The sequence below is a fragment of the Narcine bancroftii genome, chromosome 2, assembly GCF_036971445.1.
Source record: "Narcine bancroftii isolate sNarBan1 chromosome 2, sNarBan1.hap1, whole genome shotgun sequence".
NCBI classification, from domain to species: domain Eukaryota; kingdom Metazoa; phylum Chordata; class Chondrichthyes; order Torpediniformes; family Narcinidae; genus Narcine; species Narcine bancroftii.
In genome coordinates this window covers 142684939-142805397 of record NC_091470.1, presented here as the reverse complement: position 1 = coordinate 142805397, position 120459 = coordinate 142684939, and the positions used below count along the sequence as shown (strand labels likewise).

The window sequence follows — 120459 nt, the reverse complement described above, 5'->3', positions numbered from 1 at the left end:
TACATGTTTGTTACAAATTTTTTGATTATCATTGTGTCTGTAATCACATATTCAAAATTGCTTCCTTCTGGTAACTTCAGACTGTTTCCCAATTTGTCCTTCAAGTAGGTTTTCAGTTGGTAGTATGCAAACATTGTATCGTGAGTTATATTATATTTATCCTTCATTTGTTCAAAGGATAATAATTTATTTCCTGAAAAACAATTTTCTATTCTTTTGATCCCTTTTCTCTCCCATTCTCTAAAGGAAAGGTTATCTATTGTAAAAGGGATTAGCTGATTTTGCGTCAATATTAGTTTTGGTAGTTGGTAATTTGTTTTATTCCTTTCTACATGAATCTTCTTCCAAATGTTGAGCAGATGATGCAATACCGGTGAATTCCTACGTTGTACCAATTTTTCATCCCATTTATATAGTATATGTTCAGGTATCTTCTCCCCTATTTTATCTAGTTCTAATCTGGTCTAATCTGGTTTTTCTCTTGTTTGATAAAAATCTGATTGGTATCTTAATTGTGTGGCTCTATAATAATTTTTAAAGTTTGGTAGTTGTAAGCCTCCTTATTTGTACCATTCTGTTAATTTATCTAGTGCTATCCTCGGTTTCCCCCTTTCCATAAAAATTTCCTTATTATTTTCTTTAACGAAGAATTTCTCTGTTAGGCATATTGGTAATGACTGAAATAGGTATTGTATCCTTGGGAAAATGTTCATTTTCCCAATGTTCAAATGTTTATCCTTCCTATCAGTGTTAGTGGTAAGTCTTTCCAATGCTCTAAGTCGTCTTGTAATTTTTTCATTAATGGATGGTAATTGAGTTTATATAGATGGCCGAGATTTTTATTTAGTTGTATACCTAGGTATCGCACTGCTTGTGTTTGCCATCTAAATGGCGATTCTTTCTTAAACTTTGAGAAATCCGCATTATTCATTGGCATTGCTTCACTTTTATTTGCTTTGATCTTGTACCCCGACACTTCTCCATATTCCTTCAATTTCCTATGTAATCCTTTTATTGATATTTCTGGTTCTGTTAAGTATATTATAATATCATCTGCAAATAAACTGATTTTATATTCCTTCTCTTTTATTTTTATCCCTTTTATTTTATTTTCTGTTCTTATCAGTTCTGCTAGTGGTTCTATTGCTAACGCGAACAGTAAGGGTGATAGTGGGCATCCCTGCCTTGTTGATCTGCTTAAGTTAAATTGTTTTGATATATATCCATTTACTGTCACTTTCGCCAATAGCCCCTTATATAATGCTTTAATCCAATTAATATATTTCTCTGGTAGGCTGAATTTTTGTAGTCAAAGGCCTTCTCTGCGTCTAAAGCAACTGCTACTGTTGGAGTTTTATTTCCTTCTACTGCATGAATTAAGTTAATAAATTTACAGATATTGTCTGTTGTTTGTCTTTTTTTAATAAATCCAGTTTGGTCTAGATTTACATAGTCAGCTAATCTGTTTGCTAATAGTTTAGCTATTATCTTATAATCTGTGTTAAGTAAAGATATTGGTCTATATGATGCTGGTGCAAGTGGATCTTTCCCTGTCCTTGGTATTACTGTAATTATTGCTGTTTTGCATGAATCTGGTATGCTTTGAGTTTTATCAATCTGGTTGGTTACTTCCAGAAGAGGAGGAATTAATAAGTCTTTAAATGTTCTATAGAATTCTATTGGGAATCCATCCTCTCCTGTTATTTTATTTTTCGGTAGTTTTTTTTAATATCTCCTGTAATTCTTCTATTTCAAATGGTTTTATTAATTTATTTTGCTCCTCTGTTTGTAATTTCGATAGTTCAATTTTAGTTAGAAATTCATCTATTTTGTCTTCTTTCCCTTCGTTTTCAATTTGATATAGTTGCTCGTAGAATTCCCTGAAGTTTTCATTGATCTCCATTGGATTATATGTAATTTGCTTGTCCTTTTTCCTTAATGCCAATACCATTCTTTTGGTTTGTTCTGTCTTAAGCTGCCATGCTAGAATTTTGTGCGTTTTTTCTCCTAGCTCATAATATTTCTGTTTTGTCTTCATTATATTCTTCTCCACCTTATATGTTTGTAGTGTTTCATATTTTATTTTTTTATCTGCCAATTCTCTTCTTTTAGTTGTATCTTCCTTTATTGCTAATTCTTTTTCTATATTTGTTATTTCCCTTTCCAACTGTTCTGTTTCCCGATTGTAGTCCTTCTTCATCTTAGTTACATAACTTATTATTTGCCCTCTGATGAACACTTTCATTGCGTCCCATAGTATAAACTTATCTTTCACTGATTCCGTATTTATTTCAAAGTACATTTTAATTTGCCGTTCAATGAATTCTCTAAAATCCTGTCTTTTAAGTAGCATGGAGTTTAATCTCCATCTATACATTCTTGGTGGGATGTCCTCTAGCTCTATTGCCAATAACAGGGGTGAGTGGTCCGATAATAGTCTAGCTTTATATTCCGTTTTCCTAACTCTCCCTTGAATGTGGACTGATAACAGGAATAGGTCTATCCTTGAGTATGTTTTATGTCTGCCCAAATAATATGAATATTCCTTTTCCTTTGGGTGTTGTTTCCTCCATATATCCAAAAGTTGCATTTCTTGCATCGATTTAATTATAAATTTGGTTATTTTGTTCTTTCTGTTAGTTTTTTTTTCCAGTTTTATCCATGTTTGAGTCCAAATTAAGGTTAAAATCCCCTCCTATTAGTATGTTCCCTTGCGTGTCTGCTATCTTCAAAAAGATATCTTGCATAAATTTTTGATCTTCTTCATTAGGTGAATATACATTGAGTAAATTCCAAAATTCTGAATATATCTGACATTTTATCATTACATATCTCCCTGCTGGATCTATTATTTCCTCTTCTATTTTGATTGGTACATTTTTATTGATTAATATAGCTACTCCTCTGGCTTTTGAATTATATGACGCTGCTGTTACATATCCTTAATTTCTTGTGTTCCACTTCAGTTAGATGTGTTTCTTGTACGAATGCTATATCAATTTTTTTCTTTTTTCAGTAAATTTAACAGTTTCTTCCTTTTGATTTGGTTATGTATTCCACTAATATTTAAAGTCATATAGTTCAACATAGTCATTTCATACTTTGTTTATCTTTCCTTTCTGTTTCCTCATCACTACCTTCCCTTCTTATCCATTTCTGCTTTCTTTTTTTGAACACATTATAAGACAACATTTCTAAAACATAAAATATTTCCACTATTCTCATATCTAAAATTCCTTTAACCCCAATAGTTCCTCCCCTTTCTGAGTTGCCCTTTGTCCCTTGTCGGGCAACCACATCTCCCCTCTCCATTTGGATTTGCGAATTCACTCGTAAGCGTCAACTGATTTCGCAATGACTGTAATTCTTCCCCACCCAGCCCCCCCCAGAAAAGATTTTAATCTTCATATATAACAAAGGTCACTCTCTTAATTCCCTCCTTACTTCCTTTCTTCCCTTTCTTTCCCTTCTTAGTTCTTACCTATACTCTATTTTTTATATATATACATACACATATATACACCTACATACACACATTCATATAGTTTGTTGTCATTTTTGTTCTCGTTACATGTCTTCATCTCTCTGTCTGTTTTGTAGTTGTTCTGCAAATTTTTGTGCTTCTTCCGGATCCGAGAATAGTCTGTTTTGCTGCCCCGGAATAAATATTTTAAGTACTGCTGGGTATTTTAACATAAATTTATAACCTTTTTTTCCATAGGGTCGTCCTTCCTCTTCTTCAGGAGTTCAAAACTTATATCTGGATAGAAAAACTTTTTTTGACCCTTGTATTCCAGTGGTTTTTTGTCTTCTCTTATTTTCTTCATTGCCTTCTCCAATATATTTTCTGTTGTATATCTTAGGAATTTTACTAGAATGGATTTTGGTTTTTGTTGTGGTTGTGGTTTAGGGGCTAATGTTCTGTGTGCCCTTTCTATTTCCATTTCTTCCTGTAATTCTGGTCTTTCTAGGACCCTGGGGATCCATTCTTTTATAAATTGTTTCATATTTTTGCCTTCTTCATCTTCCTTAAGGCCCACTATTTTTATATTGTTTCTTCTATTATAATTTTCCATTATATCTATCTTCTGAGCTAACAGATCTTGTGTCTCTTTAACTTTTTAATCAGATTCTTCTAATTTCTTTTTTAAGTCATCTACTTCCATTTCTATGGTTGTTTCTCGTTCTTCCACCTTGTCTACTCTTTTTCCTATATCTGACATGATCATCTCTAATCTATTCACTTTTTCTTCTGTACTTTTTCTTCTTCTTTTTATTTCACTGAATTCTTGTGACTGCCATTCTTTTACTGTTTTCATATATTTAAAAAAAAAATCCATTGTTTTGCCATTCCCTTCATCTTCCATTTCTCTGTGTTCTTCCTCTTCTTCTTCTGAGTCCACTCCAGGATCTGTGTCCTTTACCTCTGTCTCTTCTGGTTTTCTTGTTGGGTTGTTTGTTTTATTTTGTTGGGTATTTTTGGTCTTCTTATTTTTATTAGAAGTGTCTTGGTGTTGGTCTTCTTACTCTAGGTTTGTCATCTGTTGTTTCTTTGATTTCTTATTTTTACTCTCTTCTTTCTTGTTCTCGTTATTTTCTATGTTTTCTTCTTGCTGTTGTGTTGTAGTTGTCTGTTTCAGCTGTGGAGATCTACTCCTCAGCTGGTCCCCCCCTCCCGTCAGTGTTATTTTTGTCTTGCGCATCGCGCTTGTGCGAGGATTCGCGCATGCGCGGTTGCGCACTTTTGTTTGGCTCCGTGAGCCATTTTTGTAGTCCCGAGTTCGGGGCTTCGACTGACCTCAGGGAGCGGGCTTCTCTCTCCACGGCGGGCCTCCTTGTACAGGTAAGGCCTTCATCTTCCTCCTTCGACGTCTTTCCTTCTTCTTTTCTTCCTGTTGTTTTTGGTTTTTCTTTCTTCGCTGCCATTTTCTCCTCACTTTTACTTTCGCTTTGTTTTGGTTTTTATGTTTGTGACTTTGCTTTTTCTCTATCTTTTTTTACTTTTTTGGAGAGGGCTGGAGTTCCCCTACCGGCCACTACTCCATCACGTGACTCCTTCCTTCTCCTGATTTCTTCATGAAATCCACAATCAGCTCCTTGGTTTGGCTAATGTTGAGAATAAGGCTGTGGTTGTGATGCCACTCAACAAGCTAATCTATCTCCCTTCTGTACACTTGCTTATTTCTTTCAATGATTCTACCGACGACCGTGGTGTCCCTTCAGCCACATCTTTTAAGCAGAATGAATATTGAGCCTGAACCCCAGTTTTGGTGGGTAGAGATGAGTAGAATTGAGCCTGAGGTACATTCAGTTTGAAGGAGGTTGATCATCAGGGGATGGGAACATGCACGAAGGGCAAGGACCTGCAAACTGGCATCTTAACTCTGTCGCTCAAATTACTGGACTGGTATCCAGTGGCCGGGATTAATGTTCCAGAGACTAGGGGTGTACGTCTCACCTTGGCAGCTAGTTGGTTGGACTGCCTGTTCCCATAATGTGCCAGTCAGGTTTGTACAATGTACTTGGGCTTTGGCCGATGACGTTGAAGTGTTAATGGGAGGACCTCTAACAAGCCAGCTGTTGGGATGGCGCAGTGCAGACGGGGCTGCTCTTGCAACTGGTAGGGAAGTTGCATTCAGCATTTAACTGTGAATATTGATAATTTAAATTTAAATTTAACATACAGCATGGTAACAGGCCACTTCAGTCCTCAAGTCCGTGCTGCCCAATTTACACCCTATTAACCTCCAACTCCCAGTACACAGGAAACTGGAGTCCCCAGAGAAAACCCACGCATACACGGGGAGAATCTACAAACTCCTCACAGACAGCGCGGGATTCAAACCCCGGTTCCAATTGCTGGCGGTGTAAAGGCATTGCGCTGACTATTATGCCAACAGCTCTGCCCCAAATGTTCTAATTGTCCATTATGTTCATTCCAAATTGAATGTCGATGATAAGCTGTCCAGCAGAAAATCTGGAATTATTTCCTTCAAGCCAGGATAGCTCACAGTATTGCTGCCCATGCTAACCAACAGACAGATTAAATACAGAAATTGGAATAAAAAAATTAGGAGCCTTCAATTTTAATGTTAGGAGTGAACCTTGTGAACCAATGAGCTCAGCTAACGATGAATTCTCATCTGCGCTGCACCACATCCGTTATCTTTGTAAAATGATCTTTCGCTCCAATCTCTCTTCAGCTTTCTTATAGATTGTGATTTATTGCAGTCTGATCATTTGCTTGTTCAATGGTTTTCATGTTCCAAGGTACCTGAGAATTGTCATTATATTTAACTGAAAATAAATTCCGAACAATATTCTTGGTGTCAGAATTTTCCATTCGGACATCTTGGATTGATGTATACCATTAGCTTTCAGATATTTCACTGCATGCAATCATTTGCCAGCAGTAAATTCAATTAGATCAGACAAATCACAAGGACCAATTGCATTGTGTGCACACTCTACTAACCACAGCTTTCCAGCTCTAACAGTATTTGCCTCAGAGTGCCAGAGACCCAGTTCAATCCTGACCTCAGGTGCTGTTTGTGTACAGTTTGCATGTTTTTCCTGTGCCTGTGTGTATGTTTTCCAGGTGCTCTGGTTTCCTCCCATATCCTTAAGACATGCAGATTGCTCGGTTAATTGGTTGCTGTGAGTTTCCCCAAGAGTAGGAATCTGGGGGAGTTGATGGGAAGGTGGGAAGAGTGGAATAGGATCAGTGTAAATGGGTCAGTGACAGTCAGCTTCATGAACTCAGTGAGCTGATGTTTCTGAGCTGTATGATCTCATGACTGAAATGTTCGGATGATAATGATGGGATTCAGCATGGTGCTTTGCAAGTGTACGCACTACAGGCTCAGGGAATCTGCTGCCTGGGGAAATTCAAGCCTAACATGAACAGGAATGTTCATGGGCTGTTCCCCAGAAGAGCAGCACAGTTAGCACAATGCTGTTACAGCACCAGCAATTGGGATCAGGATTCAAATCTGGCGCTGTCTGTGAGGAGTTTGTATGTTCTCCCTGTTGTCTGCGTGGGTTTTCCTGGGACCAGTTTCCTCCCACCTTTCAAAATATACCGAGGGTTATTGGTTAATTGGGTATAATTAGGCGCCAAGGGCTTGTGGGCTGATAGGGCTGTATGTCTAAATTTAAAATTTAAGAGGGTGATTCAGTTAGAATAACTGTAAAATTCACGGATGGTCATTCCCACCGGCGCCCCCACCCAGAGTCATTATTCACAGTCTCCATACTTCTTCTGAGATGCACCTTCAGACTCACAGGCTCTCAGCATCTTGGGGTTGAGAGTATAGGGCAAGACCCAACTGTGAAGCAATCCTGTCTCAAAATGCCATTGATTACCTCAGGCAGTTAGCAAATCAAGGCCAGGAGTCTACTGGTGCAAAAGGTTTCACTGATTCCAGGCAGAAACATGCAAATGTTGACCGCTCATCAAATGAACTCATCTTCAACAATACTGAATAACCAAATCTTTGCCATTCTGGCACCAAGGGAAGGGGGCACCACAGAGATTTTCCCAGGGCTGGATTGACCCGGGTGCAGCTGAACTAGGGCCCAGAAAAAGGGGGTTGCCACAATAAATGGGGGAAAAACATACAGGTCCATACAAATATAAGTATATTTAATATCATTGTGGGGTCCGGCCTGGAAGAAAACCAGATTTTTAATCTATTATTTCACATTCAGCCCCTATTGAGTCTTAACGTCTTTTCAATTAGACAATGGAAGGGTCAAGGGGGAACCATTGTTGGGCTGTGCTTAGGGTATCAGTTGGCCTTAATACAGCCCTGACAGAGATGAATCTTCACTACCATCCTGCACTCATCCCATGCCATTAAAACTCCCCACATCAAAGTTCAATTTATTGCAAGTACACAAGATAACTAAAAAATATTTCTTTTGTTTACCTTGCAAAGTCAAAGAAAGAGTTGCCAAGTAATCCAGTAATCAAGTAATCCAGTAATCAAGTAATCCAGTAATCAAGTAATCCAGTGGCATTATTAACAACCAACCTTCTACAGGAGCTCTATTGAGAGTGTCCTGGGCAGCTGCATCAGAGTGTGCCATGGTTGCTGCAGTTACAATCCACAGGACCATAACAGGGACAGAGAGGATCACTGGAGACACCCCCCGCCCCCCCACCATCAATGTGATCTACTGGGATTGTGGTCCAAAGAGAGCGTGCAAAATCATGGAGGACCCATTCCACTCTGCACACATTTTTCAGCTGTTCCCATCGGGGAAGAAATATAGCATCTTTTTTTAAGTACAGTTGTTGTGCAGCACTGATAAATAGAAATTCTGCCTCACCTGCGGAAAAATAATCTCAGAGTTGTACGTGATGTCGTGTGGGTACTCTGACAGTAAATCGGAATCTCACTGCCCCCTTCAATGTCATAGCCTCTCATGTCCCCATAACCTCCGGAGCTTCACAGCTTCTTGTTGAGAGGCAAACTGAGCTGAAGGAATCCTTTTTGTAAGTGGGAATACCTGTGCCATTTAATTCCCAGCCCTGGTTGCCAAACACTACATATCCTTCTAGTCTGATATTTATTTATTTTACATTGAGTTTTGTATCCACTAAATACTTTGAAATTGTAGTTCCTAAAACCAGCTCGTCATTAATGTACAAGAAAAATACATGGAGCCACCAAAATTGGAATCCTAATGAACCATAGAACACTGCAGCACAGAAAACAGGCCACACGGCCCTTCTAGTCTGTGCTGAACTGTCATTCTGCCTAGTCCTACAGATCTGCAGCCAGTCCATATCCCTCCATACCCCTCTCATCCATCTATCTGTCCACATACTTCTTAACTGTTAAAATTGAGCTGCATTCACCATTTCAGCTAGCAGCTTGCTAATTTAATTGAATTTATAGAATGCTTAGTTGTAAAACATTTTAGCAATGCCTTTAAAAGTGGGAATTATTTATCATTTGTTATTGAGCTGGCATTTGTCACCAAGTCTGTGCTGTGTAGGCGGAGAGAATTTGCACGGCTGATGAAGACCTTTCCAGTTTGGCAGACTGCGAGCCTCACTCCCAGTAGCACTACCCTGGGACATTAGCTTCACCCCACCACAGGCTGGCTTCAATCCAATACAGTCGGCTCTTTCTGAGTCCTTCTTCAGTGACTCAAACTCTTGTAGAATTATTAATAATCTCAATCTTCGATGGGCTATAAGATATGGAGTCATGGAACTCGTGAATGCCAACCAAAGCTCGAGTTAATCCTTAACATGACAAACATTGCTTAAAGTTTATTGTCACATGTACCAAGATGCAGAGATGGATGTTACTGTGCGTGTCGACCAGTTGGGCACCTCGTACACAGTACAAGTCAAGTTATTTGATTACACAAGTATAACCTGATGAAACAGCGTTCTCTGGTTCTTGGTGCAAAACACGTAGCCACACAACTAGACATATCACACATACAGACAATCAATACATAGGCAGAACAAATTTTCATCTATACAAATAAATAAATAAATAGATTTAGTTTCATGAATATGAGAGTCTCAGTTAGTTACTGTGAGCAACTCCTTTGATTGTTCAGTATTCTCTCTGCTCATGGGAAGAAGTTGTTCCTCAGCCTGGTGGTGCTGGCTCTGATCCTCCTATATTTCTTCCCTGATGGGAACAGTTGAAAAATGTGTGCAGAGTGGATTGGTTCCTCCATGATTTTGCACGCTCTCTTTGGACCACAATCCCGGTAGATCACATCGATGGGGGGGGGGTGGGGTGTCTCCAGTGATCCTCTCTGTCCCTGTTATGGTCCTATGGATTGTAACTGCAGCAACCATGGCACACTCTGATGCAGCTGCCCAGGACACTCTCAATAGAGCTCCTGTAGAAGGTTGGCATAATAGTGACTAGTAGCCTTGCCCGCTTCAGTCTTCTCAGGGAGTGCAGCTGCTGTTCTGCATTACTGACAAGTGAGGAGATGTACAGGAGTGTAGAGATAGAGAGGCATCAGGAGCTGTAGAGCTCGTCGAAAGAACCAAAGACTTGTTGATCCAAACCTTGGCTTTTATTAGCAAAAGACAGGAGCTCCTCGCAGGTGGCCGACCAGTCCGGAATGATCCGACCTGGCTAGGGTCACAACCCTTTAAGGCCCAGACAGTAGGCGTGGCTTAGCTCTCAGCCAATCGCTGTAAGCACAGTCATTACACTCTAGATACTGTAACTATATACATTGGTGATAGGTCTGTACTATCACATTCACCCCTTCTTGGAGAACTGACCCTGGGATGGAAGGGCTGAAGAGGGAGAAGGGAAGGAAGGGGTAGGGTAAGGACTGTAGCGGTCAGGTGGTCTGACCATCCGGTGTGACCGCTGTGGTGCCAGGATTGGGGTCGCTGGAGTGGTGTCGCCAGTGGGCTCGTCGGGTGCGACCGCTCCTTCGCTTAATTCCCCAGCTGTGTTGTCAGCAGGGTGGCCCGGGTCATTGGGGTGCTGTTGGTCATTCTGTTCCGGCACGGGGCCTGGGGAATAAAGAGTTGGGGAAGGTTGAGTTGGGGGGGGTTGTTGGGCCTACCACGTCCTGAGCTAGGTCCCGCACCGAAACAGTGTCCTCCCGCCCGTCTGGGAACTCAACATAGGCGTAATGCGGGTTTGCATGGAGTAGAGTCACTCGGTTGACCAAGGGGTCGTTCTTTGAGTGCCGGACATGGCGTCGCAAAGGACGGGGCCAGGGACGGTGAGCCATGCCAGTACATGAGGACCCCTATCACTGTGGATGGAATTGGGGTACCCAGAAATAGCGAAGATACTGTGAAGGGCCTGTATCACTGAGGTGGCAGTGGTGTCTGGGCAGAGCACAGCGAACGGGAAGTGGGAGTACTCGTCGATGGCCGTAAGAGTGTAGTTATTATGGTTGGTTGACGGTAGGGGCCCCTTAAAGTCTACGCTAAGATGCTCGAAGGGGTGGGGGCCTTTGATAACGTGGGAGTTCCCCGGACAGAAGAAGTGGGGCTTGCATTCAGCGCACACCGAACAGGCTCGGGTCATGGAGCGAATCTCCTCGACTGTGTAGGGTAGGTTGTGCGCCTTCACAAAGTGGGCAAACCTAGTGACCCCTGGATGACAGAGCACCTCATGGAGTTTCTGTAGTCTGTCCATCTGTACGCTTCCACACGTCCCCCTGGAGAGCACATCAGGCGGGTCGTTGAACTTACCAGGCCGGTACAGGATGTCATAGTTAAAGGTGGAGAGTTCGATTCTACATCTGGCGATTTTGTCGTTTTTTAATCTTACCTCGCTGGGTGTTGCTGAACATGAAGGAGACCGCGTGTTGATCAGTAAACAGTGTAAAGTGCCTCCCAGCGAGGTAATGTCTCCAACAACGCACCGCTTCAACTATGGCCTGGGCCTCCTTCTCGATCGAGGAATGTCTACTCTCTGGACCCTGGAGGGTTCTGGAGAAGAAGGCTACAGGCTGACCGGCCTGGTTCAAGGTGGCTGCCAGGGCGAAGTCGGATGCATCGCTCTCTACTTGAAACGGGACAGACTCATCGATCGCCTGCAGCGTTGCAGCGGCGATGTCGGATTTGATTCGATCAAAAGCCGCTCTGGCTTTGGTCGAGAGGGGAAAGGAGGTGGTCTCGATAAGAGGATGTGCCTTGTCGGCGTAGTGTGGAACCCATTGGGCGTAATATGAGAAAAAGCCCAGGCAGCGTTTGAGCGCTTTCTGGGTATGGGGGGGGGGGGGGTGTCCATTAGGGGACGCATGCGGTCAGGATCTGGCATCACTACCCCATTCTCCACCACGCAAGCTAGAATTGCGAGTCGTGTGGTCCGGAAGACACACTTGTCAAGATTGTAGGTCAGGTTCAGCCGACCAACGGTTTGAAGAAATTTGTCTAGATTGGCGTCGTGGTCCTGCGCATCGTGGCCACAGATGCTGACATTGTCCGGATACGGGAAGGTAGCAGTTAGCCCCTTCTGGTCCACCATCCAGTCCATTTCCCGCTGGAAGACCGCGACACCATTCGTGACCCCGAACAGTACCCTGAGAAATTGATACAGCCGCCCATTTGCTTCGAAGGCCTTGAATGGTCAGTCCTCACAGCGGATCAGGAGCTGGTGGTAGGCCGAACGTAGGTCAGTGGTGGAGAATATGCGGTATTGGGCGATCTGGTTCACCACATCCTTGATGCGTAGCAGGGGGGTACTCATCCAGGAGCGTGAAGCGGTTAATGGTCTGGCTATAGTCGACCACCATCCGTAGCTTTTCCCCGTTCTTGACAACCACCACCTGGGCTCTCCAGGGACTTGAACTAGGTTCGATGATGCCCTCATCCAGCAATCTACGCACCTCACTCCTAATGAATTGCCTGTTTTCGTAACTATATTGCCGACCTTTGGTGGCAACAGGCTTCCAGCCAGGGGTGAGGTTTGCGAAGAGTGCTGGCGGGGCAATCCGGAGTGTGGAAAGGCCACAGGAGTGGCCCCGGGGCACGGGGGCGGTTTGCTTGGGTGCTTCAGGGGTGGGGCGATGGCAGACTGTGAGGGGGGCGTGGGGTTCCCCAAAGTGTAGGGACACCGTTCGAAACTGACACTGAAAGTCTAATCCCAGCAACACCGGGGTGCACAATTGGGGAAGGATGAATAATTTGAAGTGGGTGACCGTTACGCCCTGTACTTCCAGCGTGGTGATGCAATACCCCTTTATCCCGGTCGAGAGCGATCTCATCGCTAATGAGATCCTCTGGGTAGTGGGGATAATGTCAAGTCCACAACGGAGGGCCAGATCTGGCCAGATAAAACTGTCAGTTGACCCAGAGTCAAATAAGCAATTGGTGTAGTGTCCATGCACTTTAATCAGATCCATTGCTTTAGTGAGGGGATGAGAGCATTGCTGATTTAGTGTTATAGAAGCAGCCACTGATCCTGTTGACAGGGGAGTTCCGCGTGTTGACGTCATAGACACAGTCAGCGCTGGAGGAGCAGGTTGGAGGTACTCCTGGAGGTGCTGTTGTGGCGGCGTCAGTGGATGAACGGTAAGTAGTGGGGGTTGTTGCTCGCGGTTAGCGGTGGGTATGTCATCGGTCACGGCGGTCGGGGCCCAGCGGTCATCAGCGATGGATGCTGGGGCGAGTACCTGGTTGGCCGTGGCGGGTCCCCAGTCAGTCGCGGTGACCGCACCGGCAGTGGCGTGGGCAACGGCAGCAGCAGCGGCAGCGGTAGCAGTAACATCGGCCCCGGGGGTGGTCGTGGCTGTGGCAATAGCGGGCTCTACAGTCGGGACTGAGGCCGGGTCGAGTGTTCCACACGGGGGCGAGAAGCGGGCCAACATCATGGTTGTGAGGGTGGGCTGCCCCTTCCGGGTTCGGTGTCTCTGTTACGTCAGGCGTTGCCGTGCAGGGGAGCCCTCGCTCTCATTGGGCGAGAGCTCTGGGGAAGAAGAGTTTGAATGGGATAGTGGCGGTTGGGCTTCACACGAGGCACTGTGTTTGCCGGTGGCCATTTTAGACCTACAGACTGCAGCAAAGTGGCCGCTTTTAAGGCACTTCTGGCACCTGGCTTTTCTTGCTGGGCACTGGGACCTGCTGTGCTTGTCCCTCCCGCATAAATAACATTTTGGGTTCGCAGGGGGCAGGGTAGCAGCAGCCGACAGGCCATCAGTATCTTGGGGGGTGGTAGGGTAGAAGGGCACTCTACTCACATCAGAACGAGGGGTCCAGTCCCTAGAGAGCTCGTTTGACTTTAAGGCTGCATCCTCCATTGTGATTGCAATCCGGGCCATGTCCTCTAGTTTTTCTACCCCTTGTTCGAACAAGCGCAGCCTCACTTTGTTCGATCGGAGCCCAGCCATAAAGGCATCCCGGACGAGATCGTTTGTGATCTTGGCAGCAGTTTTGTCCACACAGTTACAGTCCTTGCCCAACGCCTTTACTACTTGTAAATATGCCCTGCTGGACTCGCCGGGCTGTTGCTTCCTCGACAAGCATGAGCCGGGCATGAACTCTGTTCATTGGTTGATCGTACAGTTCGGTCAGTACCTTTATGGCTGCGGTGTAAGTGGTCTCATCCTGGATGTTCTCGTAGACTCTCAAGGACACCATAGACAGCAATGTTGTTTGACGCTGGTTATCCTCCTCCACCTCAATGAGCCTTAGGAAGTTTTCAAAGTTCATCAGCCAGAACTTAAAGGCTTTGAAGGCTTTGAAGGCTGTAGCTGTCGATGTCAAGTTTTTCTGGCCGAGTCAGACGCTCCATGCCTTTTTAAAAAAAATTCTTTTTGCTAATAAAATTGTAGAGCTCGTCGAAAGAACCAAAGACTTGTTGATCCAAACCAAGGCTTTTATTAGCAAAAGACAGGAGCTCTTCACAGGTGGCCGACCAGTCCGGAATGATCCGACCTGGCTAGGGACACAACCCTTTAAGGCCCAGACAGTAGGCGCGGCTAAGCTCTCAGCCAATCGCTGTAAGCACAGTCATTACATACTCTAGATACTGTAACTATATACATTGGTGATAGGTCTGTACTATCACAGGAGCAAAGGCTAATTTTACTATTTTGGGGGTTCATTCAGAAGTCTGATAACAGCAGGAAACAAACTGTCTTTGAACTTGGTGCCTGACAGGAAGGGGTCGAATATATTGAATTGCAATGCTCCACTGAAGACAAGTTTGGTGGGATTAATTATTGGCAACAGTATTTCAGGAGAGCAGCAGACTGTAAAAACACCAATCGCTTTTATTGGTGAGTGCTGCTGAGAAAGAACATCTTGTTTGTTTCTGTCTGTTGGTTGCCAGTCACAATTTACAGGTGCTAATAATATAGCAGCTCTTGGAATTAATGTCAATATCAAAGTCGAGCTGCTTACTGATCCTTTCTTGGACTTAACATGCAGATAAAGTATACAGCCCCTCCCCATTCCCAGACACGTCCTCATCAGTGAAACCTTGGGCATCGCACTCTCAGCAGGTTCTTTCGCTGATTTGGTGGTTTAACATCATGTCCGTAAGATATTGGAGCAGAAGCAGGCCATTCAGCCCATCGAGTCTGCCTCATCATTCCATTATGAGCTGATCCATTCTCCCACTCAGCCCCACTCCCCTGCCTTCTCCCCATAACATTTGATACCCTGACAATTTAGACAGCTAACAACCTCTGCCTTTAATACACCCAACAACTTGGCCTTGAGCAAATTCCAGAGCCTAACCACTCAGAAATTCCTTCACATCTTCTGACTTCATAGAACTTTATCAGGCTTTAAATTGTGGGTGTGGAGGTCGTGATTTGCTCCCCAGACATATCTAGCATCTGTAAATAACTGAATCATCCTCATATCCCAGGGTGTAAAAACTGTCTTATCCTGTCTCTGATATCAGCAAATGCCGGAGGTTCAAACATAACATCTTGGTTAGTGTATCAACCACATCTAGCTACACTATTAGATATACTGTTGCTGAATCACTTAAGATCTATTTCAATCTATACGGTTAGAGTATAAATCATATATATCTACTGTAAAACAGCAGCCAATATCTTCTTACATTGTCATCTAGGAGTCAGAAACAGTTTTAGTGGCTGGAATGATGGTGTGAATGGCTGAGCTAGAAAACTGCATAAATTTGTCACATTATACCTGTACAGTGAGAAGGATTCTTCTGCGAGGTGTCTACCAGCTTATCTCTAACATTCGTTCAGTCATGTAAAGAACACAATTTACAGGGCATGGAGTTATAGTGAAAAAAGCAACATGAGAGCCCTTTGGTGGGGATTGTTCAGGACCCTGATGGCTGCGGGGAAGAATCTGTCTTTAAGTCTGTTGGTGCGCTCTTTGAAAAGCTTGAGCCTTCTCCCCAATGGGATGAGGGTGAAGAGTGTGTGCCCATTAATTTTCATTTGGACTCAGCGTCTGATGCCTCTAGTGTCAGTGTCCAACAATAGTCGGCCAGCATTGATAGACTACAGTTGCCCTGATCCCACTTTTCCATGGTCGCAATGTCCTGGTGAAACCTTTCACCACACTTGTTACTGACTGCATCAAGATCAGCAGGGAAGAAGTCCAAGGGCAAACGCAGAAAATGAATTTTCAATAACATGTTGCACTTCAGGGTTTTGTATGCTTGAAGCACGTTGTCAATCAGCTGGATGTAGTTTGGTGCTCTGTAGTTGCCATGAAAATTCTCAACTGCATCTTTAAATGCCTTCCATGCATGTCCAGGCCTAAGACATCATTTGCAAGGCACCTGTCCTGAATGCATGTCCAGGGATACTTGGACTGACCAAAACAGCTTGTGGGTAGATTTTAAAATATGACAGGAAATCACAAAAATAAGTTACATACAAAAAAACAAAATGTGATAGGAAAATTTTAAGGTGATTTTCATGAACTCAGTGAAATAGACCCAAATATGTTCAAGAAGTGAAATCTTCGTTGCCAGTGATATCGGAGACTGTGAATTGAATTGTTTACAGTCACATACACAGAGATACAGTGAAAAGCTCAAAGTTGCCACGAGAGGATGATGGTGAATGAGCTTTCCTCTTTGGAGTGACAAAGGATGAGAGGTGAATTAATAGAGGTCTACAAGATTATGAGGGGCTTAGATAGGTTGGACAGCCAGCACCTTTTCCCCAGGACATCAATAGCAAATACCAGAGCCAAGGTGAGTTGAGGAAAATTTGGGGAGATGTCATGGGGTAAGTTTTTCACACAGCTTGTGTTGGTGGTGGAGGCTGATGCAATAAAGACATTTAAAAGACAGTGGATGCAATAAAAATAGAGGGTTATGGATGTGAGGTGGAGAAGAATAAGATTGTTGTGGAGTAGGTTTATATAGGTTGGCACAAGATTGTGGGCCAAAGGGCCTGTTCAATGTTCTGGTGCTATTTTGGATCCACAAAAGAAAAGTTCACAGAAAACAGTAAGAGGGTTTATTATGACAATTTAGCTATAATGACTTTATTATTTATGTAACAGCCATCTGACCTTGGACTTCTCAGCTGGGGGAAACATCTTTCCTCACCTAACAAAACTCTGATAGTCCCTCCAAGAAGATTACTGCTCTGATTTGTTGCTGGTTTTTGGAACATGACCAGCACAGGTGGAAGCTGAGCGAAAAATAAACTGTCGGAGCAATTCCGTTGGTCAAGCACCACCTGTGGTGGAAAGAGAGTCTCGACTAGAAAAGAACATCTTGTTCAGTGTCCACAGACACTGCCTGACCCATTGAGTTCCTTTTGAAGTTGGTTTTGGCTCCATAGTTCAGCATCTGAGGTAAGAGATGAGGTGTAGTGATTATCTCTGGCTGTCTAACTGAAGGTACAAGGGCTGTTGAACACTTCAGAATTACCTAAGAACTAATGTATGTATACTCTGATGTTCATCGGGAAGATGATCTTGTGATTGATTCTCTGTTCACTGTGTGTGAAGAATAAAATGTGAGTATGTAGTTGGTGAGTGCTGGCTGAGTGGTGGACACCCTTGTGACCAGCTTTTTGTACAAGGGCTCGTGACTTCTCACTGTTCTCTTTTGCCAGCCAGACAGTTGGCAGTTTTTGGCATCACGGAAAGGTACGATTTCGCCTCAAGATGCCAGGTCTCGTCAACCGAGAAAACGGCCAAAACCTGCTGCTAAGTTCCTCTGAAGTCACCTCATGTATGATAGGCTACACCCTGGGGACGTCAGCCTCCTTGACCTACACCAACATGGACGATCATCCTGTTGAAGGTTTGAACGGGAGACTCAGAGACTTTGGTTTAGAATTAAGATAAGTTACCTGATGCAAGGTGGAGATGTTTGTCTCACAGCAGCAGACAAGCAAAACTAATTATTTTGGGAGAGATTGAGAGGAAGTTCTTGTATTGCTCTCTTCCTGTCTCCCCAGTTCCTGATGTCCTGCCCCTACCCCACTTTCCACACCCTAGTCCTCTGCCACTCCCCCAACCCATACCCTCTTGCCTCCCCTTCCCCCAATTTCCACTTCCCATTTCCCTGCCCCTCGTCCACTCTCAAACTTTGTAAAACGTGAAGCTATGGCTTTAAACATTTAAAAAATGTAAATGAGTTCAAGTTCTTGTCACATGCCCTGGGTATAATGAGAAAGCTCAGTGAAACATGAAAATCTGCAAATGTTGTGATTGTAGTAAAGATACACTGAAATGTTGGAGGATCTCAGCCAGTCTTGTAGCATCCAAAGGAGATAAAAAGTATATACATTTCAGGCCTGAGCCCTTCCTCAAGGAACAAAGCAGAATGAGCCAAAAGCAGGAAATCTCAGAATAGGGACAGTGCCGGCTGGGGAAGGATTCAGACCAACACAAGGTGTTCATTGGATACGATGAGGGGAGGGGTAAGAATTGATCACGTCTGTGCGAAAGGAGACAGGGAAAAGGGAGAGAGACAGAGCTAGGGAAGAAGTGAGGGGAGGGGGTGGTTTAAAGGAAGCCAGAGAAGTCGATATTAATGCCATCCAGTTGGAGGGTGCCCAATCAGAAGATGAGTGTTATTCCTCCAGTTTGTGGGTGGTCTCAGTCATGGACCATGGACAGACATGTCAGCAAGGAAATGGGATGGAGAATTGAAATGGGTGGCCACTGGGAGATTGCTTTGTGAGCATTCCAGCTAGTTGATCCATATATAGTACAGAAGTAAAAACCAGTGCAGAGTGAACAGATACAGAGAGAGATAATTTAGAGAGAGATCAGTTAGAATAGAGTAAAGGCTCTGTTTATCAGTGAGAGGCTCATTTAGGAGTTTGATAACAGCAAGAAAAAAGCTGTCCTTGAATCTGATAATGTCGGGTCTCACACTTGTGAATCTTCTTCCCACTGGGATGGGACAAGTCTTTTAATCTGTTAGATGCTTTGCAGAGGCAGTGGGAAGAGTCGATGGAGTCGATAGAGGGGAAGGAGGGGGAAGTGATAGCCTGGGGTTTCTTCACAATTCTCTCTGGTCTCTTGCGGTTTAGGGTGGAGCCGTTACCCTGCCATAGGGATTTAAAGAAAATAACATTGTTTTAATTAAAACACATTAAAATAGAAATAAACAACTCAAATGATTAAATAAAGACAAAACAGAAAAGTAAAAAACAGCCATGTCTCTCAGCCCATTGTCAGGCTCCAATGGAAAGAAGCTCTGGTCCTACACAGGCCTGCGGTAGGGCAGCTCCATGGATTCCCAGCATGATCCCTGGTGTGGTTACACACCACTATTGGGCGCCCTGTGGATTTCACTGATGGGGCATATACATCAGCAACTGACATTCATTGTTGCTGGACTTCAGGAGATAATGAGGAAAATCTGCAGATGCTGGGGTCTAGTGCAGGACACAGAAGTGCTGGGGAGACTCAGGAGGTCATACATCATCCATAGGGAGGAAAAGGTCGTCGCGGTTTTGGGCCTGAGCCTGAAATTTGGGAAGATGCCTTATTAAAAAGATTTGGGGGAAGAGAAGAAAAGGGAAAGGCACAGGCTGACAGGTAAGAGGGAATAAATGGATGCAAGTGGGAGTGTAGAAGGGAATGAAGCTGAGAAGTGAGAGGGGAGTGGGCAGAGGGCAAGACACCAGGACATTCATGAGGGGATGTCAGTTTGCTCCCTTTGGGACAAATGGATCCAGTCCATAGCATTCAGTCAACTGCTGTTTAAAATATACGGGCTTTTTAATCCTGCCTTCCGACAGCAATGGAGCTTGCTACAAAGGTTGTCTGCCACAAACCCAGATTCTGCCTTTTCATCAGCTTGTTTTTGAAGTGCCTGAGTGTTCCAGCATCCCCAGGTCCGCTTCATCCCAGTTTCCCGGATAATTTTCTTCTTATCCAGTTGGAAGAGAATCTGAGGGAGAGGGCTCCTGGTTCATTGGATCTTTCTGAGATGCCTAAATGGGCAGTGATAATTCATTCCTTTCCTTACCCCTTCCAAAGCAACATCGATGGAAAAGGTGAATGCCATTAAACAACCTACAGATTCCCCCTCCCCAATATAAAAGAAGATCTGCTCAGGCTCCCTTTCTCATTCAGATGCTGTCTACTCTATGATGTATTTCCAGTCTTCAGAAACAAAGGAATCGGAATCAGAATTTATTGTCATAAATAAAACACTCTGCAGACACTGTGGTTGTAGTAAAAACACCATGTTGGAGAAACACATCAGGTCAAACAGTGTCCTTTATACAGAACCAATGTTATAATCAATACCTTGATGAAGGGCTCAGGCCAGAAACGTTGGCTTTGTATCTTTGTCTTTGCTGTATAAAGGCCACTGTCTGACCTGCTGAGTTTCTCCCAGTGTGTTTTTATTGGCATGAACGTAAGTCATGAATTGTGTTGTTTTGTGGCAGCGTTATAGGAGGAAAATTTGCTCTAAGTTACATTTCAAACAAAAATTCATACAAAAATGAAAAAATTAGGGTATCTGTGGTTCATCATCAGTTCAGAAATCTGATGGCGGAGGGGAAGAAACTGTTTTTGTAATATTGCTGTTAGATTGTCAACTCTTTGTCCAAGTGTCATTTAATTAAATGCAATCAATACAGAGGAAGGTGTAAATTCAGGCCTTGTTCTTTTTATATTGCTTTTCTCTGGGATTTATTGAAACATTTGTGATGTTTGTTGGTCCTTTGGGTTAATTGATTCTGCTTCCTTCTAGGACTTTTCATTTATCCTATCGATGAGTTCACTGCAGTGGTTGGATTTGAAGCAGCCCTTTCTGGACGCATTATTACTTTGCAAATAAAAGACAAAGCTAAATTAGATGATTGTTATTTTGACTACAGTAATATTTCATCCGGAACCTTCCAGAATGGCAATGGTAAAACTCTAGAAAGATTTGTTTTATTTAACAAACATGCAGCGTTTCCTTTCTGTATCTATGCCAGGTTTTCTCTGGGGTTAACAAGTTCCAGGAAGGTGCCCCATCCCCAACCCAGCTTTCTAATGATCCCCCCTCTAAGCTGATTGTTCCTTGGAGAACATCTCAGCGAACCTTGGCATCCACGTGTACAACCCCCACAGACCCATTCAAAGTTTCTTCTATCAGGGGGTGGTGAATCTTGGGATTTCTCTGCCTATGGTTAAACATCTGCACCTTAAATATACATGAAGGATCAAAGAATTGAGGGCTACAGGGGCCTGGCAGAGAAGAGGGGTTGAGGCCAGTGTAGATGACCCATGGTCACGTTGAATGGTAGGACAGACTTGGTAGGTGTGGGAGGGGTGGGCTTGGTGGATGAGGAGGGCACATTTCGTGTGTATGGGTGGGGATAGCTTGATATGTGTGAAGGGGAGGCTTTGAGGGTGTGGGTGAGGCAGACTTGCTGAGTGAAAGTGAGTGAAGGACAGTTTCTTCCCCAAGCTGTCTAGCAAGTCAGCTCCTACATTCATACAACTATTCAGCATAGCAGGGTGTGATAGTACAGATCTATCACCAATGTATATAGTGTATATAGTTACAGTATCTAGACTGTGCTTACAGCGATTGGCTGAGAGCTAGGCCACGCCTACTGTCTGGGCCTTACAGGGTTGTGTCCCTAGCCAGGTTGGATCATTCCGGACTGGTCGGTCACTTGTGAAGAGCTCCTGTCTTTTGGTAATAAAAGCCTTGGTTTGGATCATCAAGTCTTTGATTCTTTCGACGAGCTCTACACAGGGCAAAAGCACAGTCACAGAGCATAGGATTTCGATGAGGAATCTGTGCACAGCAACAGCAGCACAAGAGCTCTGTGGTGGGGTTCATTCAGGATCCCGATGACTGCGGGGAAGAAACTGTATATAAGCTTATTGGTATACGATTTCACACTCTCGAACCTTCTCCCCGATAGGAGGAGGGAAAAGAGAGTGTGTCGATGTGTGTCGGCTGTCTTTTCAGGGCAACACGAAATGTAGATGGAGTCGTCAGAGGAAAGGGAAGTTCATGTTATGTTTTGAGCTACATTCCCTTCTTTCTGCATCTTCTAACCTGGAGCAGAGCAGCTCCCCAACCACACTGTGATGGGCTTTTCTGCTACATAACATATCTGTGTGTTTTTTTCTGAAAGGATTACATTCATTGAAATGTCATGAATATATTCAGTTAAGTATCCAGAAAGTCAAAGTCACTCTCGCAATAATACAGAAAAATCCCTGTTTTCCGGAGTTCAAGCAACCGGGAACAAAAAGCAGAAAATAAATGGGTAAAAAACATGCAAGTTTAAAATTGGTGTGACTCGCTGTGGTTCTCTATTCACGCAACACACAATCTCAAGCAAATGAGAAATTCACTTATCTGGCAACTACCAATCTCTGTAGGTGCTGGATACCATGGATTTTACTATATTTAGTTTAAACTCAAGGTTCAGGAGGTGAATAGCTGCCTTCTTCATCTTGCAGGTCACTTAGTGCTGGATGAAGATTTGGAGAGGACAATATTCGTGGTGAGCCTGGGGCCAATCGCGCCACTGGAATCAGTGACAGTTCTGCTCAGCACCTGCCTGGAGCTCCAGACTTTGCCAAATGGCACCATCAGGCTGGTGCTGCCCTCAGTCTACGTACCCACGTTGGTGCCGCTTGGCACTGACTCACACACTACAGCAGAAGAACACCCAAAAAGGTAAAGGGGGAGCAGCCATGTCAGAATGCAGGCTACTGGTCAGTCAAATGCCAACAGGGAGCTGGACTCTCTTCTTTTGAATTTCATTTGTTCCAGTTAGTTGTCTGGAGAAGAAAGTGAGAGTTGTTTTTTGGGCAGTATGTTTAGCAAAGCAGTTAGCACCACGCCGTTACAGCAGCCCCAACCATGACCAGGGTTCGAATCCCACACTGTCTGTAAGGAGTTGGTACGTTCTCCCCGTGTCTCCGTGGGATTTTCCGGGGTGGGGGGTGCTCTGGTTTCCTTCCACCCTTTGAAACGTACTGGTTAATTGGGTGGCACAGGCTCGTGAGCTGAAATTTCCTGGAATCATGTCAAGGTACTCTGGTGAAGTTTGATCTCCAGTCTAAACAGGCTCAGTGCCAAGGAGGGGGGGCATCTGCGGGCATTTCCCCCCCAAAGCAAGGTGCTGTGCCCCCATACGGTTGCGACCATTGTCCACTGTCAACTTAAAACAGAACACCTCCTCCTGCGACACTAGTGTGCTTTGATGCCTGAAGCATGCTAGTGTCTCTCCACCTATCCCCGGCCACCCCCTCCCCCCCAATGAACAAGTTTATGAACAGTCCACTGTGTGCCCCTCCCACATCTAACACGCTAATCCTCCCCTCTAACATGGGGAAATGCAGAGTTCACCCTGTACTTTGGAGCACAGGGGGTTTTTAATTTTTTTAAAATTTTTCACACTATAAACCATACTGACCAAAATACATTCAGACATTTGTCTCTTGAATATATACAGCGTCATTTTCTCCCCTCCCTTCCCTCCCTCCCTCTCCCCCACTTCCCACTTATTCAAAGTTCAATCTATAAGATACATTAAACCCATTAAACAATGTCGTCACTTTTAATAAAAATAAACAAGAAATTTGTGTCATTTACTTTTACATACTGGGTCAATTCATTTCGTTGTCTTCTCCTTCTGTCATTTTAGGTGGTGGAGGTCCGTGGTAGGATTTCTCTATTGTATTTCATGTATGGTTCCCATATTTGTTCGAATATTGTGATGCTGTTTGGGGTTTGACAATAGAAAGACTTGGTGTGTAGATGTTTGAGTTTTCCAAAACAGTAACAGAGTAAAGATGTACAGAACCTCTGACATTTGATAATGAGGATGTTTATTGGCATAGACAGAGAGCAACATACAAATGCACCGAAATTCTTACTTGCTGCAACCGAACAGGTACAAATAGTGTCCAACTTACGATTTTTTTGGTTATGATAGTTCGAATCTGAACTGCACTTCAATTTATGGCTAGGCTATGATGTTCTCCCGACAGTGCTGTATCGGTCCCCACACGGATCCCTCCTGACAGTGCTGTATCAGTCCCACACTGATCCCTCTGCTCTTTTTCAACTTACGGTTTTTTAACTTATGATAGGAGTGCCGGAATGTAACCCCATCTTAAGATAGCAACCACCTGTACCTGTAATGAATAATTATCATAGTGAACTATTGAATTAATACTCACGATAGATAATAAAATTCACAGTAATCCAGGTGAAAAAAAAGTGACTTGCAAAAGTGCAGATGTAGCAGTGTAAAACCTTTCTACAGACACTCCAGACCAATATTAGATGGACTGGAAAGATGTGCTTAATGTTCTTTGTTGAGAATACTACTTCCAGCTGTCAGTATTGATCTGCATATTGGAATGCATTTGCTTGCAGGAGGGACAGGCAGCGATGCTGCTCCAACCATCAAGACCACAAGGACGCTGGGAACCAATTCTGTTTGGCACAGCTTTTGAACGCTGAGGTCACCAACGCCATCGTGTATGACTTCAGTTTCCAGCTTGAAATTCGAGCTCCTTGCTTACTGGCAGGTCAGGACTGGAAGCTATGGCTGTCATTTCTTCTTCTACACATTTCAGGATGTGGGCAGTCCTGGCAGAGCCAGCATTTACTGCCCATTTCTCGTTTTGAGGGCCCACAGAGAGCATTTCCCCAAACTGGTGCATCTGGAGTCACAGAGAGACTAAATCAGGAAAGAGATTTTTTGCAGATTTTCTCTTTCTCTGGAGCATCAGAAGCGGAGGGGTAATTCAATGGAAGTTTATAAAATGATGGGAGATGTTGATGGGGTGGGTAGTGAGGACTTTTTCCCCAGGGAAAAAGGTTACGCACTGGAGCAGCCAATCTCAACCTTCTTTCAACAGGGTTCCCCACCAGGACTCTGCTCAATGTTTATGGGCCCCCTTCCCTGTGAAGCAGTCAAGGTTTAGTTTCTTTCGTTCTTCTCACCTACTGATTTCATAAAAAACAAAAAAATATTGATATTATATGAGGTGAAAAGAAAGCAGGGCTTTTTCTTACATGTGCTGTGGACCCCCGGGGCATCGTAGGGTCCCAGTTAAGAATGGTGGCACCAGAGGATGTGCATTTAAAGTGGGGTGGGGGAGAGAGAGTTCAAGGGCAATGAGGGGGATGATTTATGTACCGAAAGAGTGATGGGGCTTGGATCAGGCAGCCAGGGGTAGTGGTGGAAGGAGATACCATCGACGTGTTTAAGAGGTTTCTAGACAGACACATGAACATGCAGTGAATGTAAGGGTAGGGTGGGTTGGGGGGGGGGGATTCAGGAGCAAGCAGCAGTTTTACTTTAACTTGGGTATCATATTCAATGCTGGCATGTGGGCTGAAGGTCCAATTTTGTATCGTTCGCTGTTCTATGAACCAGAGGTGTTAGAGGAATAGAATACAAGAGCAGGGATGTGACATTGAGGTTTTATAAGGCACCGGTGAGGCCTCACTTGGAGTATAGGGTACAGTTTTGGGCTCCTCATTTAAGAAAGGATCTGCTGGTATTGGAGAAGGCTTAGAGAAGATTCACAAGAATGAATCCTGGAATTAAGGGATTAGCACAAGAGGAATGTTTGACAGCTCTTGGACTGCACACCTTGGACTTCAGAGGAATGAGGGGGGACCTCAGTAAAGCATTTGGAATGTTGAAAGGCCTGGACAGAGTAGTTGTGGCAAAGTTGTTTCCCATGGTTGGGGGAGTCAAACACAAGAGGGCACAACTTCAGGATTGAAGGGCGCCCGGTTAAAACAGAGATGGGAAAGAATTAGTTAGAGAGTGGTGAACATCTGGAATTTGCTCCTAGGATGGTTGTGAAGCCCAGGTCATTGGGTGTATTTAAGGCAGAGATTAATAGGATTCTGAATAGTCAGGGTATCAAAGGTTATGGGGAGAAGGTAAGGGAGTGAGGCTGAATTGGAGAATGGCTCAGCTCATGATGGAATGGTAAGGCTGACTTGATGGACTGAATGGCCTACCTCTGTCCCCATTTCTATGGTCTTATGGGAACAATCAACAGTGTTGCATCTATTGTAATTCATGAGTAACCTTCTTAAACCAAAATCTTGATGAACAAAATTTAAATTTCACAGCTCCCTAAAAGTGATTTGAGCTCAATCTCTGGAATGCTAGTCTTGCTTTTTGTATTGCTGAACTATTGCAAATTCAATGTAGAAACAGGGACCACCCTGCCAAACATGAAAAGCAAAAATAAAGTTCTGGAAAACGGCAGCAGACCACGCTGCACCTGTGGCCAAGGATCATGTTTCAGGTTGAAGAAACTTCATTAGTCTTGAGAAAACAAAAGAATAAGGCTCTGCTGGGGGTACTCAGCAGGTCAAGCGGCATCAAGAGGACAAAAAGAATGATTGTTGTTTTGAGCTGGAACCCTTCACCAAGAGAGAAATCAAGTTAGTCTGGGTTGTAGAGAACTTGGGAATGGGAAATGGGCAGACAAACGGAATGTGTGATTAGATGGAACGATTAGCTGCCACTGAATGGGCAGCCGAGCTCCTCCATCTGGCCTACTGGGGCTTGCCCATCAGGCCAGGATGTACAAAGGAAGGGGAACAAAGGAGAATGTGAATGACAAGCCCAAGTGAACGGTCAAAGTTCGAAGTTCAGATTTATTGTCAGAGTATTTATATGACAATCCTGAGATTCTTTTACTTGCAGACATGGCAGAATTTCTTTCTTTTCTTTTTTAAATATTTTTATTAATTTTGAATATAAAGCAGAAAAAACCATATAACCATATAACTGTTTACAGCACGGAAACAGGCCATGTCGGCCCTTCAAGTCCGTACCGGTTCACTTGAACAACTCCACTAGCTCCTCTGCAAACTCCTGAGGAAGTAGAGGCTTTCTTCATGATGCTATTCATGTGATCTAATTTTCCACAGCCAACTATTTCTCCATTGTTTACTCAAATCAAGATACACTAAGAGGAAATAGTTTAAAAACAAAATCTCCATTCACTTATTTTATTAGTACAAAATGCAATTGTGGAGTGTTCAGTGTAAATAACAGATTAAATCATTAAAAAGATAAAAGAAATCTTAAGGTATACTCCAATTCATAAACATATTAATAATTTTATCCTGATTAAAGAGGATCCCATCCCTACTTTATCCACATTGTATGAAAATAAGCACATTTAATACTTAAAATGAAAACAGAGAGGAACAATATTCAAGCATTATATCATATTAAAGTCAAAGAAAATGACTCATAAATTACACCCACAGCTTTGAAATCTTATACCTGAATTATTAATTGAATAATGAATCTTTTCTAAGTTTAAACATGACATAATGTCTTTCAGCCACTGAGCATGAGTGGGCAGGGCAGCATCCTTCCAACAAAGTAATATTGCTCGCTGAGTCAAAAGAGAAGCAAAGGATAGAGTTCGACGTTTAATTGAAGTCTAAAGAACATCATCCCTTCCCGTTGTTCTGAAAAGAATAACCAAAGGATTCAGTTCTAAATTTATGTTAAGAATTAAGGATGAAGTATGGAAGACATCTCTCCAGTTTTTTTTTCTCCCAGAGTAGGGCAAGCCCACAACATATGAATAAAAGAAGCCTCTCCTCTCTTACATTTATCCAGCAAGAATTTATATCTGGAGAAAAATGATATAATTTAGCTTTGGACATGTGAACCCTATGTACAGCTTTAAATTGTAGTAAACAATGATGAGCACATAATGATGAGTTATTGACCAACTTAAAATTAAAAATACCTGAGAACGGGTTTTAAAGCTTTCAATATCAGATGAATTTTAGGATTTAATTTTTAAATAATGGGGCCTGTCTTGAGAAATAATAGTCACTTATCATAAATAATATCTTAAACCTTTGCAAGAAGGCTGCAAACTAAAAAACTCACCCACAAATGTTACATCGGAGTTTCCAGATCAATCAGAAATCTAAGATTTAAGAAAATGCCTAATTTGCAAATATGTACAGAAATGAATACTGGATAAATTAAACTCCTCAGAGTTGTTTGAATGATACAAAGCTGTTGTCAATAAAAGATCTTTAAAACATTGAATACCTGCTCTATGTCATTCTTGAAAGTCAAAGTCATGTAAAGAAGGTTGAAAAAAATGATAAGATAAAACAGGACTTGAAAGTGAAAAATTGTGAAATCCAAAATGTTTTCTAAACTGTATGCATATTCTTACAGAATGCTTAACAATAATTATCAGTAGTGCAAACTCAAGAAAAGATAAATATATGAACAGAGAAATGTTAACAAAGAAGGAAGGGCAAACAAATAGGCAGAATATAAATATCCAGTTATAAATAACGTGCAAAGTAAGAGTCCTGATACCGAGACAGAGCGAGTTATGTGACATTGGAGGTTTCAATATTCATTCCTGCAGGGTGTCCAAATGGAAGTGAAGAGTTGAGAAACTACCTCATTACAATAGTGCAGGCAGAGAATAGACAGAGGAATTGGAGTGGGAGGGTGATGATGATTTAAAAATGCTGGCAGCAGGAGTCTCGGGGCCTCTCGTACGGACTGAGTGCATGTGATCTGTAAAGCAGTATCCAATCTGTGAACGATAATGGTTACAGTGTAGGAGGTGGTCACGGCCCTTCGTGTCCATTCTAGCTTTTTCTGCCATCGGGTTATAACGTGGGTAGGATGGGTATAGGATGTATAGTTGTGGAAAAACATTGCTCACCTATTCCAAAATTGTACTCGTGTTCAAGTTGGTTGTAAAGCATTAATTCACAGTTGCAGTTAAAAAAAACATTGTAATAAAACCATAAAAACGTAGAATATTACAGCACAGAAACAGGCCCTTTGGCCCTCCTAGTCCTTGTTAAACTATTATTCTCCCATGTCCCACTTACCTGCACCCAAACCATAGCCCTCCAATCTATTTCCCTGATCAAATTCTTCTTAAAATTAAATTGAGCCCACATTCACCACTTTAGCTGGCAGCTAATTCCACACTCCCACCACTCTCTGAGTGAAGAAGTTCCCCTCATATTCCCTCTAAACCTTTCCCCTTTCACTCTTAATCTATGTCCTCTGGTTTGTATCTCACCTACCCTCAGTGGAAAAAGCCCATCTACATTTACTCCGTCTATCCCCCTCATAATTTTAAATACCTCCATCAAATCTCCCCTTATTATTCTACGCTCTGGGGAATAAAGTCTGTACCTGTTTAACCTTTCCCTGTAACTCAGTTCCTGAAGTTCAGGCAACATCTTCTCTGCACTCTTTCCATCTTATTGATATCTTTCCTGTTGTTCAGTGACCAATGGCATAGCTCAAAGTTTCCCCGAACAGTTCTCCAATGACAATTAGTATTTCAGATGAAACATTTACTAGGGCATGGTGTAGAACGTATTGAAACTCAAAAAGAATAAAACACTGCAGTTGCTGTTAATATGAAATAAGAACAGAAAACTGTGGAAACATCTATGGGAAGAGAAACAAAGTTAGCATTTAAGATTGAGCTGAGCCCACAACTTCTACCAGCTGGAAGGACAAGGGCAGCAGAAGCACAGGGAACACCACCCTCCAGAAGGTGCCCTCCAACCACACATCATCCTGACTGAGAAATCTCTCTGCTCCTTCACTGTCATGGGCCAGAACTCACTTCCTTGATGGGGGCAACAGATTGAAACTAGTTGAGAAATAAACAGCAGTACAGGGCATTCCGCTGATTAAAACAACCGGAGAAACTCAGCAGGTCAAAAGGAGTTGAGGACAAGAGGCCATAGCTTCAGAATTGAAGGGTGCCCATTTAAAACAGAGAAGCAGAGAAATTTATTGAGCCAGAGAGTGGTGAACGTTGGAATTTGCTACCATGGGCAGCTATGGAGGCCAGGACATTGGATGAATTTAAGGCAGAAATTGATAGCTATCTGAACAGCCAGGGTATCAAAGGTTATGGGGAGGAGGCAAGGGACTGGGGCTAAGTGGGAGAATGGATGGAATGGTGGAGCAGACTTGATGGGCCTACTTCTACTTCAATATCTTATGGTAACAATCTGGGCAGATTTGCATCCATTGTAACTCATGAATAACCTTCTTAAAACAAGTTCTGATTGTTTAAAAAAAATTAAAATTTCACAGTGATTCTGAAAGTGATTTGAGCTCAATCTCTGGAATGCTTAGTCTTGCTTTTTGCCTTTATTAAACTATTACAAGATCATTGTAGGAATTAGGGGCCATTTCTGCTCCTGTATCTTAACGTCCTACGATCATGTAGCCTCTATAGGAAGTGTAACAGGGCCAAGACATTAGTTACACTTTACTTCCCATAGAGGCTGCATGCCTCTGCTTCTCTGTTTTAAATGGGCACCCTTCAATCCTGAAGCTGTGGCCTCTTGTCCTCAACTCCTGCTGAGATTCTCCAGGTCATTTGTGTATTGCACTACCATCCCAGGCTTCCTTGTTTTCCTTCTTTCAGCTAATTTATTCATTCAGGTGTCTTGCTGTCCGGTGTGGGCGATCATGTCTCCCCATCCATCACAATCTCTGACCCTCTGAATTGTACCTGTTGCCTCCCCTTCAGTGAAGGCTCCATCTTTGAGCTGAGACCATAGTCGATGTTGAGTTCATGAATATACAATGGAAAAATACTGAAGTGGTTTCCCGTTGCCTTCTTCAGTTGCAGTGTCCACTGATCAGCAGATTCATCTGCCCAGCATTTTTAGTTTTACAACCATAAATTCTAATTTGTCCAATCTGCTTGTAAAAACATCCACCATCTGCAATCCATGGCTTCACGTGACCCTGATTGGGAAGCTAAACAGGTACTACACCTTGCCCAAGGGTAACCTGTTGGCTATTGGACAGAAGGAGCACTTCCTTTACCGAGTCAGATAATTCCAACACACATTTACCGTTAAGATGACACATCCCTATTTGCTGAAGAAACAAAGCTGGGAGAGTGACAAAATCAGAGTGGGTGGGTATGAAGGACCGTTAAGAAGCCATTGAAACTTCAAGGTGAACACAAAGTGAGCAGATGCTGGAGAACCAGAATGACACACAAAAGTGCTGGAGAACTCAGCAGGCCATGCAGCGTCCTCAGAAAGAAGAAGGGCATTTCTTCCCGATGTAGGGCTAAGGCCCGAAACATCGACTGCCTGTTGCTTTGCATGATGCTGCCTGACCTGTTGAATGCCTTCACCTCTTTTGTGTATTGCTCCATTGAAACATTGACTCTATTTTTGACTCCTCAGAGGTTGCCTGACCCAATGAGTATTTGGAACATTTCCTGGTTTTAGCTCAGTGATCCAACTTCTGCCAGATTTTGCTTCTGTATGAATGAAATTCCTTGTTCCCACCCTTTTGTTCTTTTTTAATTGGATTGTACATTTGCTTTCATGGCTCACCCCAGAGCTAGGCTGGCATTTTGGTGGGCTCCTGATGATGTGCAGCACTGCTAGGAGTGTCAGCATTGGGAACATGCTAATTCAAGACCATGTCCCCCCCCCCCCCCCCACTTCCAGGTGGATGAATGGAAGAGTTTGTGATTAGTTACCTGTTTATCCTGTGTTGTTGGTCTTTACCAAAGAGCTGTTGTTGGGATCTTGCTCTGCACATTATTTACTCCAGGGTGGAATCACTGGGCACCACTAGGTGAAATCTTTGTTTTTGAACTTCATTCCTCAGTTGGCCCTGACTGTTGCTTATTCCCCACCCAGGTGTCGAAAGTCCGACGCACTCGATTCGAGCTGACGCCGATCCCTCAGCGCTCTCTGCTTCTAGTGTGGTGATCACGTTGGCAGAGAAACACACCTTCGATAGATCGGTGGAAATCATCATTTACACCAGTGGTTGGAAAATATTTTGTTTCTCATTCCAGACTCCATGATCTAACATGCATGTTTTGTGAATCTTGCCAACAGATTGGCACATGAGCTGTGATAATGAGATAGCAAGTTAATCCTCATGCACATTGTAAAATGCACATATACACCAAAATTCTTACCTGCTGCTACCAAACAGGTATTTGTAAAGAAAGGCTATAATACTAAATTAATTGAATTAAAGTACATAAGAGAGATAATAATTATTTGTAGTAATCAGAGAACAAAATGAGTGACTTGCAATAGTGTGGACAGTCCTTTTGTGGTGTTGGAGCAGTCCCTGATTAGCGCAACAAAGGGAGGTTCAAAATTTATGTTGATGAATTTGAGTTTATTGTTATACACAGACTAAGTACAAGCAGCAAATGCTCTGAAATCCTTACTGGTTGCAGGCCCTGTAGGTGTGTAAGACACACCAGCTACAATAGTGAACAGAAACTTACCCAATATGGAAAGTTAGAATCAGGATCAGAATTTATTGTCATGAACACGGCACAAATTTTTTTTGTTTTGTGGCAGCATTACAGTGGAAATATTGCTGAAATTACATTTACCAATAAATAAATTAGTGTAAAATTGGAGAAAGTGAGGCAGTGTCTGTGGTTCATTGTTGATTCAGGTACCTGATGTTAGAGGGGAAGAAGTTGTCCTTGTGCTGTTGGGTGTTTGACTTCAGGCTCCTGTACCTCCTTCCTGATGGTAGCAGAGTGAAGAGGGCCTGGCCTGGGTGGGTAGAGTCCTTGAGAACAGAGGCTGCTTTCTTGAGACACCCCCTCTTGTAGATGCCCTTAATGGAGTGGAAACTGATGCCCATGATGGCACTGGCAGAGTTCCCTTCTGTCTCCCTCTCTCTTCCCTTTACCCTGTCTCCTTTCACAGAGCCAAAATCATTTATCATTTTTCCTCTCATCATATCCAGAGAACATCTTTTCTCTGTGAGGTCTGGACAACTCCCCCTCCCATTCTTCCCCCTTAATTTAGTCTTTAAAGATGCCGGCCTGATTTTTGCTTATACCTTGAGGAAGGGCTCAGACCCGAAACGTTGGTAATATATCATACCTCCTATGGACTCTGCGAGACCAGGTGAGTTCCTCCAGCATTTCGCTGTGTTCACTACAATCACAGCATCTGCAGACTCTCATTTTCCTGTCCTGTGCATTTGCACCTTCATATCAGACAATGATACAATCAGTCTTTCCACGGTACATCTGCAGATAAATATAAAGGATACATATAAATAAATATCCAGTTAGTGTTAATGTTTCAAATGCAGTCCCTGAGTAGTTTATGACTAGGGTTGGGGGGGGGGGGGGGTGGTTCAAGAGCCTAATAGCTGTGGGAAAAATTGTTCTTGAACCTAGAGTTGCTGGACTTCAGGGTTGTGGACCTTCTGCCTGAAGGTAGAAGCAAGAAGCATTGTGTACTACAATAGGAATTATGGCAGCGATGTCCCAAATGTTTAATTTTTAATGAGTCCGAAGTTGTGCACATCAGCTCTGTGAAGTTATCTAACCTGGAGTGGTGTTGGTTAAGATGACTTACAGACACAGCAAGGTAACAAGCCCTTCCAGCCCAAGCCACCTACAAACCCCACACTTTTTAGAAGGGTGGGAGGAAACTGGAGCACCCAGGGAAAACCCATGCAGTCACGGGAGAATGTACAAACTCCTTACAGACAGTGCAGGATTCGAACCCTGGTCACTGGCACTGTAGTGGCGTTATGCCAACTATACTGCACTAATGAGTTAAATGAAGTCTGTTTGAGGAGCGTTATTGTCTGTTAGTTAAGGAGAATTCATGAGTTTTAGTCATGGTGAATTTAATGAGTCGGATGAAGATCAGTGAAATGAAAGTTTGATGAGCTGAATTAAATTCATACTAATTAAGAAGCATTAAATGAGTGTTATTTCAGGTGAGTGATGTTCGTTGTGTATTAAACGAATGGCCTTTAAAATGCCGATGAGTGGTATGAATTGAGATGAGAACAAGTTTCCAATTTTATGTCTAAGACCAATCTTCCAGAGCCAGAGTTTATACAATACGCAAAGAGGCAAGGCCACACTCAACTGGGAGAGGTTTTCTAAAATGTCAGAGATGCTGACAAGATTGTGTTCCACATTGGGCTTTGGTTCTATGGCATCTAATACATCCTTGAATGAATGTAACCATAAGCCATTCACCGCTGAGTATCAGAGTGATTTCCTCTGGCTTTACCATGTTAACTGTGTACTGTTACGATTGGTCCAGAGCATTGCCTTAGTGAAACGCAAAAGTTTGCAGATGTGGTGATTGTAGTAAAAACAGATAAACACTAGTGGAACTCAGCCGGTCTTTCAGCATCCACAAAAAGCAAAGATATGTGGCCGACGTTTCTGGCCTGAGGCCTTCTTCAAGGAATAAGCAGAATGAGCCAGAAACAGGAAATCTCAGGTGGTCTCAGTGGTGGCTGAGGGAGGAATCCAGACCAACAGAAGGATCGTTAATTGGATATGATGAGGGACAAGGTAAGAATTTATCACACCTGTGTGAAAAGAGATGGAATGGAGAGACACAGCTAGGAGAAGGTGATGTGGGAAGAAGTGAAGGGGGGTGTTTAGTAAAAGTTAGAAAAGTTGATATTAATGCCATCCAGTTGGAGAGTGTCCAGTTGGAAGATGAGGTATTGTTTCTCCAGTCTGGCAGTGCGTGAGACCGTGGACAGACACGTCAGCAAGCCTTAAACTACTTTGCACATTCCTGTGTTTTTCTTTTGGAACTGAAACTTTTTAAAGAATTTTTCAAGTCAGGTCTTGCTTTACTTGCATTTTCACCTTCCTTTGGCCACAGCATAATCAGGTATTTCTAATGAATAAATAACCTTGATCTTCCTGTCCTTTGCAAACTTGTTCCACCTCCTACCTTGGGTTGATCCCCATATCCTTTGCAGATGATGTTAGCTCTCAAATGTTGTCAGAATGCAGAAGTATGGGGTTGGGGGGGATGTTGGGTGGAGGCTAGTGGGTCATGGGTGGAAGGAGATGTAGGAAGATGTTGGGAGATGGAACCTTGGGGGAGAAAGATGGGAAAGGTCAAGAGAGGGAGAAGTCGAAGTGGACAGGTGGTTATGTGTGGGATGAGAGTATCAGGGATGTGGGCTACCTGAAATCAGAAAATTCAATAAATTCAATTGTTTCTTACTAGGTGTTCCTAGATACAGTGCAACCCTAGTTTTGTACCCCTTCCAGGCAAGTCACCCTTTCCTTTGTACAATTCAATGTCCTTGCCATTAGGCTGATAGCCACCCAGTGGAATTTGAGATTGACCTCACATGGTGATGGAGAATGCAGAGGATGGACAGGCTGGTGTTGGGGTGATTCCATCATTTGCATTCCCTTTTGTTTTGATCAATAACTGAGCCATCAACTGTGTGTCTACAGCAACGTCTCCCATATAAACCTCTCTTCCTGTCACTCCATAAACCCTACCTTATTGTATATATTTTTTTGTCATTAACTCTAGTTAAGTTTATTGTCATCTGATTGCATAAGTACAACCTGACGAAACAGCATTCTCTGGTCCTCAGTACAAAACATGTAGACACATCAAGCAAGACATAACACACATACAGACAAACAGTACACATGGAGGACAAGTATTCATAATGAATATATATAGTTTAATGAATACGAGAGTCTCGGAGGGTTAGTGTGAGCAGTTCCTTTGGTCGTTCACCATTCTCACTGCCTATGGGAAGAAGCTGTTCCTCAGCCCGGTGGTGCTGGCCCTGATACTCCTGTATCTCTTCGCCAATGGGAGCGGTTGAAAGATGCCATGTGCAGGGTGGAAGGGGTCCTCAATAATTTTGCGTGCCCTCTTCAGACAATAATCCTGGTAGATCACGTTGATGGGGTGGTGAGGGTGGGGTGGGGGGAGGGAGTCCTCAGTGATCTTCTCTGCCACTCATAGTCTGGTGGATTGACCTCTGATCCATTTCTCTGCAGCAACCGTATCGTACTGTGATGTAGCCAGCTCTCAGTGGAGCTCCTAACATGGGATCATGGTCTTCTGAGTCTATTGGCTGAAGTGAGGGAAGGCAGCTATAAACCTGTACAAAGATGGTGGTTTGACAATTCTCCTATTTGCCAACTCTCCTATGGAACATTTTTGGACAGTTTTGCTATTTAAATAACAAGACATTATTGCAACAGTTAGTGAATGCTCCTTTCAGAGTGAAGTCTTTGTGCTAGTTACTGAATAACATACTTGATGGTAGAAGGAGAATACCTGGCAGCTAATCTTTGTGTTGGAATTGAGAGATTGAGAGAGAGAGAAAGAGAGAAAATGGTTTCCTCAGAAGATTTCCAGGTGCCTTGTGATTCATTAGTCAGAAAAATAAGTGGTATTGTCACTGTGTGTCAGAAAAGAACAAAATGTAAATAGAACGACATGAAATAGGCTCTTCTGACAGATTGAACAAAACAGAATCAGTGAGGCATTGTATTGAAGCCATTGCATCTTACATAAAGTGAAACTATCAACTCTAAATACATCTTTTGTTAAACCTGGAGGAGGGAACCAAGTGTGGCATATCTAAGTTCGCTGATGACACTGAGTGGAAGAGCAAATTGTGTGCTGAACACAGAGAGCTTGCAGAGATATTATAGATAGTTTAGGTGAGTGCAGATGGAGTACAATGTTGGTGAGGCACCCACTTTGCAAAGACAGATAGTAGATCAGACTATTATTGAAATGGTGAAAAATTGCAGCGCGTTGTTGTGCAGAGGGATTTGGGAGTGCGTGTGCAAGGATCGCAAAAAGCTGGTTTGCAGGTGGAACATTTAATCATTGCTAGAGGGATTGTATTTAAAAGCAGGTTCTGCTGCATCTGTACAGGGGAATGGTGAGGCCACACCTGGAGTACAAGGTGCAGTTCTGGTCACCTTACTGGAGGAAGGATTGACTGGATTGGGAGGTGGTGCAGAGCAGATTCGCCAGGCTGATTCCAGAGATGAGTTTATCATGTGAGGAGAGATTGAGCAGCCTTGGACTGTACTCATCGGAATTTGGAAGAATGAGGGGGGGAATCTTATAGAGACATAAAATTATGTAAATAATAAGATAGAAGCAGGAAGATTGTTTCCATTGGTAGGTGAGATGAGAACTAAGGGGAAGAGCCTCAAGATTTAGAAAGTAGATTTAAGACAGAGATGAACTATTTTCTCAGAAAGTGGAGAATCTGTGGCACTCTCTCCAATGGATCAGTAGAGGCTGCCTTGGCAAATGTATTAAAGGTACAGATAGATAGATTTTTGAATAAAATGGGAAATTAAGGGTTTATAGGGAACAGGCAATTAGATGGAGCCGAGTCCACAGCCAGATCAGACATGACCTTGTTACTTTGATGAAGAGTTCAAGCCCAAATGTTGGTCAAGTATCTTTACTAATATAAAGTACACTGACCTGCTGAGTTTCTCCAGCATTGTTTTTACCTCAGGCATGACCTGGTTGAATGGGTGAGCAGGCTCAATGGGCCGATGGTCAACCCCTGCTACTATCTCATATGCTATCTTGTATATGTAATGATTCAAATTGTTTTCTCCTAAACCGTAATATTCCAGCCTTCGAGTGTTGATGTGGCTGGAATGGATTTGAGGGCCTGTGAGTGGGTGATCTCTCTGAACACAGGTGCTCACAGAGGCTCCGGCCACTGCCCCAATGTTTGTCATTACTTCCTTCTGACAGGCTCGGAGCTCAACAGTGATGGAGCCAAGTTGTGGGACAAAAAGATAAGCTCCCAGCATCACATCCCAGTGAACCGTGTCCTGACAATTCAGCAACTTCAGGTGGATTATGCAGAGAATATTAATCAATGCCCAAAACAGGTCTGAACATTAAAAGCCTGCAGTGTAGTTTAAAGAGAAATATCTTCCCATCAACTGGAATGTTGAATGAACAAGAAGAAGCGATGGGTCAGACAGCTTGCAGCAGTGATTAGTAATGACTGGCCGCCTATAAGAATTACTGCTGTCATCCCTCTTGGTATATTAACAGGAAATTAAATCGGGCTTTGTGTGTTGTTAGCAATAACAGATTGAAACATTTCACTGGTTGTCTGTATCTTTAAAGATTCTCTTTGAGACATTGAGGTGGTCTTTTCTTAGATGTAGTCAATGAGGTGGTCTTTTCTTAGATGTAGTCAATGTGCTATCCTTCCTCACTCAGGTGGGTGGGCATTGAAAGGAAATACACGTCAAACTAGAAAAGACAAAGTGACATCACTGCTGAGTGAAAGAGTAGAGAAAGGGATGGCAGGTTTCACGATTCTGAGGAAATCAAGAAACCTTTAAGATGTTGGTGGCTGGGATTTGGTTTAAACATAGTTTAACCTGGTCAATTTTCCACTTCTTTCCATGAGCAGTGAGAATGTGGAATGACCAAAGGAACTGCTCACACTAACCATATTCATGAAGCCATATTTATTTAATTGTATCTTTGATTGCTTGTCCTGCATACATATTCTTTGTCTGCATGTGTGTTATGTCTCGTTGTGCATTTATGCTTGGTTGGGTTATACTTCTGCAGATGACAATAAACTTGACTTGACTAGTCAGCTCAGGCTGAAGCCACTGTGAGCTGATCGACTCAAGATGCACGATTCCTTCATTGTCACATATGCAAAATTTGTTTCCCTGTGTTCTCACACACACACACACACACACACACACACACACACACACACACACACACACACACACACACACACACACACACACACACACACACACACACACACACACACACACACACACACACACACACACACACACACACACACACACACACACGTACCATAGAAAGAGAAGTAAAATAGAGTCCATGGATCCCACTACTTTCTTCAATGCCAGACCCTGGTTTTACACTATCCATCTGACAGATATAGAAAAATGTCAGTCGAAATACACAATTCTTTTTTGTAAGAAAGATGTGTCAACCCGCCACAAATCAGACAGCATATTTTTATCCTAAAGAGTACAGACTGATGGATTACAAAGAAAAAACTTGCTCATGTCACTGTTTGCTGAACGGTATGAGTTATGCTGGCTGTAACATGACTAATTTGTTAAAGTCCATTAATCCCTGATACACCCCATTCATACAAATATTACATGAAGATTGATCATTTGTTTAGATTACAAAGCAAGTGTGATCTCCTCTCTCTGCTACCAAAGAGATGATTCCCAGCACCAGAATAAACAAGAGTAAACATGCCCAAACTAGGTCTGTACAGAAAGAAGTTAAGAGTAAAACACGAAAGTGTGCAGACATAGTGATTGAAGTAAAAACACAACGCTGGAGAAACTCACCAGGTCAAACATTGTACTTCATACAGTAAAGTTAAAGGTACACAACCAACATTTTGGGCTTTAACAAAATGTTAGCAGGTGCCTGAATAAAATGGTGGAGGGAGGGGCAGGAGCACAGGCCTCCAGGGAAGAGATAATATGTAGATGTAATGATATGGATTGTATATAGTCATTGGCTAGTAAAGGCATGGGCTGGCCTGTCCCCGATGACACTCTCCCCTGGACTCCCCTGTAGCCAAGGCCATAAAGGTCGAGTCCACTCTCCCTTCCCTACATTTCCCTAGCTTGGATCTGGGCCAGCTCAAGACTTACCTACAATAAAGCCTATCGTTCCCCTCAGTCTTTGTTCTTGTGATCATTGGGGCAATTGGTAGTGCCCAACAGTGGATAAGGGAGGGAGTGCACAGCAGAAAACAGGGAGATGGGTAACTCAGTAAATAGAGGGAGTGAAGAGCTGGAGGAAAGGAGACGGGGGCAAGGGAAGAGAATGAATGGGGAGTGGGCTAGCAGAAGCTGGAGAAATCAATGTTAATGCCCAGATGGAATATTAGGTGTTTCTCCTCCAGTTTTACAGGTGGCCTTGGTTTGGCAATACATGAGGCCGTGGACAGACATATTGGAATGGTGTGGGGTGAAGAATTGAAATGGTTGGGTGTTACGATCTAACAACCCTTTCAATTATTTTTGGGACTGAAGGGATTTCATTAAGCACTAACACAGGAAAATTCACCGGACAATAGTAAATTCAAAATAATAGGGATTTTAAAAAACTATTAATAACATAATATTTCTTACTTACCTCTAAACTTAACTCTAAATTTAACCCCACTATGCGCAATTGTAAAGTGTGTGCATGTAATAAAGTCCCACTCTGAAAAGTTTAATTTTTTAAAACTTCGGCATCATTTTAGTCTTGCTTGAAGGTCTTAAATTCTCATTTCAGAAATATTTACCTACCTTCAGGGCTCTTTATTCACAATTCTGCTCTCTTTTCTATGAGGCAGGGAATGTGGCTATTTTCTTTCATGATGACTTCATAAACCCAGTCAAGGGTCAAATGAACTTGTCATACAAAGATAGACCCAGTTGAATTCTTTCCTCTCTTCCAAAGAGACAGCAAAATGGTCTTCCTTATTTCAAGGCCACTGATTCAGTGTTCCTTTTTTCCAGGAGTAACATACACAGCACCTATTCTAATTACTGTAATTTAACCTTGTCTTTCACAAGGTTTCAACCCCTGTGTGTCAGGGTTTTGACTTCTGTAAACTCCAAACTGAACTCCATTAAAAATGTCTGCATTTAATAATATATTTCTCCAAATCATGTGACCACTTCTTTGGTTTGGCTTCGCGGATGAAGATTTATGGAGGGGGTAAATGTCCATGTCAGCTGCAGGCTCGTTTGTGGCTGACAAGTCCGATGCGGGACAGGCAGACACGGTTGCAGCGGTTGCAGGGGAAAATTGGTTGGTTGGGGTTGGGTGTTGGGTTTTTCCTCCTTTGTCTTTTGTCAGTGAGGTGGGCTCTGCGGTCTTCTTCAAAGGAGGTTGCTGCCCGCCGAACTGTGAGGCGCCAAGATGTACGGTTTGAGGCGATATCAGCCCACTGGCGGTGGTCAATGTGGTAGGCACCAAGAGATTTCTTTAGGCAGTCCTTGTACCTCTTCTTTGGTGCACCTCTGTCATGGTGGCCAGTGGCGAGCTCGCCATATAACACGATCTTGGGAAGGAGATGGTCCTCCATTCTGGAGACGTGACCCACTCAGCGCAGCTGGATCTTCAGCAGCGTGGACTCGATGCTGTCAGCCTCTGCCATCTCGAGTACTTCGATGTTAGGGATGAAGGCGCTCCAATGAATGTTGAGGATGGAGCGGAGACAACGCTGGTGAAAGCGTTCTAGGAGCCGTAGGTGATGCCGGTAGAGGACCCATGATTCGGAGCTGAACAGGAGTGTGGGTATGACAACGGCTCTGTATACGCTTATCTTTGTGAGGTTTTTCAGTTGGTTGTTTTTCCAGACTCTTTTGTGTAGTCTTCCAAAGGCGCTATTTGCCTTGGCGAGTCTGTTGTCTATCTCGTTGTCGATCCTTGCATCTGATGAAATGGTGCAGCCGAGATAGGTAAACTGGTTGACCGTTTTGAGTTTGGTGTGCCCGATGGAGATGTGGCGGGGCTGGTAGTCAAGGTGGGGAGCTGGCTGATGGAGGACCTCCATTTTCTTCAGGCTGACTTCCAGGCCAAACATTTTGGCAGTTTCCGCAAAACAGGACGTCAAGCGCTGAAGAGCTGGCTCTTCAACTAAAGTGGCATCATCTGTGCAGAGTAGTTCACGGACAAGTTTCTCTTGTGTCTTGGTGTGAGCTTGCAGGCGCCTCAGATTGAAGAGACTGCCATCCGTGCGGTACCGGATGTAAACAGCGTCTTCATTGTTGAGGTCTTTCATGGCTTGGTTCAGCATCATGCTGAAGAAGATTGAAAAGAGGGTTGGTGCCAGAACACAGCCTTGCTTCACGCCATTGTTAATGGAGAAGGGTTCAGAGAGCTCATTGCTGTATCTGACCCAACCTTGTTGGTTTTCGTGCAGTTGGATAACCATGTTTTTTTTTTTTTTTTTTTTTAATTTTTTTTATTTTTCACACCATAAATCACATTAGCCATGATATACACTATTTCTTTTTCACACATATACAGTGACTTTTTCTCCCCCCCCCCTTTCCTCCCAAACCACCCCCCCACCCCCCCCTCTCATCCATTTTAGGTATACAATCTAGGTTGCATTAAGCCAGTCAGACAATGTTGTCATTCAACAAAATTACACCAGAAATTCTACTGAGTCCATTCTTTTCTTTCCTTCTCCTTCCATCAACTTAGGTAATGTTTGTCCCCGGTAGGTTTTCGCTATTGTATTTAATGTAAGGCTCCTATACTTGTTCGAATATTTCAATCTTATTTCTTAACCAATATGTTATTTTTTCTAATGGAATACATTTATTCATTTAAATTTGGTAGTTTCTTCCTTTTAATTTGGTTATGTATTCCATTAATATTTAAAGACATATAGTTCAGCGTAGCCCTTTTATATTTTGTTTATCTTCTCTTTCCGTTTTTCCATCATTACCTTTCCTCCTTTTCCTTTCCTCCTTTTCCATTTCTGTTTTCTTATTTTCAACTCTTTATAAGACAACATTCCTACAACATCTAACATTTTCCTTATTCTCCTATTTCTATCTTATTTATCCCCAATCTCCCCTTCACCTCCTGAGTTGTCCTTTATCCCTTGTCGGACAACCACATCTCCCCTCTCCATTTGGATTTGCGAATCCACTCGCAAGCGTCAACTGATTTTGCAGTGACCGCTATTTCCCCCCACCCCGCCTCCCCCAGAAAAGATTTCACTTTTCATATGTCACAAAGGTCCCTCTTTTAATTCCCTCCTTATTCTCTCTATTCCATTACCTTCCCTTATTAATTCTTGTCTATACTATCTATATTTTCCTCTAAGTACAGATACATTCATGTATGCTCATTGTCTCTATTCACTCTTATACCTCTTTACCTGCATACATATCAATCGTGATCATTTTTACTCTCATTACCCGTCTTCATCCCTCAGTCTATTTTTGTCTTTACCCACATACATATCAGTCGTGATCATTTTAACTCTCATTACCCGTCTTCCTCCCTCAGTCTATTTTTGTAATTGTTCTGCAAATTTTCGTGCTTCTTCTGGATCCGAGAATAGTCTGTTTTGTTGTCCTGGAATAAATATTTTCAATACCGCTGGATGCTTTAGTATAAATTTATACCCTTTCTTCCATAAAATCGCCTTTGCTGTATTGAACTCTTTTCTCTTCTTTAGGAGTTCAAAACTTATATCTGGATAAATGAAGATTTTTTGCCCTTTATACTCCAGTGGTTTGTTGCCCTCTCTTACTTTTTCCATTGTCTTCTCCAGTACCTTTTCTCTTGTAGTATATCTTAGGAATTTTACTACAATAGATCTTGGTTTTTGTTGTGGTTGTGGTTTAGAGGCCAATACTCTATGTGCCCTTTCTATTTCCATTTCATGCTGTAGTTCTGGACATCCTAGGGTCTTAGGGATCCACTCTTTTATAAACTCCCTCATATTCTTGCCTTCTTCATCTTCCTTAAGGCCCACTATCTTTATGTTATTTCTTCTGTTATGGTTTTCCATTGTATCTATTTTTTGAGCTAGTAGTTCTTGTGTCTCTTTAGTTTTTTTATTAGATTTCTCCAATTTCTTTTTTAAGTCTTCTACCTCCATTTCTGCTGCTACTGCCCGCTCTTCCATCTTGTCCATTTTTTTTCCCATTTCTGTTAAGGTCATCTCCATTTTAATTATTTTCTCTTCTGTGTTGTTTATTCTTTTTCTTAAATCCTTAAATTCCTGTGTTTGCCATTCTTTAAATGACTCCATGTATCCTTTAATAAGAGCAAGTATATCCTTTACCTTGCCTATCTTTTCTTCTTCTATTTCACCATACTCTTCCTCTTCCTCTTCTTCTTCCTCTGGGTTGGCCATCTGTTGTTTCTTTGCTGCCCTTCCCTCCTCTTCTTTCTTGTTTCTATTGTCTTCTATGGTCTCTTCTTGCTGCAGGTGTTCTGCAGCTGTCGTTGCCGGCTGTGGAGATCGACTCCCCAGCTGGTCCCCCCTCCCGTCGGTGTGTTTTTTTTCATGCGCGGTTGCGCACTTTTACTCGGCTCTGTGAGCCATTGTTGTAGTTCTTTTTCTACCGACCTGAGGTAATGGGCTTCTCTCTCCACAGCGGGCCTCTTCGGACAGGTAAGGCCTTCACCTTTTTCCTCCTTTGTCTTCTCTTCCTCTCTTCTTACCGTTGCTTTCGACTTTTCTTTTTTTGTCGCCATCTTCTTTCCACCTTTATACTCACTTTTCTGTAACTTTTATTTCTGTGCCTTTGTGTTTTCTCTTGTTTTTCCCGACTTTTCTGGAGAGGGCTGGAGTTCACCGTCCGGCCACTACTCCATCACGTGACTCCTCCCGTTGGATAACCATGTTGAGGAACTTTGGGGGGCATCCGATGCGCTCTAGTATTTGCCAAAGCCCTTTCCTGCTCACGGTGTTGAAGGCTTTGGTGAGGTCAACAAAGGTGATGTAGAGTCCTTTGTTTTGTTCTCTGCACTTTTCTTGGAGCTGTCTGAGGGCAAAGACCATGTCAGTAGATCCTCTGTTTGCGCGAAAGCCGCACTGTGATTCTGGGAGAATATTCTCGGCGACACTAGGTATTATTCTATTTAGGAGAATCCTAACGAAGATTTTGCCTGCAATGGAGAGCAGCGTGATTCCCCTGTAGTTTGAGCAGTCAGATTTCTCGCCTTTGTTTTTGTACAGGGTGATGATGATGGCATCACGAAGGTCCTGAGGCAGTTTTCCTTGGTCCCAACAAAGCTTGAAAAACTCATGCAGTTTGACATGCAGAATTTTGCCGCCAGCCTTCCAGACCTCTGGGGGGATTCCATCCATACCTGCTGCTTTGCCACTTTTCAGTTGTTCAATTGCCTTATATGTCTCATACCGGTTGAGGACCTCATCCAGCTCTAGCCTTAGGGGCTTTTGAGGGAGCTGGAGCAGGGCAGAATCTTGGACTGAGCGGTTGGCACTGAAAAGAGATTGGAAGTGTTCTGACCATCGGTTGAGGATGGAGATCTTGTCGCTGAGGAGGACTTTGCCGTCTGAGCTGCGCACCGGGCTTTGGACTTGGGGTGAGGGGCTGTACACAGCCTTTAGAGCCTCGTAGAAACCCCTGCAGTCGCCAATGTCCGCGCTGAGCTGGGTTCGCTTGGCGAAGCTAGTCCACCACTCATTTTGGATCTCCCGGAGTTTGCGCTGAAGATGGCTGCATGCGCGACGGAAGGCTTGTTTCTTCTCTGGACAGGACGGCTTTGTAAGGTGAGCCTGGTGGGCAGCTCGCTTCTTTGCCAGCAGCTCCTGGATTTCCTGGCTGTTATCGTCGAACCAGTCCTTGTTTTTCCTGGAGGAGAAGCCCAGTACCTCTTCAGTGGATTGCAGTGGATTACATCATCAACAAAGGTCAGTTTCAATTCTTGAAATCCAAATGACTCAGTTTTATTTCTACCAAAATTCTGTTCCTTTTTCAAAACCACTCTATATCAAATACAACCTCTGACCTCATTGGGCACTGGGAGATCCCTATTAGTGATGCAGACAGAGTGAAGATGCTTAGCAAAGCATCTCCCAGTCTGTGCCCAGTATCTCCGATGTAGAGAATGCCACAATAGGAGTACTGGATGCAATAGATCACTCTCAGATACAAAAGTGAAGTTTTGCTTCTCTTGGAAGGACTAGTTGGGGCTCTGAATGGTGAGGGAGGAGGTGTGGGCGCAAGTTTGGCACCTCCTGCAGTCACAGAGGTTGATAGAGGAGGAAGTCTCAGAGGGAGTGGTCCCTTGGGAAGGCAGAAAGTGGAAGATGTGTCTGGTAATAGGATTATGTTGTCGGTGAAGGAAGTTGTGGAGGATAATATTTTGGATGCAGAGGCTGGTGGGGTGGTTAAGGGGAATTCTGTTCTTGCTGAGCCCAGGGCATATTTGTGGGAAATGGATAAGATGAAGCTAAGGGCTGAGTTGATGATGGTAGAGGGGAAACCACATTTTTTTGAATAAGGAGGATGTTTCCCACTCCTCCGCCATTTGATTCAGGTGCCTGTCTACATTTCACTTACATCTTGATGAAGCCTGAGATGTTAGTAATATCTTTACCTCCTAAATGACTATACAAGACCTCGAGTTCCTCCAGCACTGCTCTGATTTTACTAAAGAGACGATGATGTGAGGTTATTATTATTATGTTGGTATTTGTGGGAGATTGCAAAGCACAAGTTGGCAAACGTGTGTCCAAAGCTACAACAGCAAAGGGCAGTTGAGAGGAAGTTGAGTGTTTGGACTGTGTTTTGAGGTATATGGGTTACTGTATTAAGTGCTCTCACTTTCCTGATGATGCTAAACCTGTAAATGAGGACCATTGTCTGTTTTTAATGACAAAGGTAGGGGGACAAATATTGCCCCCTGGACATGAGCCCAGGGGGGAGTAATGGGTGAATGGTGCAATATCTCATCCATGAATGGGTTATCAGTGGGCCAGATGTATGCTGTATGTACTTGTGTCACCATAAAAATATTTTGACCTCTGCCCCAAATTCCATCTTTGAGTCTGTGTATTAATTACACTGGACAACAATTCCCCACCCCCCCCCGCCCCAAAAGGTTTGCTTCCTGAAAAACAATTGGGGATTATAATTGACAACTTCAAGCTGAACACAAAGATAATTTCAGATTTGCTGCATCACGTAGGAAGTTGGAGAAACATTACATTAACTTTTATTGAATTTAATTTGTTTAATCGCGTAACTAACTTTGTGTTAGTTCAACTGACCTAACAATGTTTTGCATAAATAAAGCACAGAAGTTTTCAGACACCATGGTTGAAGTACAAATGCAATGCTGGACAAACTCAGCAAGATGGACAGTGCCCTTTATACAGCAAAGATGAAGGTACATAGCCATGTTTTGGGTTCAAGCCGTTTAAGTTATGAGCAGAATGTAGGCAGGCACCCAAAATCAGACTCCTCCCTTCATTTTGTTCATACCTTGATGAAGAACTCAAGCCCCACCTAGGACCCTGTTCAAAATTTATTGGCCCCCTTCCATGTGAGTCTAGCTGGTTCCTTCCGTACTTCTCTCCTACCGATTACATTTAAAACGGATTTTAGTCTGTGGGCCCAGTGTGGTCCATTTGGCCCCTGTTAAGAATGGCTAGCTTACGGTATACACTGCAGTCACACTGTGCTGATGGTGGAGAGAGAGGATGCTCAGATTGTTGAATGGGATGGGAAATAACCAGGCTGCTTTAGGCATGGGGCACAGAAACAGGTCCTTCAGCCCACCAGATCTGCACCGATCACACCACATGTATGCAGTTCAAGAACAATTTCTTTCCAACAGCTATTAGACTTTTGAACCTCCCCTTGTTACACTAATCCGAAACTGTTCAGACACCACAAAATTACTGTCTACACTATTACAAGTCATTTTTTTGTGCTCGGATTACTGTCAATATTTATTATCTATCTATCCTCTGTATTTATTGTCTTTTTAATTCAATTAAGTATGTTATTATTTTTTTTAAACAAAGTACCTGTTCAGCTGCAGCAAGCAAGAATTTCAGAGCCCATGTATATTGTACAATGTGTATGACAATAAGCTCGTTATCATTGATCCACTTTTCATTCTCTCCACATTTGTTCTCCTGATGGGGTCAAGTTTTTAAAATAACTGCTTGAGTTGCATTCAGTCAAGCGGAGAATAACACATTACATTTCTCACGTCAGCCTGGGTAGATGGAAAATGGAGTAAAACACGCAAGTCTGCAGACTCCGTGATGGAAGTGAAAATAATACTGGAGAAAGTCAGCAGGTCCATGTCCAGGCTTGAGCCCTTCAGATGCCTGAACATTGATGAAATTAGATGGAAAAAAGGTTGGAATGTTTCATAAGAGCCACTCACCGGAGGATACCCTGTCTCTGACCTGCTTCTATCGCCGCAGTATTTATGTGACAAGCCACCTAATTTTCTGGCCCAGGGAAACAAAGGGGAATTTTGGAAACTGTAACAGCTTTGATGATAGTAATACCTGGGATCAGGCACGTTCAGGTGTCTACAAGATCTTGTTCATGTGGACACAAACAACTTCCTAAGTTGGTAATAGAATGGAATTGCACAACCCTCAGCATATCCCTACAAGGGCAAGGTTAGCAGAGCTGAGGCTTTTATTTTGGAGCAAAGAAAGATGAGAGGTGGCTTAACAGGGTTCTACAAGATTCTGAGAGGCATAGATAAGGTAGACAATCAGAGCAGGTGTAGCAAACACCAAAGAACATCTGTATAAAATGAGGGAGGAAAGTTTAGGGGAGACAGTTAAAAAAAAAGTTGTGAGTGCCTGGAATGTATTGCCAGGGGTAGTGGTGGAGGCTGGAACAATAGAAGCATTTAAGAGATTCTTAGACGGGCACATGGATGAAACTAAAATAGAGGGTTAGGAGGTAGGGAAGATATAATTTTTTTTTAGGTCCAGTATATCCAGGTCAACACATCATGGGCTAGAGGTCCTGTACTGTGCTAGATGTTCCACTTCTAACCTTCAGGTCAAAGAACAGTCAGGGGTGGAACACGTGAAATGCTTCTGAACCATCCTGAGGAATTTCTACCAGAGATGATTGATCTCCAACTCGCATACTGCCCTCTGTTATTTGAGGCCTGACCGCACTTAGAGAGCTCTCATTGGCTTCACTTTTACAATGGTTCGGTACAAATACTGTCTGGTGATGAACATGATCTGCTAGAGGAACTCAGCAGGTCGAGCAACATCAGTGGGAGAAAGAGAAAGGCTGATATTTCAAGTTAATGTTTATTATCATCTGATTGTACATTTACAACCTGATGAAACAGCATTTCAACAGACCATGGTGCACGCACATACATTCACAAAGCACGGTGCGTAAAGATCACATAAATAATCAAAGTAAATAATCAAAGCAGGCTCACAAAATCAGTGAGGGCCCCTACCACCCCCCCCCCCCATAGCATCTTTCAGCTGTTCCCGTTGGGGAGGAGATACAGGAGTATCAGAGCTAGCACCACCAGGTTGAGGAACAGCTTCTTCCCACAGGCAGTGAAAACGCTGAATGACCAAAGGAACTGCTCACACTAACTCTGTGACTCAACTCTTTATTTAACAATAATATTTATTTTGATTTTCTTTATATACAAGTACCATGCATGTGCGTCACTTGTCTGGATATGTGCTATGTTTGTACGTGTCTTTGCCATATGTTGTACCGAGGACTGGAGAATGCTGTTTCTTTATGTTGTACTTGTACAATCAGATGACAAACTTGAACCTAAACTCGCAAATATATAAATAATTGGGTTGATTGTTTCAGTTACAGGATACATCAATCTCACAGCCTGTGGAAAGAAAAGCTAATTCCCCAGCCTAGCAGTCCTGATTCTGATGCTTGTATTCAAGGACAGCTTCTTCCCCTCTGCCATCAGATTCCTGAATGAACCCCAGACAACCTCACTTTCTCCTCTTTCGCGCTTTTTGCATCAATTGATTTATTTTAAAATGTAATTTAAATTAATATTTGAACTGCGACATTGTTGCTGCAGAAAAAGAATTTGATGACCTGTTCATGACAATAAATTCAGATTCTGATCACCCCCATCACCCCTCCCCCACCTTTGCAAACTCTGCTCTATTGCTTGTTATTTTCCCCCATGGATGCTGCCCAACTGCTGAGGTCTTCCAGCAGATTCACGTTTGCTCCAGATCCCAGCAACTGCCGTCTGTCGTGTGACACCAAGTACTGAGGCAAAGCCCAGACAACCCAAACTCTTGATGGCAGTGGGTTGAAGATACTGTGCGCTGGTTTGATTCACAGATTGGTTGCACAATCAAGTATTTCCCGACACGTTTCAGTTTCACCTTCAATCAAATCACTGTTCCAAGAACTTATTTCACTTATCTATTGTTATTGGTTCAAACATTAATTAGCATATGATTTAACTTAAGACTGTTCTAATTGGGAATTGCAATTGATGCACAGAGTTCCAATTCAAACCCCATGCCAATACATAATTATTCAATGTTCCCTGCAAATGTTCTATTCATATTACAATTTCAAAGTCATGCAAATCAAAATGCTCCCCACAAAATTTCAAGTCACATTGAACAGTTCCTGGAAAAGTTCTTCACTTTTGATGAAGAACTTCTCAACCAAACAACTATTCTCAGTGGATATCAGCTATGCAAGTCTGAGCTGTACAAGAGTTTGCGTTGTCTGGGCTTTGGCTCAGTACTTGATGTCACACGACAGACGGCAGTTGCTGGGAACTGGAGCAAACATCAATCTGCTGGAAGAACTCAGCTGTTGGGCAGCATCCATGGGGGAAAATAACAAGCAATGGAGCAGAGTTTGCAAAGGTGGGGGAGGGGTGATGGGGTGATCAGAATCTGAATTTATTGTCATGAACAGGTCATCAAATTTATTTTTTTGCAGCAACAATGTCGCAGTTCAAATATTACTTTAGATTTAAAAATAAATCAATTAGTGCAAAAGAAGAGGAAGTGAGGCAGTGTCTGTGGATCATTGTCTATTCATGAATCCGATGGAGGGGAAGAAGCTGTCCTTGTGCCACTGAGGGTTCATCTCCAGGTTCCTCTACCCTTTTCCCAATGGTAGCAGAGTGAAGAGGGCATGGCTTATGTGGTGGGGGTCCTTGAGGATAGAGGGTGCGTTCTTACAATACTGCCCCTTATAGATGTCCTTGAAGTCTGGTGCCCATGTTGTCATAGGCTGAGTTCACAACTCTCTGGAGCCTTTTTCCTGTCCTGTGCTGTGGCACCTCCATAGCAGACAAGGATGCACCCAGTCAGAATGCTCTCCTGTGGAAGTGCATCAGGATATTGGAGATAATGGAGCTCAGGAGGAATCAGGTTGTGGAGGAGTGGAAAGCAAGGTTTCAAATTGATCATCACTACAGATGTGCAGCTCAGAACCAGGCCATTCGCCCCAACCAGTTCATTCTTGAATCAATGCTCCACTCAAACCTTCTCTTGCCTATCACCATGACCCTCTGTCACCTTCTCTTGTTAAATGAGCCATGAGCCGTGATGAGAACTAAAGTGACAGAAGTGTGAGTGAATGTTAATTATATTAGATATTGGGTTTGATCTGATAATGCCAGGAAGTAGAATATTGGGAACGGGATGTTGGGGAAAAAGGCAGGATTTAGTTTACAGGGAATAGAATGAATGTGGATACAGAAAGTGAACATTATGTGGAAGTAAACACAGAAATACTGGAGGAACTCAGCTGGTCTCACAGTGTTCATAGGAAGTAAAAATATATAACCAACGTGAGGCCTTTTTCAGGTTTGGGTAAAAAGCATGCAGGCACCTGAATTAAAAAGGCTGTAGAAGAATAGAAAGGGCAGAGGGAGGAGGACAGTCCAACAGATAAAGGAGAATCACCAGCTGGCTATTTACTTACACCTTGAAGAAGGGCTCAGGCCTGAAATGTAGGATTTATATCTACCTCCTATGGACGCTGTAAGACCTGGCGAGTTCCTCCCGCATTTCTGTGCTTTTACTCCAATCACAATGTCTGCAGACTTTAGTGTTTCACATCATTATGTGGAGGTTTGTGGAGCCCCAGAAATGTTGAAAAAGTTACGTGGGAGTTTTCCCATTGACAATTGACAATTGCACCAATTTTATGCATGGTGTACTGGAGAGAAGTTTGATTCTTAGAAACCTGGGGAAGCCATTCTGTCCCTCAAGTCTACTCTCCTGTGCTGGTCTTGTCCTTAACAATCTTGCCCAGGAAAACTCCATTGCTCAGTGTTGAGATCTTTGTTTGATCTCAGCCTCGCTAGATTGCTGCGGGAGTACACAAGATTTCCTTGACCGCTCGGAGATGAAATACTCCTGCCATCTCTCTGAATGGCCCTGCTGTAAGTTTGGGCTTCTCTGATTCAGCCTCAGCTCAACAAGGCAAATAGTTTCTACCTTTCAATTGACCCAATCATTCCTTTGAACCTTTTCCAAGCTCTTCAAATGGTTCCCAATTCATCCTTATTCCATTACCTTTGAGGAAGATGAGAGTTTATTGTCACACACTTAAGTACAATGTATAGATTTCAAATTGATATAGCAAAATTCTTACTTGCTGCAGCCACACAGGTACACTAACTACAGTATATAAATTAAATGACCATAATATGCCAAGACTGAAAAAGAGATGATTATATCTAAAAGGATAGATAATTGTCCAGTTGTTTGTTGTGACCATCTGTTTTCAGAACCACATGTGCCACATATCTTAATGGAGAGAGGAGATATGGAACCTGATGAATATGAACAATATTTAAAAGGAAAAAGCAATTTTATTAAAGGAACCAAGAAGGACCCAAGCTTGGGAAAAAAGGTAATAGTTATGCAGCAAAGTCATCCTTGGCTTCAAACTAGTGAAGTGTGTGGTGAAACTATTATTCTTGGTTGACCCTGTTCTCACTGGTCGGCTCGTGACTCCTCCCCTTTCTTCCCCATAAAGGCCGTCATGCCATAAGCCTGTCCCCAGTTCGAGTCCAGATCAGTGTGAGCGACCAACACAGGGATGCTATCCATCTCTTGCAAATAAAAGCCTTAATTTTTGGCAAATTTCAGTCTTTATGTAACTGATTGTACATCATTGTGATAAAACCGACCAGTGCCAACACTCATCTCAGACAACAGGCATTCTGGCCACTACAACCTCCCTGTACACTTTGACAGTACTGACCATTTGATTCTGCATTGTTTCCATATCTAAAGATGTCAAAGAGCCTGAAGATTTGGCCTACTCTCTGGGCTGGCACCTCTGCACCCAGCCCTGTCCTCACCCACAGTGGGTACAGAGGGATGAACAGGCAGATCGCTTCCCCTCTCACCCCCACACCCAAGAGGGGTCATGGAGATTTCACTGCAATGAAGCTTTGGGGAGTTTTGAGCTGATACCCTCATCCTGGAGAGCATTGACTGCCTTTGGTAGGAGGCAAAATATCAGATGGAACTTTGCTCATGTTGTTGTCAACATTTTTAAATGTTTCTAATACTCAGAGACATTGTAAACTATTCCAATTGCTGAAAATTATATAAAAAATAGAAATTAAAAAGCATTGTCACCATTTAACAGTGAAAAGTATGACAATAATGAGTTTATTTTTATATACACATTCTTACTTGCTGCCACAAAGGTTCATCAGATATACTGATAATAGCATTTATTAAATTATTTATTATGAATTATAATGAGACAAAAATATAAAAGGGGGGGATGAATAAAAATTTCCAGATAATGAGTTAATGAGTGCAGAGAGATCTTTTGGTTTCAATAGTAGATTATGATCAGGGTTAGGGTATTACAAAGAGGGTCAAGATGTTGGAAATTAACTGTTCTGCAACTGAGAGGATCTGTTTAAAGAGTTTTAATAATAATAAGTAAAGAATAATTAACTTGGCAATCTATAGGTTGGGGATCACCATTCAGGTGAAAGGGAACTCTGATTCTATAGGACTGGGTCAGAGAGGTAGATAGTCCTGTGGAATGCCAGGGGTTCCAACATGATGGAACAGAGCAACAGATGCAGAGTCAATCGCTGAGCTTGAGAAAGTAATGAGAAGATGTGGAATTCAGTGGGTCAGGCAGCATCTATGGTTAGAAAGGATCAGTCAATGGTTTAGGTCAGGACATTGGACACTGCCTGGCCCTTTCCACCCATGGACACTGCCTGGCCCTTTCCACCCATGGACACTGCCTGGCCCTTTCCACCCATGGACACTGCCTGGCCCTTTCCACCCATGGACACTGCCTGGCCCTTTCCACCCATGGACACTGCCTGGCCCAATGAGGGCCTCCAGCAGCTCATTGTTTGATGAAGATTCCAGCATCTGTAGTTCTTGTGTTTCTCCATCACTGAGCTCACTCAAATGGTTCAGACTTTGCTGGTGCCAAAAAACCAAACATACCAGGAAGTTAAAACCCTTTAACCAAACACATGAACTCCATTTTCCTCCCCATAGATGCTGCCTGACCAGCTGAGTATCCAGAACGTTTGTTCCAGATTTCCAGGATTCACAATTTCTTTTTGGTTTTCAAATAAAAACCAGGACTGATGTCCAGGTGTGAGCATTATGTAATGATGCGGAATGCCCAGCTCAGTACTGACAGAGAAGTTCGATGTCAGCTGGAACCTGTCCAAACCACATATTGATTGCAATTCTTGGCATTAATTAATTGTATCTTGAACTGTGGAATAGTTCTTTGACTGAGGCAGAATTAATTTATAGCCACATCAACAAATCCAGATGTAAATTTCAAACTAAGGAAAATGAAAGCATGTATCACAAAGCAGAAAGATCTCTCAAGTCTGAACGCAAGCCATCCCTTTGCCTCTTCGGCTGCTGCTCGACCTGCTGAGTTCCTCCAGCAGATTGTTTTTAGCTCCAGATATAGGAAACAGGAGGCATATTTTAAGTTGCAGACAACAGGTGGTGGAGCGAATAGAGAGACCATCTGCAGATCAAGAATGCCCAAGTCTTTCTGGCATGTTCTGCTTTTATTGTCACCTTCAGGAGATCTTCCTGAAATAACCCACCACCCCACCCCCCACCCCACCATAGCCTTCACTGAGGCACTGAGCTATTAAACGCAGCCAAGCAGCAATTCCAGTAACCCTGGCAATCCCTACACAGCTATTCTGTGGAGCTGTGTAATGTCTGCATGTCCACCTCTCCCCCAGGAAAGCAAAGCACACCTGAGGTGACATGCTTAACCTGTAGTGTGACCACCACAAGGCAGAAAGTTATTTCTTCACCCTCATGGACAGGCAGTAGTGAACCATCCACAGACATCCCTGAATAGAGTTTCCACCATTCAAAATCCTCACACACACCAGTATTGTTAAAGTGGACCTGCAAATACCTGACAAAAGAATGCAAATGTACCTACAAAGTGTTTTATTGTTGCTTTGTAAAGCATAGGAACTCCATAACAGCAAGAGGCACCACCAACTATAGTTAGCCACATGGGAGTCTACCATGAGGCTCACAAGTTGCACATTTATGCAGACAAGCTTACAGCTTTCCAGAACATTTGAACAGACCTCTACACAAGTAGATGCTTCTTAAGGTGTTCCTTGGGATTCATTATACTGGGTTGTTACCCAATAATTAATAGTATTTTACTGCCTTTGCCAAATATGGAGTTGTTGTTGTTCACAATCTGCTTTAGCCTTGCCGATTCATCAGCACATGCAATGGAATGATCTCTCCTACTCTTCCTTTGTTACTACTTTAAAACTCTCATTCTCAGTATCCCTTACATATTCTCCTCTGCTGGTTCATTCAAATTTTTGTGGTTGGCATACAGGACCAGGAATCAGGACCGGACCTGGGCTTGAATCCCACACTGTCTATAGGATATCTATGTCTGCAGGGATTTCTCAGGGGGCTCTGGTTTCCTCCCAATCTTCAAAATATACCGGGGGTGTAAATTGGGTGGCACAGATATTTGGGCTGAAAGGGCCTATTACTGGACTGTTGTCCAAATTAAAAAAATTAAATTTTAAAAATGTAAATTTTAACTCTGGTACATTTTGTAAGATGGGAGGAAACCAGAGCCCTCCGAGGGGGGGGGGGGGAAATCCCACACAGATATGGGGAGAACATAAAAGCTCCTTACAGACAGCGTGGGTTTTGAAACTAGGTCATTGGCACTGTAACAGCATTGCACTAACCACTACACTAACAATGTCACCCTGATTCACTCTCTGTTTTATGCCTGACAGAATGAGATCATTCGAAAACGCCTATACAAGGACATTGGACACCACTCTGTTCTCATGCTGAACTTCTGCCCTGATTTAAAGAGCACCCACCCAGATCTGAGGATGGCTCAGGGGGAGTTTATTTTCCTCATTGACCGCAGCGGGAGCATGAGTGGGACAAACATCAACCGGGTCAAGGTAATGACCACAGGCTTCCACCGAGCTGTTCATGGTTTGTAAAAGGGCTCGGTCTCCTGGTCCCAACCCATTGCCAGGATGGAGAGCAGAGAGACTTGGTACATAGTTGCACGAAAATATTGGCGCAGGAAGACATGGTGAAGATGTTTGGCTTTCATCAGTACAGGAACAGGGACATCAGGTTACAACTACACACAATGTTACTGGGACCACACTCACAACATTGGAATAACCTGGGGGAGTTACCGGTCATCATAGAATCCATGGAATGGTCACTGTCTCACCAAGTCTATGCCAGCTCCTTGCAAATCAACACAAGCAATCCCATTTCCCCCACTCTGCCTTCCTTTAGCCTGGCAAATCACTCAACACAATTGCTTATGCAATTTCTTTTGAAAACTTCAGTTGATTGTCTGGCTCACCCCTCAAGCCAGTTAGCTCAAAATGGTAACTAGTTTATCTCAATGGAAGTCTTTCCTCATATCTACCTTGCACCACCTTAAGTCTTTGCCCCCAGTCCTTGAATCATTTACTGGAAACAGTCTCCCTCTTTTCCTCTTGTCCAAGATGTGATTCTGTCCATTTCAACTTCTGCTTCAACAAAGAGCAACCCCAGCCTCTTCAGCTTGAAATTGCTCACTTCTAGAACCATTCAGAGAGATAGGCCACAGAAACTGGCCCTTCAGTGCACACAGACCGTCAAGAATTGATCTGCACAAACCTGACATTCTCCTCACCTTGAGTGTGCAGTTTGCATAGTCTCCTAATGAGCATGTGGACTTCTTTAATTTTCATCAACTCTCCACCAGATTCTCCCACTCACAACAGGCAGTTTACACTGGCCAATTAACCCATTGACTTGCACATCTTTAGAATGAAGGAGAAAGCCAGAACACAAGTCATAGAGAGAATGTGCAAACTCCACACAGACAGCACAGGATTGAACCGATGTCTCTGGCACTGTGAAGCAGAGGCTCCATGAGCTGGAGCTCCAAGCTATCCCTCATACAACAATAGAACATTGAAGCGTGTGGTGTGTGGACCTACCAAACATACTAAAAACTTTCCCTACCTCATAAACCTCTATTTTTATTTCATCTATGTGCCTGCCAAAGAATCTCTTGAATGTCCTTCATGTTCCAGTCCCCAGCAAGGCATTCCAGGTACCCATATTTTTTTTGTGTTTAAAAAAACTTATCCATGATGTTCCTCCTAATCTCCACTTACTTTGTGTAGACATCCTCTGGTGTTTGCTACTCCCATCCTGAGAAAAAGGTGCTGGCTGCCCACCTTATCTATGCCTCTCAGAATGTTGACCTCTAAGTCTTCCCTCATCCTTCAACACTCCAAGAGAAAAGTCCCAGCTCTAATAATCTTGCTTCACAAGACTTACTTTCAAATCCAGGCAACATTCTGGTCAATCTCCTCCACACTTTCTCCATAGCTTCTATATCCTTCTAATAACCAGAGCTGAACACAATATTCTAGGTGTGGGCTCATCAGAAATTTATAGAGCTGCAACTTGACCTCTCGACTCTTAAACCCAATCCCCTGACTAATGAAGCCATATCATAGGCCTTCTTAACTACCCTATCAACCTGCATGGCAAACTTGAGAGATCTATGGGTTTGGACACCCAAGGACCTTTCTTTCTTCCACACTGTTAAGCATCCAACCATGAACCCTGCACTCTGCCTTCTGAAAATGCATCAACCTTCCAAAATGCATCAACTCACACTCATCTGGATTGAACTCTATCTGTCATTTTTCCACCGAACTCTACATCCTGATTGTATCCTTTTGTAACTTATAAGAACCAGACAGCTTCTCTGCAGTGCCTGACCTGCACAGACTTCCCCTGATTTTTGCCTGCAGACAGTCCTTTCCACATACCTCAAGGTCCTAACGATTTATTTTTTTGCTTGCTCTGGTGAAGGACGCAATGCTGGTGACCCTGAAGAGTCTGGTACCCTCATGTCTGTTCAATATCATTGGATTTGGTTCCACGTTTCGAACCTTGTTCCCAGCCAGCAGGTCTTACAACGAAGTAAGTCCTTACTTTCGCATTTTGTCATTAATTTCACTTTTAAAATCACATAGAAAGCAGCTGCTTATTGTTTGAAATTGCTTTAAACGACCTTTCAACATTTATAATCTAATTGATTATCAATTGTAATTGCCTCTTGAAAAATAATTAGAATTAATGAGATCGTGGAGAACTTGAGGGTTGAGCGGCTGCCTTCTCCTATCATGTGACTTCATGGGTTCACTGACCTTGCCAGTGTTATTCGCATCCAGATCAGGAATAATTAACAATTCCTGACTGCTGATACATAGGAAAATATCACATGGTCATGTTACATTGTTTAAGTAAAAGCACAATTCTGGAGCAACTCAGCAGGTCACACAGCATCTTTTATTTTGTTTACATTTACATCCTTACATTTTGTTGCAATTAACTTTCATTAATCAAGAGGAAATAAGAACAACTTTGAACATCATATATACTCGTTTAAAAGTCAATCTTATGTAAAAGTCGACCCCTTATTTTTGGCCAAATTATTTGGAATTTTCCATATGTAGCGTGTAAAAGTCAACCCTCATCTCTCTCTTCGGCACGGCCACCCGCCCATCGGTGCTCCTGATGCCTTGGACGTGGACTCTCAGCTCAGCCCCGGCCGATCTCCAATGATGCGGATACTTACTGGGGTCCCTCCCCCCTCCCCCCTGCGGTAGGACGTGTGTTTTGCTGCTCACAGTCGGTATTGTAACTTTAATTCATTGGGGTTTTGTTCTTTATTCGTTTCGAGATCATTTGGACTTCTGCCACTGATGCGGTATTTTGGATTCGAAGGGGAATTTCAGCCCCTCACAAGTAACCTCATGTAATGGTCGACCCCATAAGTGTAAATTAAAAAAAGTCTACAAAATTTTGAATTTTACATGAGTATTTACGGTAGTAATTGATAGATCTCTCCTTGGCGACACCGAATTTTTCCCATTGTTTGGAATACAGAAACCAGAGCAACTAGAAGCTGGCACCAAGGACTGATTTCATTCTCTCCTTTCTCACACTTGTTTCTAAGCTGCTTCCAATCTCGGGGCACAACAGTGCTGCTTTTCCGATGTGGCTGGTTTCTGACGGATTTGCAAGTGAAGTTGTTCTTATCGATGTTTACTTTGAGTAAATCGGGATACAGCTTGGAAAATAACCCCAGCACTTCACCTCAGCTGCATAATGTATGATCAATGTGCTGAGACAATAAAAATTAACACTGCACAAAATGTTTTTCAAAAGGTTTGCTTCCTGAACTGGGAATTATGATAGACAACTTCAAGTTGAACACAAAAATAATTTCAGATTTTCTGTATCACATAGGAAGTTGGAGAAACATTAAATTAACTTTTATTGAATTTAGCCTGTTTAATCATATAATGAAGCTGACACATTGCGTTAGTTCAACTGACCTAAAAACGTTTTGCTGCTGATTTTCAATTGTACTCAGCATCTGATGCCTCTTGTATCAGTGTTGAAGAATATTGGCCACCAGTAATGGATTCCAGTTGCTCTGATCCCACTTTTCCATGGTCCCTATGTTCACCACCAAGATCAGCAGGGAAGATGTGAATGCAGAAAATGAATTTTCAATGATATGTTTTTATATGCATGAAGTAGACTTTAAATGTAAAAGGAAATCATAAAAAATTGGTTATACCTAAAAAAAAATCGATATGTGATAGGAAAATTGAAAGCTGATTTTCGTGGGTAGCAGCCCACAATCCATAAATACACCCAAAAAGGTTCAGATAGCAAAATATTTGTGTTCACCTTTATGGACACATTGACTGTAATTTCAATCCTCAATTTCTTCTCAAATAATTTCAAGTGATGTACCATCCAAAAACAGTGCTCTAAACCAACCACGATGATCTACCCATTGTCATATTGAGAACTGGCCTTCTTAACTACCCTATTGGGCACTCAGCCCAATCCTGTTCATTGCTACTAACCCACGACTGCATCACCAGATTCACCTCCAACAGTGTCATCAAGTGTGCAGATGACGCGACAGAAGTCGGCCTCATCAGCAACAACGATGAATCGCACTACAGAGAAGAGGTGGAAAATCTCGTGAAATGGTGCGAGAATAACAACCTGAGTCTCAACGTAGACAAGACGAAGGAGATGATCAGGAGGACCAGGAATGACCAACCTCTACTACACATCAACAACCCAATGGCAGAGAGAGAGGAGAGAGCACCAAGTTCCTTGGAGTTCACTTAACTATTGACTTATCGTGGACACTCAACATCTCCTCACTTCTATACCAGCTATATCGAGAACATCCTGACTGGCTGTATCACAGTGTGGTATGGTTGCTGCAAAGACCAAAAGAGAGTGAGCGAGAAGATCACTGGCTCCCTCCCTACCATCAACATGATCTACCGGGATTGTTGTCTGAAGAGGGCATGCAGCATCATTAAGGACTTCCACCCTGCACACAGCAACTTTCAGCTGGTTCCATCGGGGAAGAGATACAGGGATATCAGATCCAACACAACCAGTCTGAGGAACAGCTTCTTTCCACAGGCAGTGAGAATGCTGAACAATCAAAGAAACTGGTTACATCAACTATCTGAGACTGTCATATTCATGAAACACAATCTATTTATTTATTTGTATGGATGAAATACTTGTCCTGTGTATTATTTGTCTGTATGTGTGTTATATCTGGTTGTGTGTCTGCATGTTTTGCACTGAGAACCGGAGAACGCTGTTTTGTCAGGGTGTACTTGTACAATCAGATCAAAAACTTGAGGGGTTTCAAAGGCTCTCCGTGCACCCCAGGACATTGGTGTGAACAGTGACTGAGGTTCATCAGACTGTGCAGAAACATGAAACTGTTTCACTTTTTGCAGTGGTCATAAGTGGTCTAAAGAAACAACCTAGTTCAAGTGCCTAGTTCTTTGGAAAGTGGCATCACGGGTAGATAATGTAAAGATAAGCCCAAAATGCTGCACCACCCCATCAGAATAACATGCTTGAAATAGAAAAAAGCATCAAACCAGCTCTATGTATAATCCATCTCTAGAATATGAGGACCTGTGGATAACTGGTGTTATAACCCTCTTGTTATCAAGTGAATCATTTGAATTATTTTGGAAGAATTTGCTTTGAGGATTAAGTGTGCCTATAATTTATTTTTATGGTCAGTGCACAGTTTTGCAGTGATGAATCCACCTTTTGTTTCATTCCTACTTGACCTTTCCACATGTTGATGGCCCCCAGTGACCAGGGCTGCTACATTCTGATGCCCAGGTGATAGAGTTTGCACTTGTCAGCCAGACATGCCACACTATATTATGGTTCCTCTCCCCACGCAGCAGCCAGGCAGAAAGCTGATGATATTCATTCTGACCTTCTCATAGGACTAAAGCCATGGTCACAGGAAACAACAGAGTAACCATCCACCCACGCCTTCTGAGCTCAAAGTCCTCTCCAACGCAGAGTCCAATTAAGCATCATTACTGGTACTGAGCAGCTTGCAGCTTTAGTTCACAGAAGATGCTGCTTTCATTTTGGAGCTACGGAAATAATGATTGATACAAACATGTGGCTGGCATGGATATCTGAGCATAAGTTAAAAAAAAGTTGTAAATTCCGGGAGTCTTTGTTGTACATTCTCTCTCCCGAATTTGGGGTAAAGGATGGGGTTGAGGTGGAAGAGTCTTCTCTTATTGGATATTTGTGACCAGAGGTGGAGTGCTGGGATCGGTGCTGGACCCCGTTGTTGGGGTATATATTAACGACTTTGATGTGAATGTTGGAAGTATAATTCATGAGTTTGTACGACATGAAAACCAGTAGTGCTGTAGGTCGGGAGGAAGGTTGTCCAACAGGATATGCCTCAGATGGTAAGTTGGACAGAGCATTGGTAGATGAAATTTAATCCTGACAAGTGTGAGTTGATGCACTTTGGGAAGTCAAATAGGGGTAAGATATGTACAATAAATAGTGGAGAGCTGAGTGACGTCGATGAACCTTGGGATTCAAGTGCCAAATTCATTGAAAAGAGCCGTCACAGGCAGATAACATGATTAAGGGATATGGCATGTTTGCCTACATGGAGCATGGCATAGAAGATAAAAGTCTGGTTTATTGTCATCTGATCATACAAGTACAACATGACGAAACAGCACTCTCTGTCCTTGGTGCAAAACAAGCAGACACACAACCAGACATAAGCCACACAAACCGACAAACAATACATATGGAGGACAAATATTTAATCTATACAAATAAATAAATATTGTTTCATGAATATGAGAGTCTCAGATGGTTAGTGTGAGCACTTCCTTTAGTCATTGAGCATTCTCACTGCCCATGAGAAGAAGTTGTTCCTCTGCCTGGTGGTGCTGGCTCTGATACTCCTGTATCTCTTCCCCAACAGGAGCAGTTGAAAGATGCCATGTGCTGGGTGGAAGAGTTCCTCAAGTTGTTATGTTGCTACTTTATAAAATGTGGGTTGAGCCACAACTGGAGTGTTGTGTGCAGTTCTGTTGGGTACTCCATAGGAGGATGTGGTGGCACTGGAGAGAGTGCAGATGAGATTCACCAGGGTGTTGCCTGGATTGGATAGGCTGGGCTTGTTTTCTCTGGAGCAGCGGGTGGCATAGGGTGACCTGATGGAGGTATAGAAAAGGGATTGATAGGGTAAGTGGAATCGTGTTCCCATAGCCATGAGTATCAAATACAAAGACCTAATTAAAGGTGAGGGGGATATGAAGGGGAAAATGTTCTTTGATAAATGTTGGTTGATATCTGGAACTCGGTGTCAGAGGAGGTGGTGAAATCAGATGCAGTCACTATGTTTAAGAGACATTTACACAGAAACTTATTAAGGCAAGGAAGAGAGAGGATAGTCCTAATGCAGGCAAATGGGATTAGTGTCAAATGGGATCAGTGTCAATGGGTGAATATTTATTCTCTTTTTTTTTAGTCTTTAGTTCTCTTTTTAATTCAATTGAGTACTGTATATATCCAGCACTGTTTGTGAAGAGTTTGTAAGCTCTCCCTGATTCTGCATGCATTTTCCCTGGGTCCTCCGGTTTCCTCCCACTGATCAAAACATACTGGGGGTTGTAGATCAATTGGGTGTAATTGGACAACTCAGGCTCATGGGCCAAAAGGGCCTGTTACCATGCTGTATGTCTAAATCATTTTAGTTGGGTTTTTTTTTAAACAGGGAATTATTCTGCTATAGCAAGTAAGAATTTTGGAGCCTATGTACATTGTACAATGTGTATGGCAATAAATTAGTTGTCATTAAAAGTTTAGTATGGACGATGGGCCAAATGGTCTGTTTTTGTGCTGTATAACTCTGACTGTTTTATTCCCTCCAGGAGACTTTGGCCACGGCTTGTGCCTGCATGAGGAGAGTCAGGGCTGACATGGGATCGACCAACCTGCTGGCACCACTGAGCTGGATATTCCGACAACCGCCTCATAGGGGCCGAGCCCGGCTGCTGTTCCTTATGACTGATGGCTCTGTGAGCAACACTGGGAAAGTGATCAACCTCGTCCGCAGCCATGCTCAGACCAGCAGGTACCATGGGTGGACCTCCCATCCTGTCAGTCTTGAATTAAAAACGTCTTTCATTGTGAAAACATGTCATGACCATTTTCCCCTGTTACACATCACTCATCCAGCAACATAAAAATGAGGAGACCAGTTTTATTTTTGAAAGGATATCATTAAAAATTTTGGTAATGATAATCCTTTCTCTGAAGTAAAATATGAAAGTCTTCAGACACCATGATTGAAGTAAAAACACAACGCTGGAGAAACTCAGCTAGTCAACTAACGTACTTTATATAGCAAAGATAAGGGCTTGGGCCCTTATCGAGGTACGAGCAAAATGTGGGCAGGCGCCTGACTTCAGCATTTCAGTGGTGTGGTGAGACCAGACTTAGTTTGCCTTACTTTTAATGACTATTTTGGCCTTCTTATCGGCCTGTCCCGCATCGGACTTGTCAACCACAAACGAGCCTGCAGCTGACGTGGACATTACCCCTCCATTAATCTTCGTCCGTGAAGCCAAGCCAAAGGAAGATTTAAGGAAACATTCGCTGGGAGAATGCAGAGAAGATTGGTTGTAGGATGAAGAACGTCTTACGAAATGTGGAAAAAGGGGGCTAACTTCTCTGGACTAAAAATAAACAGTGCTGGTCAGATCTGAGATGAAAGAAACAGAGTTACTGCTTCAACGACCTTCCATCAGCACCATCCTCACTGGGGTTCAGAAGGTAGACAGGAGAGATGGCAGATAGATATCTTAGAGTCATGGAACATTACAGCACAGAAACAGGCCCTTCGGCTCCTCCAGTTTGTGCTAATCTATTCTGCTGAGTCCCATTGACCTGCATGCAGTCCATATCCCTCCACACCTCTCCCATCCATGTGCCTGCCCAAATTCATATTAAATGTTAAATTGAGCCCTCATTCACCACTTCGGCTGGCAGCACATTCTACACTCTCACAACTCTGTGTGAAGAAGTTGCCCCTAATGTTCCCCCTAAACTTTTCCTTTTTACCCTGAACCCTGGTTTTTAACTCATCTACCCTTAGTGGAAAAGCCTAGTTGCATTTACTCTATCTATACCCCTTATAATATTGTATGCCTCTATCAAATTTCCCCTCATTCTTCTATGCTCCACAGAATAAAGCCCTAACCTTTTTAACCTTTCCCTGAAACTCAGTTCCTGAAGTCCCAGCAACATCCTAGCAAATCTTCTCTGCTCTCTTTCAATCTTCAGAAGGATGTGAATCTTCAGAGTTCTTTATTCCAAAGAGGAGTGGAAGTTGTGGAGAGCAAAGTCAGCAGATCTTTGGACTTTGGGGAGTTGAGGACCATTGGGAGGATTCGGGAAAGTAAAGTTGAAGACATGATCAGATTATCTTTGATCTTTTAGAATGACGGTACAAGCTCAAGGGTCCGAATGGCCTACTTTCCTCCTCTATCGCTCTTAGAGTCCTGCATTTAAACCAAAGCATATCTGCAGGTTCTCCACATCTCCATGCTCCTTGGCTACTGGACACCGATATTTTTTCCAACTCCACGAGGACATTCCTTCACCCTTCCTGTCACCCTCTGAACTATATGACACATTTTACACCCCAGTCATTACATTTATCAACACACCCAGAATGCAGATGGGACGGGATTTCATTGCAACGTCTTTGTGCCCTGAGAGTTTGAAAACCCAGTTTTATTTTCTTTTGCACCCAGAGCTCTGCTTCTTTATAGCAGTGACTCTCAACTTTCCTTTGCCCACAGTCCACCTTTAGTATTCCTTTACAAAAGGCATACTACCTATAACTAATCACTGGACCAGCAGTGTGGGGAGAGGGTTGGGGAGTTTTGTTTTGGTGGGAAAATGTGAGACTATTTTTTTTGTCAAATTTACAAACTGGTTTTACTCATTCAGTCAGTAATACTTGTCTTCCTTCCTTTGCTGTGGACCACTGGTAACAAACCCATAGATCACCAGTGATCCGGGTACCACAGGTTGAGACATACTGATCTGATTGAATGGTGGGGCAGAATTGATAGGGCGAATAGCCTAATTCTGCTCCTATGTTTTATGGTCCACATTGTTAGAGTGTCTTGGCACCCTCAAAGATCACTCTTACTCAATTAAATGCAAATGAAAGGCAATTAGTTTTCATTCATTCATTTGTCAGGACCTCATTAGGTATTTTACATTAGTTTTGTTCGAGTCAGCAATTGTATAGTTGATATAACCACGGTCTTCATTTTATTTCAGTGGCTATAGAAAAATGAGCAGTCAACATCCCACACAGCTTCTGTAATGAAAGGAAGAGTTTGTGTTGCTTCGGACATTTCAGGACCTCAGGATGTCCCAAAAGTCTCCACAACCCTTTGTTCTTAACATTGGAAGCGTTCAGAAACAAGAGTGATATTGCGCAGAGTTAGAACACAGAAGCAGGCTCCCTCGGCCCTTCTTGTGCCAAAACATTTTATTTTTTGCCTCGAACCACTGACCTGCACCCAGTCCATAGCCCTCCATACCTCTCCTGTCCAAATTCTTCTTAAATATTAAAATTGAGCCCGCATTTACCACTTCAGTTCTGTCATAGTGACAATGGACAAAGTATTGGCTCCTGGGTATGAGTACAAGAGTACACAAACTAAGAGTTAATTTGCTGTACAGCTTGTATGATTAAAACTCTGCATGTAAAAATTAATTTTTTTAAATGTTGATGTTAAGCTATTTGCTGAACAAATTGCTGTTTCATTGCACCATTCAATATCCCTTAAATCCCAGGAGCTCATCTTTTAATTAATGTTTATTTTGATTTGTGTTAGCATGATGAATCACACATGCCCCCTCGCTTCCATCTCTACCCCCTGCTGCCTCGAACAATCAGACAACATATTCAAAGACTCACCCCACCTGGCCACTCTCTCTTCACCGCCCCTCCTATCGAGAAGAAGATTCACAAGTGTGAGATCACATTCTCACCTGATTTAAGTAGAGATTTTTTCCTGTTATTATCAGACTCCTGAATGAACCTCATACTGGTAAAATTATATTCTCTGTGCAATATTGCAGTTTTGCACTATGTTTTACTTGTACTGTGTATGAAATGCTGAACTGGACTGCTTGCAAAACAAAGTTTCTCATGTGACATGTGACAAAATCCATGCACTTTGCCTTGGAAGGAGAGGAGGGAATGTGTTTGAATCAGAGCTGATCCGGTTTTGCAGCCACACTCATGTTGGACCTTGCCCCACCCCAGGTGCTTCAGTTTTGGTATTGGACAGAATACTTCTAGAAGACTGGTGCTGGGACTAGCCTCTGTTTCAAAAGGAGCAGCCGAGTTCCTCGACGAAGGGGAAAGGTTGCAACCAAAGGTAACAGAACAGGTGCTTTAAAGAGATTTACCATGAATGAATTCACTCTGATTTAATGCAAGGGAGTTCAACGTAATTATAACTGAAAGGTACGTGTGAGTTCAAGTAAACATTAGAATTTGAGTAAAAATTATTTGAAATTTCCAAAGACTAATGAGCAAAATTATCAAATTTTTAAAAATCAGACCAGTATTAAGATATTCCTGAGATTCAGCAGTGTGAAGATTTCTAAGTAGAATTATCAAAGGATTATCTTGCAGGTATGTGTGTATGAGACAGACAGAAATTCTACATCTTCAGAAGCAAAGACACAAATAAAATGATGGTAACAAAGTGAATAATTTGTTTTCTGTTTTATAGATGGTAAAATCCCTGAAGAAAGCAATGGCACCATTCCTTAGTGATGTTACAATCGACTGGTCCTTTCCTGTAACAAATGAAGTGCTCCCATCTCCAGCTGGAACCCACTTCCTGTTTCCTGGGGACAGATTAATAGAATATTGCATTGTTTGTGACACTTCAAGATATCGCTCTAACCTCAAGTCAGTAAGTATGAAATCCTGTATTTTATTATTTTGCAAACCTGTTACTAAATTATTTAAACTTAGCACAGTTTTTTTTTAAACACATACAGTGGTAGGGGCCTGGAATGGGATGCCAGGTGTAATGGTGGAAGTGTACATTTATGAGGCTTCTAGATAAACATGGGGATATGCAGAGAATGAGGGATACATATCATATACATGCAGAAGAGATTTAGTTTAATTTGGCGTCACAGTTCATGGGTTGAAGGGTCTGTTCTTGTTCTATGTTCTAATAGTTGTGTGAAGACAGGGGCAGAAGGAGGCCACTTAACACGTTTAACCCATTCCACTCTTCAATAAGTCGGCACTAACATCTAACTCCACATGTCTGCCTTTGCCCCTTCTCCTTAAACACTTCTTAGGGAAAGATCTTCTAACCTCACATACAATTTTATCAATTAGCACTGAATCACTTGAAATTTGTGGAAGAGAGACTCAATGGTTCTCCTCCCTCTCTGTGAAAGTATCTCCCATTCTGGAATGGACTGGATCCTGTCGTGAGAATCTGCCCATCATCTATTCCCACACCACCACTGTTCATGAATTAACAGTCTTTGTCCAAAAGGATTCCTTGTCCCCATCCCCCATCCTTAGTTGAAGTTCTCTTTCTTTAAACCCGTTCACTTTCTTTAAACCCGTTCACTTTCTTTAAACCCGTTCACTTTCTTTAAACCCGTTCACTTTCTTTAAACCCATTCACTCTGCATGTAGTTGCTTGTACACGAACTGTCAGCTGTGTCAGACACTGTTTGGTTCACTCGAGTATTTGCCCGTATTTTGTAATGAGAATCAATGTAAACACTCGGAAGCTGAATTCTACATGCTCTCTCCCTCCACGTGACCCCAGGCACCTCTCAGCTGCTGTAACTGCCCTCACTGGTACCTGAGGTTTCCCAATGGGAAGCATATCCTTTTTATTCAGGTGACTGCCTGCTTTTCACTCGTACCTTGAACAAGGACTGAAATATTGGCTATATATCTCAAATTTGTTTATTGATCATCCGATTTACAAGTACAACCTGACGAAACCATGCTCTCTGGTCCTCGGTGCAAATCATGTATACACACAACCAAACATAACACACTTCCAGACAAACGATACATATGCAGGACAAATGTACATATATAAAAATAAATGAATATTGTTCAATGAATAGTAAAATTTTGGAGGGTTAGTGTGAGCTGTTCCTTTGGTCGTTCACCATTCTCACTGACCGTGGGAAGAAGCTGTTCCTCAGCCTGGTGGTGCTGGCTCTGATCCTCCTGGATCTCTTCCCTGACGGGAGCAATTGAAAGATGCTGTGTGCAGGGTGGAAGGGGTCCTCAGTGAATTTGCTCGTCCTCTTCAGACAACAATCCCTGTAGATTATCTCGATGGCAGAGAGGGGAAAGAGACCCCAGTGATCCACTCTTCATCTTTCTCTCCTATGGATGCTGCAAGTCCTGCTGAGTTCCTCCAGCAATTTTGTGTTTTTACAACACACTTCAGTAGCATATCCGTCAGTCATGTACTGACTGAACCACAGAGAGTCAGACTTGTTTCATTACTGTTGAACTTCTCAGCAAATTGTGAAGCTTGAGAGAATTGCGCCGAGAATGTATTTAATACAGAACACTGCAACACAGTACAGGCCCTTCAGACTTCGATTTTGTGCTGACCTATATATTCCTACCAAAATATGTGTTTAACATGTTATTTATTTATTGATATGCTACACAGTGGTGCTGAATCACCCAGTTTTCAGTGGTGAAGGCTTTTCACACAACACTTTAACTGATGGAACTTTAAAAGTCAATGTTCAGCTGCTTTTTTCATGTCCCCACTCCCTCCAAGTAGGATTCTCATCTTCAGTTGGACCTTCTATGGTGTATGTGTGTGTGAGTGCACTTTCAGGAATTAAGAATGTTGTGGACTTTGTTCCACCAGTCACTACTGATGGTTGAGAATCATTACATTCAATAAATGATTGGCCTTTATTACAAGGGGGTATGAGGTGGAAAAGCAAGGACAGCTCGATGCAACTTTGTAGAGTGCTGGTGAGATCACACCAGAAGAACCATGCCTCAATATCCTAAGGAAAGTATACTTGCATTGGTGACATCTGGGAAAAGATTCACCAGGTTGATTCCATGAATGAAAGGGTTGACTTATGAAGAGGCTGAAAGGTTTGAGTTAGTACTCATTGGATCAATGGAGAATTGGAGATGATCTTCTTGTAATATAAAATTCTGAGGAGTGTTGAGAGGGTTTATGCTAAGCAGAGTTTTCCCTTATTTGGGGTATCTCAGAGGTAGGAACATTATTTCATTGTAAAGATTGTCTAGTGTAGGAGTAAAAAGGTTGTTTCCTATGGTGGGGCAATCTAGTACAAGAGGGCACTACTTCAGTCAATTCCTGCACCGATATTTATCCTGCAGGACCCCAACTACTTTTCAGGGGAAGCCTGCAGTCTAAATTGCACCACAAAACTCGCCTCATAAATTTGACGTCCAGCTGATGACTCAGGCCACAATGGTCCATGTAAAATCATTGGGACTAATGTGCACAGGAACTTAAGGGGTGCAGTGTAAAAGACCACAAGGTGATTAATTATGTTAATTTATGTTAAATTTTTACAACATTGCTGAATAAAAAACAGTAATGATAGATTCTTAATTAGCCAAGACATTAAAGGTGAAAGGAAAAAGGTCGGGCAGTGGGGCTGAGTGGGAAAATATATCAGCTCATGATTAAATGGTGAGGTAGACTCAATGGGCTGAATAGCCTATTTCTGCTCCTATGTCTCATGGTCTTATGCCACATAGAGATGAGGAGGATCATAAATCTCTGGAACTCTCTACTGCAGCCAAATTCATTGACTATCTAAAGGCAGAGATGGACTGACAAAGGAGTTAAGGAGTGTAGGGTTAAAAGTGGTACTGAAGTCAGTATTGAATCGGCCTGGACCTTATTGAACAGTGGAGCAGGCGTGACATTCTAGTTCCTGGTCCCTAAAACCTTATCTTCACTTGACTTGTTTGAGGATGAAGCGTGGAGGTCCAGCCTGACCTGGTCCCAGCAATCCAGTAGCTCAGTGTTCTACCACTCTCAAGAGGAAGATCTCGAGAGCTGGAGGGAGTGCCAAGACTCTGCCCTGGAAGGCATCTCCATTACTGAAGGCCCCGAGAAGGAAGGTAAGCTGGTCGGCGTTGGGGAACTTCATGTGGAAGCCCAGGATATCCAACAGAACCAACATTCAACGAGAAACTTAACTGCATCTTCTCCAGTGTTGGCCTTTTTGATATCTTGGAAGTGTAATTTTAAAAACAATCAATTCAAAAGGTATTCCACATGTTGTAATCATGAGTTGTTTGAAAGTTTTTATTCCATCACACTGTGAGATGAGCACAGAATGGTGCTGATGCCAGTCTGTCCAGCTAAGCCTCCATCATAGGCATCTTTCTGCCCTTCACATTGGTTACCACTCGGGTTACTTCTCCAATGAGTCCAGTGGGAACTGATTAGCCCAGTGTTACACTGCTGGCCTGGGGCTCAACAGGAGCTGTTTCTGCTCCAGTCTGTGAGCTTCTAAAATACCGTATATACTTGTGTAAAAGTTGACACTCCTCGCCTCCCAGTTTTGGCCCAAAAATCTAATATTTTCCATAAATTGCATGTAAAAATCAAACCCTAGTCTTTCATCTCGGTCCTGGCTGCCCATAGGCAGGACCTCCTGACACTTCAGCCACAGACTTAGCCCCCAGTCAAGGCTGTCTGCCGATCGGAACTCCCAACACCCCTGATGACGCAGATACTTACCACAGTCAAAAGTAGTGTAATAGTTGACTCCATAAATTTAATGTTAAAAATGATCTACAAAATTTGACTTTTACACAAGTATATGTGGTCGATGAAAGAATGCAGGTGAAGTCCTCAGACTCTGCGGGGGTGCAGGGGGGGTTGTGGGGAAGGGGACCGGATATGCTGGATGGACGGGTAGGTGGATTACTTGTGGCATTCCATGCTGTTTCTGAGCTTGTGCCTCTCTTCCCTGTCAAACCAATGTGACAAACATCTCTATCACCCTCTAATACTCCACAGCGGTGAAAATCCTAAAGCTGATGCACTCTGAAGCAAATAGTAATTGAGAAGAGGTGTTATTAAGAGAAAGTGAAGGGATTAATATCCACCTGTTATAAATCCAATCTCAATATGTATTTCAAGGCGTTGATATAAAGACTGCTTCCAGAAGACGAGCTTACAGCAGCAATTGCATCGGCAGACAGCATGCTTCAAAGAAAGCTTACACCCCCAGCGATCCTGGGTCAGCGTTCAATAAAAACCCTCTCCGGAGAGCACGGGCCCAGCTGCTGGTGAGTGGGAGCAGCCCAGATCAACTCCCCCCATCCACAGGAGACTTAAAGGCAAGTTTCCTTGACTCTAAGGTGAAATCAGTTTCTGGAAAAATGAACAAACAAATCCTTTTATTTCAAGTCAAAATGTACTTGAGCTGCAGAGATGGGGATCCAAATTTTTAATTAAATTTAGACATACAACACATTAACAGGCCCTACCCGGCTCATGAGCCCATGCTGCCAAATTTACACCCTATTGACCTACAACCTTTTTCAATGGAGGGAGGAAACCGGAGCACTGGGGAAAACCCACGCAGATACAAGGAGAACATACAAACTCCTTATGGACGGTGTGGGATTCAAACCCCGGACCCGATCACTGGTGCTGTAACACCATTGTGCTAACTGCTATGCCAAATGTGCCGCCCTAGTCACTGTTTCTTAATTTGAGGCATAATGATCAGAGATATGCAAACCTAGATCAGCAAAGGGTAGGTCCTACAGTTCTGCCACCATGGTCATGTCAGGAGGTATAAGGTTGTGGAGGCAGAGGGCAGGTCTGCATGAGGATAGACTTCCTGAGAACATCTAGAGTAGATCAGGCAAGGAGTTGTATTTGTTGAGGATTTATAGTCATTGAGTCACAGTGCACAGAAACAGGCCCTTCAGCCATCCAGGTCCATGCTAACCATTAATTACTCATCCCATTTACCAGCACCTACACTTCCTGCTGCCTTGGAAAGGCAGCCAACATAATCAAGGATTCATCAAACCCTGGTCCTACCCCCTTCTCTCCTCTCCCATCTGGCAGAAGATGATGGGTTTGAAAAAAACCAAATACCAGGTTCAAAGACAGCTTCCTTCCAGCTGTTATCTGACTCCTGAACGGACCACTAAAATATAAACATTGATTTCTTCTGCTCACAAATGTACCTCTACAAGTCCTTTGCACTGTTTTAACCACGCTTTTCTCTGTAACACCATATTCTGCACTCAGGTATGGGTTCACTTGCCTGGATGGCATGCAGAACAAAGCTCTTCACGGTATCTCAGTGCACATGACAATGGACAATTCAGTTCAATTCATGCCTTGATTGAAATTCTCTTCTAGACTTTTTAAATGTTATGAGAGTCTCTGTCTCCATCACTCTCTTAGGCAGCACATTCTAAACCCTCTGGGTAAAACAATTCTTCCATATATCTCCTCTAAGCTTTTTACCTCTTGTTATGGGAAAAATTTCACTACCCTCTCCCCTACCTGTTCCTTTTAAAACTTTGCATGCCTCCATCAGGTTCCGCCTCAGGAGAGATTGGACAGATATATGGAGAGGAAGGGTTTAGAAGGTTATGGACCAAGTGCAGGCAAATGGGACTAGCCTTAGAGGTGGGAGGTGGAGCATACATCTTGTGAGGGCCAAACTCGGCCTGGAACCAGAGTTGGAAGCCACGTGACACAGGATGGCAGTGGAGACAAGTGGGCAAAGAAGGCGACATGGCTTTCTTCCTCTGAGCCTGTGCTTCTCCCCCTTCCTCCCACCCCCCATTTTATTCGGACACCTGCCTACATTTGCCCATACCTTGATGAATGGCTCAGACCCTTGATTATTTATCTTTATTTTTGTTACATAAAGTACACTGTTTGACCTGCTGAGTTTGGACACCTGTCTTTTTTTCTCATACCTTGATGAAGGTCTGAAACATTGGTTATATATCTTTGCTGTATAAAGGACACTGACCTGCTGAGTTTCTCCAGCATTGTGTTTTTACTTCAACCATGGTGTCTACAGGCATTTGTATTTTACATTCAAGGATAGTTTCTTTCCTCCTGTTATCCTGCAGGCTCTTGACTGCACTTTTCCCTGTATCCTACACTTTGTCCTACCCTGCTCTTTTGTTCCACTATTTTACCACATAAGTATGGGTTGACTTGCCTCAATGTTGGCTTTGACTGCCTCTGATTGCAGCATTCTTGGTGTTCTGTCCATGCCTAGATCCTGGAATTTGAACATCGTTAACTCTGCAATCTCAGTCCCTTCATTAGTGGAACTTTTACCGATTGGCCATATCATCTCTCAGCGAGAGCTTAATCCAGCACCTCATCTGTCTCCTGTCCAGTAATTATAACAGCACAGCAGACTGCAGCTAAAGTATCCCTTTCCCCTCAGCTGAGATGGACTAATTAGTGCAGTGTACCAACTGCAATTAGTGTTTTGCCAATTACAAGGGCTTCACAGTTTGCAACAATGATACCTGATGTACCTCATTTGCAATTTGTGTTTTTTTTTGAGTACATATTAAATGCCCTTCATTAAATGTAGCTCATCACTCTCAAATGTCAAAAGCATGACATTTATATTTCTGCCGGATTATGAAGTCATTCAGTAAATGCCACAGACAACTTGGCTTTTCTGTTAATATCGGAATTAACACCAAGGTTTGAGCATGTAGATACATCATTACTTCAGTGGATCCAGACTGACTATATTGACAGCTAGATTCAATAGAAGCTTAGACTTTTGATTGAAACTTCAGTGAATTTGTTATACATGGGTGTAGGTCCACAGAATCATTATAACACAGGAGGCCATTTGACCCATCAAGCAGGATCATTTGTAAGACCACCAGCCAACCACTTCATTTCCGCACCCCACTCCCATGCTCGTATGTCTGTCCATGGCCTCATGTTCTATCCCATAAATTGGAGAAACAACACTTGATTTTCTTTCCAGGCACTCTCCAACTGGGTAGCATTAACATCGACTTCTCTGGTTTCTGCTGAACCACTCTCTGTTCTCCCTCCCTTTCCTTTCTCTTGGTCTCCTTTCCTCCACTCTCTACCCCTTCCTTCCTCATTCACAGAGCCATCCTCCCTCCCCCTGTGTGTTGAAGTGCCCTCCCTCCCTTATCCACCTATTACCTCCTGCCTTTGGGACGGTGTTCCTCCCCCACCCCCCCCCCCGACCATTTTGTTCAAGCACCTGCCAACATTTTGCTCATCCCTTGTTGAAGGGCTCAAGTCCAAAATGTTGGTGATGTATCTTTGCTCAATAAAGTACATTATTTAACCTGCTGAGTTTCTCCAGCATTGTGTTTGTACCAGTTAATCCCATTCCCCATCTCTGTCTCCATTGCCTGGAGAAATTTCCTCCCTCAGTCCCAGCTCGGCTGTGATCACATCGAGTGCTGGATCAGACTGAATGGGCCAATGACTGTCTCCTGTTCCTGTTTCCAGTGTTTGTAGAGCAAGAATTCAATCTCCTTCCAGCACATACAAAGGCTTTTCCTCACATCAGCTATGGATCTTCTGCCAGCTGCAAGCTCTGTGTCCTTTGGTTCTGGAATCTTCTTCCTCTGGAGGCATTTTTTTCCTTTCTTACATCTTCCTTAATTCGACCTCCACACAAGGAATATTTCCTTCCACATAAAAGTGAACACACTTGAATCCTGGCAATAACAGCTCTGTCAGGAAGGCCAAGCGGTCTAAAGCGCCAGACTCAAGTACGCAGTCCTTCCCTTAGTGGGGCAGGTGTTCTAAGGGGAGGGGCCACAGTTGGTGTGGTTGGTGCAGTGTTGTTACAGCGCCAATTATCAGGATTGGGATTTGAATCCCACACTATCTTTAAGGAGTTTGTACGCTCTCCCAGTGTCTGTGGGGGTTTTGTCCGAGTGTCCTGGTTTCCTCCCACCCTTCAAAACATATCAGGACTTGTAGGTCAATTGGGCGCACAGGCTCGTGGGCTGAAAGAGCCTGTTACTGTACCGTATGTCTAAATTAAAAATTAAAAAATAGACGGTGACAACAGTGACCATTGTGCCATGGTCAGGTTAGTTGTCCAGAGGCCTGTAAAAGATGCTCTCAGCCTGCAGAGGCTCTCACCCTGATTTGCTGCCTCACCCTGCTAATGCGCTTATCGAAGAACAGAAGGTGAGAGGAGAAAGCTTTAAAGAGGACTAGAGGGAAACACACAGAGGGTGATGCAGAATCGACTGCCAGGGAAAGCGGTGGAGGTGGGTACTACCACAATATCTCAAAGATACCTGGACAGATAGATGGATAGGAAAGGTTCAGAGGGACAGGGGCCAATCATAAGCAAATGGGACTAGCTCAAGTAGACAACTCACCCAGCATAGAGGAGCTGGGCTAAAAATTTCTGTTTTTTAAAAAAAGACCCCAGGGCATGCAGTTCCTCCAACCCGTTCTGCATTTCGATAAGGCCATGCTGATCTCTCACCTCAATGCTGTTTTCTGCACTGACCTTCTAATCCTTGATCCAGTTAATATAAATTTTTTTTATGGCCACTAGGAAATGCAATTAGCATCATAAGTAATGAACAAGACCTTCAGTAGTGCAGCCTTCAAAGAATCTGGGCTACTAGTTCTCACAGATCAGTACATGGCTTTTCATGCATTTCCCTGGAAATTACCATAAATTTATTCCACTAATTATGCCACGTAAACTCTCTTTATTTTCAAAACAATCTTCTGAGACCAGCTCATCTTGGTGGTCAGTTGAAAAGAGTATGTAGTGGCCACACTCTAGGTCTAGTCTGCATCCTAACCCATAGTTCTCCTTTGCTTAGACCTCTCTACAATTGGGGGGTTATCCCTGTCTTTATGTTGAGCATTTCCTTGTAGTTTAGGGAACGAAAAGCCAACTATACACTGGTGCACGCAGCACGGGTAATTGGCGTATTTCGCACGATCTGGGAGGGAGGAACAGTTGACAGTGTTGTGCTAACCGCTATGCAACCATGCCACCCCCCCAGGTCCCAAAGGCATGCAGGTTGGATACTAATTGGCCGGTGCCATCTATCCTTTGTGTTCCATGAGGGATGGAACGGGGAGAATAAACTGGGCTCATACCAGGATTAATATAAGCAAGTGTTGCAGACTGATGTTGCCATGTGGTGTGACTCGATGTTCTACGACTCTATAGATTATTCTTGTGATTTCTCAGAACACTGTCAAAGCTCAGCCATAGGTTGTTGAAGGGTTAAAATTGAACAAGAGCTATAATCTGGTGTAATAGTCATCAGGAGATCCAAATTTTTGTGATATCATTCATTGGACCATTAGATATCCAAAGTTGTCTGTGCCAATGCAGTGTTACTCTGGCTAAGCCAGTGTGCACATAGTTTCTTCTCTCAGCATCAGCTAGCATGGTCTGGCTCAGTTCAGTAATAGGGTATTGCACTGTTTATCTGCAGAGAAATGGAGCACATTCATGCACAGTCACCACAGGGCCTAGACTTACTGGGAAGACAAGGCCATCCTTGCTGCATCAGACCTGTGTTTTGAACAGCCAGGACTCTGAGTTGTTGCAGGTTCAGTGCACTGTGCACCCGCCCTTCACAGCCAAGGGCAATGTACCCTGTGAGGAGGCCATCACCTCCAGGTCATCAACGGAGAGCACATCGATCAGCAGCAGTACAGAATCTGGTGAGTCAAGGTCAAACCACCAAAGAGAGTGGGGGTGTGATATGTCGAGGGAAGTGGTGGGATGTATGGCGATTGGGCAGCGAATGCGAATCAGGGGACAGGAGCTTTGGGATATGGTTGGGTATGAAGAAGTTAGAATAGGTGATAGGAGAGGGGGTGCATGTTGGGATTTCTTTTCCCAAATAGTCTTGGATATAGTAATATAGTCAGAATCAGTTGATGGTCATGAACAAGTCATGAAATTCGGTGTTTTATAGCAGTGTTATAGAGCAAATGTTAATATTATAACCATCTTACAACATGACTATAAAAAAATTAAAATGATAGTGCCCGAAAAGTGAGGCCGTGTCTTTGGTTCATTGTTGATTCAGGAATCTGATGGCAGCGGAGAAGAAGCTGTCCTTGTGCTGCTGAGTGCTCATCTTCAGGCTTTTCCCCGAAGGTAGCAGAGTCGAGGCAAAGCCTGGGTGATGAGGGTCTTTGAGATAGAGGCTGCTTCTTACCATCCTATATCTTTGTTAAATGTAGACTATAAAATAGTGGCTAAAGTTATGGCTAATAGGTTGGCTCAGTATTTACCAAAGATAATACATCGTGATCAAACAGGTTTTATAAAAAATAGGTATGCTTCGGATAATATTCTACGATTAATTACTTTGATAAATAGATCTAAATCTCAGAAGAATTATCCAATGGTGGTTTCATTGGATGCAGAAAAGGCATTCGATAGAGTAGAATGGAAGTTTTTATTTAAAGTACTTGAAAAGTTTTCGTTTGGTCTCTCATTTATTGGTATGATTGGGGCTTTGTATAATGGTCTGAAAGCTAGAGTTGTTACTAATGGTTTGCTTTCAGAATCCTTTAATTTAACAAGATCTACTAGACAAGGATGTCCATTATCACCCGCCTTGTTTGCTTTAGTTATTGAACCTCTAGCACAATTAATACGTCAGAATGATAGTATCAAAGGTATGAGAGTCTTGAATGAAGATTATAAAATAAATCTATTTGCGGATGACATTTTGCTGTATTTGGTGGATCCTGATGTTTCTCTGCCAGCACTTCAAGATTCCTTAGAGATTTATGGTCAATTATCTGGTTATAAGGTTAATTGGGCTAAAAGTGAAATTTTATCAATTAGTAAAGATGATTATTCAATGTTTAGAAATATTATGAATTTGAAGTGGACGAAACAAATTAAATATTTGGGAATTAATGTTAATACTGACTACCAAAATTTATATTCACTTAATTATCTTCCTTTAATGAAGAAGATTAAGGCAGATTTAGTTAAATGGAAAGATTTACCTTTGGGTTTATTAGGAAGAATTAATACTATAAAAATGAATATTTTTCCTCATATACAATATTTATTTCAATCAATTCCTTGTTGTTTACAAAAAAGAATTTTTAAGGGTTTATATAAAGTAATTAGGGATTTTTTGTGGAAAGGAAAATTTCCTAGGGTGGCGTTGAAAAAATTGATGTGGGATTTTCAATTTGGAGGGTTACGGCTACCTAACTTTCAATTTTATTATGAAGCAGCTCAATTTAGATTTCTTAGCACATTAATGGCCACACAAGATATACCTAGTTGGGGACAGATAGAATTGGCAGTTATTTCTGAAAAATTTTCGAATGAATTTTTATTTTGATGGAATAAAAATTTTGTTACGAACTTATGATGTACCAATATTGAAACATTTAATGAATTTATGGACAAGTAAATTACATAAAATGGGATTGAAAAATAAGTGGTCGGGAAGATTACCATTATATAATAATCAATTTGTTCCTTTCACAGTATCTAATACTATTTTGAAACAATGGGAGGAGAAAGGAATACATAATTTATCTGACTGTTTTTTAGAAGGTCATTTTTGTTCTTTTGTAGAATTGCAAAAGAGATTTGATATAAGTGGTTATTCTATATTTGTGTATTATCAGTTAAGATCTTTTGTAAAACAGGTATGCGGTCGTCACATGAATTTACTGTCTGAAACTGATTTTGAGAAATATGTGCTCTCATTTCCAAAAAAGGGTTGTATATCAGGTTTGTATCGTATTTTGTTGGAAAGTGAAAGTAAAATAGATTGGGATAAAGATAAAATGAAATGGGAAAAAGATTTAAGTTTAACAATAACTGAAGAAGATTGGTCTGAAATCTGCCGTAATAGTGTTCGAAAATTGATTAATGCTAGATTGGCGATGATTAATTATAGTTTTATACATCAATTATATTTAACACCCGAAAAATTAAAAAAATTTGGTTTTAATAAGTCAGATCTTTGTTTTCGTTGTGATCAGGTTTCTGGTACTTTTTTTACATGCTGTTTGGTTGTGTGATCGGTTACAACAATTTTGGAAAGGTATTCAATCTGTATTTAATAATCTATATAATCTTCATATTGTATTAGACCCTGATATATTTTTATTAGGGAATATGCAACCGTTGATTGATTTAGAATTAGATAATTACCAGATCTCTTTTATTTACTTAGCGCTGGCAGTGGCCAAGAAATGTATAGCGATTACTTGGAAGAATAGAAATGTATTGTCTTTAGATAGGTGGTATTCAGAGATGAAGTTTTGTTTGGTTATGGAAAGAATATCTTTTTCTATACAAGATAAGATGTCTTTTTATGAGTTAAAGTCAACCCCATTTATTTATTATATACAATTTAAATAAGTTTGAATTAATCTTTTTTTTCTTTAAAAAAACTTTTTTTTATTATATATTTTTTCTATATATATGTTTTCTTATTTTTTTTCTTTCTTTTTTTTCTTTTTTTTAGTTTTTTATTATTAGTTGGTTTTTTTGTTTAAGTTCTTTTTGTTTTTGTTTTTTTCATATATATTCTTATATAATAATTTTTTTAGATTAATAATTAATAATTAATTTTTTTGGGTTTTTTTTAATATTTATCGATCTTTTTTTAAAGATATATATTTTTTATTTTTTAAAATTATACTAATAGTATTAATTCTTCACTCTTTGTCGTGGGGGTGGGGAGGGGGGGTTTAGGGGTTAAAAATAGTTTTTTTTTAGTCTTAGTTTTTAATTGTTAGGGGGAGATGCCGAGATTGGTATTGTATTAACTATGTTACTTTGTACTTGTATTACTTTATTTTGTATTTTTTCTGTACATGAATTACTTACTTTCTTCATATGTTAAAATTAATAAATAAAGTTTCGAAAAAAAAAGATAGAGGCTGCTTTTTTTTTGAGACAGCGTCTCATGTAGATATCCTCAATGGAGTGAAATCTGGCACCTGTGATGTTGGAGGCCGAGTTAATAACCCTCTAGAGTTTATTCTTGTCCTAAGACTTGGCACCTCCATACCAGACAGTGAAGCAACCAGCCAGAATGCTCTCCGCAGTACACAAGAAGTTTTTGAGAGTTTTCGGTGATGTACCGAATCTCCTCAGGGACCTCACAAAGGCTAGCCACTGGCGAGCCTTCTTTGTGATTGCATCAACATAGAGGCTCCAGGACAGATCCTCGGAGATGTTGACACCCAGGAATTTGAAGTTCTTGACCCTCTCCACTACTGAGCCCTTGATGAGGATGGGGTCATATTCCCCTGACTTCCTTCTGAAGTCCACAGTCATCTCTTCAATTTGCTGACATTGTGAGCAAGGTTGTTGTCGTTACACCATTCAACGAGCTGATCAATCTCCCTCTTGTACGTTTCCTCATTGCAGTTTGTGATTCTGCCAACAATTGTGGTGTCATCGGCAAGCTTGTAGATGGTATTGGAATTGTGCCTGGCCACACAGTCAGTAGTAATCGTAAATCTACTGGATTATTGTGAATATCCTTTAGTCAGAGAAAATCTATTCTTATCTCTTCTGGCTATATGGGGCAGCACAGTTAGAGTGCATTTAGCACAACGTTGTTACAACGCCAGGGATCGATACTGGGGTTTGAATCCTGTGTTGTCTGTAAGGAGTTTGTTGTTGTGTGTGTGTGTGTGTGTGAGTGTGTGTGTGTGTGTGTGTGTGTGTGTGTGTGTGTGTGTGTGTGTGTGTGTGTGTGTGTGTGTGTGTGTGTGTGTGTGTGTGTGTGAGAGAGAATGTGGCTGACTCACAAATATCCTACAAAGTAGGCAAGTATTTGTGGATGGGCAATAAATGCTGGCCTTGGTAACGATGCCCGACAACCTGGAAAATACATTGAAACAAAACTAATTGATTTAGGCTTGAGAGGGGAGAAGGTTATTCAAGCAGAAAGGTGGTGGATCCTTGGAATACTTTATTCTGGAGCCTGTGTAGCCTCAATCATCGACTACAGTCAGAATGGGGACTGATAGACTTCTGGATATCGAGAGAATGAAGGCATGTGGTAAGGCATAATGGAGGTTGACCTGGAAGATCAGCCAAGATCTCATAGAATGGCAGAATAGACTCAAAGGGCCGAGGTTGTAGCCAGGATTTTGATAACCGTAAGATTGAAACATACAGGAGGGGTAGGTTAATTGGGTGTAAATTGGATTGCATGGACTCGTGGGCCATGTTACCATGCTGTATGTCTAAAAATTTTTTTAAAAAAATGCCCGTCTCTGATATCAGCAAGGAAAAACTTGATAGGGAACATAGACAGGTGGTGAGTTGGGACCTCTTGCAAACAGCAGATAGATAGTGGTACAATTGCCCTCCTTATCTGTCGTAAATGTGTTAGCAGCAGGATTAGGTGAATCAACACTTGAAGTCTATTCTTCCACCCTTCTCCTCTGCTCGGGGCTGAAGTGGTTACACTTTGATGAAATGAGGCATCTCTGCCTTTGATTTCCTTCATTCATAATTCTGGGTCAAGTTTGGCAGAAGGTGGTAAATGCAGCTTAAAACATCATACAAATTTCCCTCCCCTCCACCACAGACTCAGTCCACATCTCCTGGTACATAGAAAAGGCAGCTGTCCTACTGAAAGATCCATCACATTCCAGACACTCTCTTCTCCCTCGTCCCATTAGGGGAGATGGCTTAAGAATGGGAAATCATGCACCAACTGGCTCAAAGAGTTTCTTCTCTGTATAATTGTGCTCTTTACTTGCCTGTTTGAATTTTAGAGATAACCTGTTAGTCTGTTCACAAAAGAACCCTTCTCACCACACTAGACAAATTTAAATTTAGGCATACAGCACAGTAACAGGCCCTTTCAGCCCACAAGCCCGTACCGCCCAATTACACCCAATTGACCTACAACCCTGGTATGGTGGGACGAAACTGGAGCCCTCAGGGAAAACCCATGCAGACACGGGGAGAACATACAAACTCCTTACAGACAGCATGGGATTCGAACCCCAGCCACTGGCACTCAAATAGCATTGCGCTAACCGCTAAGCTAACAGCGACACATCTACACAAACAAATATAAAAATTAAATTTTATCAATGGACTTGACACATTAAAGCTTCTTGCACACTCCTGCGCTCAATTATTTCAGATGTTAATCTGTTCCTTTCTTGTACTTGACATTAACTGAGTTTATTTATTTGCCTCCCTGTGGCAATTTTCATCATCTCCTGCCATTTACACTTCTCACAGATGCATGTTTATATATTCATCACCTCCCTTTCAACTGGCTCCATAAAACTTGTGTCATCAGGCTCCCATCACTTCCTCCCTTTGGTTCCTTCTGTCTCTTCTGCACTTTCTCCATATGGTCATTAACCTGCATCTTTGACTGTTCACACTCCACAGACACTGCCTGACCTGCTTTTTTTGAGTACCTTGAATTTTGTCTTCTTATTTAAGGTTTCCAGAATCTGTGGAATTTTATTTTTATCTAAGATGTCAGGGCATCAAAGGTTATGGGGAGAAGGCCGGGGAATGGGGCTGAGTAGGAGAATGGATCAGCTCATGATTGAATGGTAGGGCAGATTTGATGGACTGAACAGGTTATTTCTGCCCCTACGTCTTCATGTCTGCCTCCAAAAGAAAAGGCTCCAGGTCGCCGATTGTGTCGTCTCTCATTCAGTCATGAATGTCATGGAGATCAGCAAACCCCTCTCAGGATGCCTCCTGCCTGGAGGTGAAGTCACTGAGAGATGCCAGCAGCTGTGAGTGTGGCCACAAACCCAGTCCCACTGGCCCTCCATGAGTCTGGAGATGGTGGGATGCAAAGGTATCTCGATTCCATAATTCAATGAACTGCAAACTGACATTCCTTTTCGAAAATGCACATTACGTTGACGCTAGTCTGGGAACAGGGACATGCATTTAATTTGGTTTTTAAAAATTAATCTGAGGAAGTGCAGTGCAGATGAAATCTCTTTGCCTCTTTTTTGATTGCCATCCCCAGTGATTGCTTCACAAGTTTTCCAACAGGATACCATTCAGTGCACATTCTCAATTATTTATTCATATACTGCTTTATAAGGTTTAACATCCATCTTTAACTCTGTTGGGGTACGTGGAGCTGAAGGATGAGGCATTAATAAATATGTGTCTGATCAAGCATGTCAATTATGAATAGCCTTCCGAAATCAACAGAGCGAATACTAATTAGACCTTGCCAGAATTCTTCTCTTGAGCTGTCGGTGTGACAAATGGAGCCGCATTTCATTTCAGATTGAGGAACAAAGTATCTCATTGGCCTGATCCAGAACTGACACTTCTGATAAACGTTATTAATTAATGATGATGTAGTCTTCCAAAAACAAGGCGAGGAGCTACAAAATCAAAATTAAAATGCTCTTGTGGTAAACGTTGGCATTTAATAATGTAATTTATGAGTGATTTGTGAAATGATCTATGAACCCCTTCAGTTTTCACTTAACATCCTTGCCCATTAATCCTCAGAATTAATTGTTATCATGAACCCAACAGACCAGTCTTGTCAACGTTTTGAAAGAGTAGGAGTAAATAAGTAGGTCGGAAATCATCTGGGAGTGAGCTGCTTAAACTCGTATCACAGTCTTGATCAAACTAACCTTTGCCATTCTACTCCTGAGAGAATGGCAGCTTGAATGGTCTTTTCCCACACACTGTATGCCCACTTCCAATGGCACTGACCAGTCCATGGGTTTTTCAAATGGATTCTCCAAATTCATTCATCAAGGTTATTTTCACGTGCTCCAAGATGCAGTGATAGGATGTGTTTTGAGAGCAGTAAAAGTTACAGTACAGAGGCGCAGAGTTGCAGAGAGAGCTCAGTTCATACCGAGCAAAGGTGTTGTAGTTTTACCTTTGTGAGATTTGTTCAGGAGTCTGATAATGGCAGATATTCTCTGTGTAAAATATCTTACCCCTGATGTTTCCCCTAAACTTTCTTCCTTTCACTTTGTACATATGTCTTCTGGTGTTTGCTACTCCCATCCTGGGAAAAAGATGCCGGCTGCCTCTCATAATTTTGTAGACCTCTATAAGCTCCAAAGAGTAAAGCTCTAGCTCTGCTAACCTTGCCTCATAAGACATAATTTTGAATCCAAGAAACATCCTGGGAAATCTCTGCACCCTCTCCACAGCTTCCACAACCTTCCTGTAATTAGGTATCCAAAAATGACCACAATATTCCAAGTGTGGTCTCTCTGGAGATTTACCCATCCATCCATCTTTCTCTGTCTTACTCTTTCTCTTTTTCTCTCCCTCTCTTTGTATATATAAACGTGTGTACATATCCTTAACATTTAGAACACATTGCCTGCCACATTGACCACCGCCAGTGGGCTGATATCGCCTCAAACCGTGCATCTTGGCGCCTCACAGTTCGGCGGTTTGGAGAAGACCGCAGAGCCCACCTCACTGACAAAAGACAAAGGAGGAAAAACCCAACACCCAACCCCAACTAACCAATTTTCCCTTGCAACCGCTGCAACCGTGTCTGCCTGTCCTGCATCAGACTTGTCAGCCACAAACGAGCCTGCAGCTGATGTGGACATTACCCCTCCATAAATCTTCGTCCACGAAGCCAAGCCAAAGAAAAGAAAAGAGAACACAAAATGCTACACTAAAGTATTGAAACACCTCAATAATTTAAGTAAACAGTCAATTCAAGCTCATTGTTACTAAAGATTTGCCTTGCAGCAAATCCGCAACCCTTCAAAACTTACAGGGGTTGTAAGTTAAATGGGGTACTTGGGCAACGTAGGCTCATGGGCCTATTATAGAGCTGTGTGTCTAAATTTTAAAAATAAATTTAAGGATTTAATTAACAGCAATAAAATATCATACGAAAGCCTCAGCCCATCCTGGTATAACTGAGTGAGCTGATTAAACAGCCAATTAACTAATTGAGATGGTGTTAGTGTCAGAGATTGCAAGAATGAACTATTCAACTGGGGAGGAATAACAAAGCACTCTAAGAATGTAGCCAATCACAGTGATGTGCAAGGACCTTGGTCAGTGTGTGGTTTCAGCACTGAGCTCAGACTGTTACCAATGGTGACTGAAGACCAAGTTCCATGCGACTGGGAGCTTTGCGATGATTTGAGGGGTGGGGGGTGGGGAATTGCAGTGCCCAGCTTTCAACAATAAATATAGGAAGAAGCTGCTGGAAACCTTTAGCAGTTCGAGGCTGGATCCATGGAGAGGGACAAAAAAAGTATTCATGCTTATGTTCTCATGAGCAATCTCATATTTAATATCATGAAGACATTTAGTCTATATTAAAATTAAATAATTATTTTTGCTTACTGGTTACATCAGCCAAAATGTGGTGGTTTCTGTGAGAGGAGACCTATCAATCTGAAGGCCTTGAAGTACAAAAGTTTCAAGATTCCTTTAACGTCATGTAATAGTACACAAAGTAATATTGGGTGAAATTGCCTTCTGCCTGCTGTAAGGCAGAGTTGCCATTAGTGCCGCCTGGTGCCTCTTTCAGTACAAGAAAAGAAATAAAAGAGAGTCCCTTAGAGTCACCAAGTGTCCATGGAATCACCTCCAGCTCTCCTGCAGTCAATCCTCCCACAATTATTAACTGGGGTCTAGATGACAGGTTATTCAAAGTGGTTGGGACTGATCAAACAAATCCATTTTGCTAGAGTTGTTCAATTAACTCGACACAAGATAGGAGTAGAAAGGGTTTCAGCTCAAAACATCAACCATTCTTTTTCTCCCACGGATGCAGCTTGACTCACTGAGTTCCAGCATCTGCAGTTTCCTGCGTGTCTCAGAATACTTCGCCTCAAAGGTGTTTCAACTCATCAGACCAAAAGGAGTTTCAATGGAAAATTCAAAGTAGAGGGGCAAGATGAAGAGTTCCAACTTGAAACATTGATGGTTCTTTTCCTCCCATTGATGCTGCTTGACCCACTGAGTTCCTACAATTGATAAGATTTTGCTCCAGATTCCAGCATCTACATTCTCTTGTAGAGGAGAAGGGGTGGGGGAGGGAACTTCTACTTTGTAAGTTAATGACTTTGAATAGAATTGAAAGATTCAGATTTAAGGATGTTATGGTAAAGTTGTATTAAACATTGGTGATACCAAATTTTTTGGTCATATAACTACAGGAAAGCTATCAATAAAATTGAACGAGTACAGAGAAGATTCACTAGGATGTTGCCTGGACTTCAGGAACTGAGTTACAGGGAAAGGTTAAATGGGTTAGGACTTTATTCTTCTGTAGAAGAATGAGGGGAGAGATAGAGGGATTTAAAATTATGAGGGGGATAGATAGAGTAAGTTTAGATGGGCTTTTTCCACTGAGGGTAGGTGAGATACAAACAGAGGATATGGGTTAAGGGTGAAAGGGGAAAACTTTAGAGGGAACGTGAGGGAGAACTTCTTCACACAGAGAGTGGTGGGAGTGTGGAACGAGCTGCCAGCTGAAGTGGTGAATAGGGGCTCAATTTTAACATTTAATAAGAATCTGGACAGGTACATGAATGGGAGAGGTATGGAGGACCATGGACTGGCTGAAGGTCAGTGGGACTAGGCAAAAAAAAATGGTTCAACAGATACTAGAAGGGCTGAAGGGGTTCTGTGCTGTAATATTCTATGGTTCTATGGGAAACAAAGTGACCCTATTTAAAAATGATCGCCCTGCTTTCCATTCTGTTGTATGTCTTCCTCAAAGTATTTATAAAGTTTTATGTTCTTCTATCATCCTTTCATTTCTTCTGTCATGGGGGCTTATAGGATTCAGCTTGTGATTTGTCTGCATTTTAATATCTCCCGTGAAAAGCTAATTCTTGAATGTTGTTTGGTCTGATTTTTCAGGATGTTTTCACTATCCATCATCAACTCTTGAAGATGAATCATCCTTTGAGTTCCCGGAACTGTCATTAAGTTGTCACGAAGAGTGCCCTCCATGCAAGTTCAATTGCAAGGCAGTCGTTTCTGGGTTGCTTTGTGGCAAACCTGTTCAGTGGGAAGTTACCTTTGATCTTAGGTCTCTTCTTTACAGCAGAACCACCAGTAAAACACCGCAGGAAGACGTGTGGCATGAAACAATCCACCAGCTGGCAGCTAAGTCCCTCATTCGAGACCTCGAACAAATGGCTGAGAAAGAGAGCGAGATAGAACATGGTAAGGGTGTTCATAACTTGGCAAAGGGAGTGTCCGGTGATACACAATTAATCATGAAGGCAATACAATCATTTTTTAATTTACGAATGAGATGTGTTCTTGGAAACTTTAGTTGGAATATTAAGTTGAAAAGATTGCTCAAAATACGTTAGTATTTGGAACAGCATATTTTTTTGGACAGAGAACAATGCTGATGAACAAATAGAATTGTTAATTGAAAACATATCACCCAATGGCATTGTTTGTCAAAATTTATGAGTAGAATATATGTCAATGAAGGAATTATTGTTTTCAATCCATCATGAATAATGTCACCATCATGTCAACATCAGCCGCAAGGTTGGACGAGGACGGCTGGGGTTGCGGTGGGAAGTTACAAACCTGACTACATCATTCATTTAGAAAATGTAACTGAATCAGCATCTTGGGAAAACAAACCAGATCAATGGCACCAATGTAACGAAAAATGCCAGCTTTTTTTTCTGACCAAATATACATTTCAGGTATTTTTTTGTTCCCTTTTTAAAATTGTGTTCATTTTCTGAGCTTAAGAATTGATCGATGCTTCTCTTCTTCAATCTCAAAGAAGTTTCTCTACTCTCAAATATAAGAATACAAGTAATAATGCGGTATACACCAAATTCTTACTCCCTCCCATCCACCCCAATACCCCTCCCTTTCCCTACTACCACAGAAAATTATTTGGCAGAGAAGGAGATGATTCAGCCCACAAAGTCCACCCCACCCCCACTTCTTTGTAAAACATTTCCATCTTCCCTTCTCTTTCCAAGCTGCCCCACAAATTGTTTTCTCCAAAGTGTCAATCCAACTCTCAACTGACCCATTTTATTACCAGTCCCATTGGCGGTGAGTTCCAGATTACACCCTCACAACCATCACACATCTTTTGGCCAAAACATTTAATACGTTTTCCTGGTTCTTGACCTAGATGAATACCTTTTCCCTCTCTAAGACCATCATGATCTTGTACACAGCTATCAAATCTCCCCCTCCAATTCTTTTGTTCCAAGGAAAACAAACCTCAGCTTCTCCAATCCCACCTTCTTGGAAATTCCCTCATTCTTGGAAACTTTCTAGTGAAATATCCCAATAAAATGTCTCTCGCATTCCACACATGTACAAAGTATAATGCAACAAAGAAGCCCAAACTGAAGCTGGTCACACAAATGTCTTTTCAAATCTATCAATTCAGAATCAGAATCCAGTTCATTGTCATGCACATGTGTCATGAAATGTGCTGTTTTGTGGCAGCAGCATCGTGCAGAACAAGGTGCAAAATTATTATAAATTACAATTCTGTAAATACAAGATTTAAAAAGAAATATTTTTAGTGAGAAAAAGTGGTTAATTGTCTGTTCAGAAATCTGATGGCGAAGGGGAAGAAGCTGTTTCATGTACCACTGGGGGTTCCTGTACCTCCTTTCTGATGGTAGCAATGAAGAAGGTGGTGAGCATGCTTGATGATGGAAGCTGCTTTCTTGAGGCACCACCTCTTTATTATGTCCTACTGAATCTGTCAAAAAAAAACTCAGCCCTTAATCGTGATATTCTTTATTTTCCACATAGCCAGTCTTCACTAGATACTAATATTTACACCCAACTGCCTTTTGAATCACTGATAGTTTGCTCTGTCCACTCTGCTGTTGGATATCATCCTCAGTCCTGGTTCTCTGGAGTGATACTTGATTCAGTGACAATATAATTACAATAAATGCAGTCCAGATTTGTGGTTAAATTTTTGACCATTGACATATTAAAAAGTAATTTCCATGAACATTTGAATATCTATTCAATAGCTAATGACAGTGGGCCATGTGTTTGTAATTCATTTCATTACTGGGTGGCCTTCGGTTCAAATCTCAGGATGTTCTACTGAATTGATCAGGGTGCCCTCTTTATTCCCTCTGGTCTATTTAATAAGGAGTGATTGAACAGAGGGAGACCCAAATGATGATAAAATTACACCATCTTCCATAGTCCTATAGATTCTGAAAATGTTTTTTGCGGATTGGAGGACTACAAATGTGGTCCCACTGCTAAAGAAAGGAAAGAGGTACACAACTTTAAAAACGACGACTGACTGGTTGGCCAAGAGCTGTGATGGAAAATGCTCAAACTCCAAGAGTAGTACAGTATGGGAACAGGCCATTCAGCCCATTGAGACCATGCTGAACCTCAAAGCACTTCACTTACTCTAATGCCACCTGAATCCCACTTTATTCTCCCCACATTCCCACCAGCCTACCCTCTCTTTCCACCCCCCCCAAGATCCTACCACTCACACACACATGGGCTATTTACAGCAACTATTGAATGAACCAGGTCCCATGCCTTTGAGGTGTAAAGAGGAAACCAGAGCACCAGGGGAAACCCACGCAGTTACAGGGAGAATGTGTAAACCTGCAACAAACCCGAACTTCTCAAGAAGGGTGCGGTAACAAGAACCCTTGAGAAGATGAATAGCATTGAGCAGAGTCAGCCTAGATTTATGAAAGGAAAATTGTTTTTGATGAATGTAAGGGCTCTCTGAGGGTGTGATGAGTAGAATAGATATGGGGAAACCAGTCAATGTGGTATATTTAATGTTTGGAAATCTTTTGATCAGGTACGAATGGGAGGTTGGTGAACAAGGTTAGAGCAAGTAGAATTGTAGATTGAGAATAGTTAATGGATAGAAAGCAAGGAATGGAAATGAATTGTTCCTTCTCAGCTTTACAGAGATTGACTAGTGCGGTTCACAGGGTTTGCTGCTCACAATCTGGATCAACAGTTGGTTGAGGGGATCAATTCTCATTTTTCCAAGTATGCAAATGGTCCTAAACTAGGGGGGGATTGATGGCACAGAAGATGTAAAGAAGCTTCAAGAGGATATGTAAAGCTGAGCGAGTAGACAAAAACATGGCAAATTAAATATCATGTGGGAAAAATGGCAGGGAATCCAATAAGGTGTGCTTGAATGTGGGCCTGGGTAGCACTGAAGTGCAGGGGTTAGCACCATTGTCTCACAGCTCCTGTCAACATGGTTCAATCCTGACCTCGGGTGCTACCTGTGTGGAGTTTGCATTATTTCCCTGTGACCATGTGGATTTCCCCGGGGTGCTCTGGTTTTCTCTGTCATTTCAAAGAAGTGCTGGGTGGCAGGCTAGATTTCAGATCTCAGATTTCGGATTTCTTGTCAGAGTACATCTAAGACATCACATACAACCCTGAGATTCTTTTCTTTGTGGGAGAAGCAGAATTGCCACATATTGGCAGTGCAAAGAAAAATTGTACTCAATGTAAACAAATAAAGAAATATAAAAAACTGTGCAATACAGAGAGAGAGAGGAAAAAAATCAATAAATTGCAAAAGTAAGAGTCCTTAAATGGTTAATTAGTGATTGCAATTCACAACCAGTGAGGTGGGAGGTAGGAGAATTGGGGAAGATGAAGGTCATTTCTATTGTGGGAATAGGATGCAGGATAATAACTGGGGAGATGTTGTACAAATTACCCACCTGCCTCTATTTCCACCCCCCCCCCCCATCTGATTCATACCACTACATACTGGCTAACTACTGCTCCTATTTCTATACTCTTACAAGAGGCACAACTCTCCCTTTCTTTAGATGCTGACAACGAATTGTCAGAGTGATGTAATTTATTTCTCGTGTATAAGGCAGTACAGTTAGTGAAGTGGTTAGTCCGATGCTGTTACAGCACCAGCAAACAGGATAGGGGTTCGAATCCCACTCTGTTTGTAAGGAGTTTGTGCACTCTCCCCATGTCTGTGCGGCTTTTCCCTGGGGGCTCCGGTTTCCTCCCACTATTCAAAATGTACCGGGGATGGTAGGTTAAGTGGGTGTAATTGGGCAGCACAGACTTGTGGGCTGAAATTACCTGTTTCTATACTGTATATCTAAAGTTAAAAATTTAAAGATATTGTTCTAGGGCAGTGGTTCTCAACCTTTCCCCCCCCCCCCCCCCCCACTTACATACTACCTTAGAACCTGTGGCATAGGTGCTCTGTGGTTAGTAACGGACTTCAGGTGGCATGTGAGTGGAAAAGAAAGGTTAAGAACCACTGCTCTCGGGAGAGTCTATGATTTGTCATTCATAAATTCCATTTTGTATCAATGTCGTACATTCTTAGAACTCTTCCACCTGCCTGTGGCTGGTTGAAAAAATATTTTTTCTCAACCAGTTCTCCAAAGAACAGACAACTAAATATGCAATTAATTTTTCCATTGGATTGTAGGTTCTGGAAGAAGATACCAGCTGAATGCAATTCAGACCAGCAAAGCATGTAATGTTATTAGCAAATACACAGCATTTGTCCCTGTGTATCTTGACAACAAAGAATATCTACCAAACATTATTGAGTATTCAAATTCAGGTACAGTCATGGTGTGCTATTCTGACTTGATCTTCCATGTATTTAATAATGGCATGCAATACTTTTTATTTATCAATAAAGTGATGTTTGAGAGGTTATGGTGGTTGTCACAAAAGGGAAACTCTTCAGACATTCCATAGTTAAGAATTTTCATCCACCTGAAATTTGAAATTAGTATTATTGAAAAAAACAAATTCAAACCCATAAGACTGTCGGACCACAAGGTGTAGGAAAAGAAATAGGCCATTCAGCCCATCGAGTCTGCCCTGCCATTTAATGAAGAGCTGATCAATTTTCCCACTCCACCTCAATGCCTGGTCTTCTCCCCATAACCTTTGATGCCCTGGCTAATCAACATCCCATCAAAATCTCTGTCTTAAATGCACCCAATTACATGGCCTCCACAACTGACTGTGGCAACAAATTCCATAGAGTTGCCACCCTCTGCATCTCTGTTCTAAGCAGATGCCCTTTAATCCTGAATTTGTGCCTCTTGTCTTAGACTCTTCCACTATGGGAAACAATTTTTGTACATCTACTCTGTGTATGCCTTTCAACATTTAAAAAGTTTCAATGAGATTCCCCCTCATTCTCCTAAATTCCCTCAAGAGCTGTCAAATGCTTTGCATATGATAACCCTTTTATTCCTGGAATCATCCTAGTGAACCTCCTTTCAACCCTCTCTAATGTCAGCACAACTTTTCTTAAATGAAGTGCCCAAAACTGCACACAATACTCCAAGTGGGGTCTCACAGTTTATTACAGTGCCAGCGACTCAGGTTGGAATCTAGGGCTGTCTGGAAGGAGTTTGTACATTCTCCCCATGTCTGCATGGGATTTCCCCGGTTGTTCTGGTCCCCTCCCTCTCTCCAAAATGTATGGGATTTGTAGGTTAATTTTGGTGTAATTGAGTGGCAACCTGTTTAAATGGCTGGAATTGGCTTCTGTGTTGTTAAAAAAAAAGAGTTCAAAAGGAATAAGACTTTAATTCTCAGGGGCTTTCTCAGTGAGGTATGTTCACCTTGGGTGGAACAGTGGGAATGAAATCAAATGTCTGCTGATACCTATATTTAGCTTCACTGATTGAGACACTCAGATTCAGAGACAGAATCATGTTATTTTAGCCCATCAAGAATAATTAATGTGCCAGTTATCATCAATGTTCCTGGAGAAGCATTATCTTAGTTGAGCAACTACTGAACAATTTGTCATTACAATGGAATAGATTTCCTGGAAGTAGTAACTAAAATAATAGGTATTATTATTATGTACACATTTCCATAAACCCCTTTTCGATTCACTCTGCAAACACAGCATTCATCTTCAGTACAGTGTAAACCCATTGTTACAAAATACACTAACAGTTTCTCGAATGTTTGCAGGTGTCAGTAATATTCATGGAGAAACACAACACAGGTATCCTTTCTGGCTGGAAGTGAAGAAGTTTTGAAATGTTGTGGTGTGGAATAAATTACTGATTTATTAAACAGCAGTGCTTTTGACCAATCCCGTTTTGAATCTCACAGCAGCTGTTGGATGGAAGCTGAACAATTACAGGAGGTCACGTTCAGGAAGCAGGAGGAACCCAAGTGGTCTTGCTCGCTCCCAGACTGATTGTGGATCTGATGGTGTGGAAGACTGCTTGTCTGTTCGGAGTAAGGCTCTGAAATGTTCATTATTGAATTGCTGCCATCATAGAGTCACAGAGCAGAGGAACAGGCTCCAAAGCCCAGCATAGCCACGTTGATTTCTCTATGTAAACCTCATATTAAAATCCCTCACACTCCAAATTAACATGCAATGTGCCTTTGAAGCCTGTTACCATAGAACCATGGAACTCTACAGCACAGAAAACAGACCTTTTAGCCCATCTAGTCCATGCTAAACTATTTATTCTGCTTAGTCCCATCAGCTGTGCCCAGACCATACCCTCCATGCTCCTCCCATCCACGTTTCTATCTAATCTTCTCTTAAATGTTGAAGTCAAACCCACATCCACCACCTCCACTGGCAGGTTGTTCCAAACTCTCACCACCCTCTGAGTGAAGAAGTTCCCCTTAAACATTTCCCCTTTCACCCTCAACCCATGTCTTCCGGTTCTTGTCTTACCCAACCTCAGTGGAAAAAGCTTATTTCCATATACCTTACCCCTCATCATTTTGTATACTTCTATCAAATTTCCCCTCATTCTCTGACACTCCAGGGAATAAAGTCCTAACCTATACAGCCTATTCCCTTAACTCAGCTCCTCAACATCCTTATAAATTTTCTCTGCACATTTCCAATCTTATTTTACTATCCCAGCATCAAAATTTTAAAAGTAAACATGCCTTTCTGCTCTGTGAAAAGTCATTTCTGTCTTCCCTTCAACCATCAGCTTGTGTCTTCAGCAGCTCCAAGTAGCACAGCAGTCAAGGTTTCAATGGAATGCAAACGGGCCCTATCATGCTAGCCATGATAGTCCCACTGGCGTCATTAGGTGGGGGGGGGGGGGGTGGGGGTGGATCACACCGGGTTACACCATCAGACTGTCTATAAACTTTTTGTGCAGCCCCCCGCTCAGCACCAAAGCCACCTCACCCCCAAACCCGCTTAGGGCACCACTCTCAATGCCAAATACAGCATGGTGGCCACAAGGCCAGCTCTCACGAGACCTCCTCATCACTGTTTATTTTGATGCATTGGCCTCCTCTGCCCCTGGGGGGTGGGGGTGGGTGTGATACCATGAGTTACCGCACCAGGTGACACCAACCCTAGTGCTGCCATTGATAGTCCCACGTGCCTGTGTTCAGCCCATATCCCACCTTTCTTGTCCATGTACCTTGTCCAAATCTCTTTTGAATATTACAATGATCCCCTTCTCTACCACCTCCTCTGGCAGCTTGTTCCATGTATCCACAAGCCTCAGTGTGAAGAAAGTCCCTTTTCAAATATTTTGTCTCTAGTTTTACATTCCTCCACTTGGGGAAAATAAAATCAATTGCTATTTATCTCAAGTAAACAGGAAAACTTCAGATGCTGTATAATTGGAATAACCTACTGGAGGAATTCAGCAGGTCAAACGGCATCCATGGAAGGCAACAGTCAGTCAACGTTTTGGCTGAAACTTTCACCAGGAATTCTAGTCATCAACTGTGATTGTCAGGATTATTATCCTTGCAAACCGATTGGAATAAATATTAAAATCTAGCCATAAATTCTGTTCAGAAACAAACTAAACTGATCAAGTAAAAATACACAATTTCTCCATTTAAAAGAGGAAACCCTTTTATTGTTCTTGACTGAGGAATTCATCAGGGCCGTGTTGGTGAATTTACCAAAGGAGAGAAATAGAAATTATTGTTGTTCAACCAATGACAATGGAACCTACTGAGGCATGCCCTGAACGGAAATTCACATATTATGAGCTAATAACAGTTCAGGGAGCATCTCACTGTAATGTGCTTACTGTGTGATTATATGGGAGTGTGTTCTAATGACATTAGTCTGCAGAGAAGCAGCTGATTAGATTTCAGTACAGTTCAATATACTTTAATGGGGCACTTGGATTGGAGAATGTGGGAGTACGATTAACAGTTTAGAAACCTCTGCTCAGCCAGCTGGACAAGAGGTTTGTGTATCATACAGCTTCCCTCTGCATTGAATAGACCATGGAGCAGAGAGGTAATCTGTTCCTGCACACATACCCACTGAGTGTCTTATTCCAGTATCATTCTAATAATGTCAGTAGATCAGTGCAGAAACATTTCAGCTCCTGTCCTAATGGACAAAGTTTCATAGATCAATCTCTGACTGCAAAAACAAACTATGTGATATTAATCAAAGTGTTCGGGAAACCTGCTGCATTAACGTCCCTAGTCCGGAGCTAGCACTCCTGTGTTTATCATTTGATAGTTGTTGCTTTCTTCAACAATAACCAAGCTTTTGGCTGTTATCATCTTACACAGAACCAAGCGAGCAATATGTCAATCTATAGTTATACTGAGCAAAGGTTTACAAGTTACCTCAATGCATTTCATACCAACATAAAGCTTTCAACAGATCCCAGCAAGACCACTTCAATAAATCTGTGCAGAATACCACCTTCCAACAACTAAGTAGTCTCGTTTTTGGGTAGATGCTTATCATTCATTCTTGAGATCTGCCAGGACATTATACAGACATATGAAGAACAAAGAGAGAAAAGTTTACGGATGAAAGAGGGTTATTTGTGAGCAGAATTGGCCTTTTGCCATGTTCACCCTTGAGGAAGTCATTCAGCGCTGGATAAGACAAGAAACTGATTAAACATTTAAAGAGCATCAAAGGCAAAATATGTTCCCTTAAAAACAAGAAAAAATCCACTGAATAACCCAAAGAGATTTCACACAATATTTTACAAGTTAATGAAGAGGGTTAAGTTACTGTTCTACTAATTAATTATTAATCTGAGGGTAGGATTTCAATTCTCACCACAGGAGGTGGTGAATTTGAATTCAAGTACTGGTAATTAATTAACTCTGGGATATAAAACTATTAATAGTTTTGATGTCCTGATAGTGGCACAGGATTTCAAAGGTAAGGTTATCGAGCACCTCTCAAATCCATGATGAGCTTCAAGAAGGAGCAAGCTATGAGTGCAGGGAACACCTCTACCTCTGCATCCCTTCCCCACTCTCGAGACACACACACACACACACCCTCTGAACCTGGAAACAGATTACTGGTCTTTCATTCCTTCTGGGTCTAAATCGTGGAACTCTCTCGAATAGCACTGTCGGGGCAACCAGCAGTTCAAGGTGGTAACGTGCCACCTTCTCAAAGGCTCTGAGAAACAGGTTGGTCTCGACAGCAATGCCCAGATATCAAACTGCTGATCATTGGTTCAATTGCCTTTGCACTTTCTGCCAGCTTCAACAAGATTCCACTGTCAAACACATCTTCCCCTCCCCTTCTGATGTGTCAAAGGAATCATCTCCTTCACAACTCCCTGATCCATACTTTACAACCACTCCCCTTCTGACAAAACTTTCCTTTCAACCCACCCTTTTTCCTGTTGTGGATTTATAGACACAGTGCAGCACGGAAACAGGCTCTTCAGCCCAACTCGTCCATGCTGACCAAGATGCCTTTTAGGCTAATCTCATATGACTGCATTTGGCTCATATCCTTCTCAACCTTTCCATCCATGAACCTGTCCAAATGACTTTTAAACATTGCAATTCTCCACTTCCTCCAGCAGTTTGTTCCACAGACACATCAGCCTCTGAGTGAAAACCTTGCCCCTCAAATCTCCTGTGAATCTATCCCCTCTCCCTAAAATCTATGTCCTCTTGTTTTAAACATTGAGAGACAGACCGTGACTGGCCACCCTATCTCTATCTTGTATCTATACTGGATAATGAACTATCACACACTGAGGATTCACTAATGGACAAGGCAGAGAGCAGGAATGAATGGGTGATTTGGTTTCGGAGGTTGAAATGCATGGGATTTAGACATACAGCACGGTTACAGGCCTTTCTGGCCTATGATCCCATGCTGCCCAATTACACCCAATTAATCTACAATCCTGTATGTTTTGGAGGGTGGGAGGAAACCAGAGGAAACCCATGCAGACATGGGGAGAACATACAAACTCCTCACAGACGATGGCAGATATGAACCTGGGTCACTGGTGCCGGAACAGCATTGCCCTAACCACTATACTAACTATGCCAATGCCGGGCTGTGGCTATTCACAATCTGATCAGTGCTCAAGTATAATATATCCAAGTTTGCTGATAGACAGTGGGGTGAGTGTGAATGCATTCACCTGTTAGAATGGTGGTGAGATTTTTAATTGCTGAGAGATTGAAAGGCATTGGTGTACGGAAGGATGGGTTTATCTTTTTACACGAATCTCTGAAAGTTAAGTTGCAAGAAATTAGGAAGACAAGTCTATTGCCCTTTATTGCAGTAACCCAGATGAGACTGCAGCTGGAATATTTTGTGTCAATCATGCTCCCCTCACCTTCATCTAAGGAAGGTTAAAAAGAGAGTGTGTTCAACAGACTGATTTGTCGGATGGTGGATTTGCCCTGTGAGGATCTGGGTTTGCACTCTCTTGAGCTGAGAAGATTGAAAGGTGGCCTCATTGAAACAGATACGTGTCTTATGGGGTCGGCAAGGGGATGTACTTTCCCCCCCCCCCCTCATGAGGCTTGGATGTGAAGAGATGATCTTGCATTCCCTCGCACTCTGAAAGGCAGTGAGGCCTCAGATGGTAGAGAGAGATTGACCTGCCCTCACAATGCTTTCAAAAGGCCTGAGCAAGATGCAAGGCTGGTTTGGAGCTGTGTCAAACAATTGTTAAATATTCAATTTAAACTTTCATAGAAACATAAAAAACATAGAAGATAGGAGCAGGAGTAGGTCATTCGACCCTTCGAACCTGCTCCGCCATTCAACGAGATCATGGCTGATCTTAAAGTTCAGTACCCCATCCCCGCCTTCTCTCTATAACCTTTAATAACCTTATACTGAAGAAATATATCTAATTCCCTCTTAAATATATTTAATGAACCTGCCTCTACTGCCCTCTGTGGCAATGAATTCCACAGATTCACCACCCACTGGGTAAAGAAATTCCTCCTCATCTCGGTCCTAAATGGTTTGCCTATTATCCTCAAACCATGGCCCCGGGTTCTGGATTTTCCCATCATTGGAAACATCCCATCTGCATCCATTCTGTCCAGTCCTGCCAGAATTTTATATGTCTCTATGAGATCCCCTCTCAATCTTCTAAACTCCAGCGAGTACAATCCCAATTTGCGCAATCTTTCCTCATAAGTCATTCCTGCCATTCCAGGTATCAGCCTGGTGAATCACCTCTGCACTCCCTCCATTGCAAGAACATCCTTCCTTAGATAGGGTGACCAAAACTGCACACAATACTCCAGATGGGGTCTCACCAAGGCCCTGTACAGCTGCAGTAAGGTATCCTTGTTCCTATACTCAAACCCTCTTGATATGAAGGCCAACATACCATTTGCCTTTTTAACCGCCTGCTGTACCTGCATGCTCGCCTTCAGAGACTGATGTACAAGTACCCCTAGGTCTCTCTGCACTTCCCCATCTCTTAATCTATTGCCATTCAAATAGTAATCTGCCCTCCGGTTTGTATTACCAAAGTGGATAACCTCACATTTATCCACATTATAGTGCATTTGCCATGTATCTGCCCAGTCCCTCAATTTATCCAAATCACACTGGAGCTTCCTGACCCCCTCTTCCGTGCACACAACCCCTCCTAGCTTAGTGTCATCTGCAAATTTGGAGATATTACATCCAATCCCCTCATCCAGATCATTAATGTAAATTGTGAACAGCTTTCAGGGGCATTAAAAAATTAATATAAAAATAAATAATAGTATTAAATTAAATTATTTTAAAAGATTTAATTAAGAACAAGTTCAATAGAAATACGTGGATATAATAACTAATATTAAGTTGGGGTTTTTTTAAATCCAAGCTTTCCCTGTTTCCTCATCAGCAAACCTGAAACCCCAGTGGGTCTGAATCTGGAGGGTTCAGAGGAGGTTCATGAGGATGATTCCGGGAATGAAAGGGTTATCATATATGAGGGTGTTTGACAGCTCTTGGCCTGGACTTATTGGAATTTAGAAGAATGAGAAGGGATTTCATTGAAACATTTTATGTTGAAAGACATGGACAGAGTAGATGTAAGAGGTGAAAGGTGAGAGAGTTTTGGACAAGAGGACACAAGTTCAGGATTGAGGGGCATCCACTTAGAACAGAAATGTGTAAGAATTTCTTCAGCCAGGGGGTGGTAAATCTGTAGAACAGGCAGTTGTGGAGACCAGACCATTGGGTGTATTTTTTGAAATTAAAAAAAATTTTTTCACACTGTGAACCATATCAATCAAAATACATACAAACATTTCCCTCTTAAATATACACAGTGGCATGTTCTCCCCTTTTTGTTTCCCCTCCCCCCTCCAAACACCATTGGGTGTATTTAAGGCAGAGATTGATAGGTTCTTGATTAGCCAGGGCACCAAGGGTTATGGGGAGAAGGCTGGGCACTGGGGCTGAGTGAGAAAATGGATCAGCTCATGATTAAATGGCAGGGCAGACAGGAAGGGCTGAATGGCCTATTTCTGCTGTTATGTCTAATGGTCTTACAGTCTGCTGTAACATTGAGGCTCAAGATTTATTTTTCTCTCGTGGATGCTGCTCAACCTGTGGAGTTACTTTTTACTCCAAATTCCAGCATCTACACTCTCCTGTGGGTCTTCTCCGAGAGCCTCCATCCTTGTCAGAATAAAAGAGAGATAACCCCAGCTGTTTCTGAGAGGCACAAGGTTTGGTGGCTTCCAGTCCAACACTGTATACAGCTGGGTTAGGGTTGGCCCATCAGTCTGCTCATGGAAGAATCCTCCTCACTACCAGGAAAAAGATGCCAATAAACTTAAACTTCAGTTCCTGTTAGGATGGTTGGAATGTAACAGTAGAGTTTCCTGATATGGATGGCTGACCTATTTTCTCCCTCAATTCACCAAGCCTTTGATGACGACACATTTTATGAGATGTTTTTATCTTCACCAAACATGCTTATATATTTTTTAGCAATGGAAGATAGCAAGCAATCTCCCTGCACATCCCCTTCATCCTCAGGATGGGAGAGAGTCAATGAAGGTACAGTGGGAATGAATCGCCTGCTTGTGTAATATGCCTTCTGTCTATCTGCATAATAGATCCTTCAGTGTTCCTGAAACTTAAATACTGTATATCCGGGAAAATTTAATGATCTGCGGCATGGAGTAGGTTGTCTTATCACATAATATTACGCTGTCAAGCGGTGAAGAGGAGCCAGAGAGAAATGTAATATCCTGAATAACAAGTTATTAATTAAATGTTATTGCTGCGGTGATGGTTGTCTTTCAGTTTTGAACTCTGTGGACATTAACACCTTTAATGGGAATGGAGTGGACTGAGTCAGAGCCAGCTTTTATGGTAAAATAAATAGTTTATATTGAGGATCTTGTAATAATGAATAGATTAAATGAATTATTATCCGGTGTCTTCATTGGATCAAAGAATCCAAAGAATTATTTAGACATATAGCACAGTAACAGGCCCTCCCGACCCAGAGCCCGTGCTTCCCAAATTCAACCTTCAACTCTCGTACGTTTTTGGAGGGTAGAAGGAAATCAGGTCACCCAGAGGAAACCTACGCAGACGTGGGGAGAATGTACAAGCTCCTTACAGACAGTGCTGGATTGGAATCCGGGTCACTGGCGTTGTAATAATGTTGCGCTAACCGGTAGGGCAGAGAACAAGGCCATTCAACCTTTGGCATTTCATGCCAAATAGAAATGGGCTTCAGGATAATCAAATATAGGAGCACATGAGTGAGTCAAGTCTGCCTCACTGGTTGTGACCCCTTCTCCACATTGGCGTCTAAACGCTGACCTTATGTGCACCTCCATCCCCACCCCTTCCATGTTCATTAAGAATCTTTTCAGCTCACAATCTGTCGTCTTGCAGGCCACACCTCTTCAAGCACACACCCTGGAACATTGTTGCCTATCATGACCTTTCAGGCTCAGTCCTTGCTTAATACCTCTCCAATCCTCTTTCCAAATCTCCATGCCCCAATTACTGCCCTCTCAGCCCATCCTGCTCAATCTCTCATGTTATTACAGCCCTCATTTACATGTTGTCCCAGTCTCCTACAGTCCAAGACCAGTCTCAGCCTAGACAGCCTCTCAGGATGAGTTATGAGACACTTCTCTAATGCCATCACATCCTTCCTGCTGTGTGCCCACCTGTGTGCACAGCTGGAGAGCATTCCCAGCCACATCTGGGATGCAGGTGAAATTCCTGTCTTCTGCTCCACCTACTTGAGACCATCGGATTACTGCCCTGGGCAGGTGTGGATTCCTTCCTCATTGGTTGAGAATTGATCAATTTACATATTTGCATGAGCACCCAATTACAAGGAGCATAGGAGTGAATAGTGTTTGGAATTGTCCACCCAAGAGTGCAGAGGGGACTCAGTCTGAAAAAAGTTTTAATAAGATCTACTGTGAAATGAATCATATTTACCTACAACCTTATGTAGATTCAGAGACATGTTTTACCACCAGGCATTTGTATCACCTTAAATTGTTACTGATTGGTTTGTCTCTGTCTTACAGCTCCATTGAAAGGCCCTTCCATTTCATCACCGCAATCCACCGAGAACCTTTTCCATGCAAGGTAACTGACATTAGTGCCACTACCTTAAGCCTTCAGCTAAGAAATTGAATTCCACCCTTTCTTGCTGTGCTATATAAGTGATGTATTCTTCTACACAGAACTGGGTGTCAACTAAAATACACAAACTTGGTACAAGCACAACCCATTGGTAAAGACTTTGAATTTTCCAATTTCAGGTGACCAACTCTTCTTGAGCAGCTTTCTCTCTCCTGATCACCAGGATCTCGCAGCGGACCCAACTCCCCGAGCTTTCCCTTCCCTCTCTAGTTCCATCACCCCATCATTCCTCTCTTATCTGTCCCTTCCCCAACCCAGACTATCTGTCCCTCTTCTTTACTCTCTCGAGATTTGTTTCTACCTATTATCCACCTGCAGTTGTCTGTTGGTTCATCCTTATGAATGAACAAGTGAATTGGGCTTCCAGATACCTGTACGAAAAGGTGCGAGACTATTGACACAGGCATTCAAATAAGTTCATTGTCAAGGGACAAATGCCTGTCAAGTACTTATCTATTGTGACACAAACAAAGGCCAACCAGCCCATTGGTTCTATGCTAGCTCCCAGTATCGCAATCCTATTGGTTTAGTTCCCCCTCTGAACTTCTCTCTCACCTGCCCATCAGCTCTTTGATTATTATTGACACTTTTCCCTTTGGTCCCTGAGTCGTGGTTTTGCAGGACTACCAAAAAACGTATATTCTCTGTTTCCCAATTTTCCAAGATTGGTTTTATACCCAACCACCAGCTGGTTCGTACTAGTAATCATACTATAGTTTACCCATGGACTCAGTCCGGAGTACAATATATATTAATAAAAGTTTAAAATGGCCAGAGACTAAAGAGTGAAATAATTTACAGAGGCTAATTAATGTGCCAACCTATATTTAAGATGTGGAGGAAACTGAAGCATCAGGAGAAAACTGATGCAGTTGCAGGGAAAAGATGGTAAATTCCACACAGGTCAGGACCAATCCCTGATCCCTGGTGCTGTGAGGCAGCGGCACAATCCCTGATCCCTGGTGCTGTGAGGCACTAACTGGTGCACCACAATTTGGTCCATTTTATATCTATTTGTTTCAATTCCATTCCATGCCTTCAATGTGAGTGAGTGATGAGAAAGGGGAAAAAAAGTTAAAGATGATCTGCTGGGGAAATTCATGGGTCAAGCAGCATCAGTGGGACAAAAAGAATGGTCAACGTTTTGAGCTGAAAGACTTTGACAAGACTCTTGATGAAGAGTTTCGGTTTGAAATCTTGACCATTCTTTTGTTGTAATGATACTGCTTGACCCGCTGATTCCTCCAGGAGTTTGCTTTGCTTCAAGTCCTAGCATCTGCGGGAGGAGTCATGTGATGGAGTAGTGGCCGGTTGGGTAAAACCAGCCCTCTCCAGAAAAGAAGAAAAAAGATAAGAAAAGACAACGTTCAATAAATACAAAATACAACAAATAAAAGATAAAGTTACAGAGAAGAGAAAGAAAGTGGCACCTAAGAAGGAAAAAGTAAAAACAACGGGAAAAAAAGAGGAAAAGACACTGGAAAAGAAAGGAGAAGGCCTTACCTGCATGAAGGAACAGGGAGCCATGGTGGAGAAGAGCACCTGATCTCCGACACTGGTGACAGCCCCGCGAAGTCGCGATCCCCTGACCGGTGGACTGCAAAAATGGCTCTCTGAGCCAAACAAAAGTGCGCAAAGTCATGCATACGCCGTGCACAATTGAAGGTAAAGGAAAACACCGACGGGAGGGGGCTCAGCTGAGGAGCGGGCAACCACGGCATGACCAGCTGAGGGATGCCCGACACCAGGGCTCTCAGCTGGAAGATGAGGAAAGCGGCAGGAGAAGGAGTGAAGTACCAGGTGAGAAAGAAAGTCGATGGGGTGAAAGGAAAGAGGAGCAGCAGCAGGAGGCTCAACAGATGAGCAGCTCAGAAGAAGAGGACCAACAGAGGCCAAGCAAGAAGAGACCCGACAAAGTGAGACAAGAATCATCAGAAAAATCAGAAGAGACACAGGTACAAAGAAGAAAATAAGAAGACACAAACGCAGGTAAGACCAAGATCCACACAGAGAGATAGAAGATAAAACAGATGGACAGAATATAGATAAAGCTTTTTTTCAAGAACAAATGAGAGTATTAACAGTATGGTTGTCATTAGAATTTAGTGCAATTAAAAGAAAAATGAAAAGAACAGAAGATAAAGTGCAAAGATTAGAGCTGGTCATGACAGAAATAGGGAAAAGAGTAGAGAATGTGGAAGAATGAGAAACGGCTTTAGAAATGGAAGTAGACGACTTAAGAGGAAAATTGGAAGAAAGTGATAAAAAAATTAGAGTCACAAGAGTTGTTATCTCAGAAAATTGATATGTTGGAAAATTATAGTAGGTGAAACAACATAAAAATAGTGGGCCTGAAGGAAGATGAAAAAGGCACAGATATGAAGGAATTTATAAAAGAATGGATCCTGAAGGTCTTGGGAACAACAGAAATACAGGAAGGAATGAAAATAGAAAGGGTACACTGAACACTAGCTCCGAAACCACAGTCACATCAAAAACCAAGATCCATTTTAGTAATATTTTTGAGATATACGACAAGAGTAAATATACTGGAGCGGGCAAGGAATAAAATTAGAGAAGACAATAAACCGTTGGAATACAAGGGTCAAAAAATATTTTTTTACGCAGACATAAGTTTTGAACTCTTAAAGAAGAGGAAGGAATTTAATACAACAAAATCGATCCTATGGAAAAAAGGTTATTAATTTATGTTAAGATATCTAGCTGTGTTTAAAATATTTATCGCCAGGATCCGGAGGAAGCACAACAATTTGTAGAATGCCTGCAGGACAGAAGGAGAGATGAAGAGATGTAATAAAATGAAGAACAGAGATAAAATATATATAAAGATGTAAAAACAATGTATATGTAAAGAACTAAAGAAGGGAAAGAGAAGGGAAGGAAGTAAGGGGAAAAAATAGGAGAACTTTGTTATATGTGCAAAAAAACTGGGGGAGGGGAAAAAATAACCGTCACTGTGAAATCAGTTGATGCTTGCAAGCAGGTTCGCAATCCAAATGGAAAGGGGAGTTATGGTTGCCCAGCAAGGGATAAGAGGCAACTCAGAGAGGGGGAGAGATATTTGGGGTTAAGGGAAAATTGGATGTGGGAGTTGTTGGAGTATTTTATGTTTTAAATGTGTTGTCATACATTGAGTTTAAAAAGGGAAAACTGAGAGATAAAAATGGGGAAAAGGGGGAAGGTGGTGGTGAGGAAGCAGAATTGAGGTGTAAACAGGATATGAGATGGCCACATTGAACTATAAACATTAATGGAATACATAACCAAACTAAAAGGAAGAGGCTATTAAATTTATTGAAAAAATAAAAAATAGATATAGCATTCATGCAGGAAACGCATCTAACTGAAGTGGAACACAATAAATTAAGGAGAGACTGGGTAGGACACGTAGCGGCAGCATCATATAATTCAAAAGCTAGAGGTATCACTATATTAATTAATAAAAATGTACCAATCAAAATAGAGGAGGGAATAATAGATCCAGCAGGGAGGTATGTAATGATAAAGTGTCAGATATATTCAGAATTTTGGAATTTGCTCAATATATATGCACCTAATGAGGAAGATCAAAAGTTTATGCAAGATATTTTTTTTGAAGATTGTAGATACACAAAGAAATATATTGATAGGAGGGAATTTTAACCTTAATTTGGATCCAACGTTGGATAAAACTGGACAAAAGACTAGTAAAAAGAATAAAGTGGCCAAATTTATGGTTAAATCAATGCAGGAAATGAAACTTACGGATATATGGAGGAGACAGCACCCAAGAGAGAAGGAATACTCATATTATTCAAGTAGGCATAAAACATACTCAAGGATTGATATGATTTTGTTGTCGGCCCATATTCAAGGGAGAGGTAAGAAAACTGAATATAAAGCTAGATTGCTATCTGATCATTCACCCCTGTTATTAGCAATAGAACTGGAGGACATCCCACTAAGAACATATAGATGGAGGTTAAACTCCATGCTACTTAAAAGGCAGGAATTTAGAGAGTTTATTGAACGCCAAATTAAAAAATATTATGAAATAAATACAGAATCAGTGAAAGATAAATTTATATTATGGGACGCAATGAAAGCCTTCATTAGAGGGCAGATAATAAGTTATGTAACTAAGATGAAAAAGGATTACAATTGGGAAATAGAGCAGTTGGCAAGGGAGATAGTAAGTACAGAAAAGGAACTAGTAAAAAGGGATGATATAACAAAAAAGAGAGAATTGACAGACAAAAAAATAAAACACGAAACATTACAAACGTACAAGGTGGAGAAGAACATAATGAAAATAAATCAAAAGTATTATGAACTAGGAAAAAAACATAAAATATTAGCTTGGCAACTTAAAACAGAACAAGCTAAAAGAACTGTATTTGTATCAAGGAAAAAGGACAAACAAATTATATATAACCCAATAGAGATTAATGAGAACTTTAAGGAATTTTATGAACAATTATTCCAAACTGAGAACAAGGGGAAAGATGATAAAATAGAAGAGTTTTTAGCTAAAATTGCACAGCCAAAATTGCATTTGAAATAGAGGAAGTACAGGATATAATAAAAAAGCTGCTGAACAATAAAATGCCAGGAGAGGATGGATTCCCAATAGAATTCTATAAAACATTTAAAGAGTTATTAATTCCTCCTCTCCTGGAAGTAATGAACCAGATAGAAGAAACACAAAACTTGCCAGATTCATGTAAGACAGCAATAATTACAGTAATACCAAAGACGGGGAAGGATCCACTAACACCAGCATCATATAGACCAATATCTCTACTTAATTCAGATTATAAGATATTAGTGAAATTATTAGCATGCATATTGCCCGATTGTGTACCAAAAATAGTAAAACAAGAAAAGACGAACAGTGGATAACGTCTGTTAACTTTTTAATCTAATTCATGCAGTTCAAGGAAATAAGAAGCCAACAGTGGCTGTTGCTTTAGATGCAGAAAAAGCCTTTGATGGAGTAGAATGGAATTATTTATTTAAAGTATTACAGAGGTTCAATCTACCAGAAAAATATATTAATTGGATTAAAGCATTATATAATGGACCATTGGCAAAGTATCGAACCAATTTAAATTAAGTAGGTGAACTAGACAGGGATGTCCATTATCCCCCTCACTATTCGCTTTAGCAATAGAACCATTGGCAGAACTGATAAAAACAGAAAATAAAATAAAAAGGATAAAAATAAAGGAGTATAAAATCAGTTTATTTGCAGATGACAGCATAGTATACTTAACAGAACCAGAAATATCAAAAAATAATTACATAAGAAATTGAAAGTATATGGAGAAATATCGGATCAACACAAATAAAAGTGAAGTGATGCCAATGAGTAAAGCGGATTATACAGAATTTAAAAAAGAATCACTATTTAAATGGCAAACATGAGCAATCCAATACCTAGGTATTAGGTATTAGGTTAGATAATAACTTAAGCCACTTGTACAAATTAAATTATCAGCCACTAATAAAGAAATTGCAGGAAGACTTAGAACATTGGAAAGAATTACCGCTAACGTTGATAGGGAGGGTAAATTGCATTAAAATGAATGTCTTCCCAAGGTTACAATACTTATTTGAATCATTACCAATTCCCTTAACAGAGAAATTCTTTAATGAACTAAAGAGAATAATAAGGAAATTCTTGTGGAAAGGGGGGAGGGGGCGGGGAAACCTAGGACAGCGTTAGATAAATTAACAGAGAGGTACAACCAAGGGGGTTTGCAGTTACCAAACTTTAAAAATTATTGTAGAGCAGCACAATTAAGATATTTATCAGATTTTTACCAGACAAGGGAAAAACCAGACTGGATTAAGATAGAACTAAATAAAATAGGGGAGAAGGTACTGGAACATATACTTAAGTATATACTTAAGTATACTTAAGTGGGATGAAAAGCTGGTGCAATATAAAAGCTCACCAGTACTGCATCATTTACTCAATGTACAGAAGAAGATCCATTTAGAAAGGAAAAAAAAAACGGATAACCAAATACCAAAATTACTATTGACGTAAAATCCGCTAATCCCTTTTACAATAGATAACCTTTCCTTTAGAGAATGGGAGAGAAAAAGGAATCAAAAGAATAGAAAATTGTTTTTTGGGAAATAATTTATTAACATTTGAACAGATGTAAAACAAATATGGAATAACTCATGGTACAATGTTTGCATATCATCAATTGAAAGCTTATTTAAAGCATAAATTGGGAAACAGACTGAGATTACCAGAAGGAAGCAGCTTTGAATATGTGATTACAGACACAATGATAATAAAAAGATTTATAACGAACATGTACATCAAGCTGCAAGATAAGGAAAATGATGAAATAAGCTATAAACCAAAACAAAAGTGGGAAAAGGATTTAAACATAAAGATAAAAAACAAAACATGGGAAAAGTTATGTTCTGGAACTATGAAGAATTTAATAAACATGAGGTTACGCATGATACAGTATAATTGGTTACACAGGTTATATATCACGCCCCAAAAGTTAAAAAAATGGGATCCAACATCATCAGATAAATGTTTTCGCTGTAAGAAGGAAATGGGAACAACAGAACATGCAATTTGGGCATGTGAGAAAGTGAAAAAGTTTTGGGAAGATCTAAATCAGGTATTAAATAAAATCACAAAAAGCAACATATCAAAAAATCCAGAGATTTTTATTCTAAGTAATATAAGAAGTAAGGAATTAGGCTTCAAATTGGATAAAGCGCAAAAAAGATTCATTATGATAGCCTCAGCAGTAGCAAAAAAATGTATAATGTCAACTTGGAAAATAGAAGAGAGCCTGAGAATACAGCAATAGTACATGGAAATGAATAAATGTATTTCATAGGAAAAAATAACATATAATTTAAAAATTAAAGTCACATTATTTGAACTAATTTGGGAACCATACATGGAACATAACAGAGAGGCTTTGCCTCAGACCTCCACCCCCTAAAATGATAAGAAGATAAAATTACTTGACCCAGTGTGTAAAAGTAGATGACACATTTTTCTTGTTTATTTTTCATTGTGTGATGACATTGTTTTATGGCTTTATTGTATTGTATATGTTGAATATTTATTGGTTTTGGAGGGGGGGGGTGGGAAGAGGGGAGGGAAGGTAGGGGGAAAAAAGGGGAGAAAATGCCACTGTGTATATTTAATGAGAAACGTTTGTATATATTTTGGTTGATATGGTTCACAGAGTGAAAAATAAAAAAATTATTTAAAAAAAGTTCCAGGATCTGCAATGTCCTGAGTGTCTCGAAAAAAATAATTAAGCTCTTCTGTTCAGATCAATTGATCCGCTACCTAATTCACTTCCCTCAGAGATGTATCAAAGCATTGGATCATTGCAAGAACTCTGGTGACAGAAACTGCTGAGGAACCCCATGCTCCAAAACAGGTGACTCTATGTTACAAGGGAGCTTGTGTCTCAAGAAAACGCTCCGTGTCACGATTTTTTGTGATGGAAAATTTTGTCATCCGTGCTTGCAAAAAATTGAAATGTTTTCTTTTGTTCAATGAAACATCATAAGAACAAATGCTAATTGCATATCTCAGATTCTTTGAGATTGCGTGTCAGGGTGAATTTCCATTAGCTGAACAACCGTTACTCTGCAGCCGCCTGTACATGGTATTCTGGTTCTGGACCCTGATACTCAAAGAGATGAGATTTCTTTACTCATGAGTTCCTCTCTTTGAATACCAGTTGGCAGTGGATTTGTTTTTTTTTATTTTTTAAATTTTTTATTTTTCACACCATAAATCACATTAGCCATGATATACACTATTTCTTTTTCACACATATACAGTGACTTTTTCTCCCCCCCCCCTTTCCTCCCAAACCACCCCCCCACCCCCCCCCTCTCATCCATTTTAGGTATACAATCTAGGTTGCATTAAGCCAGTCAGACAATGTTGTCATTCAACAAAATTACACCAGAAATTCTACTGAGTCCATTCTTTTCTTTCCTTCTCCTTCCATCAACTTAGGTAATGTTTGTCCCCAGTAGGTTTTCGCTATTGTATTTAATGTAAGGCTCCTATACTTGTTCGAATATTTCAATATTATTTCTTAACCTATATGTTATTTTTTCTAATGGAATACATTTATTCATTTAAATTTAGTAGTTTCTTCCTTTTAATTTGGTTATGTATTCCATTAATATTTAAAGTCATATAGTTCAGCGTAGCCCTTTTATATTTTGTTTATCTTCTCTTTCCGTTTTTCCATCATTACCTTTCCTCCTTTTCCATTTCTGTTTTCTTATTTTCAACTCTTTATAAGACAACATTCCTACAACATCCAACATTTTCCTTATTCTCCTATTTCTATCTTATTTATCCCCAATCTCCCCTTCACCTCCTGAGTTGTCCTTTATCCCTTGTCGGACAACCACATCTCCCCTCTCCATTTGGATTTGCAAATCCACTCGCAAGCGTCAACTGATTTTGCAGTGACCGCTATTTCCCCCCACCCCGCCTCCCCCAGAAAAGATTTCACTTTTCATATGTCACAAAGGTCACTCTTTTAATTCCCTCCTTATTCTCTCTATTCCATTACCTTCCCTTATTAATTCTTGTCTATACTATCTATATTTTCCTCTAAGTACAGATACATTCATGTATGCTCATTGTCTCTATTCACTCTTATACCTCTTTACCTGCATACATATCAATCGTGATCATTTTTACTCTCATTACCCGTCTTCATCCCTCAGTCTATTTTTGTCTTTACCCACATACATATCAGTCGTGATCATTTTAACTCTCATTACCCGTCTTCCTCCCTCAGTCTATTTTTGTAATTGTTCTGCAAATTTTCGTGCTTCTTCTGGATCAGAGAATAGTCTGTTTTGTTGTCCTGGAATAAATATTTTCAATACCGCTGGATGCTTTAGTATAAATTTATACCCTTTCTTCCATAAAATCGCCTTTGCTGTATTGAACTCTTTTCTCTTCTTTAGGAGTTCAAAACTTATATCTGGATAAATGAAGATTTTTTGCCCTTTATACTCCAGTGGTTTGTTGCCCTCTCTTACTTTTTCCATTGTCTTCTCCAGTACCTTTTCTCTTGTAGTATATCTTAGGAATTTTACTACAATAGATCTTGGTTTTTGTTGTGGTTGTGGTTTAGAGGCCAATACTCTATGTGCCCTTTCTATTTCCATTTCATGCTGTAGTTCTGGACATCCTAGGGTCTTAGGGATCCACTCTTTTATAAACTCCCTCATATTCTTGCCTTCTTCATCTTCCTTAAGGCCCACTATCTTTATGTTATTTCTTCTGTTATGGTTTTCCATTGTATCTATTTTTTGAGCTAGTAGTTCTTGTGTCTCTTTAGTTTTTTTATTAGATTTCTCCAATTTCTTTTTTAAGTCTTCTACCTCCATTTCTGCTGCTACTGCCCGCTCTTCCATCTTGTCCATTTTCTTTCCCATTTCTGTTAAGGTCATCTCTATTTTATTCATTTTCTCTTCTGTGTTGTTTATTCTTTTTCTTAAATCCTTAAATTCCTGTGTTTGCCATTCTTTAAATGACTCCATGTATCCTTTAATAAGAGCAAGTATATCCTTTACCTTGCCTTTCTTTTCTTCTTCTATTTCACTGTACTCTTCCTCTTCCTCTTCTTCTTCCTCTGGGTTGACCATCTGTTGTTTCTTTGGTGCCCTTTCCTCCTCTTCTTTCTTGTTTCTATTGTCTTCTGTGGTCTCTTCTTGCTGCAGGTGTTCTGCAGCTGTCGTTGCCAGCTGTGGAGATCGATTCCCCAGCTGGTCCCCCCTCCCGTCGGTGTGTTTTCTTTCATTCGCATCGCGCATGCGCGATACTTCGCGCATGCGCGGTTGCGCACTTTTACTCGGCTCAGCGAGCCATTTTTGTAGTCCATTATTTACCGACCTGAGGGAGCGGTTTTCTCTCTCCGCAGCGGGCCTCTTCGGACAGGTAAGGCCTTCACCTTTTTCCTCCTTTGTCTTCTCTTCCTCTCTTCTTACCGTTGCTTTCGATTTTTCTTTTTTTGTCGCCATCTTCGTTCCACCTTTATACTCACTTTTCTGTAACTTTTATTTCTGTGCCTTTGTGTTTTCCTTTGTTTTTCCCGACTTTTCTGGAGAGGGCTGGAGTTCACCGTCCGGCCACTACTCCATCACGTGACTCCTCTCGGGTAATGGCAAACAATTATTTTGTTGTGGCATTTGATTTTGGTATTAAAGCTGAAGTGACAAACAATAATGTGACAATATTCGATTCCCAATTTGGAGTTATGAGCCCTGGAGAAGCTACATTTGCAGAGATCATGGAGCATCTTTCAAGATCCAGAGGACCCTACAGGTATTTGAATTTGGTGTATGGAAGCATTACCATACAACCTTAATGTTAGAAAGCTACTGTGTGGATGCACAAATACCTTGGCTTATATATGGCTAATTCTTGGAGCAACTGAGGTTCATGATCCATAAATCCTTGAAGTGAAACATGATAGTCTGCAGATGCTATGATTGTAGTAAAAATATAGAAATGTTGGAGTAACTCACCAGTGTCCATAGGAGGTCAAGATATATTCCTGATATTTCAGGCCTGAGCCCTTCTTTGAGTATGTAAGGTAAGGTACATCGGGAATATATCTTTACCCCATAGATGCTGCAAGACCAACTGAGTTCCTCTAGCTTTTCTGTGTGCTCACCATAAATCCTTGCATTTGTTTTCCCAATCAATCCATGCATCTTGGATGATCTCCAAGAATATTCTGAGGGAGAAAGTGATCAAATCAGTAGGGAACTTCCTCCAAGAGTTGTTCTCTGCTTCTGCTGACCTGGAGTATCAGAACCAATCCAATTAATAGAAAACCTCATATGGAGTGGAGGCACTGTGTGCATTTCTGAACTGGTGAGTTAAGAAAAGGGTTGACTGGAAGTGGTCCAGACAGGTTCACTTGAAATGGTTAGATTATTAGGAGGGATTGAGTAGTTTGGGATTGTTCTAATTGGAGTTCAGAAGGATGAGGGGAGAATTTTATAGAAACAAATAAAATAGAAGTAGGGAGGTTGTTTCCACTGGCAGGTGAGACTCGAACCTCTAGATTCAGGGGTGAAGATTTAAAACAAACATGAAGAGGAACTGCTTCTCCCAGAAAGAATCTGTGAAATTCTTTGCCCGAGGAGAGAATGTGTGATATATGTAAAAGAAAATTCAAAGAGATTTTTGAATAATAGGGGAATTATGGGTTTTGGGGAAAAAGGCTGGTAATTTTATTGAATGGCAGAGCAGGATCAATGAGCCAGATAACGACTCCTGCTTATGTATCTTAGACCATGATGACAGTTAATTATATGACGAGGAAGACTTTTTCCAGGAAATCATTTACAGTGGGAGCTATTGGGTGTTTGCTTACACAGGCTTGCATGAGCACCCAATTACAAGGAGCATAATGTTTGGAATTGTCCACCCAAGAGTGCAGAGTCGAGTCATTTTAAAATCGTTGAGTGCATTAGCTTAGGATTACAAAATATTAAAATGTTCTTTGATCGTAACATTTAAATGTATCCGTAAAATATTTCTTTAAACATATTGTTCATTTCAGGATTAGAGTTGTATTTTCTTCCTGTGATGAGTTTATTTCTATCCAAATGCACCTAAGAATTAAATCATTACACATTAAGGACCTCCATCTCCCTGGTCACGACCTCTTCTCACAGAATTCTCAAGATCAGCGCCACCAGGTTCAAGAACAGTTTCTTTCCAACAGCTATCAGGCTCTTGAGTCTCCCCTTGTTACAATAACCAGTGACCCACTCCCACACCACACAAGTGCTGTCTGCACTATTGCAAGTCACTTTTTTGCAATAGGATTACTGTGAATATCTATCTACCTTGTTTATTTATTGTTTCTTTGAATTCAATTATGCAGTTACTTTTTTTTAACCTGTTTAACTGCAGCAAGTAAGAATTTTAATGCATTTGTACATTGTACTTATGTATATGGTAATAAACTCATTATTGTTATCTTTATCAGGGAGTAAAATGACCAGTTATTGCCTTTAGCTTCCTGCCAAGCATTGATAGACCTTTGAAGAGTCTTTTCTTCTGTTTTGTTCTAGATTGAGCTTTAACAAAACTCGAATGTTGTCCCTGGCTGCCAAGGGCTTTATATCTCGATCACCGAGCAAGATGAGTGAGTCAATCAGTGAACCGGAGATGGAGAACAATGATTATATGCCTCTGGTCAGTGACAACATTGTATTTGGCTCATTACACTGTGGAAGGATAGTTCATTGTTTTAAGGATGTGGATTGGTCCATACCTTAAAGGGACAGCTTCTCCAAGCCTTCTGAATTAGTCAGTTCTCTTGATACATTATTTCCTGTAGACTAACTACATTGGACAACAAAGATTTTGCTTCCTGAAGACTCTTGGGTGTATTTTATGGATTTTGGGCTGCTGATCACAAAAATCACTTTGAAAATTTCCTATCACGTCCCATTTTTTTTAGATATCATCCAGTTTTGTGATTTCCTGTTATATTTTAAGTCTACTAGTATGTTACCCATGAAGCAAGCAATTTTGGTCAGTCCAAGCATGCCTGGGCATGAACTCAGTGCAGGTGCTATGCAGATGTTGTTTCAGGCCTGGGCGTGCTATAAAAGCAGCTCACATATACAAATGCTGAGCATTTCATTGATTCAGAGTGAATGCATGTTGATGCACATGTTCTTCAGACAATAGTATAGTGAGTGTACTTAATAATAGCATTTATTGTCTTTGGTACAGCAGAAATGTCTCGCCAGTGTTGTAACAACGGCTCAAAGACACACTTATTAAGAAAGCCTGTGAGCTCTACTTCATTTGTAAAATTGGTGACCAAGACAAACCCTGGGCTCCTTGCATTTGTTGTGCAACATGTGCAGTCAACCTGAGAGCTTGGCTCAGAATTACATTATGTGATTAAACATACTAAATTCAATAGAAGTTAATTTAATGTTTCTCCAACTTCCTACATGATACAGCAAATCTGAAATTATCTTTGTGTTCAGCTTGTCTATCATAATCCCCGATTGTTTTTTCAGGAAGTAAACCTTGTGAAAATTTTGTTGTCCAGTGTTGTTGGAGAGTAGTGGTGGAAGATTGTTTCTCAGACTGGAGGTCCAAGACTAGTGATGTGTCTCAAGGATCGGTACTGGGACCATTGTTGTTTGTCATCTAGATCAATGAACTGGATGATATTGTGGTAAATTGAATCAGCAAGTTTTCAGATGTTATTAAGATTGAAGGTGTTGTGGACACCGAAGGTTTTCAAAGCTTGCAGAGGAATCTGGACCAGTTGGACTGAAAAATGGCAGATGGAATTTAATGCAGAAAAGTGTGAGATATTGCATTTTGGAAGGACAAACTAAGAAAGGACATATATAGTAAGTGGTCGGGCACTGAGGAGTGGGGTAGAACAGAGGGATCTGGGAATACAGATACATAATTCCTGAAAGTGGCATCACAGATAGATAGGGTTGTAAAGAGAACTTTTGGCATATTGGCCTTCATAAATCAAAGTATTGAGTACAGGAGTTGGGGTGTTATGTTAAAGTTGTATAAGACATTGGTGAGGCCAAATTTGGAGTATTGTGTGCAGTTTTGGTCACCTAACCACAGGAAAGATATCAATAAGATGGAAAGTGTGCAGAGAAGATGTACTAAGATGTTGCCCGGACTTCAGGAACTGAGTTACAGGGAAAAGTTAAACAGGTTAGAACTTTATTCCCTGGAGCATAGAAGAATGAGGGGAGATTTGATCGAGGTATTTAAAATTATGAGGGGGATAGACAGAGTAAATGTAGATAGGCTTTTTCCACTGAGGGTAGGTGAGGTACAAACAGAGGACATGGGTTAAGGGTGAAAGGGGAAAGGTTTAGGGGAAATATTGGGGGAGAATTTCTTCACACAGAGAGTGGTGGGAATGTGGAATGAGCTTTCATCTGAAATGATAAATGCAGGCTCAATTTTAACATTTAAGAAGAATTTGGACAGGTTGGTGGATGGGAGAGGTATGGAAGACTATGGGCTGGTTGCAGGTCAGTGGGAATAGGCAAAAAAAATGGTTAGGCACAGATTAGAGGGGCCAAGGTGGTCTGTTACTGTGCTGTAATTGTTCTATAGCTTTATGTTTCTTCAATTGATGAAGGAACTAATGGAAAGAATGCAGAAGGCTCAATTGGTGATCAGAGAAAGGAATGTAATTGGAATATGATACCTGTTGGATCAGAGGTTAAAGACCTTCCCACAATGGATAAAGTGAATATTCACAGTCTTTTTCTCCAGGGTGATCAGATCAGAATTTATTGTCATGAACATGTCACAAAATTCTTTGTTTTGCGGTAGCATCACAGGTGCAAATATTGCTATAAATTACATTTCAAAAATAAATAAAGAGTGCAAGAAAAATAGGAGAAAGTAGGACAGTGTCTTTGGTTCATTGTCCATTCAGAAATCTGAAGGCTGACGGGAAGAAGCCGTCCTTCATGCTGAATACTCATCTTCATTCTCCTGTACCTCCTTTCTGATTGTGGTAGAGTGAAGAGGGCATGGGCTGAGTGGTGGGGGGCCTTGAGGATAGAAGCTGTTTTCTTAAGACCACCTCTTGTAGATTGTCCTCGATGGAGAGGTCTGATGTCCATGATGTCGCAAGCCGAGTTAATGACACTGTAGTTTTTTCCTGTCCTGTGCATTGGCACCTCCGTACCAGACAGTGATGCAACCAGCCCATTGTGCTATCCATGGTACATGATTGTAGACTAGATGGCATAGGTTTAAGGAGGGGGGAGAGATCCAAGAGGGACCTTTCATTCAGAGGGTGGTCCGTATCTGGAACAAGCTAGTAATGGTGCATACAATTCTATGTTCAAAGGAGTTTTGGGCAGATATCTGGGTAGGAAGAATTTAGAAGGACATGGGCTAAATACAGGTAAATGGGACGAGCCCAAAATGCCAATGAGAGCATGGACGTTGGACTAAATTATCTGCTCCAAGCTATTTGACTCTGAGACTCGGTGACTCATTCGAACTATGACTTGGTCCATGAAATAGATAATATTGAATATTTAACATGTATTAAATTGTAATTTGTATTTCCAATACTTTGCACATACTTATTTGTTAAGAGTACTTTTATTTCCTTTTCCAAATAACAATTCAATCTTAAAAACACAGAAATGTTGAAGGAACTCAGCAGGTCTTTCAGCGTCCTGCCCAGTTCCTCCAGCATTTCTGTGTTTTTACTACAACCTTAAAGTGTTAATCTACAGTGATTGTAAGCACACTCTGCATTTACAGTAAGTAGGCTTTTTCCCCTCATCAACAACACTGATGAATCTGCGGAGGTTATCTATAGCATATGGTGCTCCCGTTGGTCCTTCTCTACATCAGGGAGACTGGATGCAAACTGGGGGATCACTTCATTGAGTATCTTCACTCTGTCTGCTGCAGTGACCAATCATTTCAATTCTGCACCCCAACCCTGCGCTGACATCTCTGTTTAGGCCACATGCCCTGCCAGATCAAGACCACCTGTAAACTGGAGGAACAACATCTAATATTCTGTCTGGCACTCTCCAATTGGACAACATTAAAATCAACTTCTCCAGATTCTGTTAGGCCACTCCCCTGTCTCCCTCTCTTCTCCAACCTTCTGTCACCTTTTCTCCACCTCTCCACCCCTTCCCTCTCTTTTCAGAGAGCATTCCCTTTCCCCTGTCACTTCTCAGCTTTTTTTTCTCTTCTGCCCTCCCACCCATAACCACCTGCCTATGGCCCTGTGCTCCTCACCCTGCCCTTCCTCCCACCAATTTATTCAGATGCCTGTCTGGTTTTTTTTACTCATATCTTGATGAAGGGTCAGGCCTGAAACTTTGGTTATTTATCTTTATCTTTGCTACATAAAAAACACTGCATGACTTGCTGAGTTTCTCCAGCATTTTTGTCACACCAGCACAGTGACTCCAGACTTTCTTGATGAACTGATTAATTACAATTGTGTGTCTCTGCAACTATTACGATGGTGAAATGATTGATATTGTTCTATTGTCAGGTTAACTTGCAGTTGGCATCAGGAGCCTTCTCACTCACTCCAGCTTTTTGTGAGGCCATTAACATCCCCATGGAGCAGCTGAAGTGGACATCCCCCTTCATGTGCCACCGCACCAGTATTAGTCCCATCTCGCACACTCACTCCGGCAGCTTTGCAAGCAAGCGAAGAGCCCAAGATAGCAGAGCTTTGGAGCCTGCCCATCAGACGGAAGCTGGGAGTGTGGCAGCTTTGAGTTACTTGGGAATAGACAAAGTTGGAGATGAATCCAAAAGGCTACAGTCGGGTCACTTATCGAGCAGTTTGGTGGAAATCCAGTCAAGGGACACAAGTGACGGTTGTGAGCTGCTGCCTCCAGCAATCACCATGCGCCGGTCTTCCTCTCCAGGAAACTCCCAGGCTTTGAGCGCCTTGCAAAGTGACAGTAAGTCCAAGATGGGTGGCAGTGATGGCTCATTCCTGACAACTCAAAGTGACATTCAACAACCCCTGGATGCTGAGGGAGCCATCTGGTCCACAGCTGTGGCACTGGCATGGCTCGAGCATCAGTCAGCTGCTTACTTCATTGAGTGGGAACTGGTGGCTGCCAAGGCTTGTATGTGGCTGGATGGCCAGCAGATTCCAGAAGGACGCGATCTCGCCTCAGTCAAAGCATCGGCAAGGCAGCTATTTGTCCTGTTGAGACACTGGGATGAAAACCTTCAGTTGAACATGTTATGCTACAATCCAAATAGTGTTTAAGGGCAGGCAAATTGCTGGCGTTTATCTTTAATGCAACTCTTAATACGTTTCAGAATTAATGGTTACTTAATAAGTTTCCAAAGTTTTAGACTATTGTACAGGCCATTGACACCTGCTCTTATAGTGGGGCTACGAATGGGCATATGGCATTTGCATGACATTGCTGGGTTTATTGAATATTTCTCCTCAAAATAACAATTGATCAGAGTTTCAAACCATATCTTGAGGGAACGTATGTTCAACAGCTTCTCGTTGTAACCATTTGTTTGTTTTAACCTAATGCATGTCAGAGATTTTTCTTGTGGTTCAGCAGTGGTGGAAAGAGGGGAGGACGTTGTGGCTGCATCCCAGGATAACTCTTCCTGGACTGGTGTGTTGCAACATCAAGAGCAGGCTTTATTTTTCTGGGAAAATTTAAAATAATTTTTCACCTAAGGAAAAGTCAGCTCTTCTAAATTTGTTCCAATTTCTAAAAAGAGGAGACAAGGATGAAGAAGTGATTTTAAGCATAATGGGAAAATTAATGTAGGCCCCACTATGAAATTGAGTGAGATCGGGTAATGCAGCCCTGAGATCCAAGTTCAAGTTTAAGTTTGCTGTCACACGTACCAAGATGCAGGGAGAAAGATAGTTTCGTGAGTAATCCTACAAGACATCCCTTACATAGTACAGGAAGGAAGAGCTAGTGCAGAGTTACAGAGAGGGATCAATTGGTACGGAATTTTACACTGGTAATTCAGGAGTCTGATTTCGGCAGGTAAAAATCTGTCCTTGAATTTGTTGGTGCATGATCTCACACTCATGAATCTTTTTCCTGATGGGAGGGGTTTGAAGAGAGTGTGCCCGGGCTAACCAGGAACCTATCAATCTCTGCCTTAAATATATCCAATGAATGACTTGGCCTCCATGGGGCGGTTAGCGTAGCTGTTAGAGCAACACCTTTACAGCACCAGTGATCAGGACCTAGGTTCGAATCCTGTGCTGTCTGTAAGAACTTTGTACATTCTCCCTGTGTCTGCGTGGGTTTTCCCTGGGGACTCCTGCTTCCACCCACCATTCAAAATGTACCGGGGATTGTTGGTTAATTCGGTATAATTAGTCAGCACAGACTTGTGGGCCAAAATGGCCTGTTATTGTGCTGTATGTCTAAATTTTATTTACATTTTTTTTTTAAAACACCTGTGGCAACAAATTCCACAGATTTACCACCTTCTGGTTATAGAAATTCCTCCGCATCTCTGTTCAATCCTGAAGTTGTGCTCTCTTGTCCTAAACTCTCCTACCATGGGAAACAACTTTTCTATATTTACTCTGTTCAACATTCGAAATGTTTTCATGAGATCTCCCCTCATTCTCCTAAATTTCAATGAGTACAGGTCAAGAGCTATCAAATGCTCCTCATATGATAACCTCTTCTTTCCC

At 41.8% G+C, this 120459-nt stretch overlaps 1 protein-coding gene across 1 annotated transcript; it reads left to right on the top strand.

Annotated features, from left to right (window-relative positions):
• The first annotated feature begins 17578 nt into the window (after window positions 1-17578).
• Window positions 17579-119037, top strand: vwa5b1 (von Willebrand factor A domain containing 5B1). The gene is made up of 21 exons (XM_069915295.1): window positions 17579-17717; window positions 20637-20792; window positions 22355-22574; window positions 24285-24439; window positions 31593-31724; window positions 52020-52144; window positions 55545-55721; window positions 57658-57768; window positions 63126-63328; window positions 66548-66662; window positions 67023-67208; window positions 70270-70420; window positions 71451-71650; window positions 76790-77021; window positions 87187-87495; window positions 91754-91891; window positions 93421-93546; window positions 100502-100570; window positions 102076-102136; window positions 114326-114449; window positions 118300-119037. The coding sequence occupies exons 1-21, from the start codon at window positions 17579-17581 to the stop codon at window positions 119035-119037; spliced, it is 3867 nt and encodes a 1288-aa protein (XP_069771396.1).
• Window positions 119038-120459: the final 1422 nt, after the last annotated feature.

What these genes read in the sequence shown, in the direction of transcription:
- vwa5b1 (XM_069915295.1), top strand. Translation starts at nt 17,579, where the DNA reads ATGCCAGGTCTCGTCAACCGAGAAAACGGCCAAAACCTGCTGCTAAGT. An exon ending in AATCATCATTTACACCAGTG is followed by an intron (nt 31,725 to 52,019) that starts GTTGGAAAATAT and finishes ATCTGTTTTCAG; the next exon opens with AACCACATGTGCCACATATC. An exon ending in ATGGGAGAGAGTCAATGAAG is followed by an intron (nt 100,571 to 102,075) that starts GTACAGTGGGAA and finishes TCTGTCTTACAG; the next exon opens with CTCCATTGAAAGGCCCTTCC.